This window comes from Onychomys torridus, chromosome 4 (assembly GCF_903995425.1).
Source record: "Onychomys torridus chromosome 4, mOncTor1.1, whole genome shotgun sequence".
Classification (NCBI taxonomy): domain Eukaryota; kingdom Metazoa; phylum Chordata; class Mammalia; order Rodentia; family Cricetidae; genus Onychomys; species Onychomys torridus.
The window spans coordinates 152,894,852-153,039,030 of NC_050446.1; positions in this window are offsets into that span (position 1 = coordinate 152,894,852).

Consider the following 144,179-nt stretch of genomic DNA (forward strand, 5'->3'; position numbering starts at 1 on the left):
CCATCACAAGTCCATATTCCACAAAGATATCTTGTTCATTGATAAGATGTAGAAGAGAAAGAGGCAGGAGACACTTAAGCTAGCAAAGTACTAGATGTTATTTAGGGGTATGTAAGGAAAACTGTTTATTTCAGGCAATAGTTTAGATTGGTCCATTAAAATGTGAGTCAACTTTTGAAAAATAAGTTGGCCACAAACACATCAGAAGATAGGAAAAGAGGCTAAGGCAGACATGAGGGAGAACGGCACATTCAGTGGGACTATAAAAAGAGCAATTCCCTGAAGACAAAGGATTAGGCAAAGAAGGTATCACAAATGAAGTTTAAAAAATATATTATATATACATATGCAGGCTGAAGCTGGCTTAGAAATTCACATTTAAAGTCCTATGAAACGAGGAGCCAAACAATATCCCTATGCTGGAAAATCCAATGCCCAAGGTGGTATTTTAAAAATAATTACCTGCTAGGTTAATATAAGACAGAATAAGGAAAACTGAACCTGGGGCAATCAATTAGGAAGCTGTTATATAATGATAATCTAGCCTTTCAGTTAAATAGGACTTGAATAGCACTGTGGTATGTATCTGGAATGTTCCCTCAAACACCCACATGATAAAGTCCTGGTCCTCAGTTTTTTGCTATTGAAAAGTTGCAGAACCTTTAAGAATGGGGGCCAGGGTGAGGTTGTAGGTCACTAGGAGCATGGCCACTACAAGGATATGGAACACTAGTCTCTTTTTTTCCTTCATTCATGCTTTGGCCATTGGGTGAATATTTTGCTCCAACAACCACACCCCACCTTGCTATACATTCCAAATCAGACTTTCCCAGTCTGGGAAACTATGATGGTGATGATTCTACTGAAGAAAGGAATCAAGAGGATTTTCTGGTTAGGGGCATGCATTGGTGAATTTGATTATATGTTTATTAGAGTATAGTTTATAGGAAGGCAGAATATTTAAGTAGGAGATAGAGGGTACCTTTAAATGTGGCACAGGCTGGAGAAAGATGGATTTTAAATATGAACTCACAGTACTGTAATGAAATGGCTTCAAATCTTCTTGAAGAAATATAAATATTACGATTGGGAGCTGAAGAATGGCCTCCAAAGATTTCCTCCTCAAACTTGATACAATATGAAAAACAGGGTATTAGCCAGTGTGATTATGAATCTTGCAATGTGGAAACTTCCATTATACAGTGACATATGTCCTCCTAAGAGTCAAAAAGGGAAGATTATGAAGGAAAATACCACATGGTTATGGAGGCTGGGATGGGAGGATGCTGCCACAGAACCAGGAGTGCAGCAGCCATCAGAAAGTGAAAGAGGTAAGAAAAGAACTCCTCTAGGGACTCTGGGAAGAATACAAGGGGAATCTACCCACTTCCTGACCTAGGTCTAGGGACCTCCAGAATGAGAGAACTCTTTTTTATTATTTAAGCAACAAATCTGTGGTAATTTGTCACAGTGGCCCTAGGAAATTAGCACAACCAAAATAAAATCCTATCAAATAAATATAAAATCTCAGTATATACTTAAATGGTAATAATCAGAATCACAACTTTCAAAAGTCAAAGGATGTCATACTTTGTTATACATTACCATTTTCTCTTAAGAGAACATTCTTGTCATAATGTCCTCTGAAGTTGATAGTCTGGTTTACAGCACTTTGAAGGAAACATCTCTGCATCGGAATTTCTTTCTCTCCAATAAGGAATATCACAAACCTGCCATGACAGTTCAGCTCTGAGAAACAATCAGTCATAATATAAAGATAACAAGAACAGGGGGTAGTCTGGTAGTTAAGAACACTAGTTCTCTTGCAGGGACCCAGGTTCAGTTACCAGCACCTACAAGATGGTTCACAATGACCAGAACTCCTGTTCCAGAGGATTTGATGCCCCCTTCTGGCCTCTGTGGGTACCAGACATCTTGGGGTACACATACATACATGCAGGCAAAGCATGCATACATGTAAAATAAAGTAAATAAATTTTAAAAATAAACACAACAACTGTTGTTGGGTTTTTTGTTTGTTTGTTTTCTGTTTTTTTCCCACTCTTTGGGGGTCCACCACTCAGCTCCCAACTAAATACATGGAGACTTATTCTTATTTATGAATGCCCAGCCTTAGCTTGACTTGTTTCTAGCCAGCTTTTCTAACGTAAATTATACCATTTCCCTTTAACTATATTTTACCCCTGGGCTTTTTACCTTTCTTCATTCTGTATATCTTTTTTTCCCCTTCTTACTCCATGGCTGGCTGGGTGGCTGGCTGGGTGGCTGGCTGGGTGGCTGGCTGGGTGGCTGGCTGGGTGGCTGGCTGGCTGGCCTTCTCCTTTTCTCGCTCCTTGCTCTCTCTTCTTCCTTAGATTTCTCTTCCTATTTATTCTCTCTGCCTTGCAGCCTGCCTATCCCTCTCCTGTCCAGCTATTGACTGTTAAGCTCTTTATTAGACCAATCAGGTGTTCTAGCTAGGCAAAGTAACACAGCTTTACAGAGTTAAACAAATGCAACATGAAAAAATGCAACAAATTTTGCATCATTAAACAAACATTCCACAGCATAAATAAATATAACATATCTTAAACTAGTATTTCACAACAACAGATGTGGAAAAGAGGACTAGGATGGACAAACATAAGAAAATATCATAGAATACTTCCTAGATATCTTTTTTTCTCCTCAAATGAATTACACATACACTTGAAACTGTCCTACAGACCTTTGTATCTGTCAGATATTATGCATCTGCCTCTATCCTATCTGACCCTGAATTCCATGAAGAAAACATTTCACATTATATTTCTTACTATCTTCCTAGCTTTTAGCTCTGATAAATAATATTTAAATTAGAACCAAACACCTTCATCAGCAAACAACTCACTGAGCTATGCTGCTTCCTCACGACTTTGAGCAGCATTGTTTGGTTCAAAGTGGCCTGTCTACCATTCTCTCTGAGCTTCAGTCTAATATCCTCATCAGTATTCCTTACATCCATTCACCTCAACTGTCGGGAAGAGCAGTCACGGAGATCTTTAGCCGGTTTGTAAATTACAAGGCCATCCCAAAAAACAAGTACTACATTTAAGAGATTTTAAGAATTGACACTGTTGGTTCTAAATGTGGCCCATGTCTGAGCTCCAGTTTGCAGCCTACTGCGGCAGTGTATGTGCTGAAGTGCAGCGTTGAAGTGCAGAGACTGTTCTGGACAAGTCCATGAAGACTCCAGACAGAAGACAAAGTGACAAACCATTAGAGACCAAACTGGCAATTACCAGATTAAAAACTCTAATTGGGCTTCCCTAGATTGTAGAAAAGAACAAAACACAGACAGGAGCAGGGATGACGAAAGTTAAAGGGCTTTGGATGGAACTCAGTGCCACAACTCTCCCCTGGCACACATGGGTTTGATCGCCAGGGAAGGGGTGGGGGCAGGAATATAAAAGAGAGAAAAGGGGAAAGGGAGGGAGGGATGGAGGCAGGGAAGGAAAGAGGCAGGAAGGGAGAGAGTGGGGGAGAGTTGGAAGGGAAAGGGAGAGGAGAGATGGGGGCAAAGAACAAATTGGTCATTTCAAACTTTATATTGTTTGTTTGTTTGTTTGTTTGTTTGTTTGTTTGTTTTTCAAGGCAGGGTTTCTCTGTGTAGCCTTGGAGCCTTTCCTGGAACTCACTCTGTAGCCCAGGGTGGCCTCAAACTCATAGAGATCCGCCTGCCTCTGCCTCCCGAGTGCTGGGATTAAAGGCATGGGCCACCACCGCTTGTCCAAACTTATTTTCTTCATAGGGTTAAAACAGGTGGTTTCATCCTCAGCACACTGATTCCAACAAACTGGGCATTTTCTGATTGGCTGTTGTTAATCACATGTAATGAATGTATGTGCAACTTTTTTTGTTTGTTTGTTTGATAGATTTGAAGTGTCCTGTTTCATGCTGGAAAGATAGCTCAGAGGTTAAGAGCACCGATTGCTCTTTCAGAAGATCTAGGTTGCATTCCCAGAACCGACATGACAGTGCACACCCACCATCTATAATTCCAGTCCCAGGGGATCTGACACCTTCTTCCGGCCTCCATGGACACTGCACATATGTGATATAGAGACATACATTCAGGCATCCACTCATACACATAAAAATAAACAAAAATCTCAAAAATTAAATATACACTGTCCAATTTTGATGTTCAATTTTTCAAAGTATTTAAACACAAATTGCTTCATTCTGGTTTAATCTGACTTGATTGGGTCTAGCGTAGAATCTCAGAAAAAAACAGTGGCCTCTTAGAGATTTAATTAAAAAAAAACAAAATTATTTTGTAATACAATAAAAATATTAAAGATTGTTTTGTTTTCTCCTGAAATAGTAGAATATTACTGGCCCAGCAAACTATAATAGAAATGTATTTGCCTCCTGGTTCTGATGGCCAGACACCCAAGATCATGATGCTGGCACCTGGCATGAGCCTTCATGCTCATTACAACATTGTGGAGGAGCTGGTACGGAATAGGAGATATAGAGAAACAAGAGGAACTTGTTTTTTTCTGTTGGAACCCATTCACTCTTAAAAAACCTTCATTCTGCTGGGCATTGGCACATGCCTTTAATCCCAGCACTCAAGAGGCAGAGGCAGGTGGATCTCTGTGAGTTCGAGGCCAGCCTGGTCTCCAAAGTGAGTTCCAGGAAAGGTGCAAAGCTACACAGAGAAACCCTGTCTCGAAAAAAACAAAAACAAAAAAGCCTTATTCCAATTCTGATGGTGGGTCCTCATGACCAAACCATCTCTTAAAAGTTCCAGCTATGGGGTTGGGAATTTAGTTCAGTGGTAGAGTGCTTGCCTAGCAAGTGCAAGGCCCCGGGTTTGGTCCTCAGCTCTGAAAAAAAAAAAAAAAAAAAAAAAGAAAAAAGTTCCAGCTATAAGTGCTGTAGCAACTACAGTTCAATTTCAGCATGAGCTTTGGAAGGGACATTCCAAGTGCAGGAACACAAGCAGAAATGTGCTGACAGCACCAAATGGGGTAGGAATGGCAGACAAACCCCAGCTGTAAGGACAACAGAAAATCCAAATGTCCACAAATCTGACTCTCTAGATGAATTATCCCCCCCCCCCTTTTTGTTTTTTGTTTTTTGTTTTTCGAGACAGGGTTTCTCTGTGTAGCTTTGCGCCTTTGCTGGAACTCACTTGGTAGCCCAGGCTGGCCTCAAACACACAGAGATCCGCCTGGCTCTGCCTCCTGAGTGCTGTGATTAAAGGCATGCACCATCACTGCCAGGCAAATTATTCTGTTAATGTGAAAATGTTTCAAAAATCCACATACAAGAGGAAGTTTTTACATTGTTAGATTCAAATAAGAAACAAGTCATCTTAAAAAGATGTTCCAAATAGAAGCTTGAGGATGTGTCCCTGGATCCCGAACACCCACATTATAATCATGACAGTAGCAAAGTTAATTTATGGAGTAGCAATGAAATAATTTTATGGTTCTGGGTCTCCACAACATGAGGAACTGTATTAAAGGGTCGTAGCATTGAGAAGGTTGAGAACTACTGCTTTAACCCAAGCAATCAGGAGAGAAAACAGATCCCAGAAGCTTACTGGCCAGTTGCTCTACCTGGAATGAGAAGCTCCCAATTCAGTGATAGGCCTTGTCTCAAGGTGGGAAAGCTGAGAATGACAGAAAAATGCACTGGACAGCCTTCTATAGCCTTTGCATTCATGTATGTGAGTGCACACATTGGCATACTTACGTGTATGTGCCAAAAATATATAACACACACACAAAAAATGTTAAAAGCTTTTAATAGTAAAATATCTTAAAGTCTATCTTCTTGAAATGCTTATAAATGGCTAAATAAATGTACTTTCTTGACAATGAGCATATTTCTACTCAAATACTAGGCGTGCAGGCTGATGTGAATCCATTAAAATCCTATTGTATAAGAGTTCAGTGATCTAGAGGGAGAGACATTATAATTAGAAGTAATTTGCATATATAATTTATGTTGTTTGGAAGGCTTAAATCATTGCTAAGAGTTACATGAATTTTCAGAAAACAATTCCTAATTTTAATTCACTTCAGTTGATTTTTTTTAAGTCTCCAAGGCCTACTTCTTGAAGTCTCAAACAAGTTTAGATAGTTAAATTTATCTTCCTCTATTTCACAACAAGTTTAAGCTGAAGAAATTTCTCTCTTCCTATGTTCCTACAGCCTGAGTTACAGAAATCAATACAGATACTCTTGGGCTCTCTTATCCTCAGCTACCTGTGAAGAATCTCTCTTCTGTACTTCTTTCATACTCTTGCCCAAATCCCCTGCTTGGATTTTGCAGCAAACCAAAGCTCATAGCCTCAAGAGCTGAACTGTAGAAACTCTGGCCCAGTCCTGTCACTCTATGGCTATGAGACCTCAGACCCATTTTGCCACTCTCCTCTTACTGCTGTCTCACCTCTCAGGGAAAGGAGGTTAAAAACAAAATCAACTCAAAGCATAGTCATGGATCATAAAGCAGTATGTTACACACGAAGCATAGCATGGAAGAATGGTTGAGCAGAGGTAGCTAGTGCTCTAGCTGTTGAGCAGGTGTGTCACTTTGAAAGTGGGGACAAATCTTAGTGCTTTACAGCCGATCACTTAAAAAGATTAAAACTGACAACATGGATTGGGATTCTCTGAGATTAAAAGGGAAAGGAAAACTTTGGCAAGAAGAGGAAATCCTAAGTTCTATAATTGCTTTCCAGCACATCATGGTATTGTGCCCCATCCCTCATCTCCACCTGAAAACATGGAGAAGGAGTCAGGGAGTGAGAGGAAAGCCACCTTTCCCACAGCTTTACAACCATCAAATGCAACTGAAACCACTTATTCATTCCAGTCCCTTAGGGTTTTGAAATCCTTTAACTTCCCAATAAGTAACTCAGATAGTAAAAAATTGCCTTGGGTTATTAAGATGCTAGTCTACTTTTAATCTTTAAATGAAGAATTATGGTCCAGAGACGGAAGGTGACAACCAATTCACATAAATAAATAATCATATTTTATGTCATAGATATGTTGTTGGTAATTTACCAATTAAAATAAACAAGTGAACTAATTTTTAAAATAAACCACAAACTTTGTTTCAGATCATACTTGATTAATTTAATGGAGTAGCACATTCTTCAAAGGGTAAAAGATAATTACATTTATTTATTTCTTTCCTCGAACTCTTGATTTTCCAGCTTTCACTCCCCAAGTGCCAAGATTACAGGCATGAATCAGCATACCCAGCTTTATTTCTTCTTCAAAGAGCCTGGAGTGCAGAACAAATGCATCCTAAATAAATGCTCTATCATGTAGCACTGATTCCTTTGTCAGTCTGTTACCATGTGCTCTGGTATAGGGGGCATGGCCTTTGGGACACCTGCTCCAGTCAGCTGCACACGGTACTCCTGTTTTCCTGGGTCAGTGAAGCATGTATGACTGCTCCCGAAATAGGATCATCTCTAGCATCTACCACACATTCAATTGCCTTTGAGTATCTCCAAACTTTTCAGCAGAATCTCCTGCAAACATACAAAGGCATGAGCATTGCTCTTACTCCTCCACAAAGTCCAGGAAACAGCACTTCTATTTCCAGCCCAGACAGATATAGATACCTAGGGGAACCTTTAACCTCTACACTTCCACATCCAGTTCAATAGCTTGCCAATCTCAAGAAGCCATTATTTTATTTTCTTCATGACTCCTGCCACTACATCAGTCAAACAATCATTTCACAGCTAGACTGCGGCATGGCACTTCTGCTGGTATTCACCAAATTCAGTCTCTAGGCTCTGCTAGATGACAGCAATAATTCCAAAATGAAAATCCCACTATGTTGCTCCCATGCCTGAAATTATTTAGTGGATGTCAACAGCTCACCACTGTACCTCATACTGCTCCTTGCCATTGCCCTTGGTCTGGGTCTAAAGAAACATTCTCTAAAACTGTTCTTTTTTCTCCCTCATGCTATTCCAACCCTCAGCAATTCTGTTCTTCACCTAAATAATGTTTGCTAATCCCGAGGCTCAGAACAAACATGTCTTTCATAACACCATACAGATTTCTTTGTGTTGTTTTGCACAATGATCCCAATTCATATCTATGATCAATTAATCTTAATTAATCTTATTTTTCCTATAGGTATATTTAACTGTCCCTCTTTCAATCAGGTCTTAAGGCCAGACATCTTGCAGTATGTGTCACTGAATCCAGAATGCTGGGCATAGTAAGTACTCTACCGGATCAAACAGAATGAATATAAGACATGTTATCTTTTTTCCTCTTTGCATGTGTATGGGTGTGTAGGGAAGGGTACATATTTGCATGTATGTGAGCATATGTGTGTACATACAAAAATAAAGATTAAATATCACATGTGAAGAGAAAGCTTGAGAATGTTTTGAGATGTGCTAATAGTGAGAATTTAGTAACTTTCCATAACTATTTTTAACTAAATCATACTTGAATGTTGAGGAGAACCTACATTCTATTCCTCTAAATCAGAATCAGACAGGCTTATATCCAAGTTTAATGAGGCACATTCTGAAGAGTGATGCTTGTGAGGAAGGGCGAGAAGCTGTGACGAGCAAAAGAACCGATGCTGCTATACAACATCATCAGAGACCTTAGCTGTTCCATTTGTAACCTCTGAGCCTGAAATGACCATTCAGAATTGGTCGCCATCAAAGCAATGGAGCTAGCTTTTTACATTCCTGCATACAGGCCATGATCTTGGTGAGATAATGTGGTCTGGATGAGAAATATTGCTGAAAGGTCCCTGTAAAATGGCTCGATCCCCAGGGCACTGCTATTGGGAAGTGGTGGAAACTTTGGTAGGTGGGACCCATGCAAGGTTCTTACATCATTGGATGCCTAGAGTGGAAGAGGATTGTGGAACCCTGGACTCTTTTTCATTTCTCTTTTTCTTTAGCTCTGATCATGGAGTGAACCATTTTCTTTGTGATAAGCTCTTCTCTATTGCCAGTTGACACCCCCACAGAGGCTTGACAACAGGTTTACCCCATCATGGACTAGCAGCTAAGAAACTATCCATCCAAATGAATCTTTTCAGAGGTTAATTATCTTGGGTATTTTGTAATAGTGATGGAAAGCTAATACAGGCTGTCACTTTCAGTCAAGGTAAATTCCCCTTCAGGGAATTAGTTTTAAATCATCAGAAGCCAATACTCCTAACAGTTGAGGGACAGATGTCTCATCCCTACAGGAAGTAGCTGAATGATGCACACAGCCTGCATTGCAGATCATCCCTCTGACCACTCAAATCCACTTCAACAGTACGTACTCAGTGTCTGGAAACAGAATTTCTGGATCATATATTTTCCTGGATAAGTTTGCAAGAGTGATGTCTGCATAATAGTCAACAGCCCCTAAAGAAGGTAGCTGTGATCCCTGTGACCTCAGTTGTATTTAACCCCAGATATACCATTTCTGTTTTATTGCTGTGGGAGCCTCCAACCTTGTGGCCTGCTGTATGCACAGCTCATGTGGACAATATTGGCTACTTACTTACTTGATATTTCATAGTTAGACATTCCATAATTACTGATAGATTAAACCAGACTGATTTTTTTTCAAAAATGTATAATTATTACCTTCTGATGCACAGATCTGCCTTCTTCACCCTGTGGGTCTGTTTTACAACTTCCCTATTGGGAGTTGCCACAGACTTGCCAGATTGTATGACTTTGGTAACAGGGATGCCTTCACTGTGGCTTGAAATTGATATTGAGGCTCTTCCCATTCTAAGCCCCACTAAGAGTGGCTTTGTGTTTTAAAGAGTTAGAACTAGAAACTTGGTGATATTTTATCTATGCTAAAATGTGGTGATATTTTATTTGTTCTTTCATAAATAAAGCTTGCCTGGAGATCAGGGGGAAAAGGCCAGCCATTTTAAGTAAACAAGGTCAGGTAGCACATACCCTTAATCCCATCACTTAGCAGGCAGGGTTTCTGAGTGTTCAAGGCTGTACTAGGGAACAGAGCCAAGCATGGTGACACATGCTTTTAATCCCTGTACCAACCATAGAGACCTGGAGGTCTGTACAGACAGACAGTGACAAGGAAGTGAGGTAGCTGGGCTAAGAGCCAATGAGAGGGCAGAAAAGCATGGCATATAAAGGCGTGGGTAGATAGGAAGTAACTCACATTTTGAAGCTGCAGAGTTGGTGAGTTAAGGTTAGCTGTGGCTCTGCCTATTTCCCTGATCTCTCTAAGGCTTTCACCCCTATATTTGGCTCTGTGTTTTTTATTTAATGAGACCATTTAGAAATTCATCTCCAAGAGACTGAAGAGATGTCTCAGCAGTTAAGAGCACTGGCTGCTCTTCCTGAGGACTACAGTTTGCTAACTAGTACCCATATGGAAGTTTACAACCATCTGTAACTCCAGGTAAAGGTCATCTAGTGACTTCTTCTGGCTTCTGCTGGAATTTGCATACAGGTAGGCAAAACACCCATACACAAAATATATAGTTGGAACTACATTAAGAGTTTCACATTCCACCTCAAGCTCAGGAAGGCTGCCAAGGCTCCTGCTTCTTCCTTAGTGGTGGGAAGTGCATGTTGTAATAGTTTCCTTTCACTTTGAAGAAGACTCAGAACATGGTTCAGATTCTTTAAAATCTTCAGATTGAAGGCCCTAAGGTTTTGAAAAGGCTTATTTCCAATCCTTGGCATCATACAAGCCTTATCAAAGCTTGCCACTCATTGATGATCAGTCAGATCAACTTTCTGTCCCCAAGTAATAGAGCTATGTGATATTCAGCAGAACAGTCAGACAGCCCATGTCCCATAAGGGGCCATGGGTAGCCTTGGGTCAAGACTAAGTTTGAACTATTGTTTACTCCAAGAAAATGTGAAATGCTTTGTTCCTCTTCCCTGAGGATTAAAAGGCATGGATTTCCAGATCAGTGGCTGTAAACCATGCCCTTGAAGCTGGGTTAAGGTTATAGTAGTTCTCAGCCATCCACTGAAAGGTTGTTTTGTTGCATGTGTTGAAGTCAGAGTAATCCCCATCATGATGCTCTGACTAAGGAACTGAGTTCACCAACTCTATCATTTCAGCTTTCTGTGGCCAGTAGACGATGACCATTACCACCTGGCTTTTCAGGGATAATGGTGATCTGTTCAGGGATAGTGGTGATAGATGATGTTTTAATTATGTCATTGACTCTGGGTCCTCCCGTAGAACATGGCCATCTGGTTGATTTTCCAGTCTTTTGTGTACCAAGATAACATCTCTGAGGCTTTTGATTCCTTCATCTACATCTTGCATGGCAATTCTGGCATGTCTATTTTTATAGTGTTGGCAGTAACTTTTTCCCAAGCTTCCAAGAACCATTCTAGCAATATGTTAACATTGTTTCCCAAAGCCTTTGCCAGAGTGTTTAATTTTAAAACACAAGTGATTCCTCCAAGTTAATGAACTCTCTCTTATCTCCTTTTATGCTCTGGACACTTGATCCAGACCTACTGATGTTCTCCCAATTACTAGAGAACCTTCAGGATTCCTCCCATCGTACACTTAATATGGTTTGGCTATGATGGCAAGGGATTGACTTTACATATTGCTCTGATGGTGTGTTTGAAAAAAAAAATTAATCTGTAATTCAATTGTAATACTGGATTCATTCCAGTCCTATGGGAAGATCTGGTGATAGATTAGCCCTGGAGAGTTATTCTACCATGAAAGTCAGGGCTGTAGCATTCATTGTTAAAACTGGCCAGTTACTAGATGTGAGATAGACCCAGAAGGCGAGTATGACCCTATTGAAGGTATACATCCCTGAACAGCAGCCAAGTTCAGTCAATAGGCTAAGTCATCAGCAGACAGGACTCCCAGTAGGGCAAAGAACAGAGTGTCAGTTCTGAAAGGAGGGCCTGGGTGCCACATCAAAGCACTCACCATAGGAATTATGCCACTCAGACCAACACCAAAGTGAAGGTAACAGACTCTGCCATTGTCCTTTTCTTGGGCTCTATGTAATAGTAGTTGCCACTCAATGAAGTAAATATTTTGGGGTGAATAGATAAATGGGTTATGGGGTATTTCTTGTAAATAATTAGAATATCATACACACACACAAAACTCAATTCTTAAGAAGAAAATAGTGGCACCTCAAGGATAAGTCTCAGCATACAAGTCCTCTGATCCTAGGTTATTCTCTGAAAACTTCTGTTCTCTCAGATCTTTCTGGAAGTATCTAGGCCCTGGTGTAGTACAATGACATCAAGCCTTAGGAATACTTCTGTGACTTAGACTCTAGAAAGGTTCTTTAGTTTTTGTTTTGTTTTGTATAAAGAACAAAATTGGATTGTGTGCACTATTTATGGTGATTTAAAAACATTATTGCTGTACATTTACATGTCTGCATATAGATTTTTAAATTTAAAGAATATGGAACACTAAGAAAAAAAAATGAACAAAGATGCCCAAATCTGTAATATCCTTTGGCTTCCTTACTTTCTCAGAAAGTGCTTATTGACTTCCTTCTCTTTGTGTTGCAGGATTCACTACAAGGAGGATTCCAATAAGACCAATGTAGAGGTAAACCTCCAAAGTGACTCTGCCCCTGCTCTTTTCTTTGGCTCCTGTGGGTAGTAAACAGCTGCTATGGTAGCTGTCACTTCATGATGTAAACATCTTGGTGAGAGAAAATCAGGATTGTGAAATTTGATCCTCCTGTATATATTTAGTGTTGGGAGCAAAGGAATCTGTTAATGAAAGTATAAAGAGTGAATGAAGTCCTGAGTGAATGTACACTGTTGGCATGAACATGGCCATGTAAAGGACCAATGCCTCATATCCACAGGAATTTGGCAAAGCCTTCCTCTCCCATGGTGAGTCTCAGTGGGATGCCAAATCCTTCCTCTAGTCCAAGGGCAAATGTTGACAGTGAGTGTAAATAAGAATGTTTACCAACAATTTACTGGTTTGTGCAAAATCTAACAAGTGCAGCTTTCTCCTCCTGGATTTTTACTGGCTGAAAGTGCTCAAATCAGAGACTTGCTACCATGACAAGCCAACTCAACCTCCTATGCTGGACATAATCCATAATAAATACATAGAGGTTCTTGATTGTTATAGTAGTAGGTACCATTCCACCTGACCCAAGATTTTCAGTCAGGTTTTCCAAGGATAACCATGCAGGTTGTAACCATTTATAACAACATAAAAGGTAATCTCCAAAGGAGAACCTAATGGTGCCTCCTCAGTTAGCCTCAGTAGATGAGTCCTCTCCTCCTAATGAGAAGTTAATGGACACAATACAGGGGATATAAGATAGTGGATGGACTATGGAACAATTTAAAGGAATTATTTGAGTTTATAATATCTGTACTTTTCATGAAAATATACTTAAGTTCTTATTAAATTATTATCAAAGTTCAAGTGGTTTAGAATGCCAAAAAGTATAGTACAACTTAAATAGTGTACTATAATAACTTTTCAAAGGGTTTGTTTTCTTTCAAACTTTCCAGAGGTCTACTAGGTAAACAGGAATTATTTTGCATACACACTCCAGTCTCGTTTTAAATTATTTTGTCAACACACAACCAGATAATGAGAAATCTTACCCTCCCGAGGCTGGACTGATAATTTTTCTTCAAAGACAGTGTTGTCTAGCTACACCATGTAGTCATCTATAAACATGGTGAACACTTGACCTTCAAAGGAATGCCTTGTTTTTATATACACAGGAGCACATTTCCCAACTGAGAAGCCATAAAATAAATGAAAATTAATTTGGGTTGGGGTGTTAACATTTTCAAAATGCAAATCACAGCCAAAGATAAGAATTTTTCTTCTCTGGAGGACACATCACTTCGATTCATCCTTGAAACAAACACTGTGGGAAAACTGCAAAGAGCTGCTTCAGCTGATTTCAAGTTATCTAAGCAAGAACATGGCCTATGCTATGGTGAAACAGAAAATGCCTCAAGTTGCAAAGTATGCACTGTTAGCCATTACTAAAACATAGGGCTACATGAGGGCTAAAGAACTCATTAGTAATTACAAGTTAGAGCCATTTCCATTTTTATAAAAAGCAGATAATTTTCTATCTTTCTTTAAGTCATGGAGAGATAGTCTCACAATGATGATTATCCTAGCTACCAAGTACTTTTTTTTCCAGGCAAACAGGGATTCAAACAACACATCTGTAAGTTTATCTCAAAGCCACAGTCCACGTGGAGGCTGACTTCAAAGCAGAAAGACACTCTAATAAGAATTAAACACAACACACTAATAATACTTCTTAATAATAGTACCTAACAATTATACCACACTTTGCACTTTCAAAGCCCTTTCCAATCATTAATTAGTTTATCCACACAACACCCCTGTGACTTAGGCCAGTGTTATTATCCTCATTTTTGAGATGAGGAAACTGAGATGCAAAGCGATTAAGTGCCTTGCCTAAGGCCACAATGGCCAATCAGAAGCAGGATCGACACGTGAGTTCATTACTCTCGGTCTCATTGCCAGTACCAACAGATTCTGTGTGGAAATCCTTGAGGTCCACCCTCCTCTGCCTGGATGATACAAACCTGTTCTTTCCTTCACTTGTTAATGTTACCTTCTGTTCCTCATTGAATTCTACAGAAGAAAGATAAGAGATTAAGACTCTACCTTTTAAAGTACACAGTGAATTCATCTAAACCACAGAGAAAGAAACGACAACATATGTCTTTGTTGGGATTTTCTATTGTTGTGAAGAGATACCAATGACCATGGCAACTCTTATAAGGAAAACATTTAATTGGGGTGACTTGCTTACAGTTTTAGAGTTTGGTCCATTATCATTATGATGCGAAGCATGGTGGTGTGTAGGCAGATATGGTGCTGGAGCTGAGAGTGCTACATCTTAACTAGAAGGAAGCAGGAAGTAGAGTGATTGTCACTGTGAGGGAAGCTTGAGCAAAAGAGACCTCAAAGCCCACCCCCACCGTGACATACTACCCCCAACAAGGTCACACCTCCTAATAGTTCCACTCCCTTTTGGGGGCATTTTCTTTCAAACTACCACATTCCACTCTGGCCCCAAAGGCTAATAGCCATATCAAAATGCAAAAAAAAAAAAAAAAAAAAAAAAAAGGCATTCAGTCTAACTTCAAAATTCCCTATACTCTATCACAGTCTCAAACTTATTTCAAAGTCCAAAGTCTCAAGGCAATCTCTTAACTGTAATTCCCCCTATAAAAATCAAAATCAAAAGACAGATCACACATTTCCAACATATAATGGCACAGGATATACCTTACCATTCCAAAATGCAGGAAAGGGTTAGCAGGGAAAATACTGGACAAAAGCAAGGCCAAAAATCAGCTGGGAAAACTCCAAACTCTGCATCTCCATGTCTGATGTTACAACTCTTCAGATTGCCAACTCTGTTACATTTTGTTGACTGAGACACACTTCTTTCTCTTGGGCTGGTTCCACTCCCTGTTAGAAGCTCTGCTTGGCAGGTATCCCACAAATCTGGCATCTCTAACATCTTAGGTTCTCCAAGACAATCCTGGCTTCAACTTCACAGCTTCACACAATGTCCTCTCTACTAGGCCTCCATTCCAGGATCCCTCTGACACATACATGCCTGGCCTTGGTGGTTTTCTTTAGGCACAGAGGCAAATTCTATAGCCTGTCTCTTCTATCTTCAACTCTAAAGCAAGAACCATGTGGCCAAAGCTGCCAGGTTCTGCTGCTTACTGGAGCTGCAACATATTTCCCTTGATCAGCTACATCTTCACCAGCTTTCTGTCTTTCACTGCCTAAGATTGGCTGTTCTGAAACTTGCCTTCACAGTCCTGGGATTAAAGGCATGCACCACCACACCTGACTCTAAACATTCTTTAATTCCTTTTAAGAAGTTGAAAACTTACCTGAGTGGGATCTTGCCCCTGAGGTCACCACTCCCTTTATTCCATTTCTTAATCCATTTATCTCCTTGAACACAGGATTTAGATCCATTCTCCTTTTGGTGCCCTTTTTCTCCTCAAATGTTTTTTTCCTTTCTCAGCTTGCTCCTTTTCATTATATATTTTCATTAGAGTTAGCACTAGTAGTCACAAAATAGAGTCTATACTAGGCTGTTTTGAGATTTCCTCTGCCAATGTAATTAATCCAAAATTCTTCACTTTAGCTTCAGGCAGACTCTTCAGACAATGGCAAAAGGCAGCCACATTCTTCACCAAAGTATCACAAGAACCATCTCTAAGCAACATACTAAAATTCTTTTCCTCTGTAACATCTAGACCAAGCCCCCCATAGGTCATCAAATCACATTCAGCACCACTGTCTTCCATGCTCCTACTAGCATGGCCCATTAAGCAGCATTTTAAAGCATTCCACCGCTTTCCTAACCCAAAGTACCATAGTCCAAATTCCTCCAAACAAACACATGGTCAGGCCTATCATAGCAACACCCCACTTCTGGTACCAACTTCTGCCTTACTTAGGGTTTTCTATTCTAGATGATGCTCTGCTTTTAGTAAAAAAGAAAATGACAGCCCAACTCCAGCCTACAGCTATAACATGGGCTCCTTGTTTCTTGTTTCCAAATATTGTTCATTTATAGCAGTAGTGCAATAACCACTAGTCAAATGGACCAATCAGAGGGTCAAGATAACTATTTTTGTTCCTATGATACCACAATAAGTTCCTTGGATCTTTATGTTTGAGGAACTCTAAATGTAGGTAAACAATAGAAAACTGATTTTAAACTTTTACAAGTTAATTCTGATGCACTCCTTCACAGAATACAGTAGAGTATGCTAGCATATGTTATAGACAGATTTCCACATTCAAGAACACAATGCAAATCTATTGTTTCTTGTTAGTGCTACATTCCCATCTTAGTTTGGTGGACCTCTATTTGATTTTTCTTCACTCAGATTCCTAGACAGATAAGGCACTGAGCATCTGGATTACTCGAATAAAAGGTACAAACAGTCTAAATTTCACACTGGGTTTTGAAGCTCTAACAAGGAAGTAATGTATTGTCTTTATGTATGTGTTGGTAGTCAATAAAAATTATGTCATTATTTCTTATTGAAATGGGCAGAGAATTGCAATCCTGCTATGTCAGTAGGGAAGGAGACATGATTATATTTCTGTTCACCAAATATCTGACATACTCACCTACTGCTTGTTTCAACGTAACTAATGTCAGATACAAGTGCTATGGCCAAAGTGGTATGTGAAGAGACTGAACAGAATTTTAATGCTTCATCCCCTCCTGTTGCTCCTAGCAGTGTCAAATGATAGGGCCCTGCTAACTGTTGTTCAAGTACACATAAGCTAAGATAGAGGTCTGTCCTTCCTTCTTTCCTTCCTTTTTTCTTTCCTTCCTTCCTTCCTTCCTTGCTCTACTTATCTTTTATATATAGAGAGAGACTCCAAGAAACAACTTAATACATGTGAGGCTTTGGAATCAGAGATGTCTCTGAAATCACACTATCATTTTAACAAGTATTCATAGATAAGCTACCAGAAATTTCAAGAACAAAGATATTGCTCCTGAGACCAGATACTTTCATGACACTGGTTACCTAGGAACCATATTGTTACTTTCTGAAGATGCTAGCAAATGAAAGAGTAGAGTCTTTATCTAGTAAAGTGCAATTTTTTTCCTAATCCCTTAGATACAAGGTTTTTACTACCATAATCACTGTTTCAAAATTTATTATTTATGTCCCTCTCATGTACCTGGTTGGAAGATTTCAGCATGGTTTTGGTTAAAGTTTGGGGGCTGGGAAATAGGTAAAAAATAAAAAGCCTTTGAACACTGGCCTTAACACTCCATGAGTCCTCATTATTTAAGGAACAGTCATTAAATCAGACAAACTTCCAGGGGAGGGGTCCTGTGAGTAGCAACACACCATTACCTACCTTCCCAGTGGAACAGTTTATTCAGACTGAGTGTCAACTGTGTGCTAGGCTTCACAGCTCTGTACAATTTGACTCACTGAACCTTTCTAGCAACCATATAAGAAGCGTCTACTATTCTATTGCTGGAAAATCAAAGTACTATAAGGTAAGCAATTTGATGAAGAGATATGTCAGGAATTTGAACACAGGTAATCTTTCTCCAGCACTAACAAAACCTGATGAGGTCATGATAGGTGGGGAAAGAACATTGCCTCAAGAGGAAGGCAATTGCTACTCTGTTTTCCTCTCCCTTGCCTCTGCTTACTCATCATTCATGTACATATTTAGTAGATTAACCAATAGGGCACTCAACTTGTCAGGATATGGAGGGTTGTGAGTATGGACTACTAGCCTATTCAAATTTAATTACTGTTTTCCTCCTTGCCTAAAATAAGAGAGACTAAAGAAACATACTACTTGCAACTAGCCTTAAGACTCCAAAGCCTAGTTCTATTGTTTAAAAGTCTTTGAGTATGTAAAGCTGAGTATCAACCTTGGAGCCTTCACATACTAGACAAACACTCTATCATTGAACTGTACTTACAGTCACATTGAAAGCCTCTGACTGAAGGGCTCTGGCTTTCAGTGATAGACACAATTTAAATTCAGCTTATTCTCACAGTATATGAACTTTATTAGTGAGCAAATAAATGAGATATGAGTCTATATTACCAGGCCGTCCTCCCATAAAAAAAAGAAGTGGGAAAAGCACTTGAATAAGTTAAGTCCTTAGAGGGGAGAATTGTATTTTATCAATTTAATTTCTAATGCAGATACTCATAAGTATCTTAGACACAACCCACATGAAACTTATTTTCCCTGAGTTTTACATTTCAAAAACTACTAAAGAAAATGAGAGGGAAGGCCTAGTACCTTCGCAAATAAAGGTGGAGAGGGTTGCATACCTAAACCCAAAGCAGGCACAGAATCATAGGCAGGGTCTAAAGGGCAGGATTTGTTTTTAAAGAAACAGGATATAAACTGTTGGACATGATGGTATATAATGATTAACCCAGCATCTGGAAGGCTACCCTGCGCTATCTACTGAGATCCTGTCTCAAAACAAGAAGAAGAGAGAGAAAAGTAAAATTTCAAATATAAAGTCAACACTAATATATAGGCTTGGTGGGCAGTAAATCGATAGAGAGTCCTTGTTCCAAGAGTTTTCTTCAGAGCACTAACCAAGGAAGAAGGAAAGACTGACTGCTCGGAGAGACATACTAATAGTTAGGATGAAATATAAACCACTTCGAAGGATCAAATTGGATTTAGAAGGAGAAAGAGAGAGGAAAGAGGCCAGTCTAGCCAAGGCAGGGATCTAATCACAGTGAGGTTAGTGCTGTGATTGACAATGTCAAGCAAGGTAGTTCAGGTAATGGGTGATATATGAGTGGAACTTCCCAACAAGCTTGATTTATCCTCCTTTGAGAAATATTGGGAGACCACAACCAGATAAACTCTAAATTGAAATTTCATTGCAAAGCAATAAAATTGAGACTGGCAAGTGTCTGTGTTTCAATTACTCCTTCCAAGGTTTTAGAATGTGATGAGATTGTCCACAGTTCTGAAATTCTGCAGAGTGATTGGCTGAGAAGTAATGATGTTACCTCACAGCTCATTTTGAAATTGGTGTCATTTAAACTGTTCTTAAGTGAAAGACCTTAGATAATAAGATGAAGTAGGAAACTTCTTTCATAATGACAAATTACAGGGTGATCAGTTCGCCCATTTCACTTTCATGAAAGAGCAGAAGAAGAAATTATGACATCCAATATCCAGCAGCTGGGTCCCATGGAAGGCAGTGTTTATATCATTCCAGGACCTCCCTCCAAGGTTAAGGAGCTGCAAGTATGACTTAATTTTCCATCTTGTTCAAATCATAAAAAGGCTCACTCTCAAAATTGAATCACTGGGGGTGACCTTATACTTAACATCATCTTCAGGTACTCAGAAATCCCTCCTGCTTACACAAATACTATTCACCAAAATTCACTCAAAGGGAATTAGCATTCAATCATGCAACTATGGATGCTTCAAGACCAGATAGCATGTAATTGAAGAAACAACACTGTGGTATAGATGACTGTTTTTATCAAGGAAGAGAAAGGAAAAATAAGTTTCTAGAGACTTAAAAGGGGTGGCTATAATGTGAGAATATTGATAGCTGGCCCTTTTGGATAAGCATCAATTATAGAGCTTGTCTGGCACCATCCAGGACAGTGCTCCAACGTGACTGCTCTGACGTCTTATGTTTCTCTTGAAGGCCAGAATGACCTAACAGTATCCATAAATCTCTACAATATAAGGCTATGGAAATTCAAATTAATATGAACAATGTGCTTTTGTATTTCTCCCAAGGCTCTGTGCACAACTTTGGTCCCCTTGGTTTCTCCCCTTATAGTCATAGGCCAAGAACATCGCCCTTTGTGGACCCTCTTGTTCTTCCCAAAGCTAAGGCTCTCTCCTATCTACTGATCACACAGGCCACATTAGACCCTTCAGTTCACTGTCGGGTCTGTATCAACAGTGTCTCCCATCTGCCTCTGCCCTTTGAAGTTCTCTACCCTTCTGCTTTTTCAGCTGTTTCCTCATGATGTTGGTAGTCAACATCACTGGCTTGCTCCTTAATCTGTCAACAATTAAGACCTGCCCTGATCTATTTCTCCATATCAGTACTGTACTCACCTTTCTAAGTCATAGCCATATTTTCTTAGCTCTTCCTGGAAGATAGCCATATTAGGCCTGAGCTTCATAGATATGCCCACTAGACTTTGACACATATAAAATAGACTTTATATTTTCCCATCTTTACTTCGACTCCACCCTCATCTCAACAGCCTCTTGATGTCTTACCTAGAAATAAACATGAAAGTGCAATGAAATGCCTTTGAGAGAGTGAGCCCCAGTTTATACTTACCTTCCCCTTAAATAAGTGTGAGTTCTTTCTTTGGTCCAGGACATTTCTTGTTCTATTATTATTATTATTATTATTATTATTATTATTATTATTAAATTTTTATTTCATCTGATGAGGTTGTGATACTCTACCCAAATTCTCCCTTAGAAATACAAGACACCCCGCAACACACACACACACACACACACACTGGATGAGCTGTAAGTTTTATTTGGGGATTGCTTCAACTAAAGAAGCATGGCTCACTGAAATCAGGCCTTCTAGCAGCAGCTGCATCCAAGCACTTACTAATATATGAAGGAATAAATACTAGTCTCCCTCAGTCCCATTTAGGAGATCTCTAAAGAGTCATCCTGGCCTCAGCGCTCCTTGTGGGGTTTGTTGAAAGCATCATTGTGGATACTGAACTGTCTCCCTGATCAGTCATACTTCTTGAATATCCTTCACTTTCCCACCCACACAAAGGTGTTGCTCCCCAGAGCATTTCCTATCAAATGGACTACATGCTCACCTTATGCTGCTTCCTAGGGAACACAGATTCCAACACAGCCCTGGAGCTAGGCCAATTTACCTTCCATTAAATTCATGCATGCATCCATTTATGCACTGAATTGTAAAGTCTGCAGAACTAGGACTGCATTTTCCAATCACATATGCCTTCAGTGTTTAACTTCAAGACTCCAGTGTGTAGCATGTATAAATGAATAAATGAGGGAATGAATAATTAGTGTTGAAAATTAGCACCTCTGAGGTACTGCAAGGTCTTTACACAGTTGAAAAATCATCAACATGTTTTCTTTAATTGATAGCATTTAATGAGAATTAGCTACAAATAAGGCACTGAGCTTGTTGCACTGGAGAGGAGGCTATAAAGACACAGTATAGTAGTCTTCACCTATTGACAGGATATATGCAGTATGGACCCACAGAATACCAAATCCTTTCTCATGTATATACATACCTGTGGTGGCATTCAATTTTATAATTGGGTACAGTAAAACATTAAGAGCAATAAATAATAATAGAACATAATAATCACAGTAATATACATTATGTGAAGATTCTCTCTCTCTTATCTCGCCCTCCTTTCCTCCCTCACCTTCCTATGGTGGTATTGTGTTCCCAAAAATATTGTGCACCCTAATAAACTTATCTGGGGTCAGAGACAGAACAGCCACTAGATTCAGAGGCCAGAAAATGGTGGCACACACACCTTTAATCCCAGCACTTGGGAGGCAGAGCTAGGCAGGTCTCTGTCTGTTCAAGGATACAGCCAAGCATGGTGACTCACGCCTTTAATCCCTGGGAGTGATGGTAGAAAACAGAAAGATATATAAGGCGTGAAAACCAGAAACTAGAAGCATTTGGCTGGTTAAGCGTTTAGGCTTTAAGCAGCACAGTTCAGCTGAGAGCCACTGGGATGAGGACACAGAATTTTCCAGTCTGAGGAAATAGGATCAGCTGAGGAACTGGCGAGATAAGGAAGCTGTGGTCTGTTCTGTCTCTCTGATCTTCCAGCATTCACCCCAATAACTAGCCTTAGGTTTGATTTCATTAATAAGAACTTTTAAGATCCTGCTACACCTTCCTCCACAGGGTGAGTAGAATATATAATGTGGATACTCTGGGCAAGGGAATGATTCATATTATAGGCAGAACAAATACAAATGGAAAGAGATTTCATCTTGCTATTCAGAATAACAATTCCAAATTTAGGAGTTGTTAATTTGTGTAATTTCCTACTAATACATCCAGACTTTGGTTAACTGCAAGTAGCTGGGCTAGGGGAAAGGGAAGCCTTAGCCGAGTGGGTGCTGGAATAAATTCCCTCCCCTCAGGAAGTTTATAATTTTGTCAGCAGGATAATTACCCCCAACATTTATAGCAGTGGCTCCTGACTCTAACTGCTCATCACAATCAACTGAGAAGCTCCACTGCAGGGGGTCCCCACCTCAAAAGATTTTGATTTCACTGTGAGGCATCCAGCAGGTGGGCACCAGCTCCCCAGGTGACTCTAATGTGTCACCAAAGTGGAAAACCACTGACTTGTGAAGAGCTCATGTGTTCAAAATACTGTTCTAGGGTGTAGATTAAATGAACAATTCTCCTAACAGCATTATGAGGGAATTACCATAATTATGATCATTTTATACACAAAGACATTAAGGAAAAGTAGACTAAAATAATTGTCCCAAGGTCACACAGCCCTTTAGATATGGAGCTGCCAGGGATACCTCAGCTCAGGCTGTGAAGTTGGGCATTCAGTCACACTACCTCTCTGCCTCATCTGCAGAGTGAGCAGTAAACTAATTTATAAGCATATTTTATGTAAATATTTGTCACTTGAAATTGGGAAATCTCTGTGATTAAAATAATAACAGCAACAATGATGTCCTTTGATCTTTAGAAGGAAATGCTACTTGCAATTTTCAGGTAGCCTAAGAATAATATGAGTTTATATAGGTGGAAACACATGTAAATAAACTTGCTATTTGTTTAGTACTTTACAACTTATGGCTGAATGTGGATTCTTGTTTAAATAGTATGCAGTACAAACAGAATATTCTCCATAGTTCTGTAAGATTCCTGTTCTACTGAGTTCATTAACAGTGTTGAAATAACCTTAGGACCCCTAGCCCTTAACATTCTGAACCAAGTAACAGCAAGCAGGAAGAAGAAAGCAACTGGAAGACAAGTGAGTCCGAGGAAAGACATAGGGAAGGAGACTTTCCTTTCTTCCTTCTTTCCCAGAAGCGCTGTGTCTTCGCAGTTAGCACACCGGTCAACACTCAGGCCTTTTCAGTCCATTCTTGTTCTCCTCCACCTCATCTTGCCAGCATCTTCCTTTCTCCTAGTGATTCCTGCTACCTACCCCAAAAATAACCTGCAGGATGAGAAGCTTCTCTGCCCACAGTGAACACCACTATCACAGGGAAACAAAGGACAAGAGGATGTGCACACCAATCTCCAACAAACTCAGAGCACTGCTCCAGGGAAAGCATATGGACCGTAACAGATTCTCTGGGCTTTATGTATATTTCTCATGTGCATCACATATCACAAACTTTAGCTAACAGAGGAAAATGTAACAATTTCAAAGCTTTTATGTTGTCAGAATTAAGACAAAAACATATTCCTGGTGTCTAATTTCCTCCACCATATCACTGCTTTTAACGCTTTATTAAAGTGTAATAGCAACATTAATATTTTAGAACAAATCTGTAAGGTTCCAGTGAAAATATTTAGTCTTTGAAGCTTTTCAGGAAGATTTCCGAACTGAGATTCTCTATAATATGGCTCAGTATATTTGAAGCCACCCTATAGATGCATAGAATACATAATGAACAAAATAAAAAAATGTATCAGGAGAGATACATAGTATATATGTATCTGATTTTTCTCTTCATTTATTTCCCAAACCCAAACTTTTTATAATTAAAGATTACTCTTTAATAATTTTAAATGTTTATAAAGAACACTTTAAAATATACCACACCTTAGAATATTAAAAGATCCTTGAATTTCCCAACATGATTATTTTAGGAGCCCCCACTGCAGAGTATCTCAAAGACATTATAAATATGCCTGCATTCCATATTCTCTAGTGTCCTAGCTGACGGCTGAAGAGTTGAGCTGCAGTACAGTTAGGCAGGTAAAATAAGTCAGCATCATGCAAGTATATTTTTATATGAGTCTATCCTATCCTAGCTAATAGATGACTTCATAGGCACACAATCATTTGCTATAATTCACTGGGGGTATAAATTACAGTGTTATGTCTGTTACATGTCTGGACAAGTCATAAAAGACAATGGGAATCAATAACCAAAACTTGAGTTACCTGAAATAGTCACCAAATTTTGGAAAACTAATGAGTTTCAAATTTGCCCTTTGTACCTTTCATTTTTGTTATTTAGATTGTTAGATACAAATAAAACATATTTATACATATATGCATACACATGCACACAAAGATGGGATAAAACACCTGGTTTTCATGTAATGTTGATAAGAATTAAGTACTAGATAAATGGAGACCGTATTAACTGCATTTAACTTGTTTCCTCTTGGTGTTTAAACATCTGGCTAGGTAATTTGCACCTAAAAATCTCTATAAACAACACACAGCTCTTAACAAACAAACCCAGTATGTTGAAATGCCAATGTGATTAAAACTGCAAAGTTTAAGGCAGACAAGAATCAAAAGAAAACATTTTGACTTCCTTTCACATATAATAACCTCCTACCTCCTGTCGTTTAAGAGCATTGCCGTTGTTTACATTTTAAACGTTAGATGTATACCTGAATAATCCGGTGTGTAATTTGAAATCAAATATTTTAAAAGGTTGCTAAGAACAGGGAGAATATTACACAGATAAAGGAAGTAAAGAATGCATTCCTAAAAAGCTTACTGTTTCACCATAATGCTATTGTTTCAACGTTTCTGATTCTCTTATGTTGAAAGGCTGTTTCAGAGGAGAACCCCACACAGATTTATTAAGAGTGCACAAGAATGGCAGTTGTTATTATACTATGCACAGGAAGTCTGGCTCCACACAGTACCTAAGTGTCCACTGCTGAACCTGCTCCTGGTGAGAACACAAAGTCCAGCTGCTTTTCTGTTATACAGTTAGACCTTATCTGGAAACAAGATTTTTTGTTTGTTTGCTTGTTTATTGACTTGGATTTTCTTTCTTTCTTCCTTTCTTCCTTCCTCCCTCCCTTCCTTCCTTCCTTCCTTTCTTTTTTTTTTTTTTTTTTTTTTTTGGTTTTTTTGAGACAGGGTTTCTCTGTGTAGCTTTGCGCCTTTCCTGGATCTTGTTCGGTAGACCAAGCTGGTCTCGAACTCACAGAGATCTGCCTGGCTCTGCCTCCAGAGTGCTGGGATTAAAAGTGTGCGCCACCACCGCCCAGCCTTGACTTGGATTTTCATCCAGCTGGTAAAAGAAATGAATCCTGACATTTGTTTTTTTGGTTTTTTGGTTTTTGTTTTGTTTTGTTTTGTTTTGTTTTTACCATATGTGACATTGTATTACTGTTCTACTTATGTTGTTACATTTAGTTGGCAAAATTAAGGACTATTATTAATGACACTGTACAGGCAAGAGAAGAGATAGAAACTGGCTCTGTGGTTTGTTCATGCTTTTACTGATAGTAAGTAGCATGGGTGGAATTGAATTTCAGAAGGCCAGCACTATAGATCACATTTACACCTACAGATTATGCTTCCTTTTGTGAAAAAAAAAATCTGAAGACATGAATTCCAACTGTGTAAATCAAGAAGCAATGCCACCCTACCAAGGTTTTTAATGAACTGTCCAAAGTGCTTATTAATATGAAAAACCTACTCAGAATTCACTGTACATGGTTATTATTTATGCATAGATTTCAAACCAAGCAAACAGCTTTATGTAGTAAACCCTCACAATCACAAATAATACATAGATATGCATAGTTTTAGCATTTTTAAAGCACTGGACCCAACTCAATTTTTATTATTATAATTATCATAAATGTATGTTTTCACACATAGTAGCTTGAAAAAAGGAAAAAAGAAACCCCTCAAACAATGAAAGGTTTTAGTGATTTAAAATATGTCATTCTCTAGTTTCTGAACAATTTAAAATAATGGAAAAAATAAAATGTGTATCAAATACAATATACACAATGAATAAACACTGTAATGACTCACAAATAAAAGATATTTTCTTCCCAGCATTCAAAGAATAACCATTGAGAGTTTATTCTAACACAATTGCTGTCCTGAGAAATAAACTCATCTGTTAGTGAAGAAGCAGGCCCAGGTAAAAATGGAAAATTACCAGCAGCATTTACAGTATAACAAATAGTAACTTAGCAGTGAAGACTATTCTATTTATTAAAGAAAATGAAATAGAAGGGTATGTTGGATTTACTTGGAAAATGAAATAAAAATCACCCCCCTACTCTATGCATTAACTATGACGTTTAGAGCTAGCACAGCACAGACAGTACATGTTAGATGAGACGGGTGTCTCTTTAAAACAAATAAACAGCTTTATTCAGTTATATTTTAAAATTTTTAGTGCCTACCTTTGTTTGACATTTGAGGTTAAAGTGCATGCCTGTGCTCTGGCCCCAACTCAGCTTTCCCATCTGAGGTTAGAGAGCACTCACAAGAACTTCCGGAAAACAAAAAAAAAAGTCAAGACAACTCTCCTCCAAAAACTGTCAATCTCATAGTGATGACACTCAACAAAAATGACCTAGATGAAATTTCCAACACCCAATTTGAATGAACAATTATCAGCATGTTCAAATAACTCAAAGAAGATATGAATATATCCCAAGAGAAAATGAACAAAAAACTGGATAAAATAAGGAAGTCAATGCAGGTTATGGAAATAGAATTCACTGAAGCTGGAAATACTGGGGAAAAACCAAACTGAAATGATGAAATGAAAGATACAACAGAGCAAATAAAAAGTTCAGTCAAAAGGCCTCACAAACAGGATGGATCACATGGAGGACAGAATGTTAATGCTTGAAGACAAGGCAGAGGAACTGTCAAGGCTAATAAGAAAATTTCAAAAGCATACATGAGGAACAACATGCAAGAACTTTGGGACACCATGAAAAGGCAAAATTTTCTATCTCTGGGCAGATAAGCAGGAGGATAATCTCCTAGCAAAAGAACAGAGAATGTTTTCAACAAAATCATTGAAGAAAACTTTAAAGTCTGGAGAAAGTGATGTTCTTCTAGACACAAGGGACTCACAAGAACACCAAGTAGGTGAGATCAGAAAAACAAAACAAAAACAAACAAACAAACAAACAAACAAAAACTCCCCTGCTGTGAGCAATATCATAGTTAATCTTATTAAGTATATAGAACAAGGAAAATGTATTGAAAGCTGCAAGAGAGAGGGACGAAGGTCTGTTAGGAGAGCCCATCAAAATAACTGTTGACTTCTCAATGAAAACCTTCAAAGCTCAAAGCTCTTTGGCAAAGTATTTTAAATTATCAGAGATCACAGCTGCCACTGATGAATTCAGCCAAACAATCTATAATAAATTGAAAGACAAAGAAAAACTCTCCATGACAGAAGCAGGCTAAAGAATTAATAATAACCAACAAGGCAGCCCTACCGATACTGGAAAGAATACTTTAGACTGAAGAGAAAGATAAAGAGACTCAAGAGAGCACACAGAGAAAACAAACAAACAACACTAAGATAGTTGTTAGACAAAAAAGGACTGAAAATAATCCAAAACAACCAAATTACAGGAATCAATGCTCATTTTTCAGTAATAACACTGAATATTGATGAGCACTATTTCTGTATTTAAAAAACAAAAACAAAAGCAAGCTAGCAGGATGTATTAGAAATCAGGATCCTTCCTTCCAAGAAATACAAGTTGCTATCTTAGGGTAAAAGGATAAGAAGAATTCCTCTAAGTGAAAAGGACAGAAAAACAAACAAACAAAAACAAAACAAAACAAAAAGCAGGCATTTCAGAATTTCAGTGGCTCTGATTACATTGCAGACCACTTTCTGTAATAATCAAACATGATGAGGCTGTCATTATTTACCAACAAAAGCTCTTATGCATTTGAACATTGCACAAATGATCCCTCTCAGAAAGTCATGTGTTCATAATTGTGAGTCCAAAGACAGAAGAATTTTTGTGGAAACAGACATCCTAACAGATCATATCATTATGTGATCGTTAGCACATGCAGATAATATGACTGTTGGTAGGTTATCAAACAAAGGAAGCTTCTTTTGTCTACAATGGAGAGATTCTCCCCCAAACTAATGTTTTATCACATGGAATTAATCAGCAGGTCCCAAGTCCTTGAGAATTTGAGCCCTTTCAGTGAGTAGTAAGGTATGTACCTCTTACCCTCCCTTGCGTATTTGAGTTATTTAAAAACCCATACAAACTGTAGAGTTTTATGCCATGTCTTCACATTTCAAGCACCATTACACAGACTTTTTCTAAAATTAGATTCAAAAGTTATACTTCCAACTTTAAATTGAGAGCATCTAATTTGGAAACTAAACAACAGCAAAACAAACATTAACGAGATGGGCCATTTATTTTGAAAAGGGGTTTCTTGTGAGTTGTCTTTAAGTAACAATTATGGTAAAAACTGTTTTTCCAAATTTGTGTGGACAGTTTCACACATTTATATAATAAATTTTAGTCATTTTCCCTCCTCTGTTCCTCCCCCAGCTCCATCTTTTACTAGTACTCTACTTTCCCACACTCCCTGCTCCTGTCTTCTCTGTTTGTGTGACCCACTGGCTTTAGTTAGTCACTTGCCTGAATGTAGGTGGAACAAGGGCAACTTGTCTATTGCTATACTACTGAAGAAAATGACACCAACATCCCAACAAGCATTAAATGGTCATAGTTACTCTGGCTGAGGGGCCAATGGACCCTTAACTGTGATGAAATGATGATGGGCCAAATCTTGTGGGAATTTTGTCTGTGGGTAGACAATTGCAGCTGCCATGCATTCATAAGGACAACTGCTTTGTCCTGTCCAAAAGATTTCTTTTTGTTGAACATCACAGCCTCAGCTATTACATTCTTTCTTCCCTTCTTCCATAACTAAGATCTGCACAGAAAAAGGGGCATGCAGTCATTCACTTTCTGAGCCTGGGTTACCTAACTCAGTACAGCATTTTCCAGGTCTGTCCATATTCCTTCAAATTTCATAATTTCTTTGTTCTTTCCCACTGAATAAAGTTCTCCCATGCATGTGGAATACATCTTCATTACCTATTCACCGTTAGATGGGTACCTGGGTTACTTCTACTTCCTCGTTATTGTGAATAGAGCCGCAATGAATATGGAAGTGCAGGCATCTCTATTAGAAGGTGTGGAGTACTTTGGGTACATGCCCAGGAGCAGTAGAGCTGGTGTGGCAGTTCTGTCTTTAGCGTTTTGAGAAGCCACCACACTGTTTTCCACTGGGGCTGCCTCAGTTTACAGTTGACATAAGGATCCCTTTCTCCAAATCTTTCGTTTTCACAGAAGCCATTCTGACTGGCATAAGATGAAATCATAAAGTAGTTTTTACATGCATTTCCCTGATAGATAAAGATGTTGACCTTTTTTGTTTGTTTGGTTTGGTTTTTTTTGTTTTTTTGTTTTTTTTTTTTGTTTTGTTTTGTTTTGTTTTTTTTGGTTTTTCGAGACAGAATTTCTCTGTGTAGCTTTGTACCTTTCCTGGATCTCGCTCTGTAGACCAGGCTGGCCTCAAACTCACAGAGATCCGCCTGGCTCTGCCTCCCAAGTGCTGGGATCAAACGCGTGCACCACCACCACTGCCCAGCAGATGTTGACCTTTTTACAAAAGCATTTATTAGCTATTTATGTTTCTTCTTCTGAGAAATCCATTCAGTCCCCAGACTTTATTTTTTCAAAATTCCATTTATGTTCTTAGTATTTAGTTTATGGAACTCTTTGTATATTCTAGACACTAATTTTCCATTATATGTACAGTTGGCTAAGATTTTCTCCTCTTCTGGGGACTGCCTAGTGCCATTATTGATTTTGTTGTCATTGAACAGAAGCATTTTAATTTCAGGAGTTCCCACTAGTCAATCAGTGATTTTATTCCCTGAGTGACTGGAGTCATCTTCACAAAGTCCTTTCAAGTCCTCACCTGTGCCTACACCCTGCTTTGTCCTCTAGTAGTTTCTAACCTTGATGCCTTTGGTTCATTTGGGATCTTTCCTTTGTGCAGAATGAGATGTAAAGACCAGGTATTATAATACAAACACACACACACACAAACACACACATATATAATTATATATATATATATATATATATATATATATATATATATATATATATACACACACAGATAGATAGATAGATAGATAAACAGTTTTCTCATTACCCTGTGTATAAGAAGCTGTCTTTCTCCATTGTGTGTCTTTGTTTCTGTCAAAAGTCAGGTAGCCATCATTGCACACATGTCTCGGTTCTCTCTTCTATTCCATGATCCTATGTGTCTATTTTTGTGCTTGTACTAAACTTTTTTTTCTTACTTTATTTTTTTAATGACTCTGAAGTATGACTTGAAATTTGCAACCATGGTACCTCCAGCAGTATTCTTATTGGTCAGGATTGCCTTTGGTCTTTTTCAAACCCATAAGCATGGGAGATATTTTCATCTTCTGGTGTTTTATTTTTCAGTTCCTTTCTCCATTGTTTTAATTTTTCATTGTATAGGTTTGCTTTTCTTTCTTTCTCTTCTGTTATTTTCTTTTTGGGGCTACTGGGAATTGAATTGTTTTCTTGATTTCTTTCTTGGCATTTGTCAGAAGGCTACTGGCTTTTGTCTATTAATTTGTAACCCACCACTTTGCTGAAAGTGTTTGTCAGCTCTGAGTTTCCTGGTAGAGCCTTTCGGGTCTCCTATGTATAGAACCACACCGCCTGCAAATGGGGGTTCTTTGACTTGTTCTTTCCCCATTTATATCTTTTTTGTTTCCTTCTCTTGTTTTTAATTAATTAATTAATACTTTAAGCAATTTGTTGAACAGTAAAATCCTGTCTGTTTCCTGAATGTAGTGGAAATGCTTCCTCTCAGGTATGATGTCGGCTTCAGGTTTGTAACACACGGGCTGCATTCAGATGAGATAGAAGCCTCCCCCAATTCATGGTCACTCTGGGACTTTTATCATGAAGGGACATTGGATTTTGTCAAAACCCTTTTCTTTGTTTACTGAAATGATCCTGTGTTTTTTGTTGTTGAGACCATTTGTGTTAGATTACATTTATTGATTTACATATGTTGAACCATCCCTGAATCCCTGAAACGAAGCCAACTTGATTATGCTGAGGACTTCTGCTGATTAATTCCATGTGACAAAGCACTGAATCTCTCCATTGTAGACAAAAGAAGCTTCGTCTGTTTGATAACCTATACACAGTCATATTATCTGCATGTGCTAATGATCACAGGCAGATTATGTGTGACCAGGATGTCCGTTTCCACATAAATTCTTCTGTCTCTGGACTCACAATTATGAACACATGACTTTCTGAGAGGGGTCATTTGTGTAACGTTCAAACGCACAAGGGCTTTCTTTGGCAAATAATGACAGCCTCATCATGTTTGATAATTACAGATAGTACATTGCCATGTAAATCAGAGTCACTGAAATTCAGAGTCTCATGAAAGATCATCTAAAGAGGGAAATGTCTCTGAAATCTTAAGTACAGAGCAACAGGGATACAGTTACCCTATTCCCACTCCACTGTCCTGTATTGTAACAGCTAGCTGCTCCATGGAAGGATTTCCCTCTCAGTGAATAGCAACATAAATTTCCCAACTGTTCAGCACCAAACTTAGAGTCTCCTTCACCAACTAAATGACAGCAATGGCTATTGCCTTGACCTCTGTGTTTCAAGCCCTGCAATTTTTCTCTGCTTCTAAACATACAACTCTAATGTGGGCCACCAATGTCTCAGACTGATTCAAAAGTTTCCTAATGTAATTCTCTGCTTTTCCTCTTGTCCTTAGGACAATGTTTATAAAACCTTAAAGGAGAATATGTTATTTCCTCTGCTTAGAAGCCTCTGATGTCTGGCAAAAATGACCAAAAAAAAAAAAAAAAGGTCAAACTACTTTCTATGGCACCCAGATCTCACACAACCTTAAACCTTAAAGGGAATCAGTGCTCTGTGTCCTAAAACCTCTTCCTATCACAAAGGCCTCTTCATGACAGAGAATGAACTGATCTGTGTCTGAGGGTTGCCACACTTTCCATCTCCCTTTCCAGGAATGTGTCTCCCTTGGATGGATCCCTTGCTCAGTTTTAACTTTAGTTAATTTCCCCTTGCCATTCTGTCTGAATCAGAACCCACGAACACCCCATTTTCTTTGAGTTCCTTCCACTGTTGTGTGACCCGTGTTCACTGAGTGTTGACATTTTCATTTATTCTTCTCTTATGCATTCAAAAGATGCCTTTATGAGAATAAGGACCTTGCTATCTTCATCACTACTGCTCCAGAAACCTATAGGTCTGATACATCCTCAGTGACAATACATATCAGTCAAATGAATGAGTTGATGAAATGCCAAGTAGAATCCAGAGGTGGAAAAATGCTGGCCTGAATCATCTTTTTCCACAGCAACAAAATTGTCACAAAGGTAACAGTTCCTCTGCCTGTGAGAAAGTCAGGTGAGTTACCTCCTCCATATAGGAGTGATTTTTCCCCCCAACTAAAAGTCTGACTTCATCAAGAGAAACATTTTCTAGAAATGGAGGTGTGAGGGAGCACTTCTGACAGAGACAAGAAATGAGGCTACTTCTCCACAGCATGCAGGTACTTGTCCCCAAAATGTTAATATTCCCTTGGGTCTGAGCTTTTATGCTTGATGTTGTAGGGTTATCTTGAAAGAAGAATTACATTCTCTCCTCTCTCTCTCTCTCTCTCTCTCTCTCTCTCTCTCTCTCTCTCTCTCTCTCTCTCATTGTGTGTGTGTGTGTGTGTGTGTGTGTGTGTGTGTGTGTGTGTGTATACATGCCTGTATAAAGGTTCATATATATATGCAGGTACAGAGAGCTGCATATAAATGTGGGGGGACACCACTTGCCTTTTCCTTTGGAGATTTGGTTTCTTTCCAGCCTGGAGCTCACCTGCTAGGCTGAGCCCCAGGGATCCACCTATCTCAGCCTCCCCAGTGCTAGGATTATAAGCATGCACCACCACCATGCCTAGGTTAGTTTTTTAACTTGGGTTAGTGTTTACAAAGCACACAATTACTGACTAAGCTGTCCCCTCAGCCTCTTATAAAAGTTCTTTGGTTCAGTAAACAGAGAAGTAGTATTAATGTGAAATTTACAGAGGCCAACGGGGAAATAAAAGTGGAATCCACACAGAAGTTATAGGATAAGACCATTTTGTATCATGGGTAAATATTTTATAGCTTACATTAACAACAATATTAAAAATAATTCAACTTGATGTACACCATGGAAGGAGAAATCTCTATGTCTTTCTTTTGGCCTCAGCCTCAGCTCTTTCTCTTCTTTCCATAGCTTTCTCATTTGAGAGTCCTCTCAACTCCAGAGCAAACAATAAGTCACAGATTCCCTGTTCTCACAAATAGGTGCCATTCCCAAGGTGGTTCCTCCAGTAAAGGGCCATCCCAGCAAGATTACTGTGTGCCATGATCACAGAGGAAATCTATTTTATCTGAGAAAGAAAATGTGGGAATCAAGTACCCCTCTTCCTAAAATCTTTATTTTTTTTTTAAGATTTACTTTATTTTTTTATTTACATGTATATGTATGTGAATGAAAAAAAAAAAGAAATAAAAAGGAAAAGACATGTCTGTCCTAAGTATGGTGGAGGAGAAACTTTACTGGAGGTAAAAGGAAAGCGTAGCCAGAGGCAGACACATCTAGAAGAGTCCAGAGTGGTCATGACCCTGAGCCATGTGAGGAGATAGGAGGAGAAGGGAGATGGGAGAGAAGGGAGCCAGGGACAGCATCCAGGAAGCCTAAGGAGGACTGGTAACCAAAATGGTTGAATTATATAGGGAAAGGCAGCTGGAGGGAGGGTAGCCAGGCCCTGAGCTGGAGAAATTTAGGGTGGGGGCAGGGTATGCCATCCAGGAAGGCCCTGTAACAGGTAGGGACTGAGGGATGCAGGGAGACCCTAGCAGTTAGCATCCACTTTAATGTGTTAAGTAGGTACCTCAGCCATTTGTCCCAGGTCTGAGACTGTACAGTATGTGTGTGGGTATGTGCACAAGGAATGGGTAGCTGAGAAGGACAAAAGAGGACTTCAAATGCCCTGGAGTTGAGTTACAGGCTGTAATGAACAGCCCAGTGTGCTAAGAACCAAACTCTGGTCCTCTGCAAGCTGTCTCATTTTTTAAGATAACAAAAATCATTAAGTCAAGGAGTTTGAGAAACACACCAGCAAGAGAAAGTGAAAAGTGAATGGAAAAAGAGTACTAGGCTGGAGGTGGTCTACAGAGGCAGCAAGCAATGTAGGTTTAAACAAAGTCAGGGTTTATAAAACAGCAAAGCCATTGAGGTAAAATTACTCCCCTGGAGCATTTCTCCTTATCACATTTGTCCTTGGTTCCCTTCTTATGCTAACATGAGCAATCAGCTCCTATTCAAGATACTCAGAGCATCAGAATTTTAGAATGCAGGCTTTTTCCCATTTGAGAAAAATGAACCAGTACATAGTTCAGAAACTACCCAACAACCAACTCCCAGAGTGGAGTCTAGAGATGTGTCCTGTAATCAAGCATACTCATATTTTATTTTTGTCAAGAATATAAATATTCACACGAAATATAAAAAAGAGTATCAGTGAATACTTCATATTAGTTGTGAAGATATTTTGACTCTTAGAACCTTTTGTATTCTGAAATCCAATTTCAGAATTCCAGATCTTCATCTCAAGCCTTTAATAATATGGAATGAGGAGATGTGTGTCAGTGAAATGAAGCATCATCTTTGCTTTGGAATAGAGAGGAGATAAAGGTGGAGAGAGTGAGATGCAGTAAGCAAAGAGTACCATCCTGAAGGATAAACTTAGGTTAGCAAGTCCAAGTAAGAACTTGGAAACTTTTCTAGATGCTTCCTAGCTTGTCCTTTTCTAGTTGGAAATATTACTGGATAGAATAAATTTATAGGGTTTTAAAAAAAATCATGCTAGTTCAATGTCAAATTGGTAACAATCTCTAGATGAACGTGATGCTGGGAAATAGACATAGTACTTTTGTTTTGTTGTCCTGGCTGCCTGGGTTTCCTTCCCAGTGCATCACTGAAATGAAAGTGCTAACCAAATACAAATGAGTATCAACTTAGATGAAATTCAAATTATCAAAATAAAAGTCAGAAGTGTGAAATAGAATAATAATAGAGAAACAGCAACTGGTCTGGGGAAGGAAGCTCACATATACTTACTTGTTAAGAATGAGGCTATTTGGGGAAAGGACCTCAAGACCATGAGGAGATCTTGGATTGAGAGGGAGACCATTGAGAATAGATGGTCGAGAATATTATTAGCATGGCAGACATGCTGCAGGACTTAAAAGGGAAGGAGGGGCTTCCAGTTACAGGCTTAAGAGTGAGGAGATGGGGAGAGAGGAATGGGGGGAGAGAGCGAGTCATGTGTAGAGATGGAAGCGGGGATGTAGAGAACCCTCTTCAAACACTCACCTGAGGAGTCTTCTGAGAAATTCCTAGAGCCATCCATCAAATCTCTTGAACAATTCCCAGAACAAAGTGGGTTATTGGACTTCTACAAGTTTTTAGGGAGTGGCAGCAGGCAACTTACCTCAACATATCTTCAGTCAACAACACAAACCTTGAACATCCACATGGATCTCTGGCTTCATCACAGCCTGGGACAACAGCATGGGCCACAGACAACATGGTATCCAGTGGCATCACAGACCACAGTGGTCCTTCAAGAGCTCCAACCCAGAAAATGAACCAGTTCTCATCTCAGTCTCTGCAGAAGCCCAGAGCCAGGACGATCCCACTGCCCAGTGGCATGGGAGGGGTGGGGGATGGACTGAGTCTACGTGTGTGTAAGCTCCAGACTGCCGCACACTACCCTACTGAACCCTACTGAGCAATGATATGATATATTCCACTGTCGACCTCAGCTCTCTATCAGGCCCGTTACCAACATCGAGTCTCCAGTTCTGCTTCTCTCCACAGCACACATATACATTTTCAATCTTAAGACTTTCACTATAGGTTATAATTCTATTAAAATTATTATTTATTCAGAATGAATCAGAATAATGGACCCATTAAACCCATAAACCCTGACATATGATAATTATAATTTATTGCTACCTATATTCCTAATTGCTGTCAACACAGAATCATAGCAACCCCTACTCTTTAGGCTTGGGGTTTTAATTTAATGAGTGTAAAAATAGTGGTTACAATTTTAAAGGAACTAATTAATTTAATTGGCAGTGACAATACAGCTTATGTTGATGGTCTGTTCATCCATTGCCTGGGATTTTTCTAAGTGTTATGTGTATATTTTTCTTAAAATTTCCCAAAGTCCTGTGATAAATATAGTAGCTTTGTCTCGGCTTTACACATGAGAAAACTGGTGCTTAGCTCACAGGACCCTTATCTAAAGCCACAAAGCAATGGGAGAGTTGAAACATATCACACCTATTTTTCTTACTCCAAAGTCAAGTTACTGAAATATTTTTATTAAATGAATATTGAAAAGATAATAGCAGTTAAGTTCATTTGTTTAAGTTTAAGAAATAGCACAATATTATTTTAGGCCATGCTTACTTTGAACCTAATCTGTTATACAACTCCAAAATTATTTATACATGGGTTATCTTTCAGAGCTTAAAAGTTACTTAAAGACACAAGAGCAGCCATGCAATAATTAATATATTTTTCATTCTAGTATCCATGGTAATATGACTAAAGAATGTATATAATACATTTATACATATATAATATAATTATAACTAAGAATACTCCATATCTCTTATAGATATTCTTTTCTGTTTACTTTTCTTCAAAAACATAACAACATTTAGATAGAAAAATGTATTTCAAGAAATATCAGAAGTAATTCTTAAAAATTAATTATAACAAGGCAATTGGTAAAGATTTAGTTTAGTTTTTTTTTAATAAAATGTTACAAAACAATCCCATGAGAAGTCAGAAAGTGTTAAACCAATAATAACCAAGCACATTCCTAAACAACCATTATATTTCAAGAGGCATTAGAATGTAATCCAAATCCTGAAGTACTTGGTGTCAGGAAGTCTAAGTTACAGTTAGAGTTTTTGCCCTGTCATGGATTGAATTTTGTTGTTCATATTAAATATTAAATCCCTAACCATTATATGAATGGAGCCTAGTTTGGGAGTAGAATATTTGCAGATGGTCATGCTAAGAGCATTATAGAAGGTCCTAATCCAGTATGACAAATGTCTTTATCAAAAGACATTTAGAACTGGAAGGATGGCTCATCAATTAAAAAGAACTTGCTGCTCTTACAGAGGTCCCAGGTTCTGTTCTCAGCACTTACATGGTGTCTTACAACTATCTGTTGCTCCACTTCCAGGGTATGGGACATCCTGTTCTAGCTCTGTGGACACAGAGCACATATGGTGCATATACACACATTCAATCACAGCATTTGTTTATATAAGATAAAAAAAAATAAGTCAATTAAAAAAAAAAGAAGTAGTGGCACACACCTTTAATCCCAGCACTGGGGAGGCAGAGGCAGGTGGGTCTCTGTGAGTTCAAGGCCAACCTGGGCTACTGAGTAAGTTCCAGGAAAGGTGTAAAGCTACACAGAGAAACCCTGTCTAGAAAAAAAAAGAAAGGGAGAAAGAAAGAAAGAGAGAGAGAGAGAGAGAGAGAGAGAGAGAGAGAGAAAGAAAGAAAGAAAGAAAGAAAGAAAGAAAGAAAGAAAGAAAGAAAGAAAGAAAAATTAATTTAGCTGGGCGATGGTGGCACACTCCTTTAATCCCAGCACTCTGGAGGCAGAGGCAGGTGGATCTGTGAGTTCGAGGCCAGCCTGGTCTACAAAGTGAGTTCCAGGAAAGGCACAAAGCTACACAGAGAAACCCTGTCTTGAAAACCCACCCCCTAAAAAAAGACATTTAAAATCACAGACATGCATGCAGACCTGGAAGACAATGTAAAGACACAGAAAGTAAACCACCAGCAACCAAAGAAACCCTTAAGCTATGTAAAGCTAGGACACCAGCTGGGCACAAAGTTCCCTTCATGCCTTTTAGAAGAAGTCAACTCTGCCAAGTTGATGTCAGTAGACCTTTTCAGAACTGTGAGATAATCAATTGTCATTGATCAAGTTACCTCATTTATGGTAGGTTAATACAGAAGACCCAGGAAACCAATATATCCCTTTAATGACTATGCACACAAATACAAAATTATAAAGAAATCTTCCATGAGACAGATTGATATATGTCATAGCTATACTATGCACCTTGTAAAAAGCACAATTGCAAAATGTATATGCATTCTTCAAACATAAGTGTAACAAAGGCCCTTTCAGACATAAGTCAAGTGTATGCCCAATGAGACAGTCTGTCAAAATGATGCCTGCTTTTCCACATACAGAAGCAAAGGCACCAGCTTTTCTGGCATCTTGAAGATGAGTCATGTAAATCTAAAGTATGAAATCAACTTCCTCCATTAATGGAACCATAAGGATGCTTAGAACATGACTAAAGATGGCATTTGTTACAACACTTTATCCTACTGGACAAATCTAGCTATGATCATGGCACCCAACCTGGTGACTCTCTATAAGCTGACAGGGCACCCATGCAATGACCATTAAGCAATAGAGGACAAATATTATTAATAGTTTGAGAACTCTACAAGATCAATCTACCATAGCAACAGAACCAATAATAAAATAGCTTGAGTTGACAATTTCACACATTAGAGATGCAAACATTTCCAAACCAAGCTCAAAATGTGGGAAGGGCTACATATAACACCCAAGTCAGGGGACTCTACTACAAAGACAAAGGACTAAGCAGTCATTGAAGGGGATTAGGGTATCTGAGGGCTCAAGAGCCTGGAAAGTGTCAGCAAAGATTATGCCTGATTAACTTTCACCTACCAAGGAGGCCTACCTGTGGTTGGCTCTGATTCAACTAAAGAGCTTAGAGGAAGCAAGGAAGACAGATATAGCTAGAAATTTTAAATATGAAATTCTAGGTTTGCCCCTAATACAGCTGGTTACTATGAGATCTTAACTAAGTCACACAGGTCTGAAAAACTCAATCTTCATCTGTAAATACTGGTAACAGTAATACTGTCTGTGAGGAGTTGTGAACATCTAAAAAACAAACAAACTAATAAAACAAAACAAGACAAAAAACAAGACCTATGACAGCATGGAAAAATGTCCAGCCTACAGGAGATACCATCATTGCTATTACTGAAGTGAGGTCATCTTGCAAAACTTCCCATCCAGGGAATAATTACCCATTTTCTGTATCAACCACTCTTCCTTTATAATTAAGATTCAAACCATTCCTGAAGAACTAGTTAATAAACATGAGGTTCTAAATATTAGACTATGCCAAGATTCTAAACTGACATTCTCTATGAGCATACATTGATTCTCCACAACTACAAGTCCCCTCCTCTTTCGAGGATATATTGAAGTAACCTGTACTAGAAGCCAACACTCCTGTGGGTTACTCTTCACAACCTGGCTTATGAAAGAAAGTCCCTCCCACCCCTGCCAAATTCTGTGATGTAACTGGTGCCATTATCTGTAGTTGCCCAAACCCTTGACAACTTTGACTGCTTAAGGAAGTCATTTCTCCCATTTGCTCTAGGGCCTCAGTTTTCTCCACACTTCAAGCTAGTAAGATATAAAACTTCTCAGGTCTGAGAAAGTTATAAATTAGAAAATGGGAGATACAAAATAAATGGAAAAGCAAAGTGCCACTACACAAACTAAAACAGAATTACATGGCACAAGCTAATCAGCAGCCAATGCTCTAATAATTTATTTTTGCTCTGCTCCATCCATCCAGCTAGATGCCTGAGCCCCAGGGATGCTCTGTGTTTTCTCTTATATGTAACTAAACAATGCTTGTCTCTCTTTGGTACGGAAGAATTAAAGACTAATTTCCCATCCTCACATGGCATTCCCAGTGGGTTGGTGAGACACTGGATCATTTACTATACTGGGATGCATACACAAAGAAATCAAAAGACCTTAGCTATTTTTACAGCCCCTTTGTTAATTCAATTATTTTAGACAGGAGGCAAGAAGTCTTGACAAACTAATTTAAGTTTTTGATTTTTAAAGAATATTTGGGTTGTTAGAGAAAAATGTATAGAAAGCCCATAAAGAGATAAATATGTAAGACAGATGACAAGTTTTGATTTTGGATCTTTAGAGATTTTGGTGAAATCTTAGTTATAAGGCACATTTATAGATATCAATTAACTAATGGCTAGCAATGTAATGTCAGTGCTGACAATTTAATTCACCCAATTTTTATGAATGGCTCTGCACTACCATGTGTTTTACTATTTATCAAGGATAAGGCAGTGTCTAGGGCCGTATTCTTAGGAAGCTTTGATAGCCAAGTAGGGGACATAAATGTGTACAAATAGTTTAAGTATGGTGGGAGGTGCTTAATCATCTGTTACAGAGGTAACCCAGAAGAGGAAGTGATCATTTAGGGTTGCTGGGAACATCCCCTTGGATGAGTGAACATAAAGGTCCATTTTAATTTTATTATAATTGACATAAGCTAGAAATTAGATGGCTAATGAATCAATCAACAAAATTTATGAGGAAAGTCTTATGGCTCACACGGTAAGAGAGGTGTGAGGGATCAGAAGAAAGAGTGATTCCCAGGAAGGCAATGATTCTCACAGGCCTAAGGCACTTTTGCAGCTTCATGTTCCTTCGTCAAGTTTGAAAAAAAGAACAAAAACAAAAGGCATTGAAAATTATATTTTACAGCTCTATTGGTCTAAAAACCGTAGATATTAATGTCACATGTAACACATTTTATTCAACCTAAAAGCTCCCTTTGTCCTGATGCTGAAATCAACTCTCCCTTGGACTAACATCTTGTGGCCCCTAACAGTACAGTGGGGTTCCTACACCATGTCTTCTGTCCCTAACAGGTAAATGAGTCTTAGTGACTGGCTTGAAGTAATTGAACACAGCTCATATGTTTGCCTTTCTCTCTGCTACAACTCAGTGTTTACAGATGAGAAAAGGAGTTTGCAGGATCAAGCAACTTTCCCAGGTTCCAACAGCCTGAAAAACAAAATGCTATGTCTAAAGCAAACACCTGGACTAAACCAGGGCTTCCCTCCATGCCATGTTATCCCTGTACAGTCCCTTGAGTGAAGTCATGGTCATGTGTAAAAACAAACGCCATGTGAACCTTAGAAATGTGCATCAAAGCAACATGGAACCACATTTCACACAAACGAAATGCCCAAACCAAGCCTGGCTGAAAACAAATATTTACAGATTTGTTCAATACAGGGCAACGTGAACTGATAGTTAACCTCTTCAATGGTTTGGTACAGGGAGTTGAGAAAACTCTGAGTGAGTCAAATCCTGAGTGAAAGTGTCCTGATGACATGGCCATGGCCATGTCAAGGACCCCAAAGCCTCAGATCCATAGGCAAAGTCTTCTACTGGCTAGGCTCAGGGAAATAGCAAAGGCTTCCCTCCTGATCCATGTATGAATAGTTAATAGTATGTGTAGAAAATGTCTACCATAGCCACCCCCTTTAAAGTTTGAAGACTGACCCCCTACAGAGACTATTCTACTGGGATAACCAAACCTGTGCCCTTGATCTGTGTCTCATAAACCCCTGACTTGCTGTTCAGCTCTATTCAATGACCCTGACTCTGTTTTTCACTGTACATAATAAACATGCTAATCTTGGGGTGCTGCAGTATCCTCCTCAAAGAGCCCAGTCTATGCAGACCCAGCTTTCTCTCTATTTGTCTGACTTTTTGTCTTTCCCTTCCTACTCCAATCAAGTCAAATCCCTGGAAGCCATGCAAGGACTTGACAACATCTCATGTCTCTGAGCCTCGGTTAGGTTACTCTTATCTGTGAAACAGAAATAATTTAATTTCATGGTGTTCGCTGAAGGAGCACATCATTTAATGGTGTACATAACTGCACCTGACAAAGTGGAGGAAGGTAGTGAAAGTTAAGTGCGTTAACAATAACTCTCCATACCATCTGCACGTCCCTTCTAGAATTCTCTCAATGTAATGGCAATAAACACACATATGTGTACAGATTCATATTATGTATTTTGACTAAAGCAAAGCCTTGAACACAAATCTGGGAAATGAACACAAAACTTGTATGGCTTTCCTATTTTTGTAGCTGAGAAAATTGAAGTATTCCAAGTGGCAGTGATTTAATTGCGACACAGGAGCCACACTTAGATTTTTAAGGAGCGTTTATGAATGATGATGATGGCTTTGTCACATTTGAAATTGTTTGATCCTTTTTTACTGAAAATATCAAATTTCTATTGTAGTTAGAGTTTTCCTACCTGGCCCAGAGTCAGGACAAATCTCTCTTACCCGCCAGTCCCACAGTCGCTCAGACCCAAACAAGAAAGCACACAGAGACTTATATTGCTTACAAACTGTATGGCTGTGGCAGGCTGCTTGTTATCTACCTTTTCTATCTTAAATTAACCCATTTCTGTTAGTCTATACTTTGCCACATGGCTTGTGGATTACCGGTGTCTTTACATGTTGCTTTTCATGGTGGCGGCTGGCGGTGTCTCCCTCCAACCTTCTACTTCCCAGAATTCTCTACTCTCTTGTCCCGCCTATACTTCCTGCCTGGCCACTGGCCAATCAGAACTTTATTTACACAGAGCGATATCCACAGCATTCTATCATGTCATCCGTGTCTGAAAGTGAGATACACTCACTAGTGAAATTCTCCTATGCGCTAGCCTCCTAATTCCTACTGACTGGTGAAATGTCAGCTTTAGCGTCTTTTCAACACCTTAACTCAGCCCACAGCCCTGTTTCTATTGCAATGATAGCTATCACTGGTGCCACCCCTCTTTTCATTGCCTAGGCTCAAAGCCTCAGATCATCTGGGGACCCGCCTCTGTGTTCCTCCCCCATGATTGTGGCACGTGACATCTTGTCAGTTCCTCGTTCACAGAACCTCATGCATCTATAGCTTTAGTAAACCTGCCCCTTGTCAGAATTCAGTTACTGCCTCCTGATACACAGTATGTGGCTCTTCTTCCCATCTCTCTCCCAAGAGTCGCCCTACACATGGCTGCTCAAAGAGAATTCCCACAGACAGATTTAGGCAGCTCAGATTAACACTCTATGCTTCCTGCACTGTGCTATCAACTCGTTTTCCAGCCTTGTGCCCCTCTTCTACACCTCATGAACTGCCAAACAGGGCTAGTGAGGAAAACGTCCATCACCTCCCCACACATGCAGCTTAGCTTCTGCTAATTGGCTGCCTGAAAACTTTACCCCACTTCTGTTAGCATTCTACCCACAGTCCAGGATCCTCAGCTTAGGTACCATTTCTTCTTATTTATTGATATATTTTTCTTGAAAACAATTTCACACAGTATATTCTGGTCATGGTTTCCCTTCCCCTAACTCTGTCCAGATCCTCCCTACCTCCCTACCCACCCAACTCCATGACCCTTCTTTCTCTCTAGACAAGAAACAGGCAAATAAAACAAATAAACCATAATTGAAAAAAAAGAAAGAAAAAAACACAAGACACAGACACATATACACATGTACACACACATACACAGACACACACACACAGACACACACAGACACACACACGCACTCTTCTATGAGAAATGCTCTCTGGTTTATCAACATAACAGTCCTTGATGATTTAATAGTACCCACCACTAATTTCATTTTTTGGTAATACATTCTATTATTTATATTATTATTATTATTATTATTATTATTATTATTATTATTATTATTATCATTATTTTAACAGGGAAACACACAATGGGTATAATGCTAGTTATTAGCTTATTATATATGCCTCAACACATTTAGGTACATAAATTCCACAACTAATTGCTGTTTTATCATGAACAGATATTGAATTGTGTCATATGCTTTTGTGTGCTTTTTGTGATCATAAGGCAATACAGCTCACTTATTTATTTGTACATGTTAAACCATCCTTTCCTGAAGTGGGATAAATCGCATTTGGTAATGAGTAGTCTTTTACAAGTTTGACCTCATAGTAGGCACTTGGAAGGATCATGGTGCTACAGTTGTTTGGACTGCCATAAGAAAAATTCATATGAGTTCTTCAGTAAATGGATGGTAGAATTCAACAATAAAGTCATCTGGTCTTCGGCTCCTCTTTGTTGAAGGACTCTTTATTCTTCATGTATGTAAATCAACTTAATTGATTTACATAATTCTCCTTCTTCAAAGCTAGGGCCAATTTTGTTACATATGCTACAGTCTCGTGGAGAACATACTTAGTGTGAGGGTGCAGGACTTACAGGAAGCTTGAAGTCCTCCATCAAACGCTTTCCTAAGCCTCAAACTGCCTCTTCTATACATTTCCATGCATGCACTTAGGCTTTGAGGAGAGTTTCAAAGCATATTATTTTAGCATCTTCACAGCAAGTGGTGCTAGTAAAATTCTTAAGGACCATGCAAATCAAATAATAGACTTAGTTTCAGCCAAGAAAGTTTAGTTGAAAAAATGTAGAGAATTAAGAATTAAAAATATAAATAAAAATAATTAGTGACAGTAAAAACATACTGTCACAATGAAATTATATTCTATATTATCACTACCAATTTTGGAAATTATAGAACTTACTTAAAAATTCTCACTCTAATAATCACATAAACAAGTTAAATTTTAATACTGAAAGCCAGCTTGAAAACCTAATAATATAATACATAGAAGAAATGGTAAAACATACTTCTGGAAAAAAACTGTGAATGTAAAAGCAAAAAAAGTACAAAAAAATTCAGACATTTTGTTGTACATCTCAAATTAGAAATGTATACTTTAAGCAAAGGGGAGATTTGATGTGCTCATGAGGTTTGAGTGAATCTGCAGATAAACATACTGCTCACAAAAATGCTTCTGGGAATGTCCATATGTTTATTTGTGATGTTCATTACTTGTAGACTCTAATTAAAATAAACTTCCACCCCAAGTCTGTACTTGGGGCTGAAAGCAAGAAAAGAAAGATTGGAAATCTTGAATAATAAGAGTACATTTTTAATCATTCATAGTTCAAAACAGAACTATAGAACAATAAAATGACTTAATGAAAAATACTTAAGTGTAATACATTTTTAAATGTAACAAATAAATTTTTAAATGTTTAAAACATAAAATTTTAGACTTAAAAATAAATTTTTAAGTATAATAAAATATTAAATGTATAAATTCTCTGAATACAGATATCTGGATTTATGTTAGTGCTGGTAAACACTAGCTGAATGCTATAAGCAATATCCATGTTTCCTACTGTAATTTCAGAACCTTAAATTTATAAATGATGTGAAGTGCTCTTAAAAAACAAAGAAAACAAAACAAAAAAGAGGGAAGAGAAAGGAAACAATGTGAAAAGCAAAGGAGAAACGATCAGGATAAAAAAGCAGCAACTGAGCTAATTAGAGCTTCCCCTAAGCGGGCTCTCCCTGAGGCTGGTGAACAGGAGATGGATTGCATTTCATCCAAGAGGCCTCCTCTGTTTGCCTTGAAACAGGATAGCTGGGTAAGCCAGTTCCTCACTCTTAGGAGCTTTATTTTCAAAGCAGATCTTCCAAAATGATTCCAGATTTAAGGATGACAAAATTTCTTGATATTTTGCACATGTTATTGAAGATTAAATAAACATTTCCACGTCAACTCTCTCTTTGGGCGTTCTTTCCTCGCTATTTCTCCAAAAACACTATTATATTTGGAAATGAAAAAGATTAGGAGATGCTTTTGTGAAGAGATGGGAAGCCAAGAACAACATGCAACCCTCATCCCCACATAGAGGTCATTTAGATCCACCCAACTGTTTACACAGCTATTTATTTATACAGTCATGTGAACATATACACTGTATGTAACCAATAATGTTATTCTTTCATCAAGAATTCATCACTTAGATCTTGGGAGAAGGAATAAGACTATTATCAAATTATTTTTCAAATTTAAGACCTATATTCTTTCATGCTTAAAAGATGACACGGAACACCAATTTCAAGTCATCATAATTTACACAGTGAAAGTAATTCTGAATGTGAAGTGCTCAACTGGTGACGGGCTGAGCTCATGTGAAGCTCCTCAGACTACTAATTAACTTATGAATGTATTCCACTTGATTCTCAAAATGATCCACTCAGGTCAGCAACACTAGCTCCGCCATACAAAAGGACACACTAGATGTTAGAGAAGACAGGACAGGCAACTTGTCTAAAGTCACAAACTAGCACTTGTAAGATCAAGGACTCTAAAAAGGTCTACCAATTCCAATTTGTTTGTTTGTTTCAAATTCTGCTGCCTCAAAAGTGTAAGGGAAGCACTCAATGTAAACACACAGCCATAGCAATTTTGAGGTTTAACTGATTAAATGGAATATGTAGATTAAAAGGCTGAAGGAAGACAAAAATTTCTCTTTCATAGACCATAATCGCAAATTTCGTAAGGTAAATAATTGATAGTAAAAGTCCACTCAAGGAAATAAATTCTTGGTTATAGCTTTAATGAAACCATGTGTTTGTTCCATTGTAGAAGACTTTTGCCACTTTGCGTAGTTAGTATTATTTCAGGCCATCCACAGAACAGGAAGAAAGGTGTCACCTCAGTGTGTGAAGGAAGAGTCAAGTTGTGCAGTTCATGATAGGACTTCCCTTAGGAGATCTTCGGGTCATAATTTTAAGATTACTCTGTGAGCTTTTTCCTCCAGTGACACTTAAGAATCGAAACTGTAACAGAGTACCACCAAACACCAGCCACCAGGAAGAGAGTGCAGAAGGGAGCTGAAGGAGCATGGGAAGGTGGTAAAATCAATGGATCAATCATCTTAATAAGGTCAAATAACTGTAATGAGGCCATCAGAGGAGAACACGATGGTAAGATAGGAAGGGAGATGTCAAGGTGATGGCTGTTTTTTAGTGCAACAAGGGTTAGAGAGTTAGCGTGGATGGAGCTAAGGTTGCAGAGAAAATAGTAGACTTTAGAAAATAGGACAGACTAGGAATGGAGATGTCTGGGACTCTCAGTCAGAATCAAACAGACAGCTGTGTGGATACTAAGACCACATAGGGCTACATTAGGAGCAGCAAAGTTCAAGAGTTTGATTCTTGAGTGAACCAAGTATAGGAACAGGAGATTGGTAACAACAGTACAAAGAGAACAGTGACTTATTTACAGTCAAATAAGCAACTGGAGATCATGATTCAAATTTTAATCCCTCACTTGTGATCAGAAATGTATGCAAACCACAGAAGAGTGAGTGAGACAGATGATTGAATTGTGTCATTAAAGAAAGGAAATTCCCTTTCAATCCAATCTTTTCCACCTTCAAAGACAGAAGGCAAGATGGGAACAATGCTGTGTTTAATTTATCACTTGTCACTTGATATAAGGCTAGAACAAATCAGCTCCTGCAAATTTCATACAAGCTGAAGCTTCTTTTTTATTCTACCTTGAAAGACAGGGATTTTTATTGTTATTGTTAGAAATCCACACATATACATGAAGGGCAAAAGTCACCCTCTTATTAAATCACCCAGGGAATTTGCATTTTGATGAAAAATGTCTACACAATAAGGCCAGAAACACTCTCTAAAGAATATTACTGGGACTATTTAACATTTTGTTTTGGTTTGGTTTGGTTTTGGAGACAGGGTTTCTCTGTGTGGCTTTGGAGCCTGTCCTGGAACTCACTCTGTTGCCCAGGCTGGCCTTGAACTCATAGAGATCTAACTGCCTCTGCCTCCCAAGTGCTGGGACTAAATGCATGTAGCACCACTGCCTAGCTACTATTTAACTTTTAAAAAATGAAAGTTATATTTTCTAGAGAATTCAATTATATAGCTTGATCCTACATAAAACACAAACATTACATATATCATACATGTGTGTCTCTTAAAGTGAGCAGTGTTGTGCTGGAGAGATGGTTCAATAGTCAACAACACTTGCTGCTCTTCCAGATGATCTGTGTTCAGTTCCCAGCACCTACATTAGGTAACTCACAGTGTCCCATAACTCCAATTTCATGGAATCTTATGCCCTCTTCTGGCTTATATGGGTACTGCATACACATGGTGTACATACATATACTAAGGCATGCAAACACACATAAAATAAAAGATATTAAAAAAAATAAGTGAGTAGTGTTTTTACTAGTAATACACATAGGTAAAAGCCATGATAGAACAGATAAAAATTTGACAATGTGCAGCAGGAACCTGAAAAGTGTGCAGTATGTGACATAGAAGCTCTACTGAAAATTCATCCAGAGAACAAAATTAGACATATATAAAGTGTACAGATAGGGGTGTTATTAGTGTAGTTAGCTATAATATTAATGTTTAAAAATAAGTACGTATAGACTAGACAAGCAAACTTTGGCATAGTCATGGGGTAGAGAGCTAGCATTAAATGGATATTGACTTGAAATTACTTGACAACCATACCCCATTCTGGCACACCTTCCTATATAAGAACAAGTAATTTATGAAATAAAATGATTTCAACCTGATCACTTTTTTAATAAGCACTCTATAAGCATACAATTCTAGAAAATACAAAGAAAAATGCTAGTCTTAACAGAAGAATTATGCTTGATGTCCACTAATTCAACTAATAAATGAATGTTTATTAACAATATGTAAAAAATTGAAGTTGGTCATCTTCTGCCATAAATATTTTATCAACTTTGATTTTCTTCTATCAAAAGAAAATTAGTTTTTAACAAAGAGGATGCCAGGATCATAGTTATTCTTAGCTTCCCCAAAGCACATTTGTTTTGCCACCACAAAGCTGTTAATTAAAGCAGCTATAGTCCAAAACTACTGAGCCTGCTAATTGTGTTTCTTCTTCCTTCTTCCCTCCTTCACCTCACCTTGTTCTATTCTTAATTCACACTGCATATAAACATCAATTAAAGTACAGATCAGAATGATGCTTGTACATATGCATTTCATTAGTATACATGAGCCACACCATTAGGACAATTAGCCAACATGTCTCTGGTCAAAAATAAAACTAACAAAATATGTGTATATTATAATAAAAATATACTTCATGAAAGAATTTAAAGTAACCTGAGAATTTCATTCCTGAAACAGTTCATTGGTACATTTGGCATCTGGCCTGGTGGAAAAATAAGTTTTTGAACCATAAAAATGCATCCAAATTTAATATGATTCACACACTAATAATGCATAACTCTAAAATAAAAATGTGTACAAGATTTTCGATGAAATTAAAGCATTTAGTATTCTGTAAATAACTATAACATTGATATTTTAGGATCATTCTTAAAGCATGTTGGCCTTTTCTCTGTCTAAATATAAAAAAGATAGAAAATATAAAATATATACTTTCTAATTCTTATTATAAGAAAAATTGAACCTGTCAATATTAAGTTGACTCTTCTGTACCTACAGCTACCAAATAATATTTATGTATTCCAAAACTGAAAAAGTTCACTCCACGGGTGGGAAACAAAAATTCCACAGCTACTTGGCAATATGCATTTCCCCTATAATTTTTCTTCCTTTTATCATGCCTAATTAAAAACATTACAAAGTTCATAAAGTATAACAATTTATAGCCAATTACTGTCCTTGACCTTGGAGACATTTCTAAGAATCCAGAGTGCCTACATATAGGCACATCTACTTTTCTAAAACAAAGAGTGCTTCACCTTCTTATGCAGAACTCCTTCATGGCTAGGCCATATCCACTAAATGTATACAAGCTTTTGGAGGTTGTAATTACAGGTTCTATCCACTTTAGATCACTCTAAAGTTAAGTCATCTTTCACTGCCCAAATCTCATTGTGGTTCTCAGCAAACAAAATACATGCCCAGCCACATGCTTTTGCACTGTTGTTTACTGGGTCCTTCCAATTGCAGTTACCCCCATCCAGTATGCCTTCCTATGTGTCTTGCCACCTGGAGTTTCCATGTGAATTCTTGACCAAGTACAATGTACTCCCTTCTTTGTGATTAAATGTATACGTGTTCACTATGCAATTATATGATATCAACGTTTTATTTTTAGTATTTCTCCAGAACTCCTAGTATACTTTCTGATATATGATTGGGAGTTGAGAAAGGTTTGTTTGAGAAGTGCTGCAGTAGTGTACAATAATGGTATCGAACCTGAGACGATAGCATTTCTCCTTTCCCAAGAAGCTTTCCTATGAGGGCATTACACCTGCAGCCAGAAGTTTTCTCCAGTCCTGTGGAATCTCTTCCACCCGTGTCTCCCCGCCACTTTGTCCCAAATAAACACACACAGGCCTATATTATTTTTAAACTATGGCTATGGTAGGCTTCTTGCTATCTAGCTCTTCTATCTTAAATTAACCCATTTCTATAAATCTATACTTTGCCATGTGGCTTGTGGCTTGTGGCTTACCGGTACTTTACATCCTGCTTCTCCTGGCAATGTCTAGCAATGTCTCCCTGGCTCTCCTTTCTCTTCCTGTCTATCTGTTTGGATTTCCTGCCTGACTCTAAGCTGCCTTGCCATAGGCCAAATGGCTTTATTTATCAACCAATCAAAGCAACACATATTCACAGCATACAGAAAGACATCCATAGCACTTCCCTTTTTCTTTTTTTAAAAAAGGAAGGTTTTAATTTTAACATAGTAAAACTATATAAAATAGAACAGTTATCAAGCAAGAATCACAGTTACAATATCCAGTCCACTTATATTTGGAAAATTGGAAAAAAATATTTTATGTATCCTATATTTGTGAATCCAAGGTTTCATATCTAGTTTATCTCTTATCAAAACCAGGGAAAATCATACTTAGAACTATCTAGTTTTCAACTACATCAAAGACCCCAGAAGGATATAATATTACCTAAATAAAGAGGAAATACATTGTAAGCAACTTTCAAAAAATCTAGAATGACAGAGATAGCTGGCTACCTGTACAGTTACCCAAAGTTCTTCTGCAACGTTGGGGCATCTGTCTTCAGCCTATAGGTCTAGAGTCTCTCAGTCGCTTCTCTCTGTGTCCTATAGAATGTCTGCAAGTTTCTTCTGCGAAACTTGTTTGGCAAAATTCAGTGGTTACCTTCCTATGGGTGCTGCATGTCCAGTCAATACAACATTTTGTCAAGTAGTCCAGAACAGTTTCTTGTCCAAATGGCTATTTTTGCCAAGAAGAAAATAAACTTCATATGGAGTGTCTTTGACTCCCATCCTCCTCTCTGAAATAAATCAGTGTTGCTAGGAGCAGACATGTCTCACTGTCCAGGAAAGTCTGTTTTTAAAACATTTTAAATGCCATATTCTGTAGGTCTTTGAAGTGTTTGAAGATTAACTACCTAATTGAATTATATCTATGTATACCTAGCAAATTTAACCTGACTGTGCTTGACTATCATAGAAGGCTAATTATTAATCTGTATCTCATAATTTTCCATTACAATTTAAATGAGCTGCATAAACATAATACCTTAAACAAGAGAAGAAATATACATACAGTATAACAAAATTATCTTTAAGTTTGTATCAATAAACTAAAATCTATTCCAATGTAAAACATTTTAAGCAAGTTGCTCTTTAAAAGTAGGTTCAACAATCCACCCATTTATCCTATCATATCTATATTCTATATTTCCACATCATATCCCCCTTTCTTCTTTTAGAAAGAGGTTGACTATTACCAATAATAATTTGTAACCAATAACCTAAACAAAGACAAATAATCTATTTTTTGATAATGTAGGCATAGTTTTCTAGGCTATTTCCTGCTGATAGAGGGCATTGGCAGTCTTATGGGAACACAATTTAGGATTGTGGTCAAGTCCTGACTGGAGTCGTCTGTTAGACTGTATTCTCTGAGCCAGTTGCCTTGAAGTTGATTTTGGATGTTGGATGACCTGGGCCATGGTGCCACTGGAGACCTTTCAGGGAGTCTTGGCTGGTCAAACCATATTAGCTTGGAAGCAATCCATAGGTTCTCATTTTCAGTGAAAACAAAAGCAGAAAATATTTTCCAAAGCAACATATCCATAGACATAAATTTTTAAATCAAGATATCTTTAAATTATACATATTAATTTAACTTAGCAGCTTTTACAATCAAATGTCTCTCTGCAGTTAAAAAAATCCCAAATATAATATAATCCAGACTCTCTGTGTAATATCCATCTTTACATGCTTTATTTTTTATATTACCTTTACTGTCTCTTTAAAGACTTTATTTTTTAAAACTATTTTTATATAACTGTCTATATTCCTTTTCCTCTCTCTTCCAAGCCTGTGTACATTTTTATACACACCATAACCATTTAGAGGCTTATTTAATCTGAATCTGACTTATTGTGAATCTATTGCTTTAAACTGTAGCATTACAAGGACTGAAATAGCAGCTTTGGCTGCTGGCTCTGCCCACCTCAGCTTTCTAACATGGTGGAACTACATTTACCACCAACTTCAACTTTGGGGGACCCATGCTCACTGATGGACTCTGGGAAGAAGTGGATCTATGCTTCCATCCAGCAGTGTACAGCCCAGAATCCTCTTTTTTTGTTGTTTTGTTTTGTTTTGTTTTTTAAATAGCAAAAGCTCTATTCACCACACACCATGTTGAGTGGCTTTCAGAAACCTCTGTGTAACTCAGCGGGAATCTGCCATGCTATATAGCTCAGCCCACATGCAGCAAATTTACCAAAGCCAGGGGACAAATCACTATACCTAGGCCCACCATGAGTGTCATGACCTAGGAAGGTGCTCTTAGCTACATTTATAATCTCTTCTTAAGCTCTCTCAGGGTTTAGGTGGAAACTCTTGCCACCATGTGTGGGTGCCATTTGTTGCTGAAGTTTTCCTGGTCCCAGCCTGCTGGCAGTCAGGACAAATCTCTCCCACTTGTGTCCCCCAAGTAAACACACAGAGGTTTATATTAATTATAACTGCATGGCCATAGCTCAAGCTTTCATTAGCTAGCTCTTATATCTTAAATTAGCCCATAACTATTAATCTATGTATCGCCACATGTTCAGTGGATTCACCTGCATCCCATTACATGTAGCTCCTTAGGCAGCTCACTGGCATCTCTTCTCTCCTTCTTCCTGTCTCTCTCTTTGAATTTCTTGCCTACCTCTAGGCTGCCTTGCCATAGGCCAAATGGCTCTATTTATCAACCAGTCAGAGCAACACATATTCACACATACAGAAAGACATCCACAGTATTACACCTATACTTCATATACATAGAAAAAGATCACTTCAGACTTTACAAGGCTGTATATTCTCTTCTACATATCACACCATATTAACTCACCCCTCTCTTTGAAGTCAATGGATAGTGATGCCTAGTTAGTCATGGGAATTTGTGTTTTAAATATTGTTCTGGAGCTACAAATGGTCAAAGTTAAATTCAATTGCATCTAAAACGGCTTTTAAACAAGTATCTCTGAAATTATTTTAATTATCTTGTATGGTGAAAGATACTTGCAGGATGCTGATCCAATGGTACTATATAATCTACAAAAAGAAAAGCACACACATGTGAGAGAGAACAGAGAAAGCTGATAAAGGACAACTAGAGTGAATTGTCTTACATTCCCTTACCAAAGAATTTTGTTAACAATCTTGTGCTCTTTAGAAGAAGGCAGTGAAGGAGAAAATGGATTAAAGGCATTAAATTTGTCAGACACAATGAAAGAAGTTCAATGATATCAAGCTATTAAAAAGAAAATTAGGTTCAGTCAACACAAACATGAAGAAGCAAGACCATTCAAGGTGATATAACTATTACAATAAACAGCCAAGAGAAATAGTACTGTAATGTACATTATATTAGCAAATTGTCATATGTTATCTAAGCCCACTGACAATCTGGCTCTAGAAGCTGGGTTGGTACCTGAATTTAGTGCAAGGATATTTATGTCAATATCTCCTAAGTTCCCTGTCCTGAGTCAGCTTGGTCCCCCTTCTCTGTAACAGGGAGAAAAAAAAGCAAAACAAAACAAAACAACAAAACAAAACAAACAAACAAAAAAACAAGAAAAACAAAAAACAAGTAGCTAAGGGTATTGAAAGCATCATGTACTTGAAAACAGCTAGAAGATGTCTTTTCTAGAAGATGTTACTGTTGTTTACCCATGTTATAAAATTACCTGCAGTAAGTACAAAAAGCTGAATGGGATTCTTATCTTTAGAGGGAAGAAGACCAACTTGGACTTCAACTAACTGTGTCAGTTTTTCCAAGTCAGTTTTTACTGGATGTTCATTTACAAGCCCCCAAATGTTGCAGAATAGACCTTTACATTGTGTGAAGATATTTCACTGGGATTGGTTCAATAAAAAGCCAAACAGCCAATAGCTAAACAAGATTTTCAGGGCAGAACGAATGCTGGGAAGAAGAAGGGTGGAGTCAGGAAAAGATGCCAGGATCCAGAACAGGCAACATGGGCAGTACAGAGTAAAGGTAATAAAGTCACAAGGCAGAAAGCAAATTAATAGAAACAGATTAATTTTAGTTATAAGAGCCAGTTAGAAATAAGCCTAAGCTATCAGCCAAAATTGTATAATGAATAAGAAGTCTCTGTGTGGTTATTTGGAAGCTAACTGGCAAAACAGAAAAATCTGCTTTAAATGGCACCCAATGTCTGGCCACTTATATCCACATAAGACCCAAGAAAGCTTTAAAAAAGGGCCTAAACACACAAATACAGAGCCAAATGCAGCTTCCTACTCTCATGTCTCTCTTGCTAGCTGTGGTACAGAGACATGTCTCCCAGCAGCTGCCTGCATGCTTGAGCTGCCAGTGTGCCATAAGCTAAGCTATGTAGCAGGTTTAACGTTTTTCTCATGCAGACAGAAAAGGCTACAGATACCCACTAAAGCAGGTTCAGATGGAAAACAAAAACAAAAACAAAAAACAAACCTCTAAACAGATTACAGTGTGTTTAACAATGTGTGTAGGCTTAAGAAAAAAAATGGGTATAAATAGTCATAGAAAAATAAACAGTTTTAAAATAATAGTAAAGTCTTTAAAGAGTAAAGTAATAAAAAAAAATAAGCCATGTAGAAATGGGAAATACACAGGGAATCTGGATCCTGTGTGGTATTGTGTTGTCTTTGAATATTTTGATTGCTGATGAACAAACAATAGCTGCTGGGAGATATTAGATATGGAAACTTCTAAATTAAACCAACCTATATATTTTAAAAATGGCAACTTCAAAATGGATGTCAGAAAATATGTTACATTGGGGAAGAGGTTATGCTATTGTTTCCACATAAAATGAAAGGCTATGGATTCATTCAAAGTTGATAGAGATCAGATTTGATCATGAAAATCCTGGGTACAGACATAAAGAAATATATCTAAAAAAAACCCCTACAGGCTATGTGACATATATTTTACCTGCTCAAACATAAAAAAATCATCTTTGGTTGGCTTGTGTACAATGCACAGTCTATACTTGTATTAATGCAGATATGTATGTTACCTTTAAAAGTTTGTGTGTTTTCAGAGCAAGAGGACCAGACACCAATGAAAACAATGGGTGGCCCAGGTGATCAAGCATCTCAGAATGTCTCTGTTGCAATTTACTCAGAGTTCTGCATCCAGAATAGATTCAAGGCTTCTGGCTGAGATAGTCCAGCCTCACAGACTATTCTAGCCAGGACCTGACCATTATCCTAATTTTATTAGGGTCCCCCCAAAGATTCCAGCACCCTTAGACAATAGGAAGCAGTCTAGAGAATACAATATCCACATTCCCAAAAGATAGGGTGGGTGTTTTTTGGACATTCAGTGGGTTAAAGATGTTTATCATCATTTAGGGGGTTTATTATAAATTGTTATTGCTCATGGTAAGGGAAAAGAGATAGATTATGGTATACTGGAACAAATTTGAGGTTATTCTTGTTATAGTATTCTTGTTTAAGGTATTGTACCTATGTAGCTCATTTTAAAAATTATGCAAAGTTTTAGATTTTAAAACCCATTTAGGATATTTTAAAAATATAGGTTATTAGTCATATATAATAATCATGTTAAGTATGTTTTCAAGGTCATACAGAGATATATTTTAGATAGATAGATGGTCTTCAAACACTTCAAAGACCTATAGACTATGGCATTTAAAATTAAAATGTTTTAATAACATAAGGCTTTTCTTGACAGTATGACACATCAGCTCCTGGAAGCACCAATTTATTTCAAAAACAGATGATACGCATCAAAGAACCTCCATATGAAGTTTGCTTTCTTTGTGGCAAAAGCTAACCATTTGGGCAAGAAACTGCCCTTGCAAACTGGACAAGCAGGATATAAAAGCAAATGACTACTAAACTTTGCCAAGACAAGGCAGGAGAGTCCTTCAAAAATTCCTGCTTCACAGAAAAGTCTGTAAGATATTATAGATCTGCAGGCTGAAGATGGATGCCCTAACACTGCAGAGAAACTTTGGGTAACTCTCCAGGCGGCCAGATATCTCTGTCATTTTGGAAGTAGCTTGCACTGTACTTCCTGTTTACTCAAATAATATTATATCTTTCTTGGGTCTTTGAAGACTAGATAGTTACAGTTTTCTGTAGTGGGTAGCCATCCCAGCATTGGCCTGGAAGTTCCAAACCCCAATGAGGCTTCGGGAATGGTCATGCCCACAAGGCGGGGCTGAGGAAGGAAGCTGAAGACCCAGGATGGAGAGGAGAGGTTTTGCTCGGTTCTGGGACCCTGGATGCTGGAGTTGAACTGAGCAGAGTTCTCCAGAGAACACCGCTGGACTGTGCCATACCTTTGCCAGACCCTACAACCTATCCCTTCATTTGTAAGTTACCCCACAAAATAAACCTCCCTTTTAACTACATGGAGTGGCCTTAATAGTTTCACCAATAGTTTTCCTTAGTTATGATAGAAGACAAATTAGGTACAGAACTTTAGACTCACCAAGATAGGATAAATAATGGACTATTTTCTCCAAATTTGCAAAATAAAAATGGACTGGACATTGTGAATGTAATTCTTACCTGATAATTGTTATTATATATAGTTTTACTGTGTTAAAGTTAAGCTCTTTCCTTTTTATTTAAACAAAAAGGTAAAAATGTTGTAGAATAATGTTTTTGTACACTTTGAAGATGTATCTTTGCCAAGGCATCTTCTTATTGTTTAATAAAAAGCAAAATGGCCATTAGCTAGGGAGTAGGTATAGGCAGGCATGGCCACACACAGAATGCTGGGAAGAAGAAAGGTAGGGTTGCCAGGAGATACAGAGAAAGCAAAACATGCTGGAGGGCAGGTAAAGCCAAGAGCCACGCAGCAAGATGTACATTAATAAAAATGGGTCAATATAAGTTGTAAGAGCCAGTTAGTAACGAGCTTAAGCTATGATCAAGCTTTTATAATTAATAATAAGTCTCCAAGTCATTACTAGAGAGCCATCAGTCCCACAAAAATGTCCAAATACACTCCAATTTCATGTTACCTTTTGTTTGCTATCTCAACTAGGCTGCTTCAGTCATCTCATCTCAGCTGGACATTTTAAGTGATCAGTTTAACGATGTTTTACTACCTAGCTACAGCTTGCTACTCATCTTTTTGTTTGTGCTTTCTGTATATTTAATAAACTCTTTCATTTAAAAGAATACCTGTCATCCTTGCAGTTAGTCATATGTGTGGCTCAGTGAAAGAGGATGAATGTGTCTTATTTCAGCCATGTTACATTATCATTTCTTTGCTCTTTCAAATTATACTGACCCATAAATCTTCAACCCCAGCCTGAATGTCCTAAAGTCTTTTCTCATAATTTTTCATAGGATTAGAGCTTGTGGAAAATGTGTTCACTTATATAACATGTGCAATTCCCTTCTCTAATTACAAGGTCTGGATGACTCCTCATTCCATTTCATTCCAAATGGTCCCATGTTAGGGACCAAGATTTCAGGAACCAAACATGAACCATGGAAAGTACTAGCTAAGCCAGAGAATAAGTCATAAACCCAACCCTCTCCCCCTCCCTTAGAGCAGTAACACCTGTTTGCTAACCAGAGGCTCCCAAAGATAAGAACATTCCACAGTCAGGTGCCATGGCAACCTAATGTAAAGAGCATTCCATGGTCAGGTAGCCTAGCAACAGAAGAAATGGCCCCTGACCAGTCACCTTAGCAGACTTCCTACAGTTGCACGACCTGCATGTCTCCCACGTACTGCCCGCCTTCCACATCCCTTCCCCTTCCCACCTTCCTGTCCCTTCCCCCTTATGCTATATAAGCCATGTGGAGGAAAATAAAGTTTGGCTGCTTGATCAGAATCTGTTTTGCTGTCCGTCTCTTAGTGTCGCCCTGTCCTTTCATTCGCTCCCACAGGTGGGTGGCCCTGTTGAAACCCCACTGGCCGGGGCAGTTCCAGTTCATAACTATGTTCCTACTGCTCAAAGGTATCCACTAGATAAAACACTTATGATAACCTAAACATAGTAAGAATTAAGAGTTGTAGATTAACAAATATGAAAACTAAAATTCTATATAGCTGCAGAGAGAAAAGAATGTCTAATGCACATGATTTTAAATCCTAACACAAGAAGCTGTCATATAAATGTATGCCAAGGCTCAGTATAAGCCTTCACCAGCACATCAAAAGCACCTCAAAGCATATGCTTCACAGATACAAGGGTCAGCAAGGTCATCTTTATATATCAGGACAGCACACTTTTATAGTGTGCAATAGATTTTATCCCATATAGCATTTTGTGGCATTTAGTGAAATATATACAGATGTGTCATTTCCCAGCTGGTCATTGTTAGAAATTTTCTCAGTGAATATGAAATACATTTTCTTTAGATTTTCAACTTAACCTGCCATCTCTCTTGCTCCATATAATAAATTGAGAAGAAAAAAAAAACAGAGAAAGTCAAAATTATAATGCCACAAATAACAAACATTTCAGTCATTACAATGAATGTGAATGGTTTAAATTCTGTTATCAAAAAACAGTAACTCTCAGCTTGGTTAAAGTTGAAAGGATACCTAAATGATAGAGAAAGAATAAACTAATATGGCTGCATTATGTTCTTTTTTTCAGGTTCTTCACAAATAAAGTATAATAAAAAGATAAGCTTAAAAGACAAAATAGAATAACAGAAAATAGATAAGAAAAAAATCATATATAAATGGCAGCCTCATTAGTACTAAGGTACACTGAAAAAGTAATAACAGAAACAAGGAAACACTAGCCATATGACAATACTAGTCTGAGAAATTAGCATTCAATTATATAAAAATGAATGACTTGGGGTTTACTCATTAATTATTACTAGATCAATCTTTTCACTTTATATACACAAAATCATGTGTCTAGAGTAAGCAAAACCTAGATAACAAAATACATTCTGATCCAAGCATAGTGCTACATACCTAGAATCCCAATAAAGAAGAAATATAATAAGATCACAAATTATAGACCATCCAGAGCAACATAATATGACTTTGTCTTAAGATGTGTGTATGTGTTTGTCTATAGATTTATAGATAGATAGATAGATAGATAGATAGATAGATAGATAGATAGATAGACACATTAAATTTCCAGAATGAAGAGACGGCTCAGTGGTTAAGAGCATTTGCTGCTTTTGCAGAGGACTCTGTTCAAATCCCAGCACCCATATATCTGGCTCACAACCATCTGTTACCTCTAGCTCCAAGGGACCATTGCCCCCTTCTGCCTTTGAGGGTACTGCATGAACATGGTAAACAAACATCAGCACAGGTAAAATACCCATACACATAAAATAGAAATAAATATATCTTTTTTCAGCTGCAGAATTATACCACAGATAAATTATTCATGTTAAAATTAATTTTTAAAACAGCATGTTAGAATGAAGCAATATGCCAAAATAACATGGCTGAATAGAGTTTATTTCAATAAATAGATGACCCAACTATTAAAGTTCCTAATCAACATATTTAATATAATTTGCATATATAAACATGCATAAATTATAAACTCAAATAATACGAATTTTTATTGAAAGTGCCCATTTGTAATTTGAAAGATAATCTATATAATTTAGGATTATTCAGTTTAATATTATATGTTTTAATGATAAAATACTGAAAGTTTTTTTGTTATGTGGGAAATAAATAAGAATGCCATTATTAGTGACATTTTTATTAATCAATGCTATAATAAAATAATTCATCCAATTATGACAAAAGTAAGAAATAGTTTGATTAACTGCAGACTATATAGACATTAACAAGACCTTAAAATACACTATTTGAAAAAAATTAAAAGCAATAGTGAATCCAAGCAAGGCAGACATAAGAACACTGATATGCAACATTTAATAATTTCTCCATGTACCAAGCTAAGAGCTAAATGAAGCAAGCATTCTAATCATAACACAATGAGAAACCAGTCAACATTAGAAATAGAAGGATATTCAGTCAACATTTAAAATTCTTCAAAATCTGTAGAGAAGTAAGACACTAATGAATAGCTCTGTGCCTCTAGAGAGTAAAACTCAGTGTCACATGAGCACTTGAGTTACCCAAATTAAGTATAACACCAACTCAAATAATCAAACATATCTTAGAAGTTGAAATCATTTCCATTATTCTATCAGATGGAGAAATATCATGTGCTGAAATCTGTGAAATTTCTGAAGAGTGGTGACAGGGATTAAACCTCTCTAAATATCATGTTACAGCACTTTAAGATTTTGGAATCAGAGTTGCTATAGGACACAGATCACAATAAATTTCTAAAATAAACGAATATATGAGAAATTCTACATATGAAAAATGCCATATACCAAACTTTGAGTGTAACATGGACCATTTATTCATGAATATTTGTTATTGTACATAGGAAAGTTAAGTAAATTCAGCAAAATTGTGCAAATCTTTAGAAACTGGAATGTTGACCTGTGGTCAGACCATCATCTGCAAGCCAATAACGTAACCACAAAAGTCACCTGCACTGGTGGAGTTCCCAATAAGCATTCTCCTTGGTCCTTTGATATGGAAAGGAGGCCTTAGGTTTCTCTCACTTATCAGAAAGCTCCTATTCCTTAGTGACATCTGCCTAGAGCAGCTTGGCTTCTGTGTCCTTTCAGGTGGCACCCTAGAATTAGGAGCTGATGAAAGATTTTGCTCACTGAGTCAGCTCATCTTTAAGATTCTAAGGACAAAAGTAAAGGACACATTTACTCAAATAATATGTAAACATTCATTACTAGAGTTAATAGCTTAATAATGTAATAGTGCTTCTACATGTGTTGACATTAACAGTTCAAGTGCACACACCCTTAATCACATCCCGTGGCCCTTCAGCACAAGTCCTGAGAGCACTTGTAGAAAGATGAACACACATGTTTGGGCTGGTTTCTCAAATTCATATTCTCTTTTTAGCACCCAAGTTATAACATGATTTTCTCTCTCTTTTTAAACATATAAAGAAATAAAATGAAGCAAGACAAATAAATAAATACATAAACACACATAAGGCCATCACAAATCTCCTCATCCATTCTAGTCATCCTTGCAGTATATATATATATATTTTAGTCATACAAAGGCCTATCGTTTTTTCATGTGTTACCTGGTAGGTAGGATTATATAAGTGGTCTCACAAGGACTTTCTGACAGTTGCTTTAGTTAAAGAAGCTATGTGGGAAGCTTATCTTAAATATACATGAGACTCATCAATTTCTTTAAAAACATTTTAGCACTAACATAAATATTTTAGCCTAATAAAATCCTCCAATTGAAGAGGGGCTCTGCCGGATGAGTATTTTCCTATGGGATGCTAGGTGACATTCACTTGTGTCCTCACTGGTTTAGAGTGCCTTGTTTAAATCTTTCCTTTAAGCATCATTAGGTCAAGAACCACCTGTGTTATTTTGTGTGATTCGAAGTAGTCAGCTAACCAAATGCAAGCAATAAATATTTTGTGATGGAAAGGCTGAATTTAAAAGATGTAATATATAATGATACTCATATACAATTATATATTATATAATTGTATGCCAAAATTTCAGCTAGATAATTATGCCTAGATCCAAAACAAATCTTATCATTAAATTACTTGCATGTAGGTACCATGAGAGCCTCATTTAGAATCTTTCCTTATACTTCATACATGACTCTAAAAGGCTGCATTTCAACTCTGAGTATTTACATTATGACAAAGGCATGGTGTTAAGTACAATATGGGCTGTTTTAGCCTTTCAAAATTTTCATAAATCTTAACACCTTCCCACAAAAGCACACAGGCTAAGCAAAAGGCAGCATGCTTTTGTTTGTTTGTTTGTTTTGGTATGTGTATCCTTCTCTACAACAAATCTGTTAAGAGCCCCTTCTACTTAGATGGTTATTCCCATATAAATTCTAGGGCTGGGAATGTACCTGAGTTGGGAATGCTTGCCTAGCAAGCACAAAGTCTGGGGTTCAAAATCCTATTATCATACCAACTAGGTAAAAATTAACAGCTGTCATCCTAGCAGATGAACGGTGGAAGCAGGAAGATCAGTTCAAGGTCATGCTTGGATACACAGTGAGTTCAAGGGCTACCTGAACTACAAAATATGTTGCCTACAAACAACTAAAGAAACAAAAACACTAACAAACCATAAGCTAATTAGATGGCTCAGTGGTTAAGGGCACTTGCTGCCAAGCAAGATGGCCCCAAGTTCAATTCCCAGAACACATATGTAGGAAAGAAAGGACTCCTACAAACAATCTCTAATGTTCACACATATACCCTCATACGTACACATTCATGCACATGCATGCACCACACAGACATAAACATAAATAAATAAATAAATAAACTTAAGCCATAACATAAACAAAAAACAAGCAGTTTTAACTCAAGTATGTTAACTTCCAGATCCCAGCTATATCCCCATCAAGGATAGTCTGCTTTAGCAAGGCCAAAAGTCAAATAGGTAGGAAGGTAGGTAGGTAGGTAGGTAGGTAGATAGATAGATAGATAGATAGATAGATAGATAGATAGAATTCAAATATGATCTTTAGTTATGAGAACAACCCACAACTGAGGAGGCTGGTTCCTCCAGCTTCTTGGAAGACCTTTTTTATTCCCAAAGGATTAATTACAGAATCATAGGATGTTAAGAGTGGACAAAACCTCAGGGAAGAGATGACAGCATGCATCTCATCACTCAATAACTTATTCACTAGAGTTAATTAAGATAGTAATACAGAACTGCTTGTTCAGACTTTTATCTTAGTCTGGTACACTTCACTGCTAGTAGTAATTCTAAGTAATATATTAAAAATGTTTAACTGGGTTTTTATTTATTTGTTTATTTGTGGCCAAGATCTCTTGTAACCTAGGTAGCCCTTGAACAAACTGCACATGCAAGCATAACCTTGAACTCTTGATCTTCCTCTTTCTACCTCTCAGGTGGGGGAATGACAATGGTGTAGTTCCTACCCAGTTTGAGTGGTGATGGGAGGTGAACCCAAGATTTTGTACATGCTATGAAAGAAAGTTGCTTTTTTTAAGTCACTAAATTGGCATAAGAGCTGTCATTCCTTATAATGGACCGAATATGTATATCCCTCCAAAACTAGTATGTTGAAGTCTGAGTAAGACTATACATAGAAATGAATCTTTTGAGAGGCATTTTGGGCAGGAGGGTAAAGCTCCTGTGATAGATGAGTGGTTTTAGAAGGAGGAAGAGAGAGGATAGAAGAGAGATAAGAGAGAGGGAGGACAAGAGAGAGGAGAGGAGGAAAAGGAAGAGGAGGATGGCCATTTCCCTTTTCTTCTATCATACAGAATGCAACAGGAAGGTGGTCTTCTGAAACCATAACAAGTCGTCACCAATGAAAAGGCTCTTTATTCTGATTTTAATTCTGACCCCTCAATTCTACTGTACTTTTTGTAGCAGCATTAAGTAATGCTACCCACATATGTGAGCTCAGACAAATGGTTCTATTGTAATGTCCCTATTTATAAAATGACCATTACTTATAGAGTCACTCCATAAGGCCTGCTTTTTATATGAAGAGATAATTTATGTGACTTTTTAAAAAAGTATTGGATAAATGGGGCACTCATGGGAAATTTGGACCGACTTGAGCTTGTTAGACAGAAAAATGGAAGTGGAACACATCATTCCCTGGGTGAAATAAAACATAATGAGGATAGTTTAAATCTATAACTAAATCTCCAATTCGTAGATGCACGAAGAGCAGGAGAAGCTAGAACATTAGGCCAGCCCACTGCCAGACAGCACAAAGGCAGAGACTAGAGGAAGAACTGGCACTGCCTTTGGGATTGCTTTCCCCAGAGAGAGCATGCTAGAATCGCCATTCTAATTTCCTTCTGACCACCTGTTATTTTTCAAGTGAATCATATAGTATAGCTAGGAATAAAAGTTTTATGCAAGATACATCAAGTCCTCTCTACACAGATTCTAACATTCCTACTTCATGACTAAAGACTGACTTGGAGTTTCTAGTACTCATCTAACATGAGTGTCTTAGTTTGTGATTCCCTTGCAATCAGAGCCTGATACAAAGACTTACATGTATGTAATTCAACTGGGAGTTCATCTCAGGAAGCAGACTGGATGCAAGAAGATTGAGCAAGGGAAGATGAAGCTACTGCTCACAATAACCAGAACTGGAATCCACTGGGACCTGAGAAAAATTCAGATCCTTCAAAACTTCCTACCTGTGTGATGGCAGGATGAAGAATATGTCCATGGATCCTGACCCCCTTGGTTGGTGGTTGTACTTGAGGATTAATACACTCATTTATGCTCCTGATCCCTCCTGACATGTGCACAATAAACTCAAGCAACACAGGCAGAATATGTGGACATATTCAAACTTGAGACACAGTGCTGTTGGCCTGAGTTTGTGCAGACTATCTGCTACAGCAGCTTTGGAGGTCAGACAGAAGCATGGGGATATAGCCCAGACATAAGAGTTATTGGCTGCAGTCACACAGCACAGGTTCCTACACCTGGAAATAAAGCTGGAAAATGGAGTTGCTTCACCTATGCACCTGACCATCATGTATTCAAAGGCTTGCATTCAGCCCAGAAATACAGAGGTATCAGGTGAGTCTGACATAATTTCACTTGGCACATTGCCCAACATGAATGTGGTTCTGGGATGTGAGTTTGGTTGAATGTTTATTTCACAATTTCTATAGCAGAATAGCATTACTAGGTTCAAGACTATATATTTCCAAAACATCTTGTGCTCAATTGAATAAATGGAGACCTGGTCCAATGCTAGGTGGACAAAATAGCACCACTGAGGTGCCTAATTGAATTTTTTTCTGGTACTTCTCACAGGTAAACTGGGTTTTGTTTGTTTGTTCATATATATTTACAATGGACTTCCTGGTAGCCACAGGATTAGTTTAATTTTTTAGATGTATTCTTGAAGATAAACGAGGATAGCATGTACCAAGACCTGAACTGTAAAGTGCTTACACTTCTTCACCACAAATCACATCAATCTCTATCACCATCATTTTCCTCTGTGCAAAAGCTCCCCTGCTTCATTGAATAATATGCTGGCACTACTGTGTTATCATCTGGATTTAGACTGTAAACGGTTTGTTGCACAATGTAGAGGGGACATGTGGTGTCGGCACCAAGAACAGGTTTAGAAATGACCAACTCATCAAGAATGATAAGGGCAAAAGATGCAAGGGTGGCCCACAAACAGATTGGCTTAGGGATAAGCATGGCATTTATTATTTTGGAGTTAAGTGTCTCTGTCACTTTATCAAATGAATGTGTTAAGGAGTGTTCTAATTAAGGTTTCTATTGCTGTGATAAAGCACCATGACCACAAACAACTTGCAGAGGAAAGTGTTTATTCTGGCTTACAAGTTCTCAGGTCATACTTCATTGCTGACAGAAGTCAGAGCAGGAACCCAGAGACAGGAGCTGACACAGAGGCTATAAAGTCATGATGCTTATTGGCTGACTCATCCTGTTTTCTTATACACACCAGGACCCCAAGCTTGGGGGTGGTACCACTCACCGTGGGCTTGTCTCTCCCGTACCACTCATCAATCAAGAAAACGCACCAAAGGCTTACCCACAGGCTTACCCACAGGCCAGTCTGGGTGGGGGCTTTCTCTCCATTTAGGTTCCCTCTTCCAAAATGACTCAAACCTGTGTCAAGTTGACATAAACACTAGCAAACACAAGGAGTAAAGAGTATGATTACTAAAACCACAACAAAAACTGCAGCATATAATACAACAGGTCCACTATGAATTTCCTCTTTCAAACTGACTCAGCATGGGGGAATAAAAAGACAGACTTCCACTAAAGTCTCATGTTTGAGTTTCTCAAAAACAAAAACTAAAAAAACAAACACAAAACAGAATAAGGACTAGAATATGAGAGTTTAAAAAAAATATAAAACTCTAAGGGATGAAGCCAACCCAAGAGAGTATGATAGAGTCAGTCACATGTGTGAGCAACTGGGGTTTAATGTTACTGGAGCCACTCTCAGAGACATGTAGCATATATTTTAGAACTGTATGTTTGAAACAAAAATGAGGAACATTTAATCATTTGTTCCCATCACACGTTGACCAGAGATTGAGACAGGCACCCAGGCTTCATCCAAGAAGCTTCATACTGCAGTGGGTGGTGGCAGTTCATGCAGAAACCTGTAACTTCCCAAAGTGTTAATACTAAGTGATGGCGTAGTGTGTAGCTCATCACTTTAGGTTCAGAGAATACTTCAGAAGGGCAAGGGGACAGAGGATGTAATAGCCAGAGATGGGACGATGTGACGGAAAACTACATCTTCTGGACATGACATAGATGTTGCACTCAAGAACTGACTGAAAAACCTGCACGAGATTGGGCCCAACAACATTGTCTGTGAGTGACTGCTGGGAGTTAACACTTGCTTAGAGAGAAGTGCCCTTTTCTTCAGTGGTATGGCCATTGGCAAATCACCCTTGTTCCCACCCACAGCTGGACAAGTAACTCCAATTAAACTCAGCAGGTCATGCATGGAATGAAAACATGAAAGTAGGAGATGAAGTGGTTTGGAAGAAATGTATCAGTGGGAGAGGGAGGGGGGATGAGAGAAAGGAATAGGGGTGAGAATAACTAAAATTCATTCTAAAAATGTATGAAACTCAACTGTCAAGCAACTATTATGCTAAGATTGAGCCAGGTATGCAAATATTCTGGACCAGCTGATCCTCAGGAGCAGTGACTGAAATGTTCTAGACCAGAGACAGTCCAAGGGGCAGCAGGGGCAGGAGCATCAGCTTCATTACTGTTTAGCGTGTGCAGCCACAATGAAGGAAGAAATGACAATGCTTAGGTCACGGGTTCTCAGTCCTCCACTAATTGGAGTCACGGGATTTTAATGAAAACACGGGTGTCTAAGGCCCACACTCAGAAATTCTGATTTGATCAGTCTGGAAAGTGACCAGGGAGCCAGGGCTTTTAAAAATATTGTGCAGGTGATTCTGATGTGTAGTCCACAGTGAGGAACAAGCACAAGTTCAGAACAAGAATGTTTGAAATATTAGTAGGGCTTGGGACCAAAACGCTATATCTCTAATTTGAGCACACAGACTGTACGCTGCAACTGGAAAGCCTTTGGTGGGTGTTGCTTAGGACTCCTAAAGCCAGTTCCAGTCTGACACTCCCAGCCTTGGTCTTCTCAGAGTGCTTGCTCTTGGGTACGCTGGGTGGCTCTTCATTTTGCACTCAGAATGCCAGAAGGCCAGAGAGCCACTGTCACCTTTTAGTAACATTCTCTGAAGAGGAAACTCTGCCAAGACTGAATCAACCAATTCACTGACAGTGGGTGAAGCACTTTGCTGCTGGATATTTGTCCCACATGTGCATCAATAAAGTAAGCCTGGAGTCATCAGACTGTGGAAGCAGTAAAGAACCCTGGCCTCAGAGCATGGCTACTAAGTGCTTGCCAGGCTATGGGTATTAGCTTCAAGTTTCCTTTCTTAGGCAGAAAATTGGGTGCTAAGGTCATGACCCCATAGTTTTCATGGTCTGCTAAAAGGCTGCCACCAGCACTTTAACCTGACTGTCCCCTTAAGGAGAATCAGGGCTTGTGGTCAGCATGATTACCAATCACAGTCAGAGGCACACGCCAGCCTCCTCTTATCGCCAGAAGAGTCTAGAAATAGAAAACGCAGATATAAGCGATGGCATCCAATTTTTACTTGACAGTTGCAAATAACATTTTATAATGAGAATGATAATACTTTTTTTTTCAGGCAAAGGAAAAGAAAATCCTATTTATTGAGATCAATTGAAAAAGGCTGTAACCAAGATAATGGAATAATCCATTTCATGCCAGTGCATGTTAACTCCGCATGGATTTCCACTTTTCAAAACATAAGAACATATTGCATTACTCTTTAAATGCTAAAACTATTAAGGACATCGCTGAGCAATTCTGTGCATCGGGTAGACATCTGCCACAATACACAACACTGTCAATTCTGCTCTAAGCTCATCTCCATCTATGTAGCTGAGTTAGCCTTTTCAACTAGATTATCAGGACTCTGATGTTTAATTTTTTTTAAAGGAAGGTCTCTAATCAACTTACTTTGAAAAATTCTACTAAGCAGCAAGGCACTTAATTATCTTGCTAACCTTTTGTTCAGACGCTTTGCAAATAATGACATGAAACATTCCGTCTTTTCACTCCCAAGCTTTTCCCCTTTTTGATTAGGTTCTGCTTAAATAGCATCGTGTTCCTTCAAGTTCCTCCAAGATGAGGGATTTTCTTTAATCACCTGAAACTTGCTGGTCTGTCTCTTTAACATTCTGGGATATCTCATTCAACAAGCTTAAATCAACAGTGCAACTACCCTCTCCTAACAGGTTGAGCACATTAATTGTCATCTCTATTGAGCTTTTATATGAATCCAAGTACATGAAGCTATGCAGGGTGACTCTTGAAATGCGAGATGATTGCAATGCACAAAAATGAGCTTTTCTCTCCATATACTACATATGAAAAGAAAATGCAAATATGATCAAATTACATATTCACAAGACAAAAAACAAACTTTTATTAAAAATAGAATTTGACAACTCATAAAAATGTATTAATCAGATATTGAACTGTTTTTCCTTGAAAAACACAAAAAGCAAGTATTAAGCATGTGTTTTCCATCTGATTATAAAATGTCACTAATACCTGCCAAAGAAATACTGTGTTTCAAGAATTATATTCAGTTGCTTCACAGAAAATAAAAGAAGAACTCACTGCATGTTTTTCTAGCACAGCTAGATAGCTGAATTAAAAGAGTGTGAACTGGTGAAAAGCAGACCTTAATGCTATCAGTTTCCATGGTTGAAGGGAATGATAAAACCCATGACCCCCACGATGCAGTTCCATGGGAAGAGCACCCCTTCAAGGACATTTAGCGGGGAAAAGGTGTGCCTAGCAGCAACACCAAACATTCACACAAAGCCCAGGCCTCCCACACTGCTCCCCACAGCCATGAATGGCCATCCAGCAGTAGCAGCGGGTGTCTGGCTTAGCTTTCAGGGGCGGCTTTACCTTCTGCTGACATTAACTTGGTGTTCCATTCAAAAGCAACACTTGCACACTTGGAAAATAAACTGCCTGTAACTAAATCCATCTGATACGTGGTTACAATAATTTTAGACTTTTGACTGAAGAGAGACAGAGCCTTGTGAAATTAGGATTCTCAAAATTATTCATATTAAGATTTAAAAGGACACAGGTTCTATGAATTATTTATTTGTTTATTTGCTAAAAAATAAGCCAATAAAAAAAATCAATAGGTACTTTAGCAAAAGATATGAGAGTCATCTGAATAAAATTCACAGGACTTCCTGTCCCTCCCTATATTAAATAAACACTAAACATCCCCATCTCCACCTTATGAAAGGATACAAGCATACAAAACCATGATTTACTTTTTTCTGAATATACACAACTCCACAAGTGGCCTTGTAACTGATTATTTTAACTTGTGTGAAGCAAAAGTTGATTTTTTCTTTTTATTCCCACTATCAGACTATTAGAAGTTCATGTGCTGTGTAAAGTTACATTGTGGATAAATGTTCAGACAGTATCAAGTCAAAGAACAAAAAAGATCTCAGGGAATCCTTAGGGAACCCTGTGCTCTGGGCTTCCTCTATTCCATGAATGCTGGGTTGGCAGGGTAGGGGTGGGGTTCAGAAAACCTACTTACACAAAGTGCTCTCCTCCTACCCCAAAAGAATTGCTATTCCTCTTTTCCTAGTTTTTTCAGGGTTTTTTGTTTGTTTGTTTGTTTTTTGTTTGTTTGTTTATTGTTTTTGTGGTTGGTTTAAACTCTAACTCCAAGCCACTTCGTGTACAGTTCTAAAAGCTAACACTACAATACTGAAGCTTGCATTTAAATAAGGTTAATGTTTTAACCACTTTTGGTTGTTAAGAAGCTGTCATTTGGTGTACACATTAAATGTTTTCAAGCTTCTGGAATATGTTTCCATTTGGTTTATTTCATTTGGGTTTTAGAGCCCATCTCACCAGGCATTCAAAGTTAGCCTAGGAGCCACACCTTGAACTCTTGGGGACTGACGTGCCTCAGTCTCCCTGGAATTACCACCAGCCCCAGCAGGAAGGATTTCCTATTATAAAATAATTCCATTGACTGATGCACATAAATCTCAGGGTTGGGCACTTTATTTAAAACTTCCTTTGCTATTTTTCAATTTTATTTGTAGAATACTTGTTGACTTCAGCATTCTAGAATTTAGAACTGTCTTTGTTACTATTTACATCTTCAGTGATGGGGTTATGCTGCGCCCTTAGGTGCGAAGATGTTATCTTTACAAGGGCTTGTTGCTGATGAATCTTCAGTCCTTGGAGGCAGAAACGCAGAGACTCTTACTGAGAACCACACACAAAAACATCCTCAGAGTTAAGCTGTTGTTTTTAAATCTCCAAATGAGGTTAATAACATGAACAGATGAAAACCACTCACCGGCTCAAAGAACTGTGTTGCTGACCACACAGTCCCATTGGCATGTTCTTACAGCTTGAACAATACTCCTTATGTAAAGACGTTTAAGTCATACCTGGAATACCTTACCGTGCGAACATTTCATGCTGGTGTTTGGTGCTCATAAACCCTTACAGCATTTCAGCTTGCCAAATGAGATCCACTGATTATATACAGCAAGTTTTGGAAACTGGGGCAGCCATGTGCTTTATTGACCTATCAGAGTCCTTATGGAACAATGTTTGCTAACACAAAGTGCAGAGTCACAGGAAAGTGTTACATTTAGGTTAGTTATATCCAAATGAGGCAAAGTCCTCGGTCTTGAGTCCGAACCTCCACATTTTGTATTGTCAAAATTAATCAGTAGGGTCCAAAGCCACAGCAGCATTAACACCACTGAGGCATTTTGAAAATGGCACTTACCTTTTCAATCCAGTAGCAGAAATGAGAGAGAGACAACGAGACAGAAAGAGAGAGAGACAGAGACAGAGACAGACAGAGAGATGACAGAGAGAAGGAGAGAGGGGGAGAGAGACAGACAGAGAATGAGTCTAGCAAGGAAGCCAGGCTCACATAAAAGGCCTCTCATAAGGGCTGCCCTGATTCCGAAGGGGAAAACCCTCCTCAGGCAGCCGCAGGGCTTTGTGACCCTGCCATCTCCTCCTCTTGTCTTTAATCACCCATGGAGAGCGGCAGTTCTACTGCCAATGGCTCTCAAATCACATCAAAACCGGGGCCGACATCTGCACATCTGGAGCCTCTGCTCAAGCAGGACAAGTCTCTCTGTGTGACTCTGAGGAAGGAGTCATGGCATCCTTTCTTTTCTCTTATGAAACCAGTCGTTGGGGGGGACAAAATGACTTGGGAACCAGAGTGCTGGTCCTGCTTCCCAACGCATTCCTTGAAACAGTTACCCACGCGCCTGGAAGGCGGTTCACCACTTCACAATGTGATTGTGAAGACCACTTTTTATTTGTGCATCTGCAAGTTATACAGGTAATTTTTTAAACTAAAAATCAAATTCCCTTCTAACAATTTTTAGATATTTATATAATTGTAGCATTATAAGCACCATTCAACAGAAAGATAAATACAGATCAAGACAATACTATTTCATTGAATTGAGACATTAAAATGCCTTTCTTACGAAGTCCACCCACCTATGTAGAACTCTTAATTTTTAAAATTTTATTTGTGTACAATCTTTATGTGTCAGTTTAAAAAATGAGATTTATCAATAAATCTATGCACTGAAAGTTACATGTACACACCCTTCACCCAAACAGAGCTATGGTGATAAGGAACTGCATAACCATGATTAGCACTAAAATTGTATGTGGAAAAGGAAACAGACAAAACTTAGCAAATTACTTTCTTATTTAAGACAAGATTAACAGGGGTCTATGACTAGCCACAAATTTCCTTTGATCAAATTTGATGTGACAAAGTATAAATAATATAGTGACTGACTGACATTGTCAAGTTTGTGCTGCATTTCTGATATTTTTTTTTCCAGGAACTCTCTGAAGTCAAACTATTTTAATAGTGACATCATTTTATTTGATATTTTCTATCCTGTTTTCTCAAGATGGTACAGTGGAATTATCGAGAGGCTATGTGTATTAGTACATTTTTCATTACTAGAAAGAAATGCCTGAAGCTAGGCAACTTTACAATGAAGAGAAGTTTGAGTCATTCATAGTATTAGAAGCAAAGAGTCAGGATCAGGCCTGAGATGAGACCCTGGTAGCAAATAGCACTATGCAAGAGCATGCGAGGAGATCATATTCCATAAGACTGGAAGACAAAGACAGATGGAGCAGTCAGACCCAGACTTAAACACGACTTGCTTTCCAGGCCAATAACACCTAGACCACAGCTAGGTGACCTAAGAGTCTCTCTCTAGAATTCACCTTCTCTATTCTGGTACTGGTGAATAAATCTAGGGTTTCATACATTGCCATCCCCAGCCCTTTGGGTTCCATCTCTTAAAAATCCTCCCTCCATACTGAGAACCAAGCTTCCAACTCATAAATCTTGGAGAAATAAATCACACTGAAATCACAGCAGCCAAGGCAGAAACACAAGGATCTACCTGCCTTCTACTAAGCTAGATTTTTAAAGGGGTTTGCAAAAATGTGAACTGCCACTTTTCTAACTATTTTTGTTGTTGTTGTTGTTGTTGTTGTTTAAAAAGTAAACAGTCTTCTCCAAGGATGGGCTCCCTGATAAACTGTCCAACCCCAAGCAATCAGCCCTCAACAGATATAAATAGTAGCAAATCGAAAGGGACTCAGCAGGGTATACTTATAGACCCCCCACACACACACAGAGTGAGAGAGTGAGAGAGAGAGAGAGAGAGAGAGAGAGAGAGAGAGAGAGAGAGAAATTAAATAAGAAGAGATCATGAATTTGGGGTGCATAAGGAGGTAAGGATAAATATAAGAAGAGTTGGTAGAGAAATGGAGGGTTGAAGAATAAACTATACTCAAAAAAACCTCAAGATTTCATTGTCATATAAAGATAGAACTTATTCCTTTTAAACAAACCAGTTTTTTAAATTGAAGTAACTTTAGAAAATGTTAAGAAATGAATAAAGCAATTGGAATTCAAATATACCAAAGTAATTAAAAAGTAAAAATAAATAGAAATTAAACTCATGTTTCCAAATGGAATAGCAATAGTTTCACGAGAGTGATGTAATAGTCTCTGTTTTATTCCCATGTATCTACCCATTCCCATAATAATAAAGCCTTCAAACTATGACAGACACTAACTACTTCTTGAATACAAACAAGGTGTTAGGCAAGCAAAATTTTAAGTAAAAGGATCCCATAATTATAGTTTGCAAGGATTGGTGAATCCCATGAGAAGCTAACACCATCTCTGACTCTTCCTCTGTCTTCTCATTTTAATAGAAGGCCCATCAAAGATTCCAAGCAGTCAAACATCTGTCTACATTGTAAGACTGATAAATAGAACATCAAAACTACATAGGACTGTGCACCGTGTAAAATATGAATCTTTTCTATCCCTGCTTCCAAATAAAGCCCATCGAATATGAGCCTAAATGATGCTATAGAAGCCAAGGACACAATAGAGACAGAATATGTTACCTCTTAAGGACTAGTAAAACAGAGAGCTTTAAAAATAAAGAGAAATAGAAAAATGGGGAAATCTGGTATTCTGCAGATTAATTTCTAACCATGATTCTAATTAAAACAGAGCTGAAAATAACTTGAACCATTTGGACTTTGGGATTTCCTGAAGCTTATTAGTTAAACAGTACAGTCATTCACAGATGCTGTGGGAATGAAACGGTGTCCACCTCCTTTGACCTTAGTTCCTGTTAGGGACTTAATAACTAAGCAAAATAATCACTCTGGTCAATGAAGTCAAATATATCTATTGGACTAGTTTTTTAACACGAGTTGCTCTGGGCTTATGTCTGCAGCCAACTGCTTTCAAATCTGCATACCTGGATTGCTCAGGAAAAATGTTTATGGCTACATGGGGGTACTCCTCAATATAATAAGTGAAGCCCTTTCTCTAAGACTAAGAAAACTACATTTCGACAAACACACAAAGCAATTCTTGAGAAACATTTTTCAAATTAGGGTTGTGATACATGAGTGGATAAAGGAGAAATAAGAGTCTGCCAAGTTGTCATTCTTGACTACTGTATTTTTAAAAGAGGGAAACACACAATTCCTTTTCTCTCTGTTTGGCTAACCATTGGAATTATCCAATATGTGTTTTAAAAATAACAATTCTAGGAGGTGGTAGCACACACCTTTAATCCCAGAACTCCAGAGGCAGAGGCAGGTAGATCTCTATGAGTTCTAGGCCAGTTCACTCTACAGAGTGAGTTCCAGGACAGCCAGAGCTACATGTGGAGACCCTGCCTCAAAAAGCAAAATAAATAAAAATAACAATTCCTAGATCTATCAGGAATGAATGGGTAGATGATTTCAACAATATTAAACTTTGACTAATTTTTATAGACTTTAATCATAATTGTTTTCTTGTTCTCTTTTGTGATTGAAAAGGAACTGCCACACTCTCATGCACCAATCTTCTTCATTTTTCTCTGTTGTTGATTATTGCTGCCCAGCATCTTCTCTTTCTAATCAAGCAGAACTGTCACTACTCTCTCTATGTGAGCTGATGGTATCCAGGTGTTCCAAGCCCTGGGAGACTACTGACTGGTGTGCCAAACAGTTAACATCTTTTTCCTCCTAAGGAGGATCTATTATAATTCAAAATAATGGCTTGTATTAGGCTACTTGCATACATGCTTCATTCCTCTTCATTTTGTAGTCTTTTCCTTCAATCTTTCAAATCATTTTTATTGAAGTAAATATACACAGAGAAAATTGCTCAACTTGAAGATGAACATACACTGTCAACAATAGCACAGAAAAGAATATTGTGAAGACTCCAAAAGGCCCTTGGGCCCTTCTTGTCACTGGCCTCCTCCTCCAGCAGCAAGGTTCACCACCATCCTCACACAGAACATGCTAGGTTAGCCAGCTTGGGTAACAGACTCTTCTCAGTGGAATCCAGTTTTCCTCACTCAACATGGAACTTGCCAAGTTCAGCCATGCTGTGTGTACTCACAGTTGGCCATTGCTTTGTACCCTCCTATTTTTTCCCCGGGCACACCACATTCTCTTTTCCATTCTACTTTCGATGGTTTCTATCTTACAAAACTTACTAAAACTGTTGCTATGAACAGTCTGTGTGTCTTTTGTTTGTCTTTCGACATGTGCTCAGTTATATTCCTCAGGCTGGTTTCAAAATCTACATCCTCCTACCTCTGCATCCCAAGTACTGGAATTAACAGTATGCATCACCACACCCAGTTTTCCAGTGTGTCTTTAAAACATATATATATACCCTTTCTGTTAGTTGTGGGTCTAGAAATGGAATTGCTGTTCCAGGGACAGGTACATATCTTTAGTTTAAGATCCACCAGCAAAGTGTTTTCCAAAATAGTGTCTCTTTTCTCAGCACAGACAGAAATTTCCATCTGCTCCAATATTTAGCAATGTCTACAAGTTTTAACTATTCACTGAGGGTTTTTATTACATAGTCTATGGCTTGTGTCTGAGCTGTTTCCTAGAAGAATGATGCTTAGGATCTAAAATTTCTTCATAGTTCTACCGTTCATAGTCTATACTATTCATATCCCCTAAACCTAAGGTTTAGAGCCTTAAGTAAATTTAGTAAAATTGTTATAATGCTCCTCTACTAAACTCCATTATTTTCTTTAGGTCAGTACAAATAGAAATAGTCAGTATTCAGCTCTTATACACAGTTTCAAGTTTCCCTAAAACTATAAAAAATAAATACATAACCAAAAGTTGGATCTAAATGTTGTCCCCATAGTAAATCATGTCCACCAGAAACTCCAAGGAGGAACAGTGTCTCTAGCGGCACTTGGGAAGACTGTACAGGCATAAAAGGATCCAGAGCTTCAGCCAACACAAGTGTGTTTTTCAGGAACAGATCAATATTTATACCATATAGCTGTGTAGCTGTAAAAGTCACACGAGGTGAAATGCAAGTTTTAGTGTTGTTATTGTTGTTGTTGTTTTTTCTAACTAAGAAATGTAATTAACTCAGGGAGCGTGTGCTAACAATATTACTCAAGACTCTGGTGTTATTTTTCATTTTCTCTATGCTATTTTGTCATTAAAAATTCAGCACAAATTTGGGCAGAAATCTAACTCCCAAAAAGATTATGCCAGGAATACCACCCACTAATGAGATATCTCAAAGACATCAAGTTACACAAAGAACAGTGAAAGATTACTTCTTTGAAAGGCATCATATCTGAATGAAATTTTCATTTTTTAAAGCAAAACCATATCTCACACTAACATGCTGACAGATTATCTCTCCTTGATACATCAAAGGTGGCATGAGTTGGAAAGAGAACATTTTGTATACTCCCTTATGGTTTGGTAACCTTTAAAGCAGGCTGAAGCTATACCAGCTTTGGGAAGGGGGTGAATTTGAGAATGGGGAATGATACAGCTAACCTATTCCCTCAGGCAGAAGTTGGAATAACTAACTATTTAGGAAGAGATTTAAGAGTAGAAAATGCCTCTCACATTAAAAACGTGTTGCTGCTTAGGGAAAAAAATAGATTTTCAAGCCAGGGTGTTTCACTGCCCCATTCCCAAACAGCTAAACCAACGTTATTTAAAGATTAACTAAATTAGAGAGAAAGTTCACTAAGGCTTATATACCACAAAACCTTATCATTGTTTTTTCCAATTATAAAGATTTCATGTCTGAACAAACACTTTTCTTCTAAGCTGCTGAACATATTTAGGGTAAATTAAACTATTTGAGTAAGTTAAGCAATTTCAACAAATTAGACAAGAGCCTCTCCTGCTCCCTAAACCACAAAATCTTCTGAAATGCTTTGCAATGACCCAAAAACAGAACAATGAGAAGGATGCTAAAAGGTACTGTCAAAGGAACCAAAGCTAAACCATGCAAGCTTTGTCTGAATCCACCCAAACACAGGCAACAAATTGCCATGTCATGCACTGGGGAGTCCTACTTGGAAAGAAGTAATGATGAGAGCCTTTGCCTTCTGTAGTGTCAGAGCCAATCAAATACAAGTGAACAAACTGACTTGATTCACTTATTTCTTAAAACAAAGTTTATCAATATACTCCTTCATTCCACTGTCATATTTTTTCTAACATAAATCACATGAAGTAACATAGAAATACGCTTATTCTCCAATGAGCTCAAAGCCCTTCAAAGATGCCACTTGTCTTGTCCTAATGCATTTCTGATATAAACAGTATGCTTTTTGATGGCATTGCCAAAGCTGAAAGATATGGCATATCTGCATATATGATCTAGGGCCTCAAAAGTCTATGCCTTTGAATAACTTTATCATCTTATAGGAATGAGAGGAGAGTTTATGGAAAACTTAACAGACAGAATTAGGAGTCCTGATCCTAATCATAACCTGTTCATACTTGTTACACTGGTATAATAAAGAAGATTGGATACTTTTTTTTCCATCCAAATTTCTGGCATAAACTAAATGCCAATGCAGTATAATGAATGCTTGCTGTTTCCATACCAACAGACTTTCAAAAATGATCAGTCAACTGACAATATATATATGAACAAGAATAGAAATCAAAATAATTAGTAACCAGGGTAGCACAGTCACTCACTACTCAGAACAATCACCCAAACAATCAAAATGATCATCACTGGAAGTAACAAGTAGGATCATGCTACCATACTCTGGATGAAACACAAACTCAATAAAACATGTTCTTCCCTGATATCTGTTGATCTTCACTGATATTGCTGATATTCAATAGTTATAAGACTCATGCATGCCCACACACCTACATATATCAATATCTGGCTTTCCTTTTTTAATTTTCATATATCATTATATTAGCAACATTTATAGCTTCTATATACCACTCAATATAGACCTAGGTCATTATTTTTAATATAATTTAATATACCAGCATAAACACATCATTCTTCTCTTGGTAAGTTTTTCATCCATATGTAGATACTAAAGCTAGTTCTATTTATGTCAAGAAGCAAAATTATAATATATATTATTTCTAAATATCATATTTACAAGTGAATATTTCATTGTTTTAGCTCAAAAAAGGTGTAGTTTGAAATTTAGGATTACTAAATTAAAAGACTTTCTTTTTAAAGAGATTATCTGGGATTAGTTTTCAAAAAAGATTGCAGTAATTCACACTACCAGAGTCCCTGTGTTCCTCCAGGCTCATATAAACTGGATGTTTCTGCTAGGCTGTGGGCTGAGTTCTCTGGAAAGTAGCCCTTCCAAATTGTCCAGCCAGAGGCAAGAGGGTTGGACTTTCATTTCTCATATCAGGAGTCACTGCTTGCAGGCAATCTACAGTAAAATGCTATAACCTTGAGCAGGGCAGCTTTCACTAAGAAAATTCTTGGAAGGGGTAATAAGCTAAGCACTGTTCCCTCCAAACCTCTCAGCAACAGGGAAATCATTCAGTCCTAAAAGAGAATCTTATCCCATAGGAAAACATGTACCTCCTTGTTTTAATTTGCATGTATCTAACAACCAGCACAGAAGCATAGTTTCACATGTTTATGAGACAGTTGAAGACTCTTTTCAGAGACAAGTTGATTATTATGCCTTTTGCCAATTTTTATTTTGGCCAATGTTCCCTTAGCAACTTTTTGTGAAAACTTTTTTGTGTATTAGGTAAGCAAACCCTTGTTTACCATGAGTTATAAATATCTATGCCAAGACATCATTCATTACCCATCTAATTGATCTCTTTAAAACAAACAAATTGGCATTATGGTTCTGTCAGGAAGTAGGTGATATACTTCAAGGATTTGACAGAAAGAATTCAAATAATTGGGCTCTGTCTAGAGATATAGATATAATTAAAGTATCTAATAAAGATTCTAACAAAAAAAGGGACAGTCTCTGGGGTTTAGAAAGAAGCATAAACAACACATTTCTTTTTCTTTTTTGTTTCTCTTTTCCTTCCTTCCTTCCTTCCTTCCTTCCTTCCTTCCTTCCTTCCTTCCTTCCTCCCTTCCTTTCTTTTTTAACAATTTACCCATCAAAGGTTTTTGGATACAGTGGCCAAAAAAGAGAAGAACCTCTTCCTGTATATGGTATTGGTGGAGACCAAGCAGGAAGCCAAAAATCTCACCCCCTCCTACCCAAAACTAACAAGGATTCCCAGGCTCTGATATGAGCAATGGCTGAACAAGGTGCCCTGGCTTACATTTGTACCAGCTAGGAGCTCTAGAAATATCAAAGAAGATGAACCTGGGTTTTCTCTCTCTAGGCTAAAGTCAGAAGAATCCAGTTAAAACAAGCATCATAACAATATAAAGGTGGTAAGATTCCAAGCCTCATAACAATATGAAAGTATCCAGGCTTCAAAAAACACCACTCATAATATCTAGAATAAGGAATATATCAAACTGAATGAAAGTAACAATCAATAATTCTTGAAGTTAGCACATAATTCAAAAATAGCAAAAATGTTAAAATTATCACTAAGATGTTTTAAAATAGCCACAATAAATATGCATTTATAAACACATTCAAAACTAAAGAAAACCAGAAAGTTCCAGAAAAGAAATCAAATAATTATAAAACAACAGAGAAAAATTAGATCTGCAATATAGAATATCAAAAAATTCAAAATTTAGTGACTGTACTCAGTAGTACAGTGAAAGCTCTGGGGAAAGAATCAGTGAACTAGGAGACAGAAAAGTAGAAATTACCCAAGTTGAAGACCAAAAGAAAGTGAACTGCAAAAAACATTACAGCCGTAAAGACCTATCCCTGACATCTGAATCCTGAAGGCAGAGAGGAAAGAGCCCAGGCCTAAAGCAGGGAAAGAATGAAGGCCTGAAAACTTCCCAAATGTGGTGAGGACTTAGGCTTACAGATTCACACTGCTGAACAACCCTAAACAGGACAAACCAAGGACAACTATGTCAAACATATCAGAATTTAATCTGTCAAAACTGATGAAAAGCATCTGTCATCAAAGAAGCTGTGCTCTACAGCAAATGGAGACAGCTACAGAAAACCACACTGGGACATAATGCAAACATCTGAGGATGTTGAGGTGCCCAGCCCACATGGATACATCTGCAGCACAGCTCCTACGTCTATGGCTCAGGGAACATCCTGGAAGAGGGGGTGGAAAGCTTGTAAAGGCCAAAATACCAGGAAGTCTACTGTGAGGTTGAATACTTCAGAAAGAAAGGGCTACATAAACAAGACCCGAACAATGACAGTATCAACAGACGTGCTGACATGGAAGGGAGAAGGTCCTATGGGGTCCCACCCTGGACAAAGAACTACAGGCAACTCATGACCCCTGAGAGAGGGGGAGTTGGCCTATTAGCCTCTCCTATTAATAAATTTCTGATTGGTTACCCAATGCAAAGTTGTCAGCCCTGAAACACATACACACAAACAAAAAACTGGATTCAGCAGAATGTGTGTGTGTGTGTGTGTGTGTGTGTGTGTGTGTGTGTGTGTATCAATGAAACAAACTCTCCATTTGTGAGTGGGAGGCACATAGGAGGGGTTGGAGGAAGAGCACATGAGAGGGGCTGGAAGAAGGAAAGGGAAGGAGGGGGTATGTATAATTATATTTTGATTTAAAATGCAAAATAATTAATTAAACACACCACTGCAAAAAAAAAAAAAAAGATTCATAGCTTATCTATAGAGGAAAAGCTATTCAAATTACCTTGTATTATCTCTTTTAATCATGGAAGCTAGAAGTGACCCAATATGTCTCAGTGCAGAAAGAACTGTCACTCTGGAATCATAAAATTAGTGAAAACAGTCTTTGGGAATTAAGAAAAGATCAAGACATCCTCAGATTTGCAAAAGCTAAAAGACTGTCACCAGAAGGGTGGTTGAAGGAAGTTCTCAAACAGAAGGGCAGGAACAACAGAAGGAAACGGACCCAGGCAGGGACAGCAAGCATGGTTACATGCTATAGGCATTTCCTCTCCTCTGGAGACTTCTATGTGACCTGTTATGGTTGATACCAAAATTGGAATCCAATCTAATGTGAATTCCAAGATATAGATGGCAAATATTTAAGGTCATTATAGTATAAATTAGGGAGGAGAAATAAATGCAAGAAGTAAAAGTTCTCTGCCCAAACTGACAGAATGATAATACTATACCCTAGTGTAAATTATAACTGAAATTTATAATGTGGATTATCCTAGATGACTGGCAATATATAGAGCAAATAAGTATATGCACACACACTATACACACACACACATTAAATAAGACTGTGTGATGGAGGGATGGATATATAATCTCAATGAAACAGGAAGAATGGGAATTCAGAAATAGACCCACAAAAAAATATCAAAACAAACTCATAAAGCAGCCAAAGCAATAAATCAAGGGAAGCTGAACTTCTCAAACAATAGCACTGGGAGGCTTGGACTTCTATGTGCAAAAAAATGAACCTAGGCCTGAGCTTTACATCCTGTCCAAAAGTTAACTCAAAATGTACCATAGACAGAAAAGCAAAATTCTGGAAAAAATTGTAGACACCTAGGAATGAGCAGCGTGGATGCAGGTGTCATAAAAACCATGAGCTGAGAAAGAAAAACGGAACTTATCAAAACTTAAAATATTTTTCTGTGAAATACCCAGTTAAAGGGATGAAAACACACACTATCAATCATGAGAAAACCTTTTTAAACTGCATACCAATAAGGGATTAACAGCTAGAATATACTTTGAAACTCTCAAAAATTTAAACAGCAAAAAGAAAACAGTCTAATTACAGGATGGCAAAAGGTGAGGTCGAACATTTTGCTGAGGCGGACAGAGTGGCAACAGTTCTTTAATTCATTAGCCATTAGGAAAATAGTAAACTGTGCTCCCATCAGGAGGACTAAAACATGACTCTATGCTCATATCTAATGCTGCTGGAGATGTAGAGATCCCTCCACTCAGACATTGCTACCAACTGCTGACTGAAACATGAAGCATCAGTTACATTGATAAACATTCCTCCTTCCATTTCTTGAAAAGTAATTACCTAACCACCACAACCTCCTTCCTGCAGTTATGCTCCCCGGTACCTAACTCTGAGAAACACCTATGCTAACACAAACATCTGGACATGGACATGCAGAAACTTAGTAACAAGAGTCCCAAACTAGAAACAACCTAGACACCCATTAGTGGATAAAAGTTGAAACGGGTCCCACCCTGCCATAGAGTACTCCTCAGCCATGTAATGGCACCAATTATTGACACATAAAGCAAACAGAATCTCCAGGGCACTGTGCTGAGGGGACAGTCAATCACGGTGGCAAACTTCATTATCCCATTTCTGCAGCATGTTCAAAATGACAAGAGGGTTAAGGATGAGATGAGGTGGAGGAAAATAAGTATGGTGGCTGCAAAAGAGAAACATGGAGGATACTTTTAGAAATGCATGTTTTCTTCTTTCTCCAATGTCAGTGTTGAAGCCATGACAGGCATGCTGTCCTTTAGCTTATTATTGCTATTTATTTTGGCTTGGTTCAAACTTGCTATGTAGCCCAGGCTGGTCTCAAGTTGTGATCCCAGTGTCTGAGCCTTTCAAGTGCTGGGATTGCTGGTGAGAGCCCACACATGTTCTGCTAGAGTTTTGAGAATGAAAAATGAAAATGTCTTTGCAAATAAAGAGAATGTCCAAATAGAAATCAGGACACTGATATTGTGCTATCTATTAAGAAGTTCTGAAAAATATTGATGTTGTTAGAAATTAAGTAAGATGTACACGGAAACTGCACATTATCATTTATAGCTCCATATCAATCTACAGACATCTTGGAAGGAAAGTTTAATTTTTAAAAGCAACTGCCAAACTTCTTTAACAAGTATTCCTATAAAGAAGAGACCGCATTCTCCATATTATGTATTATAATCATTTATTTATTTACTTACTTTGTGTGTGTGTTTGTGCGCGCGCGCGTGTGTGTGTGTGTGTGTGCGTGTGTGTGTGTGTGAGTGTGTGCGTGTGCGTGTGCGTGTGTGTGTGTGTGTGTGTGTGTGTGGAGAGAGAGAGAGAGACAGAGAGCACATTTATATGCACATGCTCAAGCCACATGTGTCTGCCTATGGAGATCAAAGGACAACTTACAGGAATTGGCTTTTTCTTTTCATCACCTGGGAACTGTGTGTTGACATCAGGTTTTCAGGTTTGGAAGCAAGTGCCTTCCATGGCTAAGTCATCTCACTGGCCACCTCTGTGCATTCTTACCAGCATTTGGTGATCTGGGTGTTTTTCAGTATTAGCTGCTCTGGTACATGTGTACTGGTCCCTGCTATTTTCACCTTACTGAAACATGAGTTTATCTTAGATCTAAGAGAGAATCCCTTTGAAGGGTCACTCTCCATGAAAGTTGTTATATTTGCTTTAAGTGTATTTGCTTTCTAGAAGCTTGTATGGTATTTCTTCCACTGAAAGTACTAATGTGTCCCAGCTTCATGCCATTATCCAGCTGCTCCTGCAGAGGAGGAGGGGACAACCTGGGGGACTGACTAGTAGAAAGCAGATATGGAACAATGAGAAGTAAGAACAGAATGAAGCAGAATTCTGCCCTTTCTGTGCAAGGTAAAGGCCCACCATCCAATCTGATTCCATCTAAGTTATCACTGGCATCCAAGGGTCCTCTGGGCCAGGAGGAATGGGGCAGGCCCAGGACTCACTAAACACAGAGTTAGTCAGAACAATGCAGACTGTACCAAATTTTCCAAAGTTTCACTCCAAGCAAGGGGAAAGAACAGGAACATCAAAACAAAGTCCAGTTAATCCCTGTGAGGGGGCCTGAAGAACTGTGATAAGCAGCTTGATCCAGAGAGAGACTATTTTCTACAATTTTCTGGTCTGTGGGGGATGAATGAGAGTAGATAGAAATGACCCAAGAAGCCAAGACATCGCAGAGGGAGGAAAACAGACACATTCTCTTTGAAGACACTTGAAATCTAGGGTGGGATTTAATGAAACTCCAACTTTTCTTTAAACCCAGGAGGAACACCCTAAAGTCATTTGGCACAGATTTGAAACAACAGAAACAAGGTATGCCCTCCTGTTTGCTTCGCCTGACCTTTATATGCTGCCTAGGGAATGTCACTGTTTTGCTTTGCTTTGCTTTGGTTTTAGTGTGAATGCCTTCCTAATGTAAAATCACACACCTCTCCCGGAAGGAGGTGGGTGTACCAGTAAATAAAAAGCAAGTTCCATGCACAGTGTAATGGGTTTCAGCAAAGAGACTGTTCTGTTTACATACTCCGACAAAATGAAAAAAATGTTATAACTACACCGAAGTGATGCTTGAGGATGCTCCATTTCCTAATCTCGTTCCATGTAGAGGAGATCATGAAAAGAGCAGATGTTTCCAAATTACGACCATTGGTTTTACATCTAAAATCCCTAAACACTAAAACAGGGGGGTTTCTGCCAAAACCTCTATCTAATCATTGTGCGTTCCCTCATCCAGAGGCAGAGGTTGCTTTTTAGCATGTCCAGATGGCAGCAGCGGAATGCACTTCCTGTTAAATCTGTAAATTGACGATTACAGTGAAGGACTGCTGAAGTTAAAATCTTTTAAAAGATCCAGCCACTCTTCCTGGTTTATTTACTTGTTTCACTCAAAATGGAAATTCTCATTAGAAGATTTTCTCAGTATGTGTCTCACATGCTTTTAGCTGTCAGTAACTGTTTAGAACATGAAGAATGCACTTGAAACTATGACATAGCAAGGCATGAGAAGTCATCTTTCAAAGTATATTTTGCTTTATCGAATGGTACTTTTTGATGTGCCATTTCCAAGCAGCCCATGTGAAGTGTCTCATGTGTTGAACAACATGCTACAGAAGTCCTTCCTCATCATCATGGTATTTACAGCTAGAGCCTGTAGTACTAGTAGACTGGGATAATAATAACATCAACACTCATGATATTTCCTCCTCCTGACTAGAAAAGCAAATGAGAAATATAAGAAACAATGAAACACTCTGGAGAAACCTAAACTGAATTAAAAATAAAAATACACAGTTCCCATACTGGGCCCTGAAATCTAACACAGTGTTCAAGATTTCTGCTTAAAAGTTAATAATTCCATGATGACAAAATATGCTAAGTATGCTCATAGATTCCTAGCTAGTATTTCAAAAATATTTACCAATGCTTATCAAGTTTCTCGTACATAATCACAAGGAAATCTATGAGTGAACTAATCTTTCTAAAAGGTCAAGACATTTGGAAAAATATGAAATTACAGTCTTCTAATCAGGTCACAAACATCAAAGTCAACCGAACAAAATGATTCTAAATAATATCATTGCTTTAAGTATGCAATTCATTACATATAAGTCAAATAGGAGTTAAAGCAAAAGACAGAGATGTTTCAGGCTGTATGCATGCTACACAACTACTCTGCATGTCTAAATGCTACAATATAAGATGCTCAGAGTGTAAGCATCATTCAATTTTACTATTGTCTTCATTACTGCCATGACCATAAAGCAATGACCCTTCATTTGAATCTGACAGCTCATCCATCATCATTCCTACTATACTAAATGGATAAAATAAATCACACTTTACTCTTTGAAAATAGTTTCTAAGGTCCCATATAGGTTAATAAGGTCAAATTTTAAATAAAATCTATTTATATAAGGAGAATTAGAGGTAAGAAGAAAGCAAATTAAATTTTGATATATTTATTGGTCTATTCATTGTTATATGAGCCTTTGAAAATCAATGACTGTGGAATTAGTACTGAATGTTGACATTCACTAGAAATCAATTAACATTTCCTAGAGTGGGCAATAGCATAGGATGGGATAATATGAGCAACTCTGAGACACACTTCGGTTTGTCTACTGCAGGAAAAAAAATCATTGCAGAACAATGTTCTCAAGAAAGCTATCTCAGAAGGGTCCTACTTGTGGTATTCAAACACAGAGTAGTTGGTGTTTAAAATTATAAGGCTGTCATAATCACTGTAAAATAAGTTGTGACATTTACATTTTCATACTTTTTCCTGTTTCCATCCCTTTGAATCTTTATGAGGCCGTTCTTCCTATGGGAGGCTCCACATGACTTGGATAACTTGGCTAGGGACCAACAAACAGAGGCTATGACTGAATAATCTAGAGGTCGGGGTTTTATCCTGTTTTCCAACTCTCCTCATCTCTCTTTGTGTGAGCCTTCATCTTAGCTAATCATACCCATGAAATCAAGAAATACTTGTTTCTGTCTAGCAGCTCCCACAAAGTCACTGTACTTTCAATCCATTTAAACCTCACTGAACAAAATCCTAACAACATATTTTGTAAAAGTGTCTGTAGAGCTATAAAGGTCTTACACTCTCTTGCTTAAGAAATGTTTTGCTAGTCAAGTGCACTGGTAAAATATTAACTATTAAGAACTAGAGCTTCAATGCTTAAATAATAAATGTAAATATATGTGTCGTTCAAATTATTTTACATTTAGGAGATCACCCCTCAAAAAAAAAAAAAACAAAAAAAAACCATGTAAATCAAAGACAAAAAAAGCAGCTTTGGGTGGTCCTCAGAGCATTTCCAAACTCTCTATGAGTCATTTCTTTAGAATGTATACCATTAGCATATGTCACTGAAGAAAAATTGTGTGGGAATTATAGTTATAAAACATACAAAAATGTCAAACAATAACAAAAGAGCACATAGGTAGAAAGTGTAAAGGAGTGATGCTTCTCATCACGCAGACAAAGGACTGAGGTGATGCTTGAAGTGGACAGGTCATGTCCCAGGGAGTTGAGTGTATGATATTCATGAAGAGGATTTTCCAGCAAAGAGCTAATCTGTCACTATCAGATGACAAAGAAAGGGATAAGGTAGAAGGAGCCTTGTGTGTATATGGGTTTTCTTCTCTTCCATTACAAACCTCTTCTCTGGCTGAGTCTTGAAACTGCTAGAATTATGATGAGCAGTGTATGATAGCACTTGTAGGCTGAGATTAATTACATGGAATAAAATTATTTGACTAAATGAACTCTCTATATGATTTGATCCATCTGAGAAAAAACTAAGCTGATAAACAGATCATTGCAGCAATGTTCTTTAGGAAAGACAAGTTAAAAGTTCAACATTTTATACTTGTAAGGATTGAGAGGAGAGCTGGTAGTATATACATCTACTGTGTGAATACTCCTAGTGCAGTCTATTCTTCCCCAAATACATTAAGTTTTCTTTATTTCTAAAGATGATACTATTTCTTTTGGAATGATCCTTCTCATTCATATTCACTACCAAAAATACTGCTTTGGAATATAAATGTGGCATTCAAAAATCAAGAAAATATATATCTATGTTTCTTCATAGAATGCAATTGATTTTGCATTTGTGAATCTCTGTACATTATAAAAGGAGGCTTTAAAAATCACTTTTAAGTTCTATGATTACAGAATCATGAACTGTTTCTATGATATAAACATGTGCACAATCCAATAGCTAATACAGTCATGTGTTTTGAAGGTAAAAAGACAGAGGTAGCTCTTTAATAGAGTTAATATAGACAAACAGATTAAAGTTTATGGTGTAATTAAAGTTAGTTATAAATCCAACAAAATCTAAATACTAAAATTGGGAGGTATAGTATTTCATTTTGCTTCATTGTACTTTGAAGTGCTATTGTTCAAAAGGTACACCCTATTTACAGTGATGCCTTTCTGATGGGCTGATCTTCTCACCACTATACAATACACTCATTGTCTTTATTAATTTTACTTATTTTGAATCAATTTTTATCATAGCAATACAAGAACAACCTTTTTAAAATCAGTGTTTGCAAAATACAACCTTCTCCATATTTATACTTCCAAACTACTTGTGGTATATCTTACAGGAATTTTATATATACAGCAAATCATCAGAGCACATTTTTACCCAGTATGTCAGAATTTTTTAATTGGAATATTTAGGCCATTTATATTTTAGTTGCTTTATTCATTCACATACCATAAAATTGGCCCATTTAAAGTACACAATTCAGTGGGTTTTATATATTCACAGACTTGTTCAACCATCACCACAATCAATGTTTGACATATCATCTTTCCCTAGAAAGACACACCCATTGGAATTCAGTCATCATTTCTCTTCCCCAGCACCTCGTCAGCCCTAGGCAACCAGTAATTTGCTTACTGACTCTAGATTTGTCTATCATAGATATTTCACATAAATAGAATAATATAAAATGCATTCTTTTATGACTAGTTTTTTTTTTAAGATACAGCACAGGATTTTCAACATTGATTCCTATTGGAACAGTGAGTCATTCGCTTTTATAGATGGATAAATTTCCATTTTATGATTATATTTGTTCATCTGTCAATGTACAATTCATTGTTTCAGTTTGAGTGCTGATAGGAATAATGCTGTTATTCATTATGTGAATGCATGTTTTTACACCTCCCATTTGTATATTGGAATATAATTACTGGGTTCATATGGCAATCCTATGATTAACAATGTGAGAAAATGCTACAAAGTTTTCTGAGGTATATGTAGCATTATTCCTAATCATGTATAGAAGTTGTAGTTTCTCTTATTATAGATAGTGGGTGATATGACCTGCTGTTTTGATAACAGATATTCTGACTGGAGAAAGTGCCATGTCGCTGTAGTTTTGCTTTACATTTATCTGATGAATTGTGCTCAGTAGCTATCAATGTCCTTCTTAGCCATCTGATTAGCTTGTTTGGAGAAATATCTACTCAAATCTTTTGCATATTTCAACACTGAATTATTGTCTTTTAGTTGTGACCCAAAAGAATACACATTATTGCTGTACTTCCCTATTAGATGTGTGATTTTCAAGCAATTCCCACACTCTGTTATTTATCTTTTATTTTTTATGATGTGATTTGAAACACTTTTTTTTTCAGTTTAACAAAGTCCAATGTATTTGCTTACATTTTCTGGTATAATGTCTAACTAAGAAATCATTCCCTAGTATAAGATCATAAGTCTACTCAACTTAATATCTTTATGCTATAATTCTTTCAGTTAGGTATATGATACATCTGGAGTAAACTTTTATGTAGCGTTTGGAAGTTGAAACATTGGAATTTCAATTTTTAAATGGATTATTCCAGAATATTCTGGGCACTTTGCATTTCCATAGGCTATTTATACTTCCAGTAATTTACTAATTATATATATCAATATATATATATATATATATATATATATATATATATATATATATATATATATATATCAGCCAAAGTTTATCATTTTATAACCTTCTCTCTTTTATGACTTCTGTTCTCTTTCTTTGGTTAGTTAAAGAAGTTTTTAGTATATGCCCCAACTTCTAGCATTGTGAAGCCCATTGTTTTGTTTTCTAATTGTCGCTCTATTAATACCACATATGAGTTTTTTGGTTTTTTGGTTGGTTTTTTTTGTTTTGTTTTGTTTTTTTTTTTGTTTTTTTTTTGCTTTCTAATAATGTCACCTTCTAAGGTCAAGTGATCATGCTCCTACCAGTACCATTGAAAGCCTGGGGTCAGTAAAGTGGAACTGTCTAGTGATGCTTAGAAGATACTGTCAAACATTTCCTGTGGTTAGACCTCCTTTCTTCATGTGCCTGGCTACAATGATCTAGGAGCATTTGTTCTTGTGTGCCTATCGGCAACTCTGGGTGAGACACTGCTGCAGTACCCCACTCAGAATGCATGGGAGTCACTGCTGTAGAGCTCTTCATCTGTTAAGAACCCTGAGCAACCCTCCTCCTCCTTCCATTTTTCAGAAACTTCTTCAGTTTGTTGTGTTACTTGGATATTTTTATTTACAAAGTGAAAGACCTAAGAGAGATGCTTCTACTCTATTCTGGTAGAATTGAAACTAATACTTCATTTTAGCATTGAAAATGACCATTTGTTCCTCTTGAATTCCACTAATATATTTGTTTCCACCCAATAATAATTTAGAAAGGTTCAACTATTTTGGCGATAGTACTAAATTACTCCTTTTGTTTTTCATATGCAGGCAAACAACCATTTATATTTATCTAAAATAATTGTAAACATTTGAAAATAATTACATGGTTAAGTCACTCCAATTAGTTAAAAGAGTTGGATGAGAACACAACAGAATATTCAAACAACAGCTGAGTAGAAGATTTTTATCTCATTACCACTGATGTCAGCATTCTACCTGAGGCAAAACTAATTGCTGCAACTTCCACCCACAGACCCAACTCATTGCATACTCACCCTGGATAATCATGGAGGAGAAAAGGCCCTAATAAAGGGGGGCGGAGCACCCAGATATTTTATTGGGCCTTTGCATCATGGAGGAAGCCAAAGAACAATGCATCTCCAGTTCAGTGTGTCAGAGAAAAGACCTATGCATTTGCAAGTCATTTGTCTGCACCAACAGCAATAAGGAATGTTGTCTCAGATGTTGGCTGGAAGAGATTCTGTGGAACATGAGAAATATGGTTCCCTGGTATGAAGATTCTAACATAGAATCTCAGTTGCACTTGAGATAAGTCATCAAGTACCCTAGAACTTGTTTTGTTTTCTGTACCATAAAGGTTGCTGATTCTCCTGTAGAATTGAATGCAGGGCATCTCTCACAAAATCTCAGAAATGGTAAATAATTACTTGGTACACTGGCAAAACAGTATAGCTGGAGCTCAGGGCACCAGGATTGGTTTGTATTAGGGTTTTCCCAGTGCTAACTTCAAAGGTAGAATACAAACTCATATTTTCTAGGGAAGTATCTCTCCTAAAAGCATCAAGGGAAACTGAATAAGTAAACTGTGGCCTCAAAATAGTGACATGCAATATTAATTTGAATAAGCACAAAAATTCTAACTAGTGTGATAAGTCATTATCAAAATTTCACTCCCCCCCAAAAAAAGTAAATTATGAACTAAATCTTAAGAATTTCTGCTCTAATCTTTTTTTTTTTTCTTTTTGCCAGACCTGAGGACTGAACCCAGGGCCTTGCACTTTCTAGGCAAGCGCTCTACCACTGAACTAAATCCTCAACCCCCTGCTTTAATCTTTTACATCTTTCTCTAAAAGGAATTTTAAAGCTACATGTTCAGAAAGTAAAGACTACCTCACATTTTATCCCTTACAAAACTAAATCTATCTAAATATACTTGGGGAGTAGCGTTTCTTACTACTTTCCTGTGGAAGAAATGTCTTTTTTTAAACCTTACTCCGCACCACCTTCAGAGGGTATGGATATTTTACATGCCATCTTCCTTTTATCCAGGGCTTTCTACTAACTGTGGTGTGTTGGGAGTCAAATAGACTTTGTAACAGAAGTACTAGAATAAGTTCCCCTTCTTTGGATTATTGAGTCACAAGGGCACACACAAACATAAGTCTGTTTTATATCATGTCCAATGCAGTAAGAATCAAGTCATTTGCAGTCTTGCCCCACTGGAGATGAGTTCCACAGACTGGAAAATTATTCAGTGGCCCGGACCTCAGAGTCCCAGTTAGGGGGATAATAAAACACTGCACATTTGACAAGCATTTCTCAGGTAACCTGGCCACACCCTTGCAAGGGGTGTGCCAGCAGCCAGTACTGACTTCATTTAAGGACAATCAAATAAAAGGTCTAAGGACAAGTGTGAGCTACAAAACAGTGAATGAGTCATGGGCAAGCTGTGAAGCAAGAGAATCACTGGCTTTGAGAGATGAAGAGAAAAACTGCCACAGCAGAATAATGTGGGGAAGTTGGAATCCCCAAATAATCTCTATCAGATATTAAGCAGGAAAAGGGTGGGATAAAGAAAGAGCAGAACTGCTGTGTAAGACCCAGGATATGACACGTTTAAGAGTAGAGCTACACAGACAGCTGACGCATACTGCCAGCAAGGGCCAAGGATTTCAACACCGGATAATCAGTTGTCCTCTATGATGGGTAGGAAACTAAGGTCAGAGGAAAATATCCTGATGCCTTACTTTAGATTGAGCTAGATCATGACCTCATGATACTGGCATAGACGAACACGACCCATGCCTAGGACCCCAAACTCTGATTCAGCAGGTTTGTAAGCCACTCTATCAATGCTGAAGCACAGCAAGATCTGGAATCCTAAGGCTACACCAAATGCTTGTTTCCTATATACACTCTACAGTCCTGTGGCTAAATCTACTTGGGGAGTAGGGTTTCTTACTACTTTCCTGTGGAAGAAATGTCTTTTTTTTAAGCCTTTCTCAGCCCCACCTTCACTCAGAGGGTATGAATATTTTACACTTCATTCTATTATAAAGATTTAAAAAAACCAAGTTTGACAGTATAAGAATAGGAGGACACAAAGGTCCACTGAAATGTAAATGAATGAGAACTGAACTAGTTTTTGAGAAAATAACCTAGGAAAAGAAAATAAAACCACATGTTGTCCTATTGTGTTAGGTGTCAGTCATAATGCCTGACATCCCTGGGAAGAGCCGCTATTCATTTTAAGGATTAGATGAAAAGCATATGTGTGAATATTAGTGAAATATTAGCATATTAGTGAAAAGGATTGGAGTTCATTTTTATTAGATGAAATATCCATTCAGCATTATAAATTCAATAGTTCATTCAGAAAAAGTGGGAAGTGAACTTTTGCTATACCTTCAACTCCAGATCTACCAATGCATATACAGTCATCAAAAGAAAGTTGTAAAAATTACAGCCAACTTTATAACAGAATTTGGGCAACAGCTCAAGAAAAACTTCATTCAAAATAGAAGATAATTAAAATTTAAACAACAGAATATCCAACTGCCTTTTTAATATTTTATAATCTGAATAAATTTACAATTTTATTATCACATATTCTTTTACAAAATATTTTAAGGTCATGCCATGAAGCTATCCTTCCATGAAAACTATTTTTGCAATAGATAATGATGCCAAAACTGATTATTTGTAATCAATCTGTGGCCTGGGTCATCTGACATACTTATAAGCACAAATACACTGTTCTTCTTTGGCAACTTACAGTTTAAGAAATTATGAGGCATAGAGAACTTGTCCCCATTGAGGCTTATGTCTAATACAGTTACAAGGGAAGGCGACTGATTTCACATTCCTGCATTTCAGTGGAAGCAACACTTACTCCTATAACTGTAATAATTCAGTGTCATTATTTAAATAAATATTGGAAAACTACTAGCAGAATTTTTCACTCAAATAGTTTATACTATACAACTTGGTACTGCATTAAAGAACCAAATCTTTGATATTATTCCATCAGTAGCAGGAGAATCAAATCTTAATTTTCACATTTTCCACAACAATTTATACAGTAAAACTGAGCAAAAAGATTGGCAAATCATTTTGAGACTTGTCTGGATGTGTTCTATAGATGGGCTTCATCACATGAGTGGTCTCTTCTACATTGTCACTTCCCTTTTCTGCCCTGTTGTGACAGACCCACAAGAGCTCAATAGATGCTTATAACATGTTCCAAAATCTCCCAAGTGATTCTTTTTAAAGAAATTGCTTTTCTTCAAATTACTCAGCCTAAGATATTTCATTCTATTAATACAAAATGGAGTAGAGAGGAGAGGGAAAGCCGAATTAGAGGTGGATCTAAGCTACCGAATTCTCAGGTTAAAGCAGTAGCTGATGTGGAAAAAACTAGGAGTGTCTCAGATGTCTACCCTGCCCATTACTAGGATTACAAAGTAAAGAAATAGCACACAGTTGTGTCTAAATGATTTTTTAAGATTTGATTGTTCCAAGATCAATGCCATAATTTTCCTTTTGTATCCCTAGCACCCAGCACAGTGACTGGCATGAGACAAACTTATGTATTGAGTGAATGAACAAGATCTCACTTCATTATCAAGGATGGTGGAAAAGTTAGAATTTAATTCAAAACTGCCTTGAGCTCTCTCTACCTCCTGTTTTAGGTTTGAGATGGAGTTCTCAGCTTTTCTTTCTGCCATGCCTTCAATCCAGCATCACAGACTCTACACTTCTGCAACCAAACAGTAGGGTAGGACCACCCTCCAGGAGAGAGCAATTATCCAGAAGATCAAGGTTGTACCCTAGAGCTGGAGCAATTATATCCTGAGAACCAGTCTGTCCCCTCAAGCAGTAGGAACTTCTTGGACCATCTTGGAGAACCAGAAATGAAACAACAAGCAGGCAATGTCCTCACCAAGACTGTCCATGCAAACCTCTTCTCCTCTGCTTTCATTTCTTTCTATTTAATGTAAATCTCATTTAGTACTACAAAGACAGACCTGGACCCATCACATTCCTCTATTTGCTTCCTCAATGTGGCCTCATTGAGTAAACTTTGACCTTTAAAGAAAGAAACTGCCTTGAAAATATTTTCTAAATCAATCAAAAAGAAAAAATCCTTGCATAATGACTCCAGCTAAAATAAAGCAAAATCACACAAAATTACTGAAAAATCATATTAATCAGTTTTAAAGTAAATAAAGTTCTATGTGTAAAATATCACTTATGTATTAATGATGCAAAAATTTACAAAACACGATTTTAATTTTAAAAGAAATATATAGACAGAGTATTTATTGAAAATAAATACTGCTTAACAATTTTGCTGTAACAATAGACTATAAACATTCAAAAGGTATCAAAGAGCGCATGAAAAACTATGTTAAGGTATTTTTCCTACTACCTCAAAACATGATGTAACTTATTCTCTGAATGACGGCATGGAGCAAGGAAGTGTGTGATCTCCTCTCTAACACAGTCCCCAGAAGGGATGGGATTAGGGCAATTGTGGCCAGGTCTTCCATAGGATGAATAGTCACTAGTCCGGCAACCAGTCCCTGCATCTCTTTGCTTCTCTGGCCTCTACTGTCAGCTTTCCCTATGAGCATGAAATGACACAGTGGATGGAAAATTCATGTCCTCCAACTCCTTCATCCCTTGGGTAGAAGAAATCTAAGTCACAAGTTGACTCTGCTGCCCAGAGTTATCCAACCAAAATGATCTCTAGTTAGTTCATGTTAACTTGCTTTGTGGCATTACTCACTCCCCATAGGACAGAAGAGAGGGCAGGAAAGGAAGATGGCAAATTGTAACCCCTTTCTCAACTCACAGTCTTAAACATGTTCCCCAAATGCCCAATGTTCAGTAGCTTCTCTTTATTTGAGCCAGTTGAGATAGTATTTATGCAGAGTAGGGCAGTATCACCACCCATCTTATAGTTAATATTGAAAAGGAGGTTTGCAAGACAATTAGCCTCTTCTCCATCTCCAAATTCTTTCTTCTTTCCAGTTAAGATACCCATTAGTCAGCAATGTGCTTCTTGCTAAGACAGCTGCCCTTAACAATTAGTGCTATCAGCATAAGAAATGTGATAATATTTATTTCAAATTGCCATCTTCAATAGTTTTTTGGATATTTAAATAGTCCCAGTGGCTCCTAGTTTCTATAGTATAGACAAAAATGCCTCATGCTTTGAATAGTAATAGAAGGATCTCCTTCACCAGCCTTAATTATATATACCATTAGTAGCTTAATTAGTAGTATCTTCTAATATTAGCTTCATGATATTATGGTTCTAATAATTTCACAGTCTTCAAAATTAAAATTATTAGGCAAATTTCTGAATTTTAAAAGAATAGTGGAGTTTGCCTTTTGCTCTTGATGCTGTGAGCAACAAGCTAGTGCGTATATCTAAATTGTGAAAATAAGTATACATGGACACAGATATCCGTGTCTACATATGTAAATAATGGCTGCAGCTGTAGAGTTTCTGAGACTTCCAAAGATGCCTTCAGTGTTTCCCAGAGATAACAGTTACCTGAATATACACAATTGTAAAAGAAGAAGAAAAACCTTATCTCTCCCATACACACCTTCAAATTAATAATATTTTCCAACAACTACCACAACTTCTCAAAAGTGAACTTTAACAACAAAACATTTTGAAGTTATGTAATGTACCACCTTAAGCTTCATAAAATTATTACTAATGACTTGCATGGTTGCTTAATTACTATGATTTAATTGTAAACAAAACAAAATACAGAAAGCAGATCTAGACAGATGTGTGTCTAGAAACCACATCCCATAATTAAATTGGAAGATGGTAGAACACCTCCTCTGGCCATGCCAGGGTGTGGTGGGACTGTTTGTTCCTCTCACTGGAAGTTGGGTAAATATTAAGGGAACCTCAGATTGCAATGGCTACATCACCTCAGACATAGTTTCTGGCTGACATGTATATAAAACTTTAGGAGGCAAGTATAGAGTCACAAGTCCTGACTTCTCAGAGTCCAGAAACAAACAACATCATGCAAACTACTGTACTTTTTTGCATTCAAAATTATAATTAAATAATATAATTGACCACAATAATATCAAGCATGTTGGATAAATTTTGTTTATAGATAGTCTGCATTGCCTGTTGTGTGAGACATTTCCCCTGAAATCACTTTTATTTGAATGATTCAGTCCTAAACAAAACAAAATACTGAACACTCTCATTCAAAAGACAGAAGCTTACATTCAAGTATAAGGAAACAGTGACCTCATCTTGATGAAGGACACTCTTCTCATGGTCACATCAACAGATACAAATGGGTACTCAGCTCTGCCACTTTCAGGACTTCTGGCTGACTTCCAACTGTGGTCATCTGCATCTCCTTGTCAGAAATGCGCTATTTGTGCAAGACTACTCTACCTATACATGTGAAACTGTAAATGTGAAAGAACCAGTATCCCTGACAGCACCCCTCAGATAATGAGTGACAGTTGATGCATAACACTCACATCCTCTACCCTGGGGCCAGGATAACATTGAAGTGAATGTCCCACAGTCCTTCACAGCTTCCCACAGCATCAAGTTGCAGCTGATGTTTGTCTTTTGCTTGTTTTCTTCCATCTTTATCTAATGTAGAGAATTCTTGCCTTAGAATTTAGGTCTTATCAAATCCACAGAGAAGTCACCAGCAACATGACAACAGGCATTAATAGCACTCATTATTTGCTAGGGTCATCTCATAAGAACTTGCAACTTTGCACCTGCTGCCCATTACAATTTTAATTATCACATATACATATATTACTAATACCTTACAACTGGACAAAGAGACAAATTGGAGATTTAAGAAAGTTGCAGAGACCTAGATCATTAGGTATTTAAGAAATGACTGTAAGTGAGAATATGTAAAATTAAAACATCTTGCTTGTTCTTTTATATTATTCCACCACTGTAAAACTAAAATTTAAATGGTTCAAATGCAAAATACTCATGGTGAACCTATCTCTATTTTTAATAAAAAATTTTTCTAGGAAAATAAATCTTTTTTAGCTATTTAGTAATATTTAATATTTAGCCAAGTATATTTCTAAGCTTCATAATATTGTCAGGAGTTATCAGAAGTTTCAGGGTATTAATTTCACTTCAAACATCCCTCCACTTAAATGTTTGCTGCTTTCATTTGACACATAATTTTATAGGAGCAAGGAGCTTGAGAATGGGGGCTCTGTCCAGTCTGCGTCTCCATTCCCAGAAGCTAGCTTGAGACACACTTAGTAAACATTAGTTGAAATGACTCACATATGTTTTAATAAATTTTAACAAATGGAAATGTTTGTAGTAGAGAGGATTAATTTCAGTAAGAGCCAGTGTGGATGTAAAGATTCATGTCCTTTCATAAAGAAGAGAAATCCTATCAAATGATGAGAAACAAGAGTTCATAATTTTCTTTAACTGCTACCCTACACAGAAAGTGGTTTTGCTTCAAAGGCGTGTTATACTGAACTGCAAATATTCTTTAATGTAATAGCAGAATATCTTTAAGTGGTTAAATTGAGCTCAGAGCAACCGAGAAAGGAGTTCTGGCCTTCTGAATTCTGGGCATCACACCATTTCCTCAGCATCTCTGGAGATGCTCCATCAGAAATGATGAGTCTGCCAGAGACCAGAGCGGGTGACTTTCTTTCCCAAAACAGAGGTAACAGTTTTTCTTGAAAACTTCATAGCCAGGCTGTATTCATTAACATTCCAAAGTTTTCATCAAAGACACACATCCTGTAATGAAAAGGTCAACAGCCTGGAGATGGGAGGGTAAAGAGTACTGCCTGGGAGCGCACTGCAATGGCATTTTCAACAGACATCCACAAGTCTTTAATCTCAGCTCTCAGAAGGCAGAAACAGGTGGATCTCTGTGAGTTCAAGACCAGTCTGGTCTATAAAGTGAGCTCCAGGATGGCCAAGGCTACAAAGAAAAACCTTGTCTTGAAAAACTAAAAAAAAAAAAAAAAAGTTATTTACTTATCCTACAACCTATCTATTATTGCAAAGCAATAGTTTCTAACAATTGGAAGAGACCATAACAGAAGATGACATATTTGAATTATGCCAAAATGCCAATTTTTATGAAATTAACTATGAATTAGATATTGAATCCTAAATAGTTTCACCTCATAACATGAACTTATAACAGCTAAAATTAATTTATTCTCTACCTACCATAGGAAAAAAATCTGGAAATTAATGGAGTGAGTGAGGGTTATCTGAGATATATCAGAAATGTGAATATAGATGTAGGAAGAAAGAAGAAAATGAGGTACAAAAAGGACAATTTTTCTACAGAAGAATACAAATATCTCATAATTACATTCCCAAATTATGCTTGGTTATTTTAATATAAAAGACTCTCTTAAAACTCATCTTGGAAAAGTAGACTATAAGATTTACAGTAATCTCCTGTTTCATTAGTTCATTATTTAAAAATTGACATTTAATTTGAAAAAGAAAAATTTCAAAGAGCAGAAACAGTATGAAAATCACTCATGTTAACTGTAGATTATTTCCCCAACATTGTATTATGAACAATATTAATTTATACAGCAACAAGGAAAGAGTCACAGCACAAAACCCATTGGACCCTCCCCTATTTTCTATATCCAAGAAACACACTTCAACATCAGTCATAACCTTAGGTTAAAAGGGAAAAAAAATTCTCAAGCAAATGGAACCAAGAAGCAAGCAAAAACGGCTGTTTTAATATCTGACAAAAACAGACCTGACACCAAAACTAATCAAAAGAAATAAGGAAGTTCTCTATTTACTCATTAAAGGAAAAATCCACCAAGATGATAATACAATTCTAATATTTATACGCCAAATACAAGGGTGCCCAAGTTCATAAAAGAAACACTATTACAGCTAAAATCACATATTGACTCTCTCATAATGATAGTAATGACTTCGGTACCTAACACTCACCAATAGAAAGGTCACTCAGATAAAAATTAAATAGAGAAACACTAGAGTTAAATAATTCCATAAACCAAATGGACATAATAGATATCTACATAACATTCTACCCACACGCTAAAGAATATACTTTCTTTCTTTCAACAGAACTTTCTCCAAAACTGACCACATATTAAGACACAAAGCAAGGATAAACAAGTATAAGAAAATTGAAATAACACCCTGCATTCTATCTGACCACCATGGATTAAAGCTGGATATTACCAACAATATAAATGGTAGAGCATGTGAACTCATGGAAGCTGAGCAATTTATACTAAAGAAAAATCAGATCAAGATAGAAAACAAGAAGCAAATTTAAAATGTCTTAAAACAAATGAAAATAAAAATACAACATAGCCAAACTTATAGGACACAATGAAAGCAATTCTAAAAGGTCTGTTCATAGCATATGTGACGACATTAAAAACAAAAATGTAGAAATCCATGTTAATAACATAACTCTAGAAAAACAAGAAGAAAACAATACTCAAAATAAGTATATTGGAAGAAATAATGAAACTCAGCTAAAATCAAAGAAGTAGAAATGAGCAAAAGGAAAATATGACGAATCAATGAAGTAAACAGTTGGTTCTCTGAGATAAACAACAACATTAAAAACCTTTACCCAAATTAAACAAAAAAAAAAGGAGAAAGAATATTCAAATTAGTAAAATTAGAGGTGAAAAAGAAGACATACAATATACACTGAGGAAATTTAGAGCATCATAAGTAACACTTAAAACATCTAATTATTACAAAACTGGAAATCCTAAAATATATGGATAAATTTTTCAATATATGCAACACACACACACACACACACAAAGAATAAAAAGGATATCTAAAACAAGTCTAAATCATAAAAGAGCTGCTGAAGATATCAGCATCCAAAATTACAAGTTGAATTACAGCATGTAATTGGCATAATACAAATACATTGATTAATAGAATAGAATTTAAAAAACCAGACATAATTCCACACACCTACAGATGACTGATTTTTGACAAAGAATCAAAAACTACACACTGGAGAAAAGACAGTGTCTTCAACAAATAGTTCTGATCATATTGTCTATTGAGTGAAAACACACCCATGCCTATCTATCACCTTACACAAGATTCAACTCTTGAATCAAGGACCTCCAATATAAGAAAAGATACCCTGATTCATATAGAAGAGAAAGTAGGGAATAACCTTGAATTTATTGGCACAGGAAAGGACTTTCTGAACAGGAAACTGATAGTACAAGCATTAAGATAGACAATAAATGACTCCCACTCTCGTCCAGCTTGTTCATGTAGATCTCATCCATTACTCTGTCATTGAGCGATCTCTGTGTCTTTCCTAGGGTCCCGAGAGAGAGAGAGAGAGAGAGAGAGAGAGAGAGAGAGAGAGAGAGAGAGACAGACAGACAGACAGTGTGTAATGAAGGGCAAGGTTTGAGGGAAAGAAAGCTTAGGGGAGCAGGAGATCCCAGCTGGATTAAGAACAGAAAGGGAGAACAAGGAATAACAGACCATGATAAATGATGACCACATGAGAACAGGAATGGGCAGAGTGCTGGAGAGGTCCTCAGAAATCCACAATGATACATCCACTGTAGACTGCTGGCAATGGTCGAGTGAAAGCCTGATCTAACCTAGTCTGGTGATCAGATGGCCAAACACCCTAACAGTCATGCTGGAACTCTCATCCAATAACTGATGGAAGTGGTTGCAGAGATCCTCAGCCAGGCCCCAGGTGGAGCTCCAGGAGTCCAATTGTCGAGAAAAAGGAGGGACTATAAGAGCATGAATTGTTGAGACCAAGATTGGAGAGGCACAGGGACAAATAGCCAAATGAATGGAAGCACATGAATTATGAACCAAAGGCTGTGGAGCCCCCAGCTGGATCAGGCCCTCTTGATAAGTGAGCCAATTGAATAGCTTGAACTGTTTGGGAGGCATCCAGGCTGTGGGACCAGGACCTGTCCTTAGTGCATGAGCTGGCTGTTTGGAACCTTGGGCTTACACAGGGACAGTTTGCTTAGCCTGGAAAGAGGGGACTGGACCTTTCTGTACTGACATCAGGTTTAAATAAATCCCCTGGGGAGTCTTGGCCCTGGAGGAGATGGGAATGGAGGGGAGGGGATGGGGGGGAAGGTAGGGGCTGGGGGCGGGAGGGGGGAGGACAGGGGAACCCATGGCTGATGTGTAAAATTAAAACACAAATATAATAATTTAAATATATATATATATATATATATAAAATCAGATACCAACTGAAAAAATAAAAAAATGAATAAAACCTCAAAAAAACTGAATAGTTTCTGTATAGCAGACACCATCACTCAAGCAAAGAAGCAAATGGAGAAAAAACTTTATAAATTATATAACTGATAGAGTGTTAGTATACAGACTATATAATGTACAAAAATAAATAAATAAATAAACCCAAACAACCTGAACATCAAAAGAAACAAAAATAAAATGGGGAATAGAACTAAACAGAGAGTTCTCAAAAGGTAAAACTCAAATGAATGAGAAACACTTAAAAATGTTCACCATTGGGCTGGAGGGATAGCTCAGCCATTAAAGGCTTAGGTCACAACCAAAAATGTTCACCATCCTTAGATATCAGTAAAATGCAAATTAAAACAACTTTGAGGTTTTATTTTATACCAGTCATAAGATCAACAAAACAAAGCACATGCTGGAAAGAATATGGGGAGAGGGGAACACTTATTCATGGCTTATGGGGGTGCAAACTGGTGCAGCCCCTGTGTAAATCAGTTCCCCAGAAAGCTGAAAACTTATTTGTCTTAAGATCCAGATAGAGCACTCTTAGGCATATGTCCAAAGGAGTCTACATCTTACTGTAGAGCTACTTGCTCATACATATTCACTGGTGCTCCATTCACAATAGCCAGAGTTTGGAAACACCCTAGATGTCCATCAACTGAGGAATGAATAATGAAAATGTGGCACATTTGCACAATGGAATATTATTCAGCTGTTGAGAAAAAGAAATCATGAAATTTGTAGGAAAATTTATGGAACTAAACACAATCATCCCTAGTAAGGCAAACCAGAGATTCAAAATAGATAAATGTTACATGTTTTCATTTACATGTAGATGTTATTTTTTTAAGTTTTGGATATGCGGGTTTCAATGCAAATAACTGCAGAGGTTAAGTAGCTAGTAAAGGAACAAGGTAGAGGGAAATATTCCAAGAAAGGGGAAAGAGAAGATAGTGTTATAAGGGGAGATAAATGGGAATCTAGAATAGGAGAATGAAGTGGGAAGGGAGATGGAAAAGGTGGAATAAGGAAGAACTATGAGGAGAGAAAACTAATTCTAAAAGCCTTTTGAAATGTCATATGGAAACCTACTATAAAACCTTCCTAATTATATAAATGTATGTATGTGATTTAAATGGAATAACCATGTAATGGAGAGACAATGACCCAACTAGGCATCTTATGCCACCAAGTAAAGCCTCCAGCGCTATGAATGGGTTACATCTTATTGAGTTGTTGACCAAAGGGTCCCTATAGAAAACTCCCCCAACAGAACAGAGTATTGCTATCTATTAACATCTACCTTCAGTCTTCACAAGCTGTTGGTTACTCTCCATAACCTGATGGTGATACCCTATTACTAAAGATACAACTTACTTTTGTCATTGAACATGGAGAAATTAAGCTGGTACAACCCTGCTGACTGGTGATCTTGGTGCTTTGCACACAACTAGAGAAGAAAAGTAATCATGAGATCTACAACAGCCACCTGTCTGCAAGATATACTTGTGCAACAGTGGCACAAATATTATGGGGAATAACCAACCTCTTTTGATTGTATTTAAGGCCTAATCCATGAGATGGAACCAACACTTCTAAAGTGACCATGAGCCTAGGGGAAAACCTAATACAATTATCCTTTTAAGTGAACATGGCAATAAAATTCTCCTAATGACATATTGCTATACTCATAGAGTAGAGTATTATTAAGCTCTCATTAGAGACATTTCTTCTTACAATAGATGGTAATTAATAAAGAGACACACAACTAGATAATGTGGAGAAGGTGAGAGATTTTGGAGTACTCATCCCTAAATGGGATATCCTTCTCAAACCTCCCCTCAAGGCTCAGGGAGCTATTTGGAGGAGAGGCAGAAAGATAATATGAGACAGAGGTGGTAGGGTGAACTCCAAGAAAACATAATCTTTCAGACACAACAGGACTGATACACACATGTACTCACAGAGATTATAAGAGCATGCACACATCCTGTTCAAACCAGACAAAATCTCAGCACTGAGAAGGGGAAGTAGACAGAAGGTCCATTCCCTAACCAAGAATCTATTTGCAGTAGATGCTTACCCATGAAGGGAATGCCAGTTTTCTCCAATAGAGTGTCACTGGGTCTATTGACCACATTCCAAAGCAGGCCTAGAGCAGTTGGACAAAACAAAACAGACTCCATGTTTTTTGGTTTGGCCTTTCTTTTTGTGTGCGTACTTCTTTTTTTCTTTTTTGGGTTTTTGGGGGCTGTTTTATTTTATTTTATTCTGTTCTGATTTTAGTGTGTGTGTGTGTGTGTGTGTGTGTGTGTGTGTGTGTGTGTGTGTGTGTGTATGTGTGTGTGTGTTTGTCATTTTCCTGGATATTTTTCTTTCTTTTTTTTTTTATTTTAGAAAGAGAGATAGAGAACATGAAGTTGATTGGGGAGGAAGATATCGAGGATCTGGAAAGTATTAGAGGAGGGGAAAGAATGTGATCAAAATATATTGTATGAAAAAGAAGTAAATAAAATAATTTTTTTTAAAACAAAACAAAACAAAACCACAGTTTAGTCAAGTTGAGCTTGTACCCATCCCAGTTTTCATGTTCTCATTTAGTTTCATCTGATTTCCTGCCCTACGGTTCCCAGTGTACTTCTATAAGACCAAGCTCTGAGCAAACAGGTGAGTCTCAAAACCATATGATTTAAAGGCATTGTTAATCAATATTCCCAAAACATTTGACACAAGCAATCCAATAGACCATCTCTATTATGCCTACTACAATGGATTTAATAAAGGAAAAAAATAAAAGTAGATAATAACACATATCTTTCCTCTCTGAATTATATCTATATACATCCTTCCAATATGAGGTGGGTGATTTGAATGACATTAGAGACCTCTTTCAGCTTGCCTTTTTGTCCGTGTACTTCCAACATACATACATACACACACCTCACAATGTGCAGAATGCTGATCTGCAGAGGTAACCGTAAGTAAATTCCAATGCCTGGTTTGTAAAATGGAGTACAAGGAAGATGATAGACAGTAAGCGCATACTATGCCTTGTGATTGTAAGTGGTGGTAGGAAAGTAACTCAAGGTGAGAGGAAGAGGATCGTATAAGGAAGTTGAATAAGATGTCCCTGACAAGATGGGTCTAACCTGAGGAAAAAGCATGTGTGAGGGAAAGAGTCTGAGGAATATCCTGGAGAAGAGAGATTCACACCAAAAGAGCTTGCCAGGTGGCATGGGAAAAAGTTCAATGTAACGTTCTCTGTGCTGGCTAGTTTGTGTCAACTTGATACAAGTTAGAGCCATCTGAGGAGAGAGAGCCTCAGTTTAAAAAAAAAAAAAAATGTCTCCATAAAATTGAGCTGCAGGCATTGTCTTAATCAGTGATTATTTCAGAGGGGCCTAGCCCATAGTGGGTGGGGCCACCCCTGGGTTGGTTGTCCTGTGTTCTATATAAAAGCAAGTTGAGCAAACCATGTGGAGCAAACTAGTAAGCAGCACTCCTCCATAGCCTCTGTGTTAGCTCCTGCCTTCAGGTTCCTGCCCTATTTGAATTCCCAGCCTGACTTCTTCACTGATGAACAGTGATGTATATGTATAAGCCAAATAAACCCTCTTTTCCCCAAGTTGCTTTGGTCATGGGGTTTTATCACAGCAATACTAACCCTAAGACTCTCTAAAATATGCCAGCATTGCAGAATATTATTTCTGTGCTTTCCTTTAAGGATATGATCTAATTCTTGGATCTAAGAAGATGGATCAGTATTTAAAGTGTTTTCTACACAACAATGTGCGTTGAGATCCCCACAATTCACATAAATGCCAGGTGGGCATGGAGAATTGCCTGTAATTCCAGCCAGGAACAGCAGAGAGAGTTTGTGTGTGTCCCTAGAGCAAGTTGGTTAGTGAGGCTAACCAAAGCAGCAAGTTCCTAGTTTGACTGAGAGAAACAGCTTTAAAAAAAATTGGAAGGTGACTGATCAAAATTTCTGACTTGAACTTCAGGCCTACCCCCCACCACATACACACATATGCATACACATGTGAACCTGCATAATACATACATGAATACCAAACATATACACATGAAAAATAGAAATAAAGGACCTATGCTCACATAGAATGTACACAAATACAAACTGAATGAAGTAACACCTTATTTAGGACTTTGTGATGTGAACATCTACAAGGATTTACCTCAGGCCTGAGGTATTGCTATTATTATTTTTTTATTATTACTATTATTTTGGTGTTGACCCTATAATTAAGATGTAATATTGTAACATGAATTGTTAGATGGTCTTATTAATAAAAACAAACCCAGAGCCAGGTATTGGGGTGAACGCTGAAAGATCAGAGAAACAGAACAAGTCACAGCCAACTCACCTTGCCAACTCCTCAGGTGATCATGTTTCCTCAGACTGAAAGTCTTTGAGTACTCATCGAATTGATCTTAGCTGAACTGCTGTTAAAAGCTTAAAAGCCTAAAAAGGCTCTCGTTCCTTGTTTTCACATCTTATATACCTTTTTGCTTCCTGCTATCACTTCCTGGGATTAAAAGTGTGTGTCACCGTGCCTGGCTGTTTCCAGTGTGGCTTTGAATTCACAGAGATCCAGATGGATCTCTGCCTCCAAAATGCTAGGATTAAAGGTGTGTGCTACCACTGCCTATCCTCTATGTTTAATATAGTGGCTGTTCTTTTCTCTGACCCTCAGGTAAGTTTATTGGAGTGCAAAATATATCAACCACATAATATGACTTTCAATTTTCAAAGGTCATGTTCTGTGGAATACATTCAGCACATGGAAGAAGGCATCCCCTGCCCACATGTATCGATTGACCAAATAAGATGGGACTAATTATAGATAGTCAGTAGGCCATTTCACACAGGAAATTACAAAGTGGGTAAAGAATGCACAGATGAGTGTGCTGCCTGCTCTTCAGAGATTACCCCAATTGTCTGTCCCCAGAATGGAGTGCATGAAAGAACTGTATGTTGTCAGGCCCTTTCAGGGTCCAGATAGGTAATGTTAATAGACCTTGACATAGAATTTTCTCACACAGGAGCTCAAAATAGGTAAAAAGGGATTATGACAACAACTTCACCTGACCTGGCAACACACATTGTCTTTTGTCACCCACCACGCTGGTTCTAGAAAAGCCAGTGTAACATTTCGATCAGAGCCTGGCAGAATTGGCCTTTTTACACCTGTCAAGAACCTAGGTCTTCCCAAGGCTATTATTTCACACAAAGGAAATGTATGGAAATTAGAAATATACCACATCTTAAAAGAAACTGCCCATTTCTGAGCCGAATTTCCTTCTATTTAATATAAAAATAGAAAGGGAAGGGCAGCAAAGGGTTAGACTAGAAAGAAGTACACAGTGAAATGTGTTTGCTGCCTGCAAAGCCACCGCAATGAAGCTTCTGCCGCCTCTTGCCTTGACATAAACACTTCATGGTCTCCAATTAGATTAATTGCTCATCTGGTAAAAATCCATCTGGGGTAATAAACGTAACTGAGTTCACAGACATGACAAATTTGAGACTGTCTTGAATGCAAACAAAGGCAGGATACAGGTGCAGTCTCACCACTTTTTATTTTAGAACTTTATTCTTAGTAATTTGGGACTCTTAAAAGTATACAATGGTCTTGGGAAAATAACAAAATATGGCTGTGCTACTAACTGATTACAATAATGTCTTCTAAGATGACTGTGAATATTCATACAATATTACAGATAACTGAAGTCAACTCTAATTCTCTGTGAGAGATGAAAGATGGGCAAGAAACTGCATACTACCCCTCACTCAGGTCTTGCCATGTGAAGCAGATTTGATTCTGGTAAAGACACTGGTCACAGCTGTGAATGTATCCAAGGTGACCCTTCAAGGACAGCCTCTCTGCCCTGCCAACCAGCCTGGAACACAATGAAACTCAGATCTTTACCACAACTTGTTGTGTCTGGCACAAAAATAAAACTTATATTCCTAAATTCTCTACAAGAAAAATAAAGTTTTAGTTCACAAGGCCTCCTCTCTAAAATAGAGATTTTTATGAGAAACGTGCTAAATGTATTTTGGTAATTTCAAAACATAGATTCACTAAAGAAATCGGACAGAACTAGCTTTTTCTTGACTTGAGCATTTTATGAACCCTCCCAGTGGTGTGAGTGCTCGTGTATTAATCTCTTCATGAGTGAGTGTCTGTGAGGGGCCACTGCTAGAGCTGTAGCCCTTTGACCGACCCTCTTCCTCCATGCTGGGGTCAAACATTCCAGACAGGAGCTTCCCTCACTCTTCTAGCAGTCCTTAATCTTCCACCACCAGCCTCTATGCATGCTCCCTCTCCAGTCCCTACAGGGAGGAATCCAGTGGGTGGCAGGTGGATAACAGGGTATTTCTGAGGCCCTGAGTCTTAGTGCCTAAACTCAGGAAGCTAAGCGAGATGGCAACCTGTGAACACACACACTTTTATCTGAAAAGAACTGTTAGACCCCCTTTTCCTTCTCCTTGGTAAAGGAAAATATTTTGGGCTAAAAATATTACACACAATGAACCTGAGATTAGTTTGAATAACCACACAAATGCCTTAATTTCAATATTATAATTTCGCATCGATTTTTCAATCACTCAAGCAGTCCTCTGTGTGTCCCTTAATGTGTCAACTATTTACTGCCTGTTCTTGTATGCCAGGGAGCTCTAGGCCCGAGGGTGGCAGCAATGAACAAGGAACATACAGTCTGGGTATTGATCTCTCACAGTCAGAGATGGTCGTTTAGGAGATGACAAGCCAGGTACGCATGTAGTCTCTATGAGAAAGGAGATGAGGCCTCATGTAGCCACACATGGTATAGAAAACACGGGTGATAGGATGGGAAGACGGAGGTGACAGAGGGGGCAGGTCTGCCGAGGCTTTAGTGAGGAGAAGCTATGGCTGACACCTGCATGGTAACAAGGGACTAGCAAGGAAAGGATGCAAGAAGTAGGAAGCTGTCAATCATGAGGTAAGTTACCAGCTGTGGGTGCACCTGAAACAGAAGGACAGCCAAGCATTTGGAACTCTAAGTTGTGGGTAGACAGTTAAGAGGAGGTAAAAGTCTACATTCTATAGCTGAGCAAACCAAGCATGGATTTTGCATAGAAAGAGGGACTCCATTAGAGGGCTTTAGGGAGGGGCATTGTGGCCTGAGTTGTTCCTTCAGAACATCATTTAGGATATGGCATGGAGAATGTATTAAATAGAAGAAGTGTAAAGTAAAAGGACTTAGAATAAACACTTAACACCTTCCCCCCATACTTCAGCCTGAGAACCACAGTCTTGGGGGGGGGGGCAGTGAGAGTCTAGTTGCATCCTGGAGACCAGAGTGAGGATGAACACAAACAGAATGGGATTAATACTCCATTGTGTGAATGTACCACATTTACTTTTTCCATTCCTCGGTTGGGTAGAACTAGAAAAAAATCATCCTGAGTGAGGTAATGCAGACCAAGAAAGAGAGACAAACATGATGTGTACTCACTCATAAATGGATATTAGCTGTAAAATAAAGAATAACTATGCTACTATCCACAGACCCAGAGAGACTAGGTAACAAGGAGGGTTCCTGGGAGGACACCAGGATCTCCCTGGGAAGGGGAAACAGAAAAGATTTTATGAGTAGACAGGGTAAGAGGGGATGGGGACATAAATGATCAGGTTGTAGGAGTGGGGGGAGAGTACTTAAAGAGACTACTAGAAAGCATTTTGGGGTCAGGTAAAAACTTGACACAAGGGAATCTCCCAGGAATCTACAAAATGACCCAAGTTAAGACTCCTAACAATAGTGGATATGTAGCCTGAACTGGCCATCTCCTGTGACCAGATTGTTGCCTAGCCCAATTGTCATCAGAGAGGCTTCGTCCAGCAACTGATGGAAACAGATACAGACCCAGAGCCAAGCATTTGGCTGAGTTCAGGGAATCCTGCAGAAGAAGGAGAGAAAAGATTGCAGGAGCCAGAGGGATCAAGGACATCACACACACACACACACACACACACACACACACACACACTCACAGAATCAATTAACTGGGGCTCATAAGGGGCTCACAGAGACTGAACAGACAACCAGGGAGCCTGCATGGGACTGACCTAGGCACTCTGCATGTATGTTACAATTGTGTATCTTGGTCCTCTTGTGGGACTCCTAACAGTAGGAACAGGGGCTGTCTCTGACTCCTTTACAGGTTTGTGGGGCCCTACTCTCCATATTGGGTCACCTTACCCAGCCTTAATACATGGGGAAGTGCTTAGTCTTACTACAACTTGATATGCTATGTTTTGTTGATACTCATGGGAGACCCGTCCTTTTCTAAACAGAAACTGAGGAGGAGAGGATTGGGTTTTGTGTGATATTTTGTTTGTGTTCTGACAAATAAAGCTTGCCTGGAGATTAGAAGGCAGAGCTAGCCACTAGTTAATCTTAGAGGCCAGGCAGTGGTGGCACATACCTTTATTCCCAGCACTTGGGAGAAGGAAGCAGGAAGATCAGGAGTTCAAAGCCACCCTGGGCTACAGGAGATTGAACCAGAGTAAAAGAGAAACAGAGCTGGGAGGTGGTAGCTAACACCATTGATCCCAACACTTGGGATCTCATGTTTTCGATCCCAACACTTGGGAGGCTCACACTTTTGATCCCAGCACAGGGAGATTCACTCCTTTAATCCCAACATAGGGAGTTGGAGATAGGAATATAAAGTGGGTGGAGACAGGAACTCCTGCCCATTTAGTCTAAGGATTCATGGAGACAGGATGCTCCCATTAGATCTGAGATTTCATAGAGGGAAGAAGTTTCTGGTGGCTGACTGTTCTTCTTCTCTGATCTCCAGGCAAGCTTTATTTGTTAGAACACAAACAAAATATCATACAACAATTTAAGGATGAGGTGGGGCGGGAGGGACTAGAAGGAGAGGAGGTAAGGGAAACTGCAGACTGGATGTAAAATAAATAAATTCATTCATTCATTCATTCATTAGGATGGAAGGGAGGAAGGGAGGCAGGGAGGTAGGGAGGGAAGGAAGGAGAAGAGAGAGGCAGGCAGGAAGGAAGGCAGAAGAGGGCAGGAAGGAAGGAAGGAACAAACAAACAAAGGAAGGAAGGGAGGGAGGGAAGGAAGGAGAAGAGAGAGGCAGGCAGGAAGGAAGGCAGAAGGGGGCAGGAAGGAAGGAAGGAACAAACAAACAAAGGAAGGAAGGGAGGGAGGGAAGGAGGGAGGAAGGGAAGGAGGGAGGGAAGGAAGAAGGAAGGAAAGAAGGGAGGGAGGGAGGGAGGGAGGAAGGAAGGAAGGAAGGAAGGAAGGAAGGAAGAAAGGAAGGAAGGAAGGAAGGGATTGCTCCAGAGTGCCAAGGACTCTGCACATCTGACACAAGCTATGTTCCACCCATACCATGTTTGAGAGCTTGGACAAGTAACTATTCTTAGTTTCTTGATGTATTTGTAATACATGATAATTGTAATATACCCTTTACATGGTTATTGTGGCTATGTGTATGAGATAATGGGTTTAAAGGTAGAAGGAATGTGATAACACTCAATAAAACATTGTGACTCCTGATAGTGCCATTCTGTGAACTTGATCAGGTAATACTTGCAGAGCCATGATGACTACTTGCAAAATTTTCCCTAAGAACAGGAAAATAAATAAATAATCTGACAATAGAGACCTAGTTAGCACCCCAATCATATTTTTGAAAGGATCATATTTCCAGGTGTCAACATTGTGAGAAAGATTATTCAAAATGAGCTAATTTTGAGAATTGTCTACCATCACACTATGCTACAAAATTAGCAAGGTGAGGCACTGCTGACATTTCCAACTTTTCCTTTTCATTCGGCAGAAGTAGATGAGCTAGAGAACACAGGAGACACAATACAGTAAACGAGCCCCGAGTTCCTCTTCAATAGATGTCAGGAGGAATGGCCCCTGCTAGTGGTGAGCTCTGCATTTCCTTGTCCCACCGGAGTTCACCTGGAGGAATCAAGATGCTATGTATGCTGACATCAACACTTAGGCTACACATCTACATACCCATGCTTCTCTAACTGCTCAGCACACTTTCAAGGAAGGATGAAAAGGCAAGAGATTTGTTTCACACCCGCAAAGGCAGGCAACAGCCACTGAAAGATGGTATTTATGAATAAGGACCCAGATTCACTGTCCTAGAGGTGAGGCAATTCAAGAGCCATTCTACATAGGATCTCTATCAGGACTTCATTTTTCATTTCAGTTACTCTGGTCCTTAATCTGCTCTTGAGAACATCTCTTTCATATGGGCCAGTCTGATGACAAAGGCACTTAGCCCTAAGCCTGACGGTCTGTATTCTATCCCTGAATCCCCACATGGTAGAGGAAAGGAACCCACTCCCATTAGGTGTCCTCTGACTCCCAAACACATGCTTTGGCATACACATGTCTCCCCATATAAATAAATAAATTCTAAAATATCTTTTTGATGAGAGGGAGGCACACCTCATCCAAATTTCCCCCTTTTTTTTTCTTACTGAAATAAATGATCAAATAAACGATCATCTCCATCATTATGTCAGGATTTTGTTTGTGAAGAATTAAAACTTGTCATGTAAGGTTGCCCACCATGCAAGGCCACACACGCAGTGGTCACAGAGGCTCCTTTGCACAGGACAGCCTGTACTGGTGCATCACTGTCCTGACGATTGATTCCCTAATGAAGGAAAATAGATAAAATACAGGAGAGGGTGGAAGGAGGAGGCTCAGGTTTAAAAGAAACCAAAAGTGAAAATCATATTCTTGAGGGCACCATGACCCTTAACAACTAGACCTATAGTCATACAATAAACACTTTCCACAAGTGTATAAAGGTGTATAAAATGCCTGTGACATTAGTTGTTATCTGACTGGCAATTTTGACAGAATTCAGTTAAAAATTGAACATGTTGAGGCAGGCACTGGCACAAAACACCAACCTTGTCAGATGTACATCTTGATTTGCTGCAGATGGGCACTGAGTCATCTGCCAATTCAAATGTTCCCAATGAGATTTTACAAAATATATCTGTTCTCCAACACTATCTGCCTTCAGTCAAAAGTGGAACAACATAGGTAATGAGACAAATCGTTCGTGAGCACATATGCACATGCATGCACACACAACAAGGTTAACAGTGGTGTTTCCGTGCCATTAATTAGCATTTTGTTCAGTGTCCAAATTGTTATTTTGCTGCTGAAGATGCATGCATTTAACCATTTAAGTACTCCTGTGTAATTGTGAGCTTTCTCCAGGAGGAAACCACATGGCAGTGATTACAAAGTTACTCTAGATTCTCAATCTTCACTTAACACTTTATTTTTCCTCCAGTATTAAATTCAAGTTCCTTTCTGTTCATATGATAAATTCACCTTCATTTTTTCTTATCTACTGAAATCCAGTTGAGACATACAAGTTTAAAAGCACTGATTGGTCAAACTCCACTACTGCTAATGTTGAGTACAACTTATAAAATAACATAAGCACCAAGGAATTGTTTTATATAGACCAGCAATCAATCACTAAAGGACTTGCTTCACATGTATGTGTTGCTGGGTGCCATGGGGAAGCTCTTGGTGACTTCCATTAGGTCATAGGTGCTCATAAGTAAACACCAAAAGCAAAGAGGAACATATAATTTTAATATATAAAGACATAATTGAAGAAGTATGAAAGTCCACTAATTACATTCTAGAATACTCTGCTGGAGTATAATCTAATAAACTCTGTTCTTTGTATATAGTCATGCCAATATAAAAGATTTCTCTACCTGGCCTTGGCCACCCAATGCAGGAAAAGTTTGGGTTTCAATCAAAGCATAGCAGCTTGGGAGGATCCGGGGAAACCTTAGGGATGGTTAACTCTTCCTTCCCACTGCTGACGCTTCACTACTTACTGCACTAGTCACTCTCATGGGTGCTTATTAACATGTGGCTTCGAAGCCAAGCACTCCATTGGAAGCCATGCACAAGTCCTTGGCAGGCCTTCTAGGAAGAGCAGGCAACACTCAAATGGATGCCTCATGGAAGCAAGAACATAATGACCTCAATGTCCATCCTTGGGGGTTCCTTCAACTGCAAAGCAATGCAGCAGTTCCCTTAGAGAGGACAATTCACATTGCTTATACACTAAATAAGTACTCACCAACTCCCAGGAGACTTCTTTCTTCAGGGGCATATTTGTAATTCTTTCAGGTTATTGATAATTTTTAATAGAAATGAAATCTTTATTTGGAATTTCACCTTTATCAGTATTTTTAGAGTCAGTAGTTGAGTTATAAACTTTTACAGGAGTGGTGTTGCCTTTCTTTTTCACGTTCTTTCATTCTGTATTGCAGTTTGTGTATCTGCTGGTTTGGGTATCCTTTCTGGACTAGGGCTAGGGAAAACTTACTGAATAGCCTGCTCTGGAACTTCAACCCACAGTACCACTTAGCAAGGATAAAACAAAATGCTGTGGCAGAAACAACATTAAACTCTACAAGATTATAGAGGCACACCTAAAATGAAACACAGCTCGCTAATATATCACCTATGACCATAAGACTGAAAATAACAAAACCTAATGTAGAATGTGCTATGAAATTTAAAATGTTTATGATTGTGTTAGAAATGTGTGGCAATAATACAAGAATAAGATCTAGGAAGGAGACAGAGAATGGGGAAATAGAAGAGGAACAGGGTTAAATAATTAAAAAGGAGAAAAGAGGAATGGAAAAGAATGGGAGGGAGGGGGAGAAGAAAGAACAACAGACTGAAAAGTAGAAACAAAAGAGGATGGATTTCTTAACAAAGAACAAGCTCCAGGACAAAATTAGATACATGCAAGGGAGAGAACTTCCAAAATACAAATAAGAGAATAAAAGAAAAAACTCCCAACAAGGTAAAGTCAAAATACCGGTGAATGTAGGCGTGGCAGATACACAGAGGGTAATAAAGGAAAATGCAACTGGGTAAAAGAATGAAATGTTGCAAAGATGGGGGTCGGTGAAGCAGATCAGATGAATATATGAGGAGAATAACAAACAAGAACATTTTAAAAACTTCAAATATAATAACGTCAAAATCCTACTAAACATGTAAGGAAAAGGGCCCCAGGAGATAAGGGAGAAAAAAATGAGGCATTGTAGCTTCTTCCTGGGACCTCAAAATTTGCACCCTGCTTGTTATATGTGTGGAATTCAGGGACAGTGAGTTGAACTTGTTGACTCTTGTCTTCCCTGTCATTTAAGCCTGTGCAGAGTCTGGATTGCACAAGTATGTGGTGTCTGTCAGAGCCGTCTTCAATTTTAGTAGCTTCCCTTCTTTGCATAGCAGGAGGTTCTGTTGTCCACATTTAGCTTTCTGTGGGCTTGGCAAGCCCTCTCAACCTCCTGAAACTTCCCCAACTACACCCGCTGGAATGGCTGCTTTAGTTAGACCACAGTGCTGAGATGGCTAGGGGGAGAAATCAGTACCTTCTTCCCTTTTTTCACAGCCTCCAGAGTGTGAATCACTTGCTGGAGCCGAGTATCACGCACACCCCCAGACTTCCAGACTTCTCGGGATCTACAGCAGTGAACACTAACATATGGCCTAAGCTTTTATCTACACATTAGCCTCAGGCTCAAAGCTATCAAAAGCCATGTTTACTCTCAGTGGATGTGAGCTGTTCCAGTCCACCGAAACAGGTCTCTCTCTCCGTATTCAGTCCCCAGCCTGAGCTGTGCACACTCTTCAACTTGCTAGTGCTCAGCCCTCCATGGCTAGTGTTAGCTCTCCACTGCTACCTCACTGGGCCTTCCCTCACCCTGGGGCCATGGCAGGCCTACCTTGATCATCATGTCAGCAGGACAGCTTAGCTTATGATACATTCTATCTCAGATACAGCCTGCTACTGCCCTCCAAGTCATACAGACTGACAACATGGGATTTCTGTCTGTTGCTGACCACAGCAATCAGGAACCAGCTGGATTTGAGGCTGCTGAGGGCTATGGGTTTGTGCTGAGGGTAAACTGCCTGCCTTTTGTCAGGCTTCCCTTTTGGAAGAGGCTTGTTTCCCTCCGAAGCCTGCAGCTGTGTGGCTTACTTCTAACCTATATTCTGATCATGGTTTTCCTCCCCCAACTTCTCCCAGATAACCCCCACTTCCCTACTCATGCAACTTCACATCCTTTATTTCTCTCTCTCTTTAGAAAACAAACAGGAAAACAAAAAACAAACCAGACATTTTTTAAGAAAGAAAGAAAAAACACAAGAAACACACACACACACACACACACACACACACACACACATACACGCACAAATGCAAACCAAATCCATAAAAACACAAAATTGGAAACCATAACACACAAGCAAAAAACCAGTAAGACATAAAACCTCTCAAACAAAGCAATATGCGATAGGAAGCATACAAAAATACCACTGAGTTCATTTTGTGTGGCCATCTGCTGCTGGGCACAGAGCCTACCCTTAGGTGTGGCTTATATACCTAATGAGATTTCACGTGATAAAATTAGCTTTTCCTTTGCAAGTGGTTGTCAATTGCATATATCTTCTTTGTTAGAGTTGGTAGCCCATGTCTAATTATATATGTGTGCATGCGTGTGTGTGTGTGTGTGTGTGTGTGTGTGTGTGTGTGTGTGTGTGTGTGTATTCAAACAGGGTCTCATGCAGCCCAGGCTGACTTTGAACTCTTCAATGTATTCTTGTTCAACAAAAATACTCATTGAGTTCCCAGTTAAACAAAATATCAAGTAGTAAGTAAAGAAAATTGTTTTCCATATGTAAGTTCAATTTTATATCAACTGGTAGAAAAGGAGAATGAATTAAAATATATTGAATTTAAAAAATAAATAAAAAGTTTAAATGAATTATGAATGTATGTTTGAATATCTGAATATGTACCACTCATAAAGTTTCCTGTACCTGAAATGAAACTTAATCCAAATAAAAATTCTAGTACCCAAGATCTGGAGGTCTGTGCCAGTCCTTCACCTGTCTCTACAGTTAGATCCCTCTGTTGATCAGTCATTTCAAGAAGCTGGGTCATTCTTCACACTAAAGAGGTGCTCTAATCTTAAGGAGATGTCACTACAGAATGTTAGAGGGTTTTTAAGCTGGATCTCCAAGCCCTTATAAAGAACCATTACAGAAAATTGATAATTTAGGATTTTATTTTATTTTATTTTATTTTACTAAAAAAGGGAAGGGATTAAATCTTCCAAACTTTTTACATGGACATTTGTTTGAAAATAAATGGCACATGCTATAACAAAACTATCTCTTGTGCAAAGGAAAAAATGAATAGCTGAGATCGTCCAACCACCAAACTGGTTCAGTAGTTGAATTAAGAAGTGAAAGATCACTGCTATTACTTCAGCTTTAAATGCAAAAGTTATGTTATATCCAAAAGAACAAATGTTCACTCACAGGAAGGATCAACTGATAGTGTTGACTGTAACTAAAACAAAATGTGACTTGGCCAGGCCTCCCAGTGAAGACATCTGCAAAACAAAGTGATCATTTTCATTAAGGAGGTGTCCAGCACAATATGAGACTAGTGTGAAAGTTATGAGATGTTTAACATGAGAAGTTTAAACCGCATGCTACTGAAGAAGATGCAGAGGTGAGCTTACACCATAGTATGCTTAGCACTCTGGCATAAACAAATGGATGAAGCTTTGTTAGTTTTCTGCCACTTCCATTCTCTTTTCATTTCCAAGTTCAGAAGATTCACTGCACACTCTACTACTAACCCCAAGCTGGCAGTCATATATTTTGAGAGAATATCAATAACCATGAAATGCTCTAAAAATATAGAATCACAAGTCATGTGGCTCTGTGATTGTTAAAAAGTACCAAAAACAATTTAATAAATTGAGTTCTAAAGACAGAATAGTGTTGAGTCCTGAACTGAGTATTACACTGGTACAAAGAAAGAGGATCAACCAGGCTAAGCAGAGGGGCTCAGCTTTACAAGCAGAAAAGTATTGAATGAAGAAAGTAAAAATAAGGAAAGACAATTAGATCATTCCAAGGTTCCTCTGCTTAGAATGAATTCTTGTTGCACCTGCTCAAGTGGAGGATCATCTATGAACAACAGCTGTGAATCTCCTGGAGTTTGGCAAAACTGGCCTATTTTAAAGTTCAGTTTGGTTAAGTGGTACCTAGCAAGAATGACTCTATCCTGAGTTGGGCTGTTCTTGTATAAGCTCAGTACCAAACAGTTGCCACATGGAAATTAATTTTAATATTATTAAATATGGATAACACTGATCCATCACAGATGGGTGAAAGAAAGACCAAGGTACCACCAGCTCAGCACACATCAGGAATCACTACTACAACATTTTAATTACAGTGTGTCTGTCCATAAGATCTGAAATATCAGGCTCATGTCAGTAATTTATGCCTTAAATTTAGACAAGAATTCAGTTAACTAACATTCTAAAACACTGCCAACCAATGATATACATTTGAGCAACAGTTACCATTCAGTCTCCTTACACAAAGAAAAGACATTAGAAAAAATAACAAGAGAGCTGAATGATGAAAAATCAATTTGCTCAACTATCAAATGGAAAGAAACTACCTCAGTCACACAGTACAGACACATGTATAACGAGTACACACACACACACACACACACACACAATCTACACCCTAAATATCCACACCATTCATGCTGGGTCTTATCAGTGAATGAGAAACCTGAATCAAGGCTTTCATAAAAGCAGATCTAGAGGAAGAAACATGGGGTGCAGAAATAACTTCCTCAGAAGCTTGAGGTAGCTCCCCACTCTTTCCCTCACAGCAGTGGCCTCCTTGTACCTCTGTGCTCAAGATCCTGGACCCATAATAGCCATAGTCAAGACAGATCCCTCAACAGCTAGGAGGCATTCTGCTCACCATTAGGCTCTGATAACCATAGATAGGAGTATTTGATAAGTTACACAATTATAGGCAATAAAGTCAATACCCCCATTGTCATTGCTCCCACCAATAAAAATACCTGCTATATTGATTTTTAGTGCTTTCTATAACCAATTATTTTAAGTTGGGTGGCTTGAAGCAATATAAATTTAGGTCCAACAGCAGAGAATCAGCAGGTTTCTAGCTACTAGAGGGCAATAGAGAAGATTCCTTCCCACTCTCCCAGGTTCCAGGCACTCCAGGCACAGGAATTTTTTTTTTTTTTTTTTTTTTTTTTTGGCTTAGGGAAGTGTAGCTCATATCTGTTCCCGTCTGCACATGTCTTTCTCTTTTCTGTGCCTGTGTTTCAAATATCCTCTTGATTTCTCCTGTCTCTCTTCGTTACAAGTCTGCCTCTGATTTTAGGCTCACGATAGAACGATCTCATCTTGCTAAATTTAATTACACTTGCAAAGACCCTTTCTCCGAACATGGTCACCTTCACAGGATTCAGTAATTAGGGCATACACAGAGCTTTTTCATTGTTGGGGAGCACCATTCAACCCCCTATACATAAATTGCTAATAAGTTGTTTTCATTCCTCCTCTTCTAACTTCTCTTTCCCACTGCCACAAATGGAAAACAAAATTGTTTCTGGAGCCTTTTCATAGAGCTTGGGCAGTTTATTTGTATTCTTGAGAAAATGACAGAAAATTAGTGGCAAAAATATGTGTGTTCAGCAGGTGGACATGGTGACTCTTCTTTTATTTGTAGCCAGCTTTTGCTACTGGACTATTTAGTCCTGTGGAAGACCAAACAGTATGGAAGCTAAATGGTATACAGCCTACTGATTTTAGCAATGACTCTTACATTTAATAATTGAATTGTCATCCTGTTATACAAGGTATAACTGAATGAATTAAACACTCACACAGAGTGAAGATAAAATATATTCCAGTGTTCCTAATTGCTTTGGAAGGTGGAAGGATACTGTTGTTAAGCCAACTCCATAATGTCAACCCCTACCCTACCAACACTCAGAGTTAATGATTTAAACGCAGGGCTTCAACATTGAAGCTGTTCTAAGTAAGAATCAAAACAAATCCTGAAAATAAGAACATCTATTTTTAGAGCTAGTAAGTCAATCTTCATTGTCAGAATATCTGAATATAAGCCATGTGCAAGAAAATAGCTTACTGTCTACGTGTATAACTCACACATTTTCAATATCAACTCATTTAATGTGATATAAAAAAAATACATGGATATACTCCGCACCGGGCAGGGGAGTTTTATCACTACCTGAGACATTTCTCCTCTTTCTACTACTTAATGAATGGAGAATATAGTCCTCCTATCACTTCAGCCCTGTCAGTTCATTGCTACTTCTAATTTCCCATGTCTGTTACTCAACAGCCTCCAAACCTGCAAAGTCCCATCACAAGGAAACTGTGGCCAGCACATACATCTTCCCTAAATCTCTCAATAGAAGACTAATAAAGTTGAGGTTAAAAACCCTAGATGCACCGGGCGGTGGTGGCGCACGCCTTTAATCCCAGCACTCGGGAGGCAGAGGTAGGCGGATCTCTGTGAGTTCGAGGCCAGCCTGATCTCCAAAGCGAGTTCCAGGAAATGCGCAAAGCCACACAGGGAAACCCTGTCTCGAAACCCACCCCCCAAAAACAAAAACAAAACAAAACAAAACAAAACAAAACAAACAAAAAAGAACCTGGATGCCTTACTACTCAGGTGGGATGATTCTGAGATAATTGTATGCCATTTCCCAGTGTATCCCCGTGACATGAACTTCTACCACCAACCAAAAGATGCCTTCCTTCTAGGGATCCTGCTTGCTTCTCATCCTCCTTTACCTTCAGAAGGAACAGATTACATTAAAATATTGCCCTAGGATCTGTTTCTGAGGCAATATACTCTAACCGAAAAGAAGAAAACACATCCTAACATTAGTCCATCTGTGCTATGTCCATATCCAATTGCATAGGTAATAGATGCAGGTCTAATTTCAGTCTTTTAAATGTAGACATCTAGTCTTTCCAGTACTGTTTGTTGAAGATGGCTGTCATTTTTATCAGAATGTATTTTTGCTATCTTTGTCAAATATGTGATGTATGCAATTGTGTGTACTCATGTTTGGGTCTTTTGTTTGTCCTATGTCTGTTTTTTGTGCCAGTACCATGATATAATAAAGAAAATAACTGACAACAAACACTGGCAAGGATGTGCCAGCTATTTGCCTTGCTATTGGCCAGTACTTTATTACACGATCAGGTGTTTTAGACAGGCACAGTAACACAGCCTCACAGAGTTAAACAGATGCGACATAAGTAAAGGCAACATGTCTGAAAATACTAGTCTACTACAGAGTACCATGGGTAGGGGATAGAAGGAGCTCTAGGGAAGGGATGCAATGACATGGGTCCTTTGAAAGGGGAAAAGGAATAATGGAGGGCTTTATTTTCAAAAGAGCCAGGGTAATACAGAGGGGGGGGGGAGAGATAAAGAAGACTAAGAACTGTTTGTAAAAAATAGAAAAATATTTTATGTCTACTTAAATTATATAAGCACCTACATATACATGAATAAATAAATTTAATGAGGTTATGCTACTTGTGATAATATCCTCCCCACCAAGAACCAGAGACTACCTAACAAAAATACCACTGAAAGACACCTGAACTCTCACTTCAAGATGTTGGTCAGGGCAGTCCAAGAGACTCCCCAAACACTATAGTAGGTTATTATCATTGCTCTTGGTTGTCTTCCAGCACTTGAATATAAGGCCCTGTTGCTGAAGACATTACATACTTTGGGCACAGGGCTTAGAAGAATTGCCCTGAAACTGATCTGGAACTTTCCTCCCCGAAGATTAGATCTCATAGTATCCAGATGCTATGCAAGCTGCCACAGGAGAAAAACAATCAGTAGTCCTAACCAGTTCTTGCTGTGGATATCGCTCTGTGTAAATAAAATTCTGAATGGCCAGTGGCCAGGCAGGAAGTATAGGCGGGACAAGAGAGAAGAGAATTCTGGGAAGTAGAAGGCTGGGGAGACACTGCCAGCCGCCGCCATGAGAAGCAACATGTAAAGACACTGGTAAGCCACAAGCCATGTGGCAAAGTATAGATAAGCAGAAATGGGTTAATTTAAGATGGAAAAAGCCTGCCACAGCCATACAGTTTGTAAACAATGTAAGTTTCTGTGTGCTTTCTTGGTTGGGTCTGAGCCACTGTGGGACTGGCGGGTAGGAGAGATTTGTCCTGACTGGGCCAGGCAGGAAAACTCTAACTACAAATGGCGCCCAACGTATTTGCAAGAGTTTCCACCTAAAACCTGAGAAAAAAGATTCTAAAACGGAGCTAAAAACAGCTTCCTAGTTGTCTCTCTCAAGTTAGCGGCAGCCTGCCGGTTTGAGTTACTGTGGCGGGTTCCTGGCGTGTGCATCTGACCTGCAGTGTGGTGGGAATGAAGAATCTACAAGCGGCACTTTAATCTGCTGCATGGTAGATTTAGCCTTTGCTAGTTTAAAAAAAAAAAAAAAAAAAAGTTTCTAGGCTATGCGCTGCTTTGATAGAACTGCTTCTGATAGTTGATGGTACACATGGCTCCAGACCCAGAGCTGGTGGTAAACTGTACCACCGCCAGGTTGGGAAGTTGAGGTGGGCGGAGCCAGCAGCCACAGTGGAGTTTCAGTCTTACAAAGATGGATATTACACAAAGAATCTGGTTTGCCTTGTCTTTGGGATTTTTAACTGCAGAAAAAGATTTGATTGTAAAAGCTGTTGAGTTAAATAAATATGTAAATTGTAAAGGTAACTTGACTTCAAAATTTGGATATAAGGATATGTTGCTTTGGAAAAGAGTCTCTGCTTTTGTTTCCACAGAAAGCCAGAGGCTGTGGATTTGTTCCAGATTAAGATACATCAGGTTTGATCAGCCAAGACCACCTGAAAGGTCTCCGATGACACCATGGCCCAGATGATCTGACATCCAGAATGGTTTCAAGGCAACTGGCTCAGAGGTTCACCCTAATGGACTACTCTATAATCCTAAAATTTTCTTTGTATCCCCATAAGATACAGCGCCCCCCTCCAGCAGGAAGTAGTAAGAGAAACTACGCCCACATTCCCAAAATTATCAAACTGGCTTTGGAGATGGAATTGGCTCACTCCTTCTCTAAACCCAGACATACTGCTAAAAGAAAAGGTTAAGAGATTCTTGTGTCCCAAATCAGAAGAGCCCTCTGGTGTGGGACAGAGAAAAACCAATATTTTTCTTTAAAGCAGGTTGATTATAAATGAGATCTCTTTCTAAAGAAGAAAGGGGGATATGATATAGATATAATAGGATGAAAGGGTAGATTAGGGAACTTACTTCTAAAGAGCAACAATTTGTTTAAAATGTTTTACATTGGTTTAGATTTTAGTCTATTGATGCAAACTTAGTTAATTTTGTTATATTGTGTGTATATTTCTACTCTTGTTTAAGGTATTATGTTTATATAGCTCATTTAAAATTGTAATGGATAATTAAAAATAGATTGATAATTAGTCATCTATGATAATCATTCTCGTAGCTATGTTAGTTAAGTCTTCTAGATATACATAGACATATTTCAGATAGATAGGTAATCTTCAAATACTTCAAAGACCTACAGAATATGGCATTTAAAATACTTTTAAAATTTAGACTTTCTGGACAGTGAGACATGTCTGTTCCTGGCAGCACCAATTTACTTCAGAAAGGAGGATGGGCATTGAAGACACTTCATATCTTATCTTCACCTTGGCAAAAATAGCCATTTGGACAACAAACTGTTCTTGCCTGGACTGCTTGATCAACTGGACATGCAGGACCCATAGAAAGGTGACCACTAAACTTTGCTTGAAAAAAAAATGGTCCTTCAGGTTCCTGCTTCACAGAGGAAGCTGCCAGACATTCTACAGGACACAGAGAGAAGTGATCAAGAGACTCTAGCCCTGTGGGCTGAAGACAAATGCCCCAACTTTACAAAGGAACATTAGGTGACTGTCCAGGCTGCCAGCTGTCTCTGTCTACTCTTGGAAGACTCCTGAATAATGCTTACATCCTTCTCCCAGTTCTCAGGTAATATTATATCCTTCTGAGGTCTTTGATATGGTTGAAGACTAGATAGTTATAATTTTGCTCAGTTATGATACAAGATAAGTTAGATATAAAACCTTAGACTCACCAATATAAGATAGGATATCTTCTTTAATATTGTAACTGTAATTCTTGCTTGATAATTGTTTTGTTATATATAATTGTACTATGTAAAAGTTAAAACCTTCCTTAAAAAAAAAAGAAAAGGGGAAGTGCTGTGGATATCGCTCTGTGTAAATAAAGTTCTGATTGGCCAGTGGCCAGGCAGGAAGTATAGGCGGTACAAGAGAGAAGAGAATTCTGGGAAGTAGAAGGCTGGGGAGACACTGCCAGCCACTGCCATGAGAAGCAACATGTAAAGACACTGGTAAGCCACAAGCCATGTGGCAAAGTATAGATAAGCAGAAATGGGTTAATTTAAGTTGGAAAAAGCCTGCCACAGCCATACAGTTTGTAAACAATGTAAGTTTCTGTGTGCTTTCTTGGTTGGGTCTGAGCCACTGTGGGACTGGCGGGTAAGGGAGATTTGTCCTGACTGGGCCAGGCAGGAAAACTCTAACTACAAGTTCTAAAACCTACAAACCACAACATTGACTAACATGGCAAGTCATAGCCATGTGTGTAGCACTGGTCTTTGTATCTTGGAAGTAACCAGCAGCAATCTAATTTAACTTAAGGCCACTAAATGCCCAATCCTATAAACCTAGCCAATTACCTAGTGTTAGTGAGGTCATGGACCCTAGAAGAGAACCTTCTATTGCCACTTTCTTTAAATAGTGTAATTACTAACTGCATTCTAGATACCAATCCTTATATCAATAGTTAACCTTTGCCCCACATCAATGAAGCTTTCTTTTCAGTAGATAGAGATCACCATGAAAATGCTCAACTGGTCAAAATCTGAGAACAACCCACCTAGAGGTGCCCAACCCAAATTTGATATATCTACAACACAACCCTTATACCTAAAACTCAGGTACCATCACAGAATAGAGGATGAAAAGATTCTAAAAGGCAGTGGACCAGAACATCTTCCATGAGGTAGTGCCTTCTATATATGACAAAGATGGTCACCTAAACAAGACCTGCACAATGACATTACCAGTTGACATTCCAATGCATATGGAGGCAATCTCATAAGACTCACCTCTAGAAGTACAACTACAGTTGTGATGAACATATGTTCATAGAGGGAAAAGTCCTTATTCTCCAGGGATCAATGCCTTGATAGGTCATTAAATTCCAAGATGACAGCTTTAAACACACACACACACACACACACACACACACACACACACACACACACACTAAACACAAAATTAACTCAGCAGTGTGTGTGTGTGTGTGTGTGTGTGTGTGTGTGTGTGTGTGTGTGTGTGTATTTGAGAGAGAATAATTAAAGAAAAAAGGTTAAGAATTTGAGAAGGAGTGGTGTGCATGTGAGGATTTACAGGGGAGAGAATAATGTGGAAATGATGTAAATAGAATACTCATGTATGAAATTCTCAAAATAAAGTTAACAAGAAGAAACATTATGACTTTCAAAAAAATTAACTTACATTTTCTTGCATGAAACCTACCTGAAAAACCAATTTTTCTGAAGCCATTACCTTGTACTGTATGCTGTCCAAAAATTAAAAATGAGAACTCACATTTCCATATCAGTGTGGTAAGTACCAGAGTTAATAAAAATGGATATATGCCTCTTCTTCCTTTACTCTAATCCTAATTACATTCACCATTGAATGACTATATGCCTAAGCAAATGCAGCTTTCCATAGACCCAAGAAACAAACCTTGATTAGTATTAGTGACTGTGCATTGAATTCTCAGTTTTACTGACTGCTCAAGGAGGGCCAGAAGATGTATTATAGCTTATGTCCACCATAGTAAGGCATTTATGGGAAACTTCTGACAATTTTTTTTAATCTTGAAAAATACAGAAAACTAAGCCATTGCTATTTTTTTCAAATTGAATATTTTATTAACATCATAGTTGTCTTTTTAACATGTGCTTACACACTCACACAACTAGGATGCCCTGCCTGGGGGGAGAAAATGAATAACTATGCCTAAGGGGAAAATGAAAAAAAATCCTGCAGCTCTTCATTACTGTAGGCAATTATGTCAACACCACTTTACAAAGCTATTGCCAAATCTGTTCAAGGAAGCAAAGTTTGAAAGAGGGAGGAAAAAATCTTGGGGAAAACTCAACAGTGGTGTAGCAGAGCTCTCATTAGCAGAAGGTGGACATAACGTGGACTTTTGCTGCAAATTATCTTTGCAAACTCTGGAGATGGGTTTATTGATGGGCAGAAAATAAGACAAGGTGGTGTGAAGTAGGGAAGATGCGATGTGGTAATATTATATTCCCCAAAATATTGTGCACCATAAAAACTTATCTGGGGTCAGAGAACAGAACAGCTACTAGATATAGAAGCCAAAAAATGGTGGCACACTTGCCTTTAATCCTAGCATTACAAAGGCAGGGATCTGTCTGGATCTCTGTGAGTTCAAAACCACACTGGAAACAGCTAGGTGTGGTAACAAGAGCCTTTAATCCCAGGAAGTGATGGCAGGAAGCAGAAAGGTATTTAAGACATGAGGACGAGGAACTAGAACCTGGTTAAGCTTTTAGACTTTTGAGCAACAGTTCAGCTGAGTTCCATTCTGGATAAGGACTCAGAGGCTTCCAGTCTGAGGAAACAGGATCAGCTGAGGAATTGGCAAGGTGAGGTGGCTGTGGCTTGTTCTGCTCCTCTGATCTTCCAGCATTCACCCCAATATGTTGCTCCAGGTTTATTTTCATTAATAAGACCTATGAAGATCCATGTTACAATGCAATGAAATGGGCTTGAAGTTGTGGCCACCATATCTGGAACATGAAGGACAAATGCAGAGATCAAGTTCACAGGCTGAGAAAGGCAGAGAAGATGGTGAGAGTTGTTCACTGCTGTTGATTCTTCAGACAGCTGCATTTGCTGACCACGGAATGTCTCCTCTCTGAATCCCTTATTAGTGAGATAGTTAATCTCTGAATTTTTCTCTCTTCTACTTGCAGTCTGAAACTACTAGGGGTGATTTTTCAGTGTGCAAAAGCTCTCACATATTATTTCTCTGGGTATTTCCAATGAGATAGTGCCTTCTATATGTGACAAATATGGTCACTGAAACAAGATTGCACAATGACATTACCAGTTGATATTCCAATGCATATGGAAGCAATCTCATAAGACCCACCTCTAGAAGCAGAGCTACAGTTGCAAGGAACATATATGTTCAGAGAGGGGAAAGTCAGTATTCTCCAGGGATCAGTGCCTTGATAGGTAATCAGTCCCCAAGATGACAGCCTTAAACACACACACAGTAAACACTAAACAAACTCAGCAGTGTGTGTGTGTGTGAGAGAGAGAGAGAGAGACAGAGAGAGACAGAGACAGAGAGAGACAGAGACAGAGAGAGACCAAGAGAGAATAATAATAATTTAAAAAGTCATGAATTTGAGAAGAAATCCCTTGTTTTAACCTCTCAGTCACAAGTGTATCTCATGGCTTTTTCTAAGAAAACACCAAAATGGGGGTTGAATGAATACAGTTAGGTTAAAAATCCATCAAGTTATAAGTGCAGGTTTGGGCGGCAAGGCAGGGGAGGGAAAGAGGAAAGAGTGTTGAAACACTAGCAAAGCATGCTTCTGATATTCTCTCCATACACCTACCGAACAGGGTTAATGGAGGAGTATAATTGGGTAACTCAGAGTATTTACCCAAAGGCTACCACATCACTCTCTAACTACAGCTTATTAAATTGTGATTGGATAGAGAAAAGGGCTAAGCCTGACCCAATGATTAATGTCTGTTTTCTGACCTCTGCAAAAATCCACAAGGGAGATGAAGAGGTGAGATGAAAACCATGCACAGGGCCTACACAGGTCAGAGCCTGATGGGCTCCCACTTCTAAGAGAGGAAGTGGACACAAGCCCATATCCACATCTCACAAGCTATCTTCAATTGATAACTGCTTGCAAATGAAAAAGAAAATTTTCTCCAACAGAGTCTCACTGGGTATACAAATCACTCTTAAGTGCAGGCCCCATGCCCATAGTAGATGGCCAACATAAAATTAACTCATTGACATTTTTGATAGTTCTTTGTTTCATAATGCTTTGCCAGGGCTATTTTTCTTCCCCTTACAGGCCCTTTGCATTCATATTATAGTTACTAGTTTTGTGTTTTTATGGGATATCTCTGTGATTGATTGTGTTTTTATGTTCAGATATGTTTTCTGAGTTTTTCTTTGGCTTTTTCTCTTCTGTTTGTTTCATCCTATTCTGGCTTGTTTGTTTATATTTATTATTATCTTTTAGATGCCTGTTTGTTTCCTAATGAGAAAGAAAGAGAGGGCATGGATTTGCATGGGCAGGGAAGCAGGGAGGGTCTGGGAGGAGTTGGAGAAGGGGAAACCATAATCAGAATATATTGTACAGAAAAAAAATCTATTTTCAGATAAAAAGAAGAAAGTGTGCCTTAGAATCAGTGTGACAACAGTGATGGGAAGAAAGAACTGGTGAGGGGCCATGAGCATTTCAGGTGGCTGAACACACTGGACAGAATGGGCAAGCAGAGAAACTAATGTAGCAGGCAGGGGCTATATGACACACTCTCTACGCCATCTTAGAAACTACAGCGTTCACTTTGTAAGGGCAGTGGGGCTTATCAAAGGTCAAGTTTCAGGTTTTTAACTTTGTATTACATGAAATCTAGGAGTGGCAATATGTATCTCTAATCCCAGCCCTACCGCACTGAAGCAGAATTGTGAACTTGAGGCCAGCCTAAGCTATACAGTGAGCATACTTCTAGATTCCTCAGAAGACTGACTCATTCTGAAGATGCTTATTTAATCAACCCCCCTCTCGAGGCCATGGTGATTGGAATAACTGTCCCTTTAAAAGTCATGGAAAACAATAGTGGATTTAAGTGAACTCCTTTAATTCCAAACACTCAAATCTCACAGAGGCTGAGCTGGGCTACATATGAAAACTGTTAGGCATTCTGAGATGATGTATCTACTGGATCATTAAGTGATTGTTTTCTAAACATGTCCTCTGTCTTTACTATCATGATATAAAATACAGAAAGTAAAACTATTGAAGCTCAGGATCCCACAATGCACAGTATAAACTACTGTCCCCAGGGTATTATAGTGTGTTAGCATATTTCCCATAAGGCATTAATACACGGTGAGTGTGTTAATTAGTGGTGGTTTTCTTCTTCCCTGCACTTACCTCCTCTCCATTGTCATTGTCTCTCTCCCCTTTCTTTCACATTTTCTATCATAAAGAAATGATATCAATTATGAATGGGTGCAGTATAAATAATTCCAAAAGTCAATGTTGGGTTTTCTTATAGTCAAGATGCCACCTGACAGAGCAGATCTTTTTACCATGTGAGATTAGCTGGGGAATTTAGAAAGAAAGATGTAGAAGGAAGTAGGATCTAGAGAGAGTATAAAATGGACTTTCCTATGTCATTTAAGTTCCACAAGAGTCACGACTGAGTTGGAAAGATGTGGGGGCTAGCAGTGTTGGAGCCACGTGGTGACTTTCATCTCTCCAAGACATGCCACCTGTTTGATTGCCGCCACCATGGCAGAGGCTTTGTTGTTGCTTTAATCCTCATCCTGACATCAGCCTTACTGGGTTTTCTGTCCTAAGAAATCAATTTTGAGGTAAATGTTCCTCTTGCCAACCACTCTCACCCACCTGGGAGCTTGCTCAGAAAGAGTAGATTAAAGTCAGACTTTGTGGCCATAAGCTGAAATCTGAGTCTGACCACTCATCAGTATTAAGAAGAAAGATACCTCTATGGGGAGAATAAATTTATTTACAGGTTTCCTTCAAGATTAGGAGGGAAACAAGATCAAAACTGGTGGCCATATTGCCCATAACAATGTTAGTATTCATAAGAAGATAAAAGAAAAGCCAGGCAATGTGCACATGCAGATTTAGTTGATTGTCCTTGTTTACCTGTACTGAGGAATTATCTTTCTTCCAGATCCTTTGCTTTGCTGCCAGAATTCTTGGGGGGTCACAATTTTCATTCCCAGCATGGAGTTTTCTGTTGGGATCCTAATTCCCAGAGCATTTACATGGCTATCAACATGGATCCAGTGTCTCTGGGTTCTCAATAAATAGAAGCCCAGCAGGAAAAGGGGGAGAACAGGGCAGGAACTTCAAGTTGGTGTCAATGCATGATTTATTTGACATCTTCACTTACCTCTGTTTGGAAATGCAAATGGTTTTCAAATTTATTTTCAGTATTTTAGCATCCAACTGTTCTAATTAACATTCCTCTATGCCATTAAAGATGCAGAATAGGGCTCAGCACCTCTTTGAATACTATAACCAAAAATAGACACATCAATATGATAACACACAGTAAAATGTTGCTGGCCACAGGCAGACATGTGGCATTACAGGATGATGAACATTTCAGCATAGACAAGCATGGCCATGGATCTTAGTTTTGCCATTCACTCACTGTATAATCTTATGCACCACAGTTCTTCTCTGTGCCTCATGTACCTATCTGTAGTATGCAAATAACTTTTGTGATACAGTGAAGAATGGACAATAATGATAGTAAGATTCCATCACTGTCTTCTAAATAAGTGCTTAGTAAACAATATTGATCCACATTATTTTTAACATTGAGAATTTTTATTATCTTTGAACTGAATATATTCAAATTTCAACCAGCAAAAAAGCATAAACATATTTCCCAATTTCACATTTAAATTCTTGGGAAACTAAGCTCTCTCTCTCTCTCTCTCTCTCTCTGTGTGTGTGTGTGTGTGTGTGTGTGTGTGTGTGTGTGTGTTACATGTATGAGCATGTTCTGGTGTGTGCAGATACATGTGCATATTGCATGCATGCACATAGAGGCCAGAGGTTTGCAGCAGATGTTATCCTCTGCCATTCTCCACCTAATTTTTCAAGGCAGGGTGAATCTGGTACTCACCATTTGGCTGGGCTGGCTGGCTCTTTCCTGTCTCTGACTACCCAGTGCTGGGACTGCAGTCATGGACCACACCACCCAGCTTTTTACATGGGTTCTGGAGATTTGAACCCATATCCTCATACACAGTTATCTGTGTGATTTTCTTTTCCTCTTGCTGTGATTAAATACTCCGACAAAAACAACATAAGAGAGACAAGATTTAGTCTACCTCACAGTTCTGGAGTTCGGCAAAGTAGAGAAGCCAATGTGGCAGGACCTTGAGGCAAATGGTCATATCGCATCCACCAATAAGAAGAAAGGTAAATAAATGTATACACACTGCTCAATTCCCTTTCTCTACTTTTGTAGTCCAGGGTTCTACCAGGGAATGGTTCTATCCACAGTGGGCAAGTGTTCTCACTTCTATTAAGGCTATCAAAATAATATCCATAGACTTGTCTACAGGATCACCTTATGGGTGATTCTAGATTTGGTCAAGATGACAACTAAATCATCATACCAATTGAGTGATCTCCTCAGTGCAAAGATCAGATTTTTATATATAAAATAATGTATGGCACACAGTTTAACAGATGAAAATACAAAGATCTATTTAAATATTTGATATTAATTAATATTTAATTAAGTAATATTTAATATACCTACTAGTATATTCAATATACTCCAAAGATAATGCTAATATTATAAGAACCTAATGGCTATTTATAAAGCTGTTTCATTGAAAACATAAATTCAGAATTTTAAGTTGGTTTATCAAGACCATGCCCTTCATATGTGGGGTTTTTTGTTTCTGTTTTTGTTTTCTTAATGAAAAAATAAGAAAATGGTAGCTTTTCCCAAGCCCTCAAACTTTTTTCAGTAAGGCTATGAGAACAAAATGCTTCAGCTCTTTCTCCTCATACAGTGAGGAAGAGACTTCCAAGCAATTCGGGGACAGTCCAGGGTTGAGAGGAGCAAGAACGGGGCTAGACTGTGGTTGGCAGTGTGGAACCACTGAGGAAGAAAGGCTGCTGGCCGAGCTTCGGAGAAGCTCAAGGACCTTCAGGGCATCCGGTTAGGTGGTGAAGTAGGCAGACTTCACAGCCTCAGTGTGGCCTGGCTCCATTGCCCTGAGAGTGTTAAAGCAAGGGGCCATTGAGTCAGAGGCAGCATAGGCTGCGGAAAGAACATTCGCTTCATGGGTGTTCACACATACCTAGATGGTAAACAAACACACTCTCTCTTGTTCTGGCCTTTGCTCCTCTCTGCTACTTCCCCCCAACCCCTGCCACTGTCCCTTGTCCCCATTCGGCATATGGACAATGTGAGAGTGAAATTCCAATTTACTATAGTAAATTAGAAAATAAAATCTTCATTTGTCCAGACAGCTGCTGTTCAAGAGAAAGCTTAGGACATGTCTATTGCCCCTGCCAACTTGTAAGGCTAGTAATAGAGAAGGCTGTTAAGAACACAAACACTCTCCAGAGCTAGGGTTCTGTCTCCCTTTAAAGTGCTTACAACTCAAGAATGAGGACCTGACTTCAAATTCCCAGCACCTATGGAAAATAAGCATATGGTGACATGTATCTATGACCCCAGGGCTGGAAGGTAGTGCAACAGATAGGTCCAAGAGGCTTGCTGGCCACACATTCAAGCTAATCAGTGACCTGTCTCACAAAATAAGATAGAGAGTAACAGAAGAAAGATGCCTGATGTCAACATCTGGCTTACACACACACACATACACACACACACACACACACACACACACACACACACACATACACACACACATGCACACACACACACACACACACACACACACACACACACACATACACACACACACAATTTTTTAAAAGGAAAAGAATATGAGCACTTTGAAAGCCAGTGGATTTATACCTCATAGGCTATTGTCAATTCAGAGAAAATAAATCCTGGAGAAGCAAATTTGCTAAAAGAAGTGTTCAAAAATGCATTCAGGTTAAACAGTTAATGATAGTACTTCCAACAAGCAATCTCGACCATAACCAGAGTGACTATGCATTCTGGTTCATAACCTCTGACTCAGAATAATTATAAATACCACTCCCCATTTCATAGTTAGTGTTGAGATGGAAATAACAAGGTCCATAGCGACCTAACTATAAACTATAGGATACATGCCCTTAATTTTAAAAAACAAGGATAATTTAGGTTTCATGGTTGTGATGGTTACTAGTGATTGTCAAATTGACAGAATTTAGAATCACCTAGAATAGAAGCTCCTGGAGACAGTGGTGAGAGAGTTTCGAGATTAGGTCAATTGAGTTGGAATCCCCTATTGTGAGAGGTACCATGCTGTGGGCTGGGGTCCAAAGTGAGTAAAAATGGGATGGTGAAATGAACAGCACTAGTCACCACTGTCTATTTCCTCTGCAGATGCAATGTGATCAGCTATCTCACACGCCTGATGACATGTCCTCCTCCCCATGCTCAGCTGGACCACAAATTGTGATCCAAAGTAAATAAACTATAGATGACTTTTGTCAGGCACTTGATCACAGCAATGAGAATATTAACTATACAGATCTTTTTTGCATTTTATAAAGAATAATTGCCCAGATTATCATACCTGCCACAACGAGCACAAGGCCTTTGTCAGCAGCAGATGAGCTGAGGATAACTTCAAGAGTCAAAAAGGGACCTTTCAAGGCAGACTAAAGCACAGTGTACTCAGCTATACTGTGAAGATCTGAAGACGCCAATTAGATTTGCTTTAGAGTTTGAGGGTATCCCAAAACTTGTCTAATAAATTTCTAATCGAGGACTCTCTGATATCTGTTAATGGACTAATTAATTTCTCCACTCCTGCCAAACCCGAAACTGGAAGCCAGTTTTCACATCAATAGAGGATAAACACTGGAATCAGTCACCATGATTGGTTGAAACCTATGATCTCTCTCCCACTGAGGGCCATTTGCAGTGTGGATACCCAGGAAAATTGGAGACAATAAAATGTTTGGAGGTAGTCAAGCACCCTGCTCTGGGAGTTGAGACTGGTTGCACATTATCCATATGAGGCAGGACATATATCACATCAGCATTAGGTGATAAACTGAGGTTTTCTGTTTCTGAATCTGAAGGTGACATCATTGGTAACAAAAGGAAATATATAATTGCAGAGCAAGAGTGAATTCTCTAAGTAGAACAGAGTGGACAGCCAATGACAAGCATGCTCACAGAGTGGTGTAGTATATCTTCCCTCAGATCAACTTCACTTGGCATAACTGGGTATTTAGGGAAGGAGTCACTCCCTACTCATCTCCTCAATTAAAGTTCAGGTTTCTGTGGTGTTCCAGGCCCTATCTGCTTACTGATGATAGTTGGAGAAATGAAGCCATCTGCTGCTGAGGCCTGCAAGCGTCCCTTAAGGGAGAAGAGTGTGGAAGAGGATGTAGCTACACTTGTCCTTCCTTGTTCTCTAGCAGCAAAATACCAGCTTCTTAAAACTAAAATAAGAGAGCATCTGTGCAAACAGGAAAGCAGAAGAGAATCTTCTACAACCCTACAGAAAGCAAAGAAATCTCTTAACATAATTAATAAAGAAAAGTACAGCTAGATGAGCCAAGGCAACATTTGATCAGAGCTTCGTGAAAGATCTGCTATGAATGAGGCAGAGGTATTTTCTTCATTCATTCAAGACATTTGCTGAGTGCCAGCTACCAAAATACAGCTCTGGAAGGGAGTGATGCATCTATCATCAAAGTCACTGTCAGAAACACCTGCTCTCAGTGACCTTGTAGTCTAGAGTTGTGAGTCTACATTCTAATGCTTGATGTTGAGAGCAGATCCATGAGGGTGTAATTTATTATAGACTTCATCCACAGAATGGACTATAAAACCTCAAATCCATACAAAGAAAGCAATCATTAGCAGACAGGGCCAAATCCACAGAGAAGAGGTAGAGTAGAAGAGAAAAATCAAAGTTTTAAGATTTAAAAGATAAAAAAACCTTCCTGGATAGAAAGTGAATCAGGGATCTCACAAACAAGACATCCCCTGCGTGGCACAGACCAACAGCCTCTAGCCCTCCAGAGGAGGAGAAGGGGCAACCCTCCAGAGGAGAGGCCATAGCCCAAGATGTCCTCTGCAAAGGCTGTCTCAAGCCTCCCAGCCAACAGCAAAGAACCCTCTAGATAAACCTATAGGACATACCAATTGAGACACTGTCTCCCAACTCTGTAGGGTTTTCCAAATATACTATATTTAAGAGCATTTAACTCAATAGTTGACTATGTAAGAGAAAAAGAAAAAAAGGAAAGAAAGAAAAAGAGTAGCCTTGGCTTGGTCTGGAGCAGGATCAGAAGTTGCCTGCCATCCAGTCATGATGGCCTTAGAGGTCTTCATTAAGTCCATAGAATGTACCTGGCGTGGACAGAACCCCTGGTATGCCTATGTTGCAGGATAAGACATTGACTAGATACAAAATCTGACTTGTGAGAGATGTGTTCAAAGTACAAGCCATTTCAATATTAACAAATAGAAACCACATGAAAGGAGTCTCATAGACTAATTAGCTGCCAGAATACAAGAACTGGAAATATCCATGAACAGGAGACCACAGCTTCTACTGACCAGGGGATGAAGTAACAGAAAGGAATCATGGTGAGGAAAAAAAAACAAAAAAACAAAAAAAATATGGAAAAAGAAACCCTGCTAAGGAGACAGTGAACACAGTGAAGCTTTCTCACTGACAGTCAGCAATTGTATTATGTCCATACTCATGTGTTCTTTGTTCATCCAGGAAGCATTTATGGAGCGTTTGCACATTGTGTGCCAGTACGTTGCTAAGTGTTGAGAAACAGAAAAACAACAGTCATATAGACATGTTCATGGTCTATAGGAGATGAGCCTAGCTATAAGGATGCATAGAAAATCCTGCTCAAGTGTTTATATCAAGTACTTAGCAAAGTGCCTGGCACATAACAGGCAGACTACAAGTGTTAACTGCTATAAACAGCTGGGTCTTCTGTTCCAGTTCACTGTGCCCCATGAAGAGAGATGGATTTTTTTTTTTTAATCAAGACTTCCATAAGCAGCCTGTGGTCAGGAGAAGGCTCCCAAGGAGCAATCTTTTCCACTAGTGAGTAATTCATACAAGGTGAGTGTAGCACGCATCTTAAAGGTACTTATAAATAAAATCAAACCTGGGGCCAGGTATTGGGGTGAATGCTGGAAGATCAGAGAAGCGGAACAAGCCACAGCCACCTCACCTCGCCAGTTCCTCAGCTGATCCTGTTTCCTCAGACTGGAAGCTTCTGTGTCCTCACTGAATGGGTCTCAGCTGAACTGCTGCTCAAAAGCCTAAAATTTTAACCAGCTAAAAGCTTCTAGTTTCTGGTCTTCATGCCTTATATACCTTTCTGCTTTCTGCTATCACTCCCTGGGATTAAAGGCATGAGTCACCATGCCTGGCTGTTTCCAGTGTGGTTTTTAACTCACAGAGATCCAGATGGATCTTTGCCTCCAGAAGGCTAGGATTAAAGGTGTGAGGGCTACCATTTTCTGGCCTCTGTATCTAGTGGCTGTTCTGTTCTCTAACCCCAGATAAGTTTATTAGGGTGCACAATATTTTGGGGAGCATAATATCACCACAGGTGAGGCTGACAACTAAGTTGTTTGAGGTAATGAAAGACACGTTTTAGAAAATATCTACGGAAGAGGGCCAGTGAGATGGCTCAGCAGGTACAGGTGCTTGCCACCAAGGCCATTTATCTGAATGCTATCTCTGCTACTAACAAGGACACAGCACACTCTGGCAAGCTGTCCTCTGAACTCTACACATACCCTGTGGTATGTACACATACACACACACACACACACACACACACGCACGCACGCACGCACATACACACTGAGTATATTTTTTAAATAAACTATATGGAAAAGACAATATTAGAATAAATATACTCTGGGTGAAAATAGAGGTATCTGATCCACTTTCATTAATCTGTGATTTACAGTACATGACATTAATGTTCTTTTATAGGAAGTTTTCAGCAACACCTGTGTCTGTGTGCTCACATGACTATGTGCATGTGTTTGCCTCTGTGTATGTGTGCATGTGCAGGTGTGTACACACATGTACTGATGGTTTGTTGAAGAAAGGAGATTCTAAGGAAATAAATAGGTAGAGTAAGAACTGATCACGTGGGGTCCATGACCAAAATAAAGTAAAAATATATTAAAGGTAGAAGACAAAAGAAAGGCAAAGATGCATTAAGAATTCAAATGGAGAATAGTCAGCTCTCCAGGAAAAGATCCAGAAATGGAATACAAAGCTGATTGAATTTGAACTGGATATAAAGAATGAATAATTCACCAGAGGACTGGGAACAGAAACAAAGTATTAGGGTGTTGGCATGTGTGTAGACTGAAACATGCCAATTTCAAAAATAAAAATGGTTCTACTAGTGTGGGAAAACTACAGAAAGAACTAGAGAACTCAAAAACATATTGAGTTCTGTAAGGGATGGGCAAAATGAAACCACTTAAAGATATCCAGGCATAATCTTAAATCTAATTCAGAACTGGCAACCATTTCTACGTCTAGGAATTATTCTTTTTCACAACATAAGCTGTCATTAGTCCCTGGTTTGGGCATCTTTGTCGTGTCTAGATTCTAACAAGCTATCTACAAACTCCAATCTCACTCCCTTCTACTTGGGCACCCATGGTTTCAGCAGGTCACAGCCAGCAGCTGTGCAATGTGTTTCCCTGGAAGCATTCCCAGAGATGAATGACTCTTGCTTCTAAGAAAGGTCTCCTCATCTGTACTTTCAAGCAGAAAAATCAGGAAGTTTCTAAAACCTCAAAGACGATTACTTGGGTAAAATCCCCAGTGACTAACCATGGATGTTGTTGCTTAGTCATTTTTTTTTTTTTTTTTGGTCTATTCCGAGTAATAAGAAAGAAATTTTCTTCTGCGTTGTTTTGTAACGCCACCCTCATTTTCATTTCTAGTGAAAGGCTGGATAATTTGAATGCACTTTTGAGTGCTTTCTTCTCTCCTCTGCTTTTGTGATTTTCTGAATTAACTTGTGCTATCTTGCCCATTAGTGACTATGATTCTCCAAGGAGCTTTTCCTGTGATTCCAGATCCCATATCTACGCTTCCTCTCTTAACTGCATAATTCATGTGAATTATATGCTGCAGCACTGACAAAATGCTTTAGTCTTATCTGTTTCACTTGCCAAAATTTCACAAGGGCAGCAGCTAGGCCTTATAATTTTTAAACCTGACATTCCTTTCTCTTGACCTTTTCTCTCTCAGATTCTGGAATACCATAACCTCCTTTAATATAAAGACATAAGCAATATCAATGAACACCTCAGAAAGCATCTGATAATATTCCACAGCCATCTTTTAATAAAGTTTTACTGCACACAAAGATAGGAGGATTCATCTGAAGGGCTATTTCCCAAACTCCAATAATATATACTAAGTACAATAAGACCACTAAAGCTATTTCCATTCCAACGAAGAAGAACCAGAAAGGGCTGGTTTACCGTTACTATGGTATCATTGCCTGTGCAGTTCTAGCTAATGAGGTAGATTCCACAATTAGGAAGATTGGTAAAAACACTGGTAGGAGAGAGATTTTGTTTCAAATTAAGGAAACAATTTAATAAGTGAATTCAGTATGGGAGCTGAATTCAAATATGTCCAAAAAAGTCAACAGAATGTTGCTATAGAAATAACAATCAGTTACTACCAGATCTGGAAAAAGAATTCCTAGACATATAAACAATATCAACTATAAAATATGTATGAACAAGAATTTCATAATAAAGGTATGTATTCTTAAACAAAGCCATAAGATAATATTTGTGGCAAATAAATAATTAAAATAAAATAACATGGTAACATTTTGTGGTTATTATTGTAAAATAGCAAATGACTTTGAAATCAACACAATGAATAGAAAGCCAGTTGCATACAAAAACATACTGAGAGAGTATTTTCCTCACCAGATACTGTAAGTGTAAGTGAAAAATATCACAATCAAATACCATGATACAGACCTTGAGACAAAAAGCAAATATCAGGAAAGTATATCATATATCAAAAGTATTGCATTATAATTTGTTGGAAAAGAAAGCCTCAGTAAATCACCTTGATAGATCCTGTTCATATGGAAAACGTTAAGTTTAACTTTTATTTCATACTACCCAAAATAAAATTACATTTAAGATTAAATATCAAAAGATAAAATGGGTGCTGGAGATAGAGCTCAGTGGTTAAAAGTGTCTATTGCTCTATATTGCTTGCTTCCCAGCACCTAAATCAGGTGGCTCACAACCACCTCTAACTCCAGTTCCAGAAAATCAGATGCCCTCTTCTGGTAGCCATGGTACCTACATGCAGTAGCACACATAAATTCACAGACATAAAATACATGCACACACATAAAATAAATAAATTTTAAAATATAAAATAGCCATATCAAAATAAAATATGTTAGGAACTCTGAATGAGCAAAATTTTTTAAGCAAAAACAAAACTGGGATTGGAGAGATGACTTATTGTACAAGGCATTTGTTGTGCAAGCATGGATCTTAAGTACAAATTCCTAGAATCTAAGTAAATGGCAGCTATGCTTGGCCTAGTCCCTGAAAAACTAGACTAGCGCTCAGCTGACAAGCTCTGTGTCCAGCTAAGAGACCCTGCCACAGTGAATAATGTGGTCTATCAAAGAAGATAACTGACATCGAACTCAGTCCTCCAAATGCATGAACATATATTTGCACATGCTCACACACATGAAATATGTATACACACATTCAATCACACCAAAATCACATACAAAAATAAAAAATGATAAATTAAACCAGGATATTCAAATGTTTAGAGAGCTCACAGTTTGGTTTGGTTTCTTCTATATGGGTATTTTATTTATTTATGTATGTATTTGAAAATTAATATTGTGCATATTTGTATAATTGTATGTGTGGTTGATCTATGTATACATTGTAGAAATCAAGATAATTTACATATTTAGTATCTCACTAACTTGGTGTATGTATAGTTGAATATTAAAAGTATATTTTTAGCAATGTTTATGGTGAAAGAAACTTAGAATTAGCCACATACAAAAATAAAAAATTAATAAAATTAAGCCAAGATATTCAAATGCCTAAAGAGCTCATAATTTTTTGTTTTGTTTTGTTCTATATGAGTATTTTTCTTATTTATTTATTTGAAAATTAATATTGCACATGTTTATATATTTGTATGTGATGATTGATCTATGTATACATTGTAGAAGTCAAGCTAATTTACCTATCTGCTATCTTACTAACTTTGTGTATATATAGTTGAAATACTAAAAAAATATTTTTAGTAATGTTTATGGGTGAAAAAACTTAGAATTAGCCAGCTATTCTGAGCTAAATGAACTGGTTTTGTCAGCAGTTTACAAAGCCTTCTAGTCGGAAGCCAGCTGGACATCTGCCTTCTTCCCTCCCTCAGGCCAGAGCAGAGTGTTGACTTTGGCCACATCAATTTGACAGGGTGTCTTCACAGACTGTTTGAACTGGTGTTTGTTGACCTGAACATTCACAATGAACAGAGTTTGTCATTATCTTTTATCTTATTCATTGTATGTTCAGTGGTCAGTGTGGCTCTGATGATGACAGAGTATCCAAGCTTGTTTCCGTGAGGTAGGATGCTCAATTAGTGTTTTAGGATGCCTGGAGGTGAATGACCTGCAGTACTGCTCATTTTGTTTATGGTTATTTCCCTGGCCTGTTTTCTTGGCCTTCAGTGCCTTGGCTTTGACTATATTCCAGGGGTCAGGGAATTCCTCTCATTTTTAATGTCATATTGGTAAAATGGGTCGTCCTCTTTTAGCAATAAACAATAATATATAATGCTTAATTATTAACTATGGTCACCATGGCACGCAATAGCTTACCAAAAGAGATTTTACTCATATAACTGGAACTTTACTAAGTTTATTCCTGGACACTTTCAAACATACACACACACACACACACACACACACACACACACACACACACACACTACACACATTCTCATCACTCTCCAACAATTTGTCATTATTTTCTGGAGACCGGTAGCATCCCCTGAAGCCCTTCCCTATCTATGTCTGATCATTATTGTGAGGAGATCTAATGCAGCACCTGATTTCAATTGCATCTTTCTTGCCCAGAAGATGGCATTTCTCAGCCCTTCTCCCTATCTTCTGGATCTTATATTCTTTCTATGTCCCCTTCTACAATGTTCCCTGAGCCTTAGAGCAGAGGGTACAAATGTCTTCTAAATGGAACTTTCTGGTCTAATCAATGTCTTCCTTTTCTGTTTCAGCCTCTGTAACTGTTTTGAGCTTTAACAAACACTTTCCAACTAGATTTGAGGCTTATTAAATAGGAAGAAATCCAGACATGTTAAAATTACAAATCTAGACAAAATCCTAGTGGGCCCCAAAAGGGACCCACTACTGTTGTTTAGCTAAATGGGCATGGTATCAATTTGCCTTCTGTTAATGTTTATGACAATATGTCAGAAAACTTCTCTTTATAGTGCTTGATGGTCAATGTAAAGACTTATAACTGCTCAGAATGCTAAGCATAAACGACTGTTGAGCAGCCCTAAATGGAGCATCTACTCACTCCTTCCAGGGCTCAGGGAATACTGAGGGGGCAAAATGTAAATGTAAAGAACAGGGGAAGGTGTGAAGTGCTGCAGAAAGCCATCTTCTTGGCAGGACATAACCGTTGCACTCATGAACTGTGGTAACCTGGAGAAGACTCGCACAAAATGGCATCTGATACTAGTCGGTCATGCAAGCAGGTAATTTTGAGGTCTGTTTGTCCATGAAAGCTAGTGGCAGCTACTGGTTACTGGGAGAGGGCGAGTCCTTTTGTTCAGTGGTGGACCCACTGTTAAGGTGTCTGTGTTCTAGTAAATCACACTCAACCTAGACTTGTGTGAACAGTCCTAGTAAACTCAGTGGGTTTCAAAAACAAAATAAAGAAACAGAAGATGGGAAAGTTGACAGGTGTCATGGGGAGAATTAGGGGGATTCCTACAGGAGTTTGAGGGGGTAAAAAGGGATAATGGGGGTGAAGGGGATACAAGTACACTTTACATATGCATGACACTGTCAAAGAATGAATGTAAAATGGCAGGGCAGAAGCTAAGCTGGTAAATGCTTGCTGTGCTGAATGAGGGCCTGAGTTCAGATCTCTAGAATCTATGTTTAAAAAGCCCAGGCACCATGGCAGTTGTTCGTCACAGACAGCTGTGTTCCTGGAGCTCATTAGCCAGCCAGTGAAGCAGAATCAATGAACTTCAGTTCATTGAAAAGCCATGTCTCCAAATAATAAATAAGTGTGGAAAGCAATGGAAGAAAGACACACAGTCAGCCTCTGGTCCCCCATGCATGTGCACACACCCACATGAACAAATAATTACACCACATATAAAACATACACACACACTAAAAACTTAAAATTTGAAGAAAAATAAGGGAAGAGAAGAAATTTCAAAGAAATTCGCATGGGGAGTAGAACATATATACTCATTGTAAAGGAACATAAAAGGAGAGAGAGATAACTTAAGAGCCACTAAGACGCTTGATTTTCATTAATACTTCATTTATAGAGAAACAATTTAAGTACACCAAATCAAATAAGCTCTAGTCTTTGATGTGTTTTTAAAGTACTCTTACCTTTTTGTTGTGGCAACAATGATTTATCTACATTTCTTTACATTCCCTGGGAATTTCATTTTAAAGGAGCTATGGGGAGGCAGCTAGGCACATGTCAGTAAACATTTGCTGAGAACCAAGTGGGGATCTTTAGCACTCTTACACAAGCTTTCATGTAATCCAGGCTCTAGTGAGGCAGGCAGATACCTCAAGCAAGATGGCTAGCAAGACTAGTTAAATGGAACAATGGTTGCATCAAGAGACCCTGCATCAGAAATACAGTGGTGAAGAACCGAGGAAGACACCCACATCAGTTTTTAGTGTTCACATATATATGCACACATATGCATGTGAACGTGCACACGTGCATGCACACTCAAGTGTATGTGTATGCATATTCCACACACATGCAAACATACACACAGGAAAGCACACATACATGCAAATATACACTCATGCCAACATTCACATGTGTAGTGCACAAGGAAAGAAATTTGTGGTAAAACAAGCCCATCTCCAATTTAGATGTATAAACTTTTTTAATGGGATACCAAGTATTTGGGAAATTTAACAATTTCCTTCACTTCATTCATGAATTTTAAGTCTTAAATAAAAATTTCAGAAA